The following is a 144,179-nucleotide window of genomic DNA, read 5'->3' as shown; positions in this document are numbered from 1 at the left end:
AATGATGGAAACCCAGAGTCTCACACCCGGTTTAGAAATTAATAAGGGAGATAGTTCAGAGGGAGTATGCCAGTGTGCACAATTGATGGTGCATTAGTGCATCCCCATCTAGCATAGGTGCAAACAGGAAGGCCAGGGAGACTTGTAGTGCAATGTACAGAAAAGGGTGACGTGTCTTGAGGTGATGAAAGAGACCCATCTTGTATGTGCATAGGGAAATGAGAATGTACTTGATGCCAAGTGTCACAATGTCCCTCAATCCGCACCTCTCAATAATGTTTGAGGAAATATCATTCACTCTCAACCCCCCTCTGTCTCACGCTCTTTCGATAGATACACGAGGGGAGTCCATTCCTAACACCCATTGATGTTATCCTCACATTCACTTGTGCAGAGGATATATGTCTTGTACGTAATTGATGATGCAACTATGCATCCTACCATGTGTTGGCATACAGTGCAAGAAGGAAGGCCAGGGTACCTTACAGTGCCGTGCGCAGGAACAAGTTTGTGCTTTGTGCATTGAGAGGCCCAACCCGTGCGTGCAACACTCCATTCACTCATCACACCTCTCTATTGAATGTAAAGGGCAAGGACTGGTCACTCACCCCACCTCTGTCGGACACTCATCTGATAGATGCAGAGGGCAATCTATAATCACATCCCCATCCAGTTAGGATGAAAACTCACAATGCTCTAGGTTTGTCGATGAGGATCAGCATTGTCTGGTTGATGGTGCCAACGTGGATTGGTTGATGAAGAGAAACACCCATGGAGGTAGCCAACAAGTTCGGTGCTGTGATTACACGTTGGAAACTTAGTCTATTGTAGGAATCAAAAGCACTGATGAGATTACAAAATTCAGCGCACCAAGGGAGGCACCTCGAAGACTTCTTCTGCAAGAGTTTAGATAGAGATTTGGCGATCCTGGACTACGGGGTGTTAGCACCATTTTCCTAGCTAGCTTCCCGTCCAATGGTATGTGCCACCTGTTCTTGGAACAAGGCCTGTTATGATAAGGAATTGCTTCCTTTTCTCCCATAATAGTTTTATTTTTATGTTTTTTCTTTCTTTCTTTCTTTCTTCTCTTCTTTTCTTTTCTTTTCTTTTCTTTTCTTTTACCCTACTCCCGAGGGTGTTTTCACCTTTTCTCAAAGAATAGGTCGGCATGATAGGGACCGAAGTCATTTTCTCCCATGAAAGATATATTTTCATTTTGTGTTTTGTTTTTTTTTTTTGTTTTTTTTTTCTTTCTTATTGTAATTGAAGCGTAGAATGGCAGGAGCGCCATGTATCAAAACCATCCTCACCATCTCTGTTGCATCAGACGGAAAGGAATCCAAGGAAGAGGGGAAGGTGGTTGCAAGAGGCTATTAGATTGAAACCACATCATCAAGATCAGCAAGAAGGCTATTAGGAGTATTGGGTAAAACCATCTTGACCATTGTGGCAAGGAATGAGGAAGTTATCAATGGTGATTGTCAAGATTCCCAAGGAGGGTAATACTTCTTGAGGTGATAGCCATTAATAAGGAAGGGATCATCAGAAGCATCAACTGTCTAGACTTGGACAGTCAGAGCTATTTGGATTGATGGCAAGTACCTCATAAGAACCCATCCAACGTCGTTGAAGCTTGCCTAGAATCTTGCCAACTCGGGAATCATAACCTAGGGCTATCGCCTTCCTTAAACTCCTTCTACTTAATGAAGTTGTCATGATAGACCTTTCTACGAGCTTGCGTGGCTTCCATGCAATGTAGGGCCATCCTACAAATCTCATCAAGACACTCCAACTACAAGAGACGATGTTGCAGAGAGTGTTCTTTGATGGCCACACACAAAGAGGGTAGCTCAAGTTTAACAGGAAAGACAGATTTTGTTCCATACACCAACTGGAAAGGGGTTTGTCGTGTAGCTGCCATATGAGAGGTTTTGTACGCCTAGAGGGTCTCTGTAAGTCAATCATCCCAATCATGACGATGTGCGGCCATCATTCTTGTCAGAATCGAGCAGAGGATGTGATTGGTAACTTCGACTTGGCTGTTGGCTCTAGGGTAATAGGGTGTGGACTTACGATGGCAGATCTTGTACAGTTTTGTCAATTCTTCCATGATCTTGTTAAGGAAGTAATTACCTTGGTCACTGACATGCTCTAGGGGGCCACCAAAATGGGTAATGATGTTCTCCTACAGAAACAGAGCCATGTTGTTGCCATAATCCCGCTTGAGGGCTTTAACTTCACACCACTTGGTTACGTAGTTTGTACAAGCCAAGATGTATCTATTTTGCTTCCTTCTGGTTGGCGGGTCAATGGGGCCCATGAAATCAATCCCCCACTTCTCGAACAGCTTTAGGGGAAGAATAGTTTGTAGAGGCATGGCACTAGATTTGGTAGGCTTTCCCATTCGTTGACAGGCATCACACCATTTGCAGTAATCATAGGCATCCTTGTGGAGAGTTGACCACCAATATGCTACAAGTAAGGCCTTTTTGGTTGTCACTTCTCCCGTAAAGTGTCTACCACATGGCTCATCATGGAATGCTTTCAATACTATACCAATCTCTTCTCCTCCAGCACATCGTTGCAAGACTTTGTCCTTGCCTTTCTTGTCTAGAGCACCACCTAACAGGGTGTAGGGGGACTAATTCCAACGGAAGCTTCTTCTTCTCACGGCTCGAGATAACCTAGGGGTACTGTCGAGTTGCCATGAGGTTTGCTATGTCTGCATACCATGGGGTAACTGTTTCGACTAGAAACAAGGAAGCACATTTGTTGGGGTTGAGAGAAATCCCATACTCTCAACATCTATCAAAACACTGCTCTAAGTATTTCCAATACTCACAGATTAGGCTATAGACACAAAAGTTGTCGAGGTACACCTCAATGACATCATGTAGATGGTTCTAGAAAGCAACCATCATCACTCGTCGAAAAGTAACAGAAGCATTACATAGCCCAAATGGCATCACTCTGTAACCATAAGTTCCCCATTCTATTGTGAAGGTTATTTTGGATTGGTCCTCTTCTGCAATTTGGAGTTGGTTGTATCCACTGAATCCATCTAAGAGGAAATAGAGCTCATGGCGTGCCACTGTGTCCAACATTTGATCTGTGAAAGGGATAGAAAAATTATCATTCTTCATCTTGGAATTTAGCTTTCGGAAGTCCACACATATTCGCAGTTTCCCATTCTTCTTGGGTACTACCACAATGGGCGAAACCCATTCATTGTTAGCCACTAGATAGATAAACTCAGCTTCAAGGAGTTTCAGAAATTCAGCCTTCACAAGGGCAGAATAATTTGGATTCATACGCCTTAGGCAAGAGGTATTCTCCCATGGATAAAGACTTTTCTTCCTTCAGTAGTTGGCTTGTAAAATATTACACGGCGCAACGAACAGAATCTGAGAAAGAGATAGAGAGTACACAACAGATAAGAGGAGAATCAGTAAATTCTTTAACTCCAAACAATTGATACAAAGATGGCTCTGTCCACCCGTGCGCTTCCACTGTGCGAAGCTTACATGGCGATCTAGACAGAAGATAGGTGAAGAGCTTAAGGCTAGCTGGAACAACAACTCTGACTGGGTGAAAGATGAGAGTGAGAGATGGTTGCGAAGGGGTTTAGCTTTTATAGCCCGCGAAGGTCGTTAGGTCGGCCTGCTGACCACCTACCATATGAGCTCCGCTAGTCGGCCAGGGAATATTTCAGGGAATATTCCCTTTACCATACACCACAACTCGATGCAATGCGCCTCGAGTTGCTACCAACTTAACCACTCCATCTAACCCAAATATTAGACCCACAACAATCACCTTTTTGCCATCCGGTCACATAGACCTCATCTGATATACAAGTCAGGACTCAGCCAATGTTCGGGCTCACATTTGGCTTCTCCTCATAATGGGGACCTTACAACTTTGAGCACCATGGATCATTGGTAGCACCTAATGAGGGTGGGGCATTGATCATATCTAACACCCCCCCTCAATGTCCACCCATAGGTAAACTATCTCCTCGGCCCAATGCCGACGAGTCTCTGAAGGTGAACTTGAAGCAGATCCTTCGTAAGTGCTTTGGTGAAGATATCTGCTCCATTCTCCTCTGTTGGACAGTAGACCAGTTCCACTATCCCATCCTCCATCAAATCACGCACATAGTGATACTGGATCTCTATATGTTTGGTGCATGCATGAAACACTAAATTTTTGGCAATGGCAATGCAACTCTGATTGTCACATCTCAGCACAGTTGGTTCTTCATCCTGCACTCCCATATGCCATAGAATCCTTCTCAACCATACAACTTCACATGCAGCAAAACAAGCTGCCTTGTACTCTGCTTCGGTAGAAGACAATGCCACTGTTGGTTGCTTCTTACTAATCCAAGAGAAAATTCCTGAACCCAAAGAGAAACAATAACCAAAAACTGACTTCCTGGAATCAATGTCTCCTGCCCAATCCGAGTCACAGTTCCCCACAAGAGAAGTTCCGAAATTGTATGTGATACCATAGTCAAGAGTTTCCTTCAAGTATCTAAGCACCCGCATCCTAGCCTTCCAATGACTCTCATGAGGTTTGTTTGAGAACTTGCTCAAAACACCAACAGCAAAATTGATATCTGGTCTAGTGTTACACAAGTAGATCAGCAACCTCCTATACCTCCCAATGTCTGCTAGTGCTGATGTATCCTCAACGGATAGCTTTGCATTCACCTCCATAGGTGTAGCTATCTCCTTGCACTCGATCATGCCAAATGCCTTCAACATCTCTCATGCATACTTCTTCTGAGAGATGAAGATCTTTTCTGGCTCTTGCCAGACTTCAATCCCCAAACAATAGTGCAGCAAGCCTAAGTCTGTCATTTCAAACTCAGAACTCAAAGCCTTTGGAGTTTGGTTGATCATATCTTCATAGTCACCTGTAATAAGAAGGTCATTCACATATAGGACAATCACTACAGACTTTTTACCATCCCTGTAAATATACAAGTTAGCATCTGAGGCACATCTTTTGAAGTTTAGGTTTAAAAAGAACCTATCTATCCACTGGTACCATGCTCTGGGGGCTTGTTTCAGCCCATACAATGCCTTCTTCAGCTTACACACTTTGTTCTCAGAATGGGGGGGGCTCAAACCCTGGTGGCTAAGCCACGTACACCTCCTCCTTGAGGTCACCATTTAAGAATGCTGACTTAACATCCATTTGGTACACTGGCCACTTCTTGTGGGCAGCCACTGCAAGTACCGTGCGAATAGTGGTCATTCTGGCACTTGGGGCAAATGACTCTTGAAAATCAAACCCTTCAACTTGTGAAAATCCTTGGGCAACCAGTCTAGCTTTGTACTTTTCTAAGGTACCATCAGCCTTGTACTTTACCTTCTAGATCCACTTAGTGCCAATAACCTTCCGCTTTGCTGGTCGATCCACTAGCTCCCAAGTGTCATTCTTCATTATGCTATCATACTCCGCCTGCATAGCAGCCTTCTATGATGGATCTGCAAGTGCTTCTTCTAAGTCAGTTGGCTCCTTTACTTCTCTCATAATCTCAACCATCAAGGCCATATTGACTATGTGAGCAGAAGCCCTCCTTTGCTCCTCTATTCTCTGAGACCTCCTTGGTCCCGTCTACCTTCTCCTCAATAGATGCAGGCATAGGATTATTGTGGTCATAGAGCTGCTTAACCCAGCGCGGCAATGGCCTTTCCGGTGGGGTGATGTCAGGTTGGTGAACTTTTTCCTCATCATCTCAATATGATGCTTCCTCCTCCTTAAGGATAGGGATAGCTCTCAAGACAGGTTCATAGTGGACTACTTCTTTGCTTGATGATAAAGTGGAAGAACTTGCCTTCTCCTCCTCCACTGTAGGTGGCTCCTCCTTGAACACCACATCACGACGAATGATGATCTTCTTTGCCTCTTGGTCATATAACTTGTAAGCCTTCTGCTCATCACTATAACCCAAGAATATACATTTTCTGCTTTTTGGTTGTAACTTGTTTCTCTTCTCATCTGGAACATGTGCATAACATTCACATCCAAAAATTCTGAAATGTGAGACAGATGGTTTCTTACCAGTGTAAGCCTCATGAGGTGTTTTTCCCTTGAGAGCCTTTGTATAGCTCCAATTTAGAATGTACACTGCAGTATTAACAGCTTCAGCCCAAAAATGGTTAGGCAATCCCTTGCCCTTTAGCATGCATCTTGCCATCTCCACAATGGTGCGATTCCTACGTTCCATAACACCATTCTGCTGAGGTGTGTGAGGCACCATCAATTGATGCTTGATCCCTTTGCTCTTGCAAAAGCCTTCAAACTCCTTTGAGTTGAACTCACCACCACCATCTGTTCTAAATTTCTTCACACTTTTCCCTATTTCATTCTCAACAAGTATTAGCCATTCTTTAAACTTACCAAAAGCTTGAGCCTTATCATGAAGGAAGTACACCCACATCTTCCTACTGTAGTCGTCGACAATCAACATAAAATAAGAAGATCCCCCCAAGGCCTGTGTAGGCATCTTACCACACAAGTCAGCATGCACCAACTCTAGAGGAGCCTGTGCTCTATTCTTGCTTTCTTGTGGAAATTCCTTTCTCTATTGCTTGCCCATCATACAAGCTTCACATGGTTCCTTCAATTCAGTTATTATAGGTAGGTGAGCAACCATACCTTGCTTTTGCATCTCCTTCAATACTGCAAATCTGATGTGTCCAAACCTTTCATACCAAAGCTTACTTGTGCCCACTCCAACAGTGGTTGTAAGAGCACTTAGCTCATACAGGTTGTTCCTTCTTTCTCCTTTGCCAACAATTGTGCCAGCACTATCAATAATTTTTGCACTTGTCTTCTTGAACCTCACTTCATGACCAAGATCAGTTATGGCAGCAACTGATAATAGATTTCTCCTGATTTTGGGAACATACAACACATTTGAAAGCTTTTTGACTTCACCATTTGCAGCAACAAAAGAAATAGTACATGTGCCCACAGCAAGGCATTTAGCATCATTTCCAACCGTCACAGTGATGGATTCTTGTAGAGGCTGCATAGAACTGTATAGACCTTTCTTGTTGGTCATGTGACGAGAGGCCCCACTATCCAACACCCATGAGTCAGTGGTAGATTCTTCTTGCGCTGAGGAGCACACTTCCTCAATGGTTGCCATGAATAATTCCAGCTCTGCTTCAGCCGTATTGGTTGTCTCTTTCCCTTTACTTTTAAGGGTACCATTCTTTTCATCTGCCTTCTTGACATGACAATCTGCAATTGCATGTCCTTTCTTCTTGCAGTAGAAGCACTCTCCTTGAAACTTCTTCTTTTCGCCCTTCTTCTTTTTGTCACCATCATTTTTGGTGAAGTAACCACCTTTGCCTTTTGCATTGGCACAGAGAATGCAGCATCTCCTTGTTGCTTCCTTCTCGGGCTTTCAGCCTCAACTCCTCCTCCATTAATAATGCACAAAACTCCTCAAAAGTCAAAGCTTGAGGTCTCACCTGAGTATTAAGGGCAGTTACTAGTCCATCAAACTTTTGTGGACAAATCCAAAGACACCTCCGAGCTATCTCTTCGCTAGTCTTTTGTATCCCAGGGCCAACCATCTGGTCACGCAGATTCTTAATCCGAGTGATGAATGCTTCAACCGTCTCTCCTTCAGCAAACTTCTCCGCTGCTAGTTGATTCTCCAAGTTTTGAATCCTCTTTGGTTTCGTGTTTCATACTAACTCCTTAGTACATTCCAAGCCTCTAACGCTTTGGTTGTATGCTGAATCAAAGTCAAAACACTGTCAGAACAGCTTGTAACTAAGGCACACAATGCATCTACATTCCTTCATTTCCAAGCTCGTAGAAGATCTGCATTCGAAGGAATCATCACACTAGGATTTGATGGGTCGAGGGTAGGCTGTGGTTTTGCGTCAGTCCCCAGCACAGTCTCTAGAAGCTCATAAGAATCAAGGATAGTTGTAATTTTAAACTTCCACAAGGTGTAGTTTGTACCATCTAACTTGCCTTCGCTGAAGGTTGGTGGATGAATCCTCAGTGTTTGAATAGCCGCCGGTACAGCAACACCACCTCCTGCACCACTTCTTGATGCGCCAGAACCGCTTCTGGAAGTCGACATAGTTTATCTTTGCTGTTGAAGCTTTTGCCTCTTGCACACTCTCCGATCTCTAGATTCCCCTAGGCTCTGATACCATGTAAAATATTACACGGCGCAGCAAACAGACTCTGAGAAAGAGATAGAGAGTACACAACAGATAAGAGGAGAATCAATAAATTCTTTAACTCCAAAAAACTGATACAAAGATGGCTCTGTCCACCTGTGCGCTTCCACTGTGTGAAGCTTAGACGGCGATCTAGACAGAAGATAGGTAAAGAGCTTAAGGCTAGCTGGAACAACAACTCTGACTAGGTGAAAGATGAGAGTGAGAGATGGCTGCGAAGGGGTTTAGCTTTTATAGCCCGCGAAGGTCGTTAGGTCGGCCTGCTGAGCGACCTACCATATGAGCCTCCACTAGTCGGCCAGGGAATATTTCCTTTACCATCGGGCCGGGGGCGCTGCCCCACACCCCCGTCAGGGGGACCGCTAGCCCCCCTAGGACCCCCCAACCAGGGGCCGCTTCTGCGACCCCCGAACCCCACAATAGGGGCCCATTTTAACTCCCTTACACCGCAACTCGATGCAATGCGCCTCGAGTTGCTACCAACTTAACCACTCCGTCTAACCCAAAGATTAGACCCACAACAGTCACCTTTTTGCCATCCGGTCACATAGACCTCATCTGATATACAAGTCAGGACTCAACCAATGTCCAGGCTCACATTTGGCTTCTCCTCATAATGGGGGCCTTACAACTTTGAGCACCATGGATCATTGGTAGCACCTAATGAGGGTGGGGCATTGATCATATCTAACATGGCTTACAATGCCCATTATTAGGGACTGTGCCTCTTCTTTCTTGGGAAAGATTTGTTTGACGGCTTCTTTGTCTCCTAATGTACCCTCTGTTACTTCATTGGAGAAGTCAATTACAACTTTGATGGACATGGATCCATTGCCTTTTTGCAATCCATACAACTTCAACACCACTTTGTTGGATCCTCTGCCTAGGGTTCCTTTGAACCAATCCGTCCTTGGTCTTGCTTCAAAAATCCAAGGTCTTTCCAACAACAGAGGGTATGAGGTCCCATAGGAATTTGGTTTGACCACCAGATATGTCAACCAATAGTCTTTACCTGCGAGGGTTGTCTTCACGTATGGGAGAATGCCCAACCATTTGCTTGTGCTTTGGTCTGCCAATCTGATAAGCCACTGTGTAGGTTGCATTCCTTGCAAGCCTAGATCCTTCATTGTCACATCCATGATTATATTTGCTGATGAGCCTATATCAATCAATGTGTTTGTTATAAAGAATCCTTCAATCCATACACCAATCTCTAGGGTCCCCAGATCCAGCAAGGCGTTAGCTACATCTACTTCCTTCATGGGTTCTGAAGTTCTGTTGGACTTGGTCGCCACAGAGGGAATAATTCTTAGGCCTCTTCTTCTTGTCAGTATGCTTTTGAATTTCTTTTGATAGCTAGGAGACAACATCAGCAACTATTGGAATGTTAAATTTGGTTTAAAAGTATCTAGATCTTTCACTAAATCATATTCTTTGATAGGATCCATAGGCTTCTCCAATCAGCTAGGGAATGGGGCCACATCCACTTTTATCTTTCCTTTTTACAATACTCAATAATCACTCACAATAATCCTTATTTGATCGTGGATGCCCCTTCCAAAAGGTATGTTTGATATGAAAGGTCACCAAAGCCACTACAGTGACTCTTCATAGCTCATCACTGTCACTTCACTTCAGTCTTCTCTTGAGTCTTCAGCAGCTGCTTCTTCCACTTCCTTAAGCTCTTTTGAACTTACATTCACCTCTATCCAAGGCTAGAAAACTTTCCTAAAGTCTCACATACATTCCACAAAATACTTACAGAGGCATACAGAACAAAACAAAAATAGAGGCTATGCAAAAGCTTAATAGAGGGTTACAAAAGGTCAACAAAAAACATCGGAACCACATAACTCATACTAAAACCATTCCAAACTATCAAAAAACGTTCAATGAGCTTTCAGAAAATCTCAATATTCATCAATCATTACTCCATCCTTCATATAGAAGAAAATCAGAACAAAACAAAAGCTAAACAAAAGCTATCAGAACATCACAGAGCCTCATATCTCTACTGAAAATCATCATGAGCTTCCAAAACATAACCAAACTTATCAAAAACACTCTCAAAAACTTCCAAAGCAATCAATCATCACTCAATATCCATTAAAAAACAACCGTTCAGGTTTCAGAAACAACAAAAATCAACCAAAAAACCTAGTCATTTCAGCATTCAACAAGGGGGTTACTCAACACACATAAAAGAGAAAGAGGAATTAATTATGGCTTTAAGAGAGAGCCTTAGAGCTCTAGAATCAATCATTGAAGAGACAAGTGTGTTTTGAACCAAGATGACCATGGTGAGGACATGGATGACACCTGGCATGATGACAACCTATAATTGACAGTCGTGGTGGTTGCTTTAGTTAGATCCTCTTACTATTAACCTTAATAAGGTTATTAGACCCCTTTTCACACTTTGCTATTTTGAACTATTTTAGACTCAGATGTGTTTACACTTGGAGATTTCTTGAGTTGGTTATTTTGGACAATTGTCTTCACACTCTCAAGGGATTGAGCTAGTTTTTTATGAGACTAGTTCATTGGTTATCTGTTCACACTGTAAAGAGGAAACTACCTTAGTTTAAAGGCTAATTTTATGCCATTTTTAGGTGTCGATTCAGAGCAAAAAAAGTTTCAAAAAAATTCCAAGAAAATTATTGTGCGTTGATCTTGTCTAGGACTTTGTTGTTAGCATGAAAATTTATAGAAAAATAGTTGGAAAGTTGGTCAATTTTAGACCCGTATTTTGATACTTTTTGGATTGTATGGGCATTGTTTGAGCCTCATTTTCACTATTTCTTGTTGGATTTCCAATGTTTGACATGTGGACATGATGTATGGGTACATGTGATAGTAGTTGGGGGCACATGTATGACACTTGTTGTAATGGAACCTAATGTATATGCATTTACTTAGGGATTTTTGAATGCTTTATGGTCTCAATTTTGATCGGTTGATGCTCAATTTTGTTCACACACTTGGATACTGATTTGGCACATTACATGTAGCTTATTTTCTAAGTTTACAATCATCATAATGTCAAAAAGTGCACAGATTATGAAAGTTTTGGGTGACAAATTGACCAAGGATAACTACAGTGTATGGTCCTATCATGGAGATTTTCATAAATGGAAAGAGGTATTTGGGACCTTATTATAAGTGAAATTGCATGTTCAAAATTACCTAATGAGCCCATTGAAGATTAAAAAATGGCATACAAGGATTAAACTGGAAAAAACATGAAAGTATTGCATTGGATATCTATATGTATATCAGAGACATTGATTCCACACATTAAAAATGCAAATACTTGCAAAGATACTTGGGAAATCATTGAAAAGATATATAGCACATGCATAGAGGCCAAGAAAATATAGCAAAAGTAGAGGTTTCGTGGTGCATGGGGAGGAAATAGAAGCATCAATGATTATGTGGTAGAAATTAAACAAGTTGCAGAAGATCTTGCTTCAATAAATGTGCTAGTTGATGATGATGATTTGGTATCTGTTACTCTAAACAAACTTGGACAAGCATACAAGTCCCTTGATACCTCCAATCCTATGAGGAAGGATCTATGCCTGATTTTGAAGAGTTGATTGCTTTGCTATTCATGAAAGAGATTAATTTGGGCCTCAATACATCAAGTAGTGGAAAGAATGCAAATCATGATAGTGTATTTTATCATTAGCAAGGCCATGCTAGCTCATCTAGAGCTAGAAGATAATCTTACATTAGTGGAGACACCATTGCATGAGGCCATAGTACCTTTGGATGTGGTGATTTTATGCCTAGAGGTAGGGGAAGATCCTATTCTAGAGGTAGAGGACCGTCTAGCCCATATAAAGATGGTGCATATTATTATGGGCAGTTTGATCACTTTGAGAGAGTGTGCTTTCATAAACAAAATGCTATGTCTAGGGGTTGAGGAAGGCCCATTTTGGGCAATATGAAAGTGGATATATCAATGGTGGCTATGTTTCTAGAGGTGGTTCATCACCTAGAGGTCATCTCTTCACCATGGAGCATGTACTTGGTAGTATGACACACCCTCCTAGAGAGGATGACTAGTTTCTTGATTTAGGTGCTACAAACCATGTGACTTGCCATGCATAATGATTTGATAAAAAGCAACAAATGTAAATTGAAGAGTATGTGGCTACAAGAGATGACACATTGCATAAGATAACTCATATTGGGAGTGTGTCTTTGGTGATTAGAGATGGAAATGAAAATAAGCTTGTGGATGTCTCATATGTACCCACTATCACTAAAAATTTGGCTTCAATTGGTTAAATGGATAATCATGGATTGCAAGTGAGGTTTAATAAGTATGGTTACTTCATTGAGGAGTTCAAGAATGGAAGACCTAGTAGAATTATTGTTAAGAATTATCCAATCACACTCCTATGTGTAGAGGCGAGCTCACTCTCAATCACCAAGACCCACGGACCGCTTATTGTTCAAGCATTTCAAGCAAACACCTATGGCTATCTCTCACCTAGCTGACGCACCTTCGATCCTATTGGGGGTGAGCTTATCTTGCTGCCCAAATGAGTTGCCTCCTCCCTCAAGCACACTGGCAGCTCTATGATTCATGATGCAAGCTCAAGCATCCTCAAGCCTCCACCTCCAAGATCCATCTTCCATAACCGCGTGTGAGACAAGAGAAGAGAAGAGAAGAGAAGAAGAGAGGAGATTATGGAGAGCTTCACCTCTAAGATCCCTCACCCTCACACACTCACTCCCTCACACTCACACTCCCTCTCTCAAGCACACACAAGCAAGCAAGAAGAGAAGAGAGAAGAGAAGAAGATGAGTCCACTTTGCAACACACCAAAGAATGAGCTCCTCATTTACTTTTCAACTTTATATACAAAACCCTAAATCCCTTTTGGACGGTCATCCCCTTATCCCCTTTTTTACATGGCCGGCCACTAGGCCCTTTTTTCCATTGTCCTTGTATCTTCCTAGCTTCCTTCCTACCACCCATCTAACTTTATCGTTTGCATAAGAGAGAGCCTATAGCTCTCTTTTACCAAAAGCTTTAGGGATGCCTCGCATTTAAAAGTGTGATTTTTCCTTTGCCTTAGATTTTGAGGCCTCCCTTGTACTTTTGGTTGTTTCCCTTTCTGCTTCTTCCATTGTGTCTGATTTCCTTTCGGGCCTCCTATTTTAACTATATGCTTTTGGTACCGTCAGCTTCTCTCTTCTTCTACCTCTGCTAGCTGCTCTACGACATCTCGAATCTTTTCATTTTCTTTTTGTAGATCTTTGTATAGCGCCACCAACTCATCGAAATTGCGTTGTACGCTCATGAGACTGTGTGTTTCCACTACGAGTTTTGCTTGCCATCTCTCGTCCTCTCCTCCCTTCGCCTCAAGCTTCTCCTTTAGCTCCTTGATCTCTCTTTGATAGATGGCCACTTGATGGGTTCTCTCTAATAGAGAGGTTGCCACTATTTCCCTTTCGACCTTGAGCTCAACTATGGCTATTTTCTTGTCTTCCTTTGCCCATTCCAACTGCGACATGAGTTCCTACATATAGGCATCATAGTTTGTGACAACGAAAATTGAGAGGGACCATTGGTTGTAGATGCCTCTATCTTCGGCCTTTTGAAATCCCATCTAGATTTTGCATCAAAAAACAACTACCTGTTGTCTTTTTGCTCCTGTCACAGGGGTTCTTGCACTTGTACCTTGAGTTGCCTCTTTGTTGACTAGGAACTGCACCCAAGCCACAAGATTGCTAGCATCTACCGTGGTAGAGGAGTCTTGGGTGGGTGCAATGACTAGGGTGGCGGGCGGTAGGACGGGAGGGATAAGGTTGATTAAACCCTTGCCTTTTCCCTTGGTCTCACTAGGGGTGGCAAGCTTTTGGGTGTCTTGGAGCTGATGCTTGGACCTTCATGTCAAGGTGGGCCCATGGCCGCCAACTCTTCTTGTCTTGAAGGTTGCTCCACTGAGAGACATATAGCGAGAGTTATGTCTTCATCCTCTTTCCTTCTGAGCTCCGCATCTTTCTCCTTAGCTTGCCTCTTTCTCTCCTCCTTTGCTTTTCTGGACTCCTCTCTTTGCTTGTCCCTTTCTTCTTTCTTTCTTCGTTCTTTCGTGCTTTTGGACTCACTTTTGGCCCCATGTAGGTCTATTTTCTCTTTCTACCCCCTCTCTTCTTTGGCCTTCTTCTACGGGGTCTCTTTCTTTGATTTCTTGGCCCTTCCTTGGCTAGATTGTGCTTCTCACTCTCCCTTGTCCTCACTCACGGTCCTTTCACTAGACTACTCTTGTCCTTGGTGTGAAGGGGACCTGTTTGGTAGCTCATTGACTGCCTCGTTGTCTTGTGCTCTCTCTAGTGCTCTCTTATGATGGTGATCAAGATTCCTTTGAAGCCAATGGTGGAGGCCTTTGAGGATGATGATTTTCTAGCTTTGGAGGCCGGGGACTCTCCCCCTACTTGCGGGCCTTCCACCGGTGGCCAATGCTTTTGGCGACACCTCTATCGTCTTTCTCACGAAGCCATTGAGATTTACTTCTCAAAGGACCGCATTGTCCATGTCAACAGAATTTAGTCTTCAACTTCCAACCTCCATAGCTCCTGCCATGCTCTAAATCCAACATTTTCACATGGTATCAGAGCTTAGTTGAGCATGGCATAACTCTCCTCTCTACACTCCCAGTCCCTCTTAACCTCAGGACACCTCATGGTTCCATTTCTCACTTCCATCTCCACTTGACCTTGTGGTAGCCATAGCCAAAACAACACCTACCTCTAGATCTCTCAAACCAAAGCATATCTCTTCAAGCTCTCTTCTGAAGATCTCTTCCTTGACTCTCTAGGTAGCTTTCTATCACTTCAAATACTGACATTGCCCTAGCTATAGCTCAGCATTGACGAAATTTGAGCTCATTGCTGCTAAAACTGTGCCTGCTAATGTTTGTATGACTACTCCTCCTGCACATTGTGTGATACTCACTATCACCATAGGGCAACTAAAGTTCTATCTCTAAGCTTTCTCTAGCTCAGAGGGTTCCCTAAATGATCTTCTATATGAGCTGAAATCTGAGAAAAACTAGTCTGGTAGTACAAAAACCCTAATTATGGACTCCATAGCCACTCAAGCTTCAAGCTCATCTTTTCTACATTTTCTCACTCCTCTTGCCACTTGAACCAAGTTCCTACCACTAAGATCTAAAGTTTCCAACAAGTCAAACCTCAAGAAGAAGATTTGGAGCAACCCACTTGAATTCAAGTAGTCCACTTGAAGATCAAGGAGACCACTTGAAATCAAGCAACCCACTTGAACTCAAGTAGTCCACCTGAAGATCAAGGAGACCACTTGATGTTGCTTGAAATCAAGCAACATCAAGCCTAAAATCAAGCTAGTATCTTTTGATATTATTTTGCTTGTGTCTCTTGACACATTAAAGTACAACTCTTTTGCTCAATGATTTGCTGCTAATCAAAAATGGTAGAGCTCAAACAAATAGCAAATTTCAATGGAGAAGGCGTCCATGCTACCTGGAAGGAAAAGACCATGTACCACCTCATGAGAAAAGACCTCTAGGATCTCTTTGAAGATGATGAAGGTGATGCAAATGGTGGGAAAGAATATTCAGAAAGCAGGATCCTTGCAGTAGCTCCACCAAAACTAAAGAATGGAAGAAGATGAATAACAAGGCACTAGGCATCATTGCCTGGGGATTAAGTGATGATGTACTACATCATATCTTTGGCATCAAAGATGCTAGAACTGCTTAGGAGGAACTTGATAGGATCTTTGGTACCCAAGCAAAGAATTCAAAGGTAAAATTACTCATGCAATTTAATAAACTAGATATAAAAGATAGTACTTCCATGACCATAAAAATTAACAAGTTCAAGAGCCTAAAAACCCAGCTTGCAACTCTTAAGAAGAATATTGATGAAGATGAAGCAATAGTCGTACTACTTGCAAGTGTAAATAAGGATCCATATGAGAATCTTGTGTCCACCCTAAGAAATGTTCCAAGTCTCTTACTTAAAGATATTGAGCACTCACTACTTGATGGAGAAATCAAAGTTAAAAGCAAGGATGCAAAGGAACACACCACCAAAGAAAGTCTCTTGTACACAAAGGGCACTTATGGAGCAAAAGGCCGTGATCAAGGACTCAGCACCAACAACAACAAGGATCGGATTATATGGCATTACTGTGGCAAGACTAGCCATACAGCTAGTGAATGTTTCCACAAGAAAAGAGCACAACAAATGCAGAATGATCACCACCAGAACTAGTTCATGAATGAAGAAGAAGAATAAGATGCTTCCGCTACCATCAACAACTCTAACAGATTGTTCTAAAGAAATTTTCATTGTTTCTTTTATATGTTTTTCCCATAGTGGATCTCTATTTTTTCTTTAGTGGATTTGCTTTGTAAAAACTTTGCCAAAGATATAAAGTTTCAAGCTTTAACTTGACTAGGCTGCCTATGAGCTAGTCTTCCAGGCCATGTCACCCTGTAGGGGGGGCAAAAGCCAGCAAGTCTAGGGACTCATCATTTGAGGGGGGGTATTGAAAATTGGATAAATGATGTATGCTCCAAGAAGAGATGTCTTGAATCCCATATGCACAGTGAGGAGAATGAAGCAATCCAACTTCTATAAAGCATTGTACTTGACTATCACTTTCACAATGATGAATACAATATTATGATGCTTTCCTCTTTAAGTTAGTGTCATTGTCATTGTCAGTCTAATATACAAGATTTTCTTTATGAGTCCAAGCTTCTATCTTGGAACCTAATTTACTTGTGTAACATTTGTCTACTCATTGTCCATGTCAACATGAATTTAGTCTTCACCTTCCAACCTCCATAGCTCATGTTGCCATGCTCTAGATCCAACATTTTCACACCAGACGTACTAAATTTTTCAATTTGGATGTGTCCGATTCTACAACAGACATCCGATTCTAGGAATTGGAAGTCTAATTTGACAGGTGTCCGATTTTGAGATGTCCCATTCTGAGTGGTTTGATTATGGGATGTTCGATTCTAGGAATCAAACAGGGTGCATCTAATCGGACATGTCAAGTTGGTCCGATTTGAGTGTGTCCGATTTTCAAAATTGGATGAGGTCGTAGGTTTGAGTGCCTGATTCTCAAGATCAGACATGTAGTAGTGGTCTGATTGTTGGGGCATCTGAGTCTAGTGTGTTCGCCGAGGGTCCAAGTTCAATTTTACTAGGTCCAATCAAACTGGTTAGGTTGGTCGTATGATTCTCAAAATCAAACAGGTGTAGGGTGTCCGAGCATCCCATTCTAAGAATCGGACGCCTGCGAATCGTGTCCAATTCCATCGGCACACAAACAACGACAATGAAAATTGCCTCGTGCCAACGATTTTTTGGCCATACACACTAGCAAGATTCTCCAAGATCCAAGGTTAGATGCACAGAAAGATTTCTACACACTTGATCTAAGCAAAAAACTCTTGTGGACTTCGATTGATTTGCTGATAGCACCAAGTCTTGCACAAGCTCTCTCTCTCTCTCTCTCTCTCTCTCTCTCTCTCTCTCTCTCTCTCTCTCTCTCTCTCTCTCTCTCTCTCTCTCTCTCTCTCTCTCTCTCTCTCTCTCTCTCTCTCTCCCAAGGTCTTAAACCCTTGCTAGACTCAACCTTAGTCCCTCCAATCACTCCCCGTGCGATTCTAACACCTCTAAGGACTCTTTTTTCCCATTTTTCTCCCTATTTGTGCCCTGTTTGGGCCTGTTTAACAACAAAAACCCTAAAGCTTTTTCCTTCAATTTCTTGGTCCTAACCTACTCTAAATGCACAAAAAATCAAAAGAAAAATACTAAAATGCATCCCCTTACTTACCTAATCGTCAAAAAACCAAAATACTTACTTGTTGCTAAGATTAAAATTCCAAAACCTCCTACCTATCTCAAGCTCCGATTGTTTGGGGATGAAACCCTTACTTTGTCACTCAGTTTGAGGTGCACAAGTGCTCAAGCTTGAATCCGTTGGTCCTAGCAATGAAATCAAAAAGTAGAGGTGAGCTCACGCTCAACTGCCAAGACCCGTAGACGGCTTATTATTCAAGTGTTTTAATCGAACACCTATGGCTATCTCTCACCTAGCTAATGCACCTTCGATCCTACCGGGGTGTAGTGAGCTTATCTTGCTGCCCAAATGAGTTGCCTCCTTCCTCAAGCACACTGGTAGCTCCACGATTTGTAATGCAAGCTCAAGCATCCTCAAGCCTCCACCTCTAGCTCCATATTCCATAACCGCATGCGAGACAAGAGAAGACAAGAGAAGAGAAGAAGATATGAGATGATGGAGAGCTTCACCTCTAAGATCACTCACCCTCACACACTCACTCCCTCACACTCCCTCTCTCAAGTGCACACAAGCAAGCAAGAAGAGAAGAAGATGAGTCCACTTTGCCACACATCAAATAATGAACTCCTCATTCACGTTTCAACTTTATATACAAAATCCTAAATCCCTTTTGGGAAATCATCCCCTTATCCCCTTTTTTACATGACCGTCCTCCTATCTTCCTAGATTCCTTCCAACCACCCATCTACCTTTATAATTTACATAAGAGGGAGCCTGGCCCTCTTTTACAAAAAGTTTTAGGGGTGCCTCTCATTTAAAAGTGTGCTTTTTCCTTTGTATTAGCTTTTGAGGCCTCCCTTGCACTTTCGGCCATTTCCCTTCCTACTTCTTCCATTGTGTCTGATTTCCTTATGGGCCGCCTCTTTTGTTGAAAACATGGATCTAGAGCATGGCAGCTATGGAGGTTGAAAGATGAAGACTAGATTCATGGTGACATGGATGATGACTAGACCAAATGTTACACAATTGAATTAGGTTCCAAGATGGAAGCTTGGACTCATAAACACGATCTTGTGTATTACACTGACAATGACAATGACACTAACTTAAAGAGGAAAGCATCATAATATTGTATTCATCATTGTGAAAGTGATAGTCAAGCATAATGCTTTATAGAAGTTGGATTGTTTCATTCTTCTCACTGTGCATATGGGATTCAAGACATCTCTTCCTGGAGCATACATCATTTGTTTATTTTTCAACACCCCCCCTCAAATGATGAGTCCCTACACTTGTTGGCTTTTGCCCCCCCTACAGGGTGACATGGCCTAGAAGACTAGCTCATAGGCAACCTAGTCAAGCTAAAACTTGAAACTTTACATCTTTGGCAAGGGTTTTGTTTTACAAAGAAAATCCACTAAGAGAAACAAAATCCACTATGGAAAAGAATATTTCTTCAAAACAATCTGTCAAAGTTGTAGTTGATTGTGGAAGCATCTTCTTCTTCTTCTCTTTCATTCATGAACTGATTCTGGTGGTTACCATTCTGCACTTGTTGTGCTCTTTTACGGTGGAAACATTCACTGGCTATATGGCCAGTCTTATCACAATAATGGCATGTCATCCGATCTTTGTTGTCGGAGTTGAATCCTCGGCCTTGGCCTTTTGCTACATAATTTCCTTTGGTGTACAACAGACTATCTCTCTGTGTTGAGACAACTCCCTTTGCATCTTTGTTTTTATGTTTGTTTTCTTCATCTAGTAGAGAGTGTTGAATGTCCTTAAGTGAGAGATTTGGAGAATTAATTAAGGTAGATACAAGGTTCTCATATGGCTCTTGATTTACACTTGCTAGTAATATTGTTATGGCTTCATTTTCATCAATGTTATTCAGTAGCAAGTTGAGTTTTTAGGCTCTTAAACCTATTAATGTGTATGGTCATAGAAGAACTATCTTTTACATCCAGTTTGTAGAATTGCATGAGTAGTTTTACCTTGAAGTTTTTAGCTTGAGTTCCAAAGATCCTGTCAAGCTCATCCGGTGCCTTTTTTGCATCTTTGATACTGGAGATATGATGCAATACATCATCAGATAGTCCCCAAGCAATGATGCCTAAAGCTTTGTTGTTCATCTTTTTCCACTCTTTTGTCTTAACCTAGACTTCTTCAACAAATCCATCTTCATCATCTTCCTTCTTGCCATCTGCATCTCATGTATCATCCTCAAATAGATCCCAGAGGTCTTTCCTCATAAGATGGTACATTGTCTTTTCTTTCCAGACGTGAATTTGCTCAAGTTCAAACATTTTGAAGGAGGTCTTACCATGAGTACACCAAGGCCACTCTATCCTTTTACAATGAGATTGAAGCTTACAAGAGTTTGAATCAATTGGTTATTCCACATTAAAAATCTTCATGTTTGTCATTGCAATAACTAAAGTATAACTAGCAAATAAATTGTTATTGTATGTGTCAAGAAACATAAGTGCCAAGCACTAGATAAGTATCAAGAGATACTAGCTTGATTTCAGGCTTGATGTTGCCTAATTTCAGGTGGTCTTCTTGATCTTCAGGTAGATTGCTTGAATTCAAGTGAGCTACTCTAGATCTTCTTCTTGAAGTTTGCACTTGTTGAAACTGATCAGATCTAAATGAAAAAAACTCCAGCTAATTGAGAAGGATGAGAACTTGAAGTGGGAGAAGAGCTTGAGTTTGGTGGCTATGGATGGTTAATCTTCTCTTGAATCTATTTCTTGCTAGCTTTGAGGGAAAATCTTAATGGGAACTTCAGTGAATAGTGAATCAAAGTAGCATGGACTTCTTTGAGCTGAGAGAGGTGAGCAAGTGAAGAGATTTTTAAGCTTGAAATGAGGAAGCTATGGCTTCCTTGTTAGGGTTTGCAAGCAGCTACTAGTTTTCCTTCTAGTGCAACTTGTAGGAGAAGAATTTCTTGGATATATTTTATGGGGAGAGAGCTTAGATATGGAGCTTTAAAAGCCCTATAGCTCTGCATAGTGAATCGCAACGTGCAGGAGTAGAATCGGTAGTACGAATGGCGACATGTGCGGAATTATAATGACCTAGGTTTTTTCCAAATGATGGAGCAAGGAGCATGTAATATCGACCTTCGATGTGATGCAGTGATGTGCCTTGAGAAAGGGAACAAATATCTAGAACAGAGTTAGCTGAGATAGGCTCTAGTTGAGGAGATCCAAGAGCTCCAAGTGTTGTAGGTCCACTTTGGCTATGGTGGCTGCTAAACAATGAGTGGGAGCTCAAGTGAGAAACTGAAGTCATGCATTCAAACTAAGCTGTCCTAAGGTTGAGCAAAGCTAAGGGGAGGGAGTAAGAGGAGTGGTGAGCCATGCTCGACTCTGCTCTGATACCATGTTGAAAACACTGATCTAGAGCATGGCAGCTATGGAGGTTGAAAGCATGAAGACTAGATTCATAGTGACATGGATGATGACTAGACCAAATGTTACACAAGTGAATTAGGTTTCAAGATGGAATGTTGGACTCATAAACACAATCTTGTGTAAGAGACTAATAATGACAATGACACTAACTGAAAGTACAAAGCATCATGATATTACATTACTCATGTTGAATGTGATAGTCAAGTAGAATGCTTTATAGTAGTTGGGTTGTTCCACTCTCCTCATTGTACATATGGGATTCAAGACATCTCTTCCTAGAGCATACATCATTTGTCATTTCTCAACATATTTTAGGTCCCAACTTGTGCTTTTTCATTTTTTCCACTTTTGCTTGTGATGCAGTTAACACTATGATAGCCTCTTTGTATGGAGCAGTAAGGCAAGGGACATATAGCAGCCTAGGAAAGCTGCCTTTATCCCATAGGCACAATGAGGAAAAGTGGTACCATCCTGCAACTATAAAAGAATGTACTTGAAAATCATTTGAAAATAAATGCTATTGTACTTTGTACTTTCACTCTTGTCCATGTCTACTCCAGATTGTGCTTATGAGTCCAAGCTAATCTATCTTGGAACCTAATTCACTTGAGTAATAGTCAGTGTGTCCAATCCATATCAACATGCTTCTTGTCTTTGACTTCCAACCTCCATAGCTAACCTTGCTCTCAAGATTGGTGTTTTTGAACATGAAATCAAAGCCATATGAGCTTGGCTTAGGTCAGTACACTGCTCCTCCAGCTTAAGTTTAGTAGATGGCTTCATCTCCTCACTCCATCTTCGCATTACCCTTCTTGGATGCCATGTCCAAGAGCACCCACCTTCAATGGTGGAGGGCTTGTATCTTTCTTTCTCAAGAAATATTTGATGGTGAAGTGAATTAGATAACTCTCCCTCTACTCCCGACACTTCAAGTTGGCACCTCATAGTCTGACATTGATGCCCATCTGCTCCAGTATTGTGCCTGCTTCAACTCACTATCTAGATTTGGCCGCCTGTTGGTAGTCATACAGCCCGTACTGATCGAATACACCACAATCAATCTTGCAAGTATAGGGGATTTGAAGCCTATCATGTGAGATCTCTCCCCACTAGAGGGTTCATCAAATAATCTACTATAGCTTTTGCTATAGCAAAAAACCAATCGCCTGTGTAAACTGTAAAGTGGGCAGCCATAACCACTTTCACCAAAGCTCATAAATCACTTTATTTTCTCACTCTTCTTAGTTCAACCAACCCATTTCCACTCTAATATATTGAACCACTAAAGTCCTAGCAAGATTTATACTTCAAACTAGCAAGGAAGGGAGAAATCAACAACAATATCAAGCTTCAAGCATAGTATCTCTTGATACTCACCTAATGTTATTTGACACTATTGGTCTTGTGTCTCTTGACACAATCACTCTCAACTCTTCTACTAGTCTGATCTTGTTCATTTGATGTTGATTCTTGGTTATGCCAATGACAAACAAGAAGATCTTAATGTGGAAGCTCTTCAACTTGAAGATAAAGAGTAACATGACTCTTGTTGCTCATTTACACTACATGGAAAGATTGTTTGCTCAACTTGTAGAAATGGATGGAGTTGCCTACATCCAAGTGCAATCAATGATTCTATTTGAAGATTTTGAATATGTCTTAACCACCATGGTCGTCATGCAAAACCCAAAGCTTGTGACCTCTTTGCTTGAGGGGGAGTAGAAGATAAAAGATAAAGAAGAAGCAAGCAAAGTGGAATGCATCAAAGTGAAGAAGGATAAGGAAAGGAAGATTAATTATGCTGAAAGAAAGTCACAAAAAGCTTACAATGTCATATTTGAAAGAAGATCATGTCAAAAGAAAAACACAAGGGCCTATCATCCTTGTCTCCAAATTTTACTAGACCTTTTTTAAGCTTTGTATGTACTTTTCTTAATGCTCCAAATCATAAGCCTTGTACTCCTCATGTAACCCAACACAACAGCCTCTACACACTTAGTGAGGCCTTAAGCCTTGTACTCCTCATGTAACCCAACACAACAGCCTCTACACACTTAGTGAGGCCTTGTAATAGTCCCTAGATGTTTACTATGTCTTTGGTATACTCACACTTAGCAAGATATTTTTTTTCCCTACAACAACCTTTGAATGTTTCACCTTGTTTGTGGTATACCCACACTTAGCAAGGTTCCACTCACAATAGCCTCTGTATACTCAATGCTTTCATGGTTGTGATTGAGGAGGAGTGTTGAGAACTATGTAATCACACTCCTACGATAGCCTGTTTGTATGGAGCAGTAGGGCAAGGGACATGCAACAAGCTAGGAAAGTTGTCTTTATCCCATAGGCACAATGAGGAAAAGTGATACCATCCTACAACGAAAGTACTTGACAATCATTTGAAAATGAATGCTATTGTAATTGGTACTTTCCATCTTGTCCATGTCTACTCAAGATTGTGTTTATGAGTCCAAGATAATCTATCTTGAAACCTAATTCACTTGAATAATAGTCAATGTGTCTAGTCCATATCAACATGCTTCTTATCTTTTGACTTCCAACCTCCATAGCTAAGCTTGCTCAAGATCCATGTTTCTCAACACTTATTGCATGTAGGCAAAAGAAAGGCAAGTTATTTGCTTTGGATGATGTAGGAACTTCCATCATGCAAAGCTCTATGTATGTTGAGATGAGGCATGGACAAGATAAAGATGTAGAACTATGGGATAGAAGGATTGGACATGTGAATTTACAAAGGCTTAAATAGATGCAGTCTAGACGTGGTTCATGGAATTCTACAGTTTGGATATGTAAATTATGATCATATATGTGAGGTTTGTCAGTTTGGCAAGCAATCTAGACTTCCATTTCCAAAGAAGAGGAGAATGAGCAACTATCCTTTGGAAATAATCCATTTTGATATTTGGGGCCCATGCAAGAATGTCTCTTTGAGTGGAAAATGCAAGTTCTATATCACTTTCATTCATGACTTTAGTAAGATGACATGGGTGTATTTTTGCAATACAAAAGCAAAGCATTTGAAAAGTTCCTACAGTTTAAGGCTATGGTAGAAAAGTAATTTGTGGGCTACATAAAATGTTTGAGATCGGACAATGGTAGAGAATATATGTCAAATGAGTTCTCTTACTATTTGAGAGACCATGGGATCAAACTACATGTCACTTGCAAGTATACACCACAGCAAAATGGTGTGGTAGAAAGGAAGGATAGTATTATTGCAAAAGTAGCAAGGGCAATGATGAATCAGATGCACATGCCCCCTTGACCTATTGGGTTGAGATAGTACATACTATAGTCCATATCATGAATAAGACATCTACAACTTTGACACATCATATGTCGCCATATGAGAAGATGTATGGGAGGACACCTATAGTTGCATAGCTTAGGGTGTTTGGTTGTGTATGTTATGTTGTACATGTTCCTCATGATTTGAGGAAGAAGATAGAACTAAAAGCTGTTAAATGCATTTTTCTTGGATATTCATATGAGAAGAAGGGCTACAAATTTTATGATCTTATCATCAAAGAGGTTCACATAAGTGCAAGGAGATGAGATTCAGTTGAATATGAGTCTTAGTATATCGACCAAAAGCTACAGTTCACATGGATGTCTATGAGAGTAGTGATGATGTGGATATGTAAAGAAAATTGCAACAAATAATGGTCAAAAAAATCAGCATGTTGTTGAGGATATGTGTAGACCTCAAGACCATGAAGAAAGTAGTTACCCTCAACCAGAACTATAAGTAGTCTTGAAATGGATGATGAACATGTTATCATGGTTGTATACCTTCATCTTTATCTCACTCTAGCTAGAACACTTACAGATGATGCATTAATAGATGAGGGCTCCAATTACAACATCCTTCCTTACTACTACTAGAGAAATCTAGAGCAACCCCAATTGTAACCCACCCATGGAAAGTTAAATCCATCTAGAGGACACCTTTATTCCTTGATAGGAAAGCGCGAATTAACAGTCACTATTATGGCTAAGAGCATCCCACTCCTCTTTTATGTTTTCCCACACATTGAGGGCATTGGCATTGAAATCCTCCTAGGCTAAACATTCAAGTTTATCACAAAATACAATGTCAACTATGCAAACAAGCATATCCACCTCCAATTTGTAGACAATCATGTGATAATGATGTTTTCCTCCAACAAGGTGCCATCTAACCACAACCCATAACCTATAGCATAGCTCGCCCCTTGCAACAAACATTCTTGCACACCAACTCTTGAATGATCACACCCAAAAAAGGTCCCCATGTCAGTACACCATCACAATGGTAGTGGAAGCCAAAATCCCATCCACACACTCCTAAGCAGCACACCCCTTAAGGCCCAAGCGAAGGCACCCATGCTGATGTTGTCAATCATACTATAGCCCATGCATCATGCAGCATTGGGTCCCTAAAACATTGCTAAAGGAACAAGGCTATTATGAGGGCTATTGTAAGCTTTGGCTACCTAAACTACCCACATGCACTCTGAGAGCAACAACTCCACCACCCTCCATAACCTCCTCTAGATTGGTCCCATCTATTGCATCATCTAGTCTAGTAGAACCCTTGCACCACACTCCTACCTTAGCTTCTTCTTGCCCTCACCTTCCTCCATCTTCACAATTTCCTCAAAAGGTCCCAACCTATCAATATTCGAAACTGTCAAAATCTGCCCCTCCTATGAGCTTGCAAAATAGTTCACTACCTTCAATCAAGGATATCCTTCTCGAAATCTCTACATTTACTCTATATAGGACAGTCGGTTCCAACCTCCTACACCAATCAACACCAAGAGACCACAACAATGTTCATCACTCTACAAAATGGCTACAGTCATTAAAAACCGATCGAAAATTGCTTTATGCAATTGGACTCCACCTTCGACACCTTTGCCAAGCTTTTCACACTCATGGACTTAAGATTGGCTGACTCTAACATGCTTTTTCTTGCATCTCCTTGGCATCTTACACGGGAAGAACATGAGCATCTCTTTTACAAAATTTTGATAGTCTTGGATCAATTAACATAAGATATCTCACAAAAGTAGCTAGGAAAATGGCAAATACTTCCTTCATATGTGAAAAATATGATTCTTAAGGACTCTTGTGCTATTGAAAATTTGCACCAACTATGCAGCTCTACTACTCACTTCCTTAAAAAATGGTACATAGTTCACCATGAAGTTGTGACCCTTGGATGCAAAATCATCACTACCTAAGCACCAAAAGATTGACAACATCCTGAAGTATGACCCAACGTTAGTATTATAAGACAACATCCCTCTGTGAAATCAATTGAGTCTCATGCGGTGCTAAATCCACCAAAAACTACTTCACCATCTACTTTTTGACAAGTCACTGACCAAGGAATAACTCCACATCGCAAGCCATTTCAATGGACTGTTTCTCCTAGATGACCTCACTTCATACCTTTGCAATCTACTTGTCTAAGCTTGCCAATTTGGACTCCCTAGCTGAACTCTAGAGTACAATCCAAACTTATATGATGATTGGACCCTTCTCCTACTGTATATGAATAAAAATCACTCATCTGCGGCATAGAGGCAATTTGGTGACAATTTACTTCCAAAATGTGCCTCCTTGGAAAATTATGACACCTAAGGAGTTGCTCTTTCATTGTTGATCCTACAACTCTTCAATATGTCCTAGCTCATCATGGGCCTACTGATTCTAATCTTGCTCATGATCCTTGCCATATTTCTACTATTCCTACTCTTTTTGGAACTTGGCTTATGCTAATGCCCCTCTAGGACGATGCCTTGGCACAAGAGCCTATAGAAGCCCATGGCTAAAAGCTTGAAGATTATAACAATGCTTCTACAACCCCATATCTTTCCCATGAAAGTCAACAATCCATGTATGGGCACCTATTGTCTTTTGAGCCTGCTTCCAAGGGTCAAGTCTCATTGGCATAAAGGAGTCCCTAATCTTGCTACAATACATAGACTTCTAGACCATGGAATTGGTATAGGCTATCTCCTCTAACTAGTTGTGATTGCTTGAGCATCAAGGTTGATGGGTGGGAGTTTTTATTGACATGATGGTTTAACCTCCACACTTGAACATAATCAAATCTTTTGTGTTTGACACGAGGTTATTCTCCAAGATGCAAAATCTACATCATCAACTTGCATCATTTCCTAATTGAGCTTGTTTGATGTAACAATCAAAAGCTAAACCATAAAACTATAGCCTAGAACATCTCTCTTTATGCACCTCTACACACTTACTACTAGTATAGGAACACATAATACTTAACCCCTACTTGGCATTAAGTTGGGGGAGGGGATGATGCAGTGTGACTCATCTTGATACCTCATTAAAAAACTAAGAAACATGTATATTCTAATATCATGTACATACTTGACCTATAAAGGCACCACATGTATTGCATGATTATCATCCAACCAAATAAGGCGATTTATCTTGGCTACACCTTTTTTATGTTGTCTCTCAAGAGTCAAGCATGTATGTGTGATGGTCATGAAATAAACTATCATAATATGCTTCCTTAACCAAATAAAGTGATTTATCTTGGGGACATATTTTTTGTGTTGCCTCTCAAGAGTCAAGCATGTGTGTGCAATGGTCATGAAATAAACTCTCATAATAGCCTTTCTTCTCTAAGCACTCTCCTAGACAATGGGAGGCCACCTACCCTCTTGTAGACAACCAACCAACATAAAACAAACAACTAGCATAACCAATCAATGAGCAACCAACAATGAATGATTTGCAATGTATGGTTATCAAGTAGGGAAACAAAATTTTTGTCAAAATTTTAATGCTTCCACTACTCCAAGTTCCTTATGTGGGGCTTTGAGAATTAGGGTATGAAGGAGGATATTAATCTCTATTGTAGTTAGACAAATAGACAAAAGGTGTAGTTTGCTGCATTTGTTCATCCCAATTTGTAAGGAATCATAAGCTCAGTTCACTTTGATGAATTTATCTATAGAAATTTCCTACTAATTTATTGTGTGATTACTCTTTTCCATTGGTAAAATCATTTGCTAATATCCAGATAGGAGTATTGCACACTCTTGTAAGTGTGATAAATTTTTGAGAGATTGAAAAAGGGCCAAAGTGTTTTGCTAACAAAGGTTAAGTAGGGCTCTAAATTCAATTGACAAAAATAATAAAAGGGCATACCAATTACTTTATGTATGTAGACAAGGACAAAGTACTATTAAGCTAATACAAAAATTCATTACATGAACTATAAGGAGAAATCCTTTTGCAAGGCACTAGTCATTGGCATGTTTACATTAGTAGGGTCCATCATGTGTACCTTTGAGTTGTGAGGGCAGTTACTAAGAATCATGTGTCCACACAAGGCTTGGTGTTTCATGATATTAAAGACACCCATTTAGTGAAGCATTTAGTTTTTTAGTAGACCTCTAAGTGTAGATTTAAAATCTTAGCTCGTGCCTAAGTATTCTTTAATGACCAATAACACTTGGAAAACCTAAAAGAGAGATAGAGAACAAGCATATCCAAACAAGGAAGTAAGCAAAATCAAGGTACTCCAAACACTCTTTCAATAAAAATTTTAAAAAAGAAGGGTCGTGCTCTTGTGCATGATAGTGTACCCTTGTTTGGATAAAAGAAACAAGTGTATCTCTGGGAGAGGCCGTAGGAAACCCCCCATGAATCTGTGGGAGTTGATTCTTTGTGAAATTAGATAACTCTCAAGTCACTTGGGAATTCCCACTAGATCTTTTAGATTTTTTAAAAAAGCTTAGTTTACTGCTTAAGGCCATGTTGTTAATACTTTTACTTCACTTCCTTTTTGAAATAAACAAATATATGACATTACAAAAGAAAAGTGCCAATGGGGTCATGGCATAGTGGTTTGGGCATGGGTTGCATCCCTAGGGTTTGTAAGTTAGAACCATGTGCCTCATGTCCCCAGCAACACAATATATCTCTAAGCATCCAAAGAAAAAACAAGGTGATGTAATCACAAGGGCTTGCATACAAAAAACGTTTCAAGAAAGTGATTCCTACATGAATGTGCATTTGAAGAGAAAGAAAGTAATAGAGAGGTCTAGATAGGGGTAGAGACCTTTTAGAAAATGTCATGTACTTGCATATGTCTTGTACAACATTATCACAAAGCTTTATTTTTGTGATTTACCAATTATAGTTGTAAAATTAATGAAATAATATATAAAATGATTCGTTGCATAATGACCACACAACAAAGTCTTTATAATATAAGAGATAGAGAAGAAAAAAAGATTCCTAAGTAAAGTAGTTACAAGCATGCTAGCATGATCATTGATTGCTAGAAGGTGCTCTATTTAAATCTATAAGTAGGATTTTGTGTGAGCTATTCTAGGCAAATTTATAAGCATATAACTACATTTATAGTTTTTTTTCTTGGGTTGCCTTATCAATTTAGATGTGTTATTAGATCATATTGGAGGATCTTCACTTCATAATGCTTATGAGTTTCTAATTCAAACATGTCACACATATAATATCATCCATGTTTTCTTTTGTAATTTTGTATATGCTTTTCCATAGAACCATAATTTTTTGATATCATCATAGTAGAAAGCCAAGGGTATGGCTTGCACTTCTTGGCTATCATGTTAGAGGGAGCCAAAAATGTGTAGAGTTGTGTGATGTACATGAGCTCCTTGCAAGCTTTAAGCATGAGCGCCACCCTTAATATTTATGTCACCTAAACTATTCCCCATGTCAAAGGGCAAGGTAACATGTATACTACATTATTTTTTTGCTTGTTGCTTCAGTATCACTAAACTACCAAGAACTTCCCAAACCTACGAGAGGTTTCTAAAGCTAATTTTAAATTTACCAAACCTAGAACTTATGAGGGATATCAACTTTTTTAGACCCTTCATCTATCTTTGTGTCTCTCTGCCCTTCCCTTCTGCCCTCCCATTGCTTGAGTGGCCATGGCAGCCATGAAGTGTTCTCTCTCACTCTCCCCCCATTATTGGTTTGCTTATGACTTTGATATCCACCAAACCATCAAAAACTTCCCAAATATACCAGAGGTTTCCAAGGCTAATTTTAAAATTTACCAAACCTAGGACTCAGGAGGAGGGATATCAACTTTCTTAGACTGTCTCTATCTTCGTGGCTCTCTGCCCCTACCTCCCCCGTCCCTCCGGTTGCTTGAGTGGCCATAGCAACCAGGAACTTCTCTCTCTCTCTCTCTCTCTCTCTCTCTCTCTCTCTCTCTCTCTCTCTCTCTCTCTCTCTCTCTCTCTCTCTCTCTCTCTCTCTCTCTCTCTCTCTCTCTCTCCCTCTCTCCCTCTCTCCCTCTCTCCTCTCTCTCTCTCTCTCTCTCTCTCTCTCTCTCTCTCTCTCTCTGTGGGGCACACACACTCTCTCCCCCTCCCCTTTTCGGCTCTCTCTCTCTCTCTCTCTCTCTCTCTCTCTCTCTCTCTCTCTCTCTCTCTCTCTCTCTCTCTCTCTCTCTCTCTCTCTCTCTCTCTCTCTCTCTCTCTCTCTCTTTGTGGGACACACGCACACTCTCTCCCCCTCCCCTTTTCAGGTAGCTGCAGCCGGGCACGTGATGTCTGGAGCGGCGGGTGAAACGGTGGAAACAACAACAATCTCTCTCTCTTTGTCTTTGCAGGCCCCATGGTGAGTGCAACAGTAAATGGTGGAGGGTGATGGGACCTGAAATGGGCCGGCATTGGCTATGGCACTAGCCGGACCTCATGCTCATGACAGCCAAACACACCCTCACCGCCTCACGGACCAGGAGCGTCTATCTTCTGCTAAAGGACAAACTGCCCTAAAGCCTAATCTATGTGTTTATAGTTTTACAGCTTTTGTAGTCCAACGTTTTCCTTTTTCTATAAACTCCATAAAGGGAGAACCCATACACATTTGCAATAAATACCACGATCACATACATGGAGGCAACCTCTCGATAGAAACACCGCGGCCCCCCTGTAGCTCTCCTACATCGCAGGGATTAGCCCCTTGATGCGCTGCTCAACATATAAAACATACGAACACAAACTCCTCTCTTTTATATTTCTTCTATTTCCAGGAGATATACCATGCTTCCTTGCTTAACAGTCCCTTAGAAAACCGACCCTCTATCCTTGAACTGTGCATAGTGCATAATGTGAACGGTTTAGTGCACAAACAGAAGAAAATTAGCATTGTGTATCGTGCGAAACCAATCTTTTCATGATTTCCATGCTATCATTTATGTACTGCAAAGAGAGAAGGCACCGAGCCTTACGCTCATGCTGCCTTTCCCTTTATTTAAAAACAACATCCTATAGGCATGATGCAACACAAAAACCAGGTTTTAGTTTATATTTTGACGCTCAACTTCCCCTCTCACCCTACCGTTTAATGTTTTGCATTCGTTGATAGGTGAAAGAGTTGTTTTCTGTGTTTTTCCTTACAAAGGAAAGCAATAAACACGAACGAAAACATAGAAACCAGGGTAAACCAAGGCCAACCTCGTGCTTTACTTTCATTATACACTGCACAAACACACATGTAATTTTTTGAAAATTTTCTTTTACCGTTTCCTAATTTTCTCCCATTTAAAACTCATTTTTCACCATTTTTGGTATTTTTCCTCTATTTTCTTCAATAAAAAATGACCAAAAATTAAGATTGATTGTGGGCTGTGGCCCTTAGGTTCCTTGACAGCAAAATTTCAGATTTTGTAGGCATTATGTCTCATATTTCCCATTTATCTTGCAAGAACCCCATTTTTATCCCTTAAACGCGTGTTTTTTGGGTTTTATAACATTAATTTCAGCCATATCACTTATGATTTTCTGATTTTCTGATTATAAACTGTTAAAACTCATAAAAAACAACATCATTATGAATATTCGGCCCATGGGAACAATGTTTCATCAATCAAATAGCATAAAAACTCATTTTTCTTCATAAATTTTGAAATTACCGCTTAGGTTTCGTGGTTCAGGATTTCGGTTTTGCTACGGGACTGCGGGTCAGCCCACATTCAATGTCCAGCATCTTCACAATCAACAATCTTCATGTCTTCATCAACCCGAAGGCAATCCGGTTCCAACTGGACAAGCTTTCCTTCACCATTCTTCATTTTCCTCTTGCACACAAGAACAACCCCTTAGGGGAGAGAGAGGGAGGAGAGAGAAAGACTAGATTTCCATCTCTTCATTCCCACAGCCATTTCACGGGCGAGGACAGGCGATAAGATCCATCAAGGGGGAGAAGATCAGGGGTAACATCAGTTGGATGGGTTGCTTGTAACCTGCAATCACCATCTCCATGCATTGAAGCGCAATTTTCGGGCGCAGACATGGCGCCTTCATCCCACGATTTCTTGCTCCTCTCTCTCTCCATGATTTGATGTGGCATAAAATGTCCCAAGCCCCCAAAGGTTACTACCCAATTTGGCCAAAACAAGTCCACCTTTTCAAATCTTGTATCCATTTCCTCGTTCGGCATCCGATTCGAGTGCTGTAAATTTCTGCGCGTCCAGCTTTACATCCCGCATTGACTAGCAACTCCTGACAACCTACACGGCAATCTGAATAATTATCAAAAATCCACAAGTGTCGCTCGGGTGCCTTTTAAAAGCCATCTTTCACTTGGTGCTTAAAATCGTCCTAGCTGGAGCCGCCGCCTTCAATGTTAAATATTTTTTCCCTAAATTCTAGATTTTTTGGCAAATTTTAGGCACATCTCGGGCTCAAAAATTTGCTCTCATTGGCGACCACGGGATAGGGCAATTCAGCCCGTCGAATCCCACAACAGATCTGCACAAAACAACCAAAGGAAGCACCAAGCTGATACAACTTAGGTACATATTAAAACACGGCACAATGCTCACCCTACCCCCTGACAAAACCAAGGCATGAAATCCACAAGGAGTAGGCCTAACATAATCTGAGAGAAGGTCCGAAGCTAGTCACTAACCGACTGCTCCAACACGGCCAAACTGAAAAGAACTATCAAAGAGGTTGCCCTAAGTGGTGGTTTGAACTACCTATCTAACTAAGGACAACACAACCAAGAGCTCCTACTAGGTGAGGACTCCTATAGCCTAATCAAGAAGTATTTTCTTTTAGCACATTTCTTCTTCTTGTAGGTTTTTTAGTTCATACTCGGGCATGTAAAAAGGAGGGAGCTGAGAGTAGTGACCCAAGGAGAACAGGGCATTGGCCTCAGGTCCTGTCTCGGTACCCAAGAACCTACCAAGCCCTTGCAAGGCAACACTTAATCCTTTTCTGACGCTCACTTTTATTTTCACTCCAACCTTCCTTACTTTCTTCTTTTTTAGCAAGACGCCACCCCCAGGAAGACAAGGCATCGGCCCCGGGTTTGACTCGTCCCAAGGAACCTACCAGGCCTTCGCAAGGCGATGATCAACTACTTATAAATTTTCCTTTCTTTTCTTTTCTATTTTGTTAGGGGTTAGAACCCCTTTTTACACACCTTTGTATATATTTATTGCCTTTAAGATATTCAAGGTTTCTTTTCTCTCTATCATCATCATTTTTCTCATGCAGCAGGCTTCTCTAGCTGCCTCACAACCAACAAGAACTCCTAGAACAGCTGCCTAGCAGGCTAGCAAAACAAGGTCATTAGGACTGCCTTCTAAAACAGGTCTTTTGATGTTTGGCAATGTCTTTACTGGAGGCAACGACTACTCAAACCTTCCTCAGACAAACCTAACCTAAACCTGGGACTTCATGCCTTGAACTCCAGTCCCCAACAAGAAAAGAAAATCCCCTACAAGTACACAGACACATATAACATAAAAGCACGGTACTTATAATGGAGAGATATCACCTGGATAGGGCCATGAGAAGCTTCCACGCAACAAAGGCTCCTTCCAAGCTTTTCTTCGAACCTGTCTAGCATAGAACTAAAACAAGAAACCATTAACCGCACCTGTACTAAACAGACAACTAACCCTCTTGGCCTAATGAAATAAAATACTTCACTACAAAACTGATCGGCCCTCTTGGCCTAATGAAATAAAGCATTTAAAAACCTCGCAAAACTGGCCCTCTTGGCATAACGAGACAAAACAGAATAGCACCTACACATCCCTTCCCAAAATAGTACAAATATACAATAATATGCTCCTGTCCAAGGAGAAAAAATAGGGCTCACAACCCTAAACTAAATGCATAAGATTATGGCCCATCCCTCCTGCATATATATAGCAAAAGGTGTACGCATAACATGTTGTCTAATCAACCGATGGGTCCAGGATAGCAACTGTAGATTGGTCTCGACTACTCTTTACATCACCCATATCAACCATCGCCTGCCATATATTGCATGCTCTGATAACATTCCCCACAAGCGACCGGGTCCTGTCTCATTATTGATAACAATATCTGAACTAGGACCATAATTGAAGAAAATGTCTTCTTCATAAGCAAGATTTGCCAGTGAATCCGCAAACTGATTCCAGTAATGTGGAATTAGCTGAAAAGACACTCTCTCAAACTCAAGTAGGGTCATGGCTGTTCGATGATACATACAAAGGATGGGATTCCGTATTGTGTACGTCCCATCTAGCTGATTCAGGATCAACTGGGAATCCCCTTTTACTAACAACCGCAGAATACCACCTTGTTTGGCAATATGCAGTCCCATAATCAAGGCTTTATACTCCACCATATTGTTAGTGAATCCTACCCCGGGATAAGTAGCTAACTTCATCGTAACTCTACGTCGAGGATCTCGAATTACTACTCCAACACTCCCTTTTTTATTAGGACCCCTGGAAGCTCCGTCAAAATATAATATATATGTCCACAATGGGTTTACATAGTCTGCCATCACGAACCCCTCTATTCATAATCATGATAGTCAAAATTCGGCATGTTTAGAGGATGAACAGACAGCTCCATCCCACCTTCTTCATTGAACTCAACAGAGATACTTGTCAACAGTCGTAAGCAGTGATTGGCAGAAGACTTTGATCTCCTACACAAAGGTTCCGTCTTCTTGCTCAATCACTTTATATCCTTTGCTCCACTAGATGAGTTTCCCCTGATGGTATCTCTGCTCCAGATATGGGTGCTCCAAATAAGGAATTAGCCGCCCCATCAACCAGCTTTAAGCTCTTCTTTTGCAGGTCTCAAATCAACCCCAGCATGGACTTGCAATGCATTTTTCTATGTTAGTATACTCAGAAATAATAAGGTTTAATCTTATTAAGATTAACCTTATTTTTAAACTCTACTCCCTGCAGATCAGCTAGTAGAGCCGTAGACCTATTTTTCCCTATCCTAACAATCTTGTAGGGGCCATCCCATCTACGTTCCAGCTTCCCTGGAAACAGCTCCCTACGTGCATCGTAGTACAGAACTAATTATCCTTTTTTAAAGATATATTTCTTTGCTTTAAGGTCATGCAACTCCTTCATCTGACGTTTAGCTACCTCCTAGTGTAATAAGCTCTGCAATTTAAGTTCATCCAGGTAGGCTATGGTCGTAAACCACTCAAAAAGTGAATCCTCATCTCCCAAAGAGTGGTTAATTGCAAACTGTGTGGTCGGCAACTCAATTTCGAGGGGTAACACACTCTTCCCCATACACTAATTTAAATGGAGTATGGCCGGTAGCTCGCTTGAATGTTGTATTGTACGCCCATACTACCACATATAACTTCCTGTCCCAGTCTCGTTTCTTCTCAGAGACTATTTTAGACAAGATACCTACAAGCTGCTTATTAGTACTTTTGACTTGGCCGTTGGCTTGCCGATTATAAGGGGTCATTTTGTTATGCTTGATTTGCCAAGCTTCAGTCAAGCTTTTGATCACTTTATTCAAAAAGTGAGTTCCATGGTCCGAGACTAGTTCCTTCGGTGGACCGAAACGGCAGATAATCTGCTCTAGAAGAAAACTTGTCGTCTCTTTTGCATTGTCCTACCTCGTCGCTTGCGCTTCTGACCATTTTGTAAAATAATCAGTTGCTATTATAATGTACCTCTTCTGGGTAGTAGATGACGGGGTGATAGGACCCACAAAGTCAATGCCCCACTTCTCAAATGGAAGGATAGCCATAATAGGCGTAAGTGGCCGTTTCCTATTCTCTCTACTGTCATGTCTTTGACAGGTATCACATCTCTTAACATACTCAAAGGAATCTTGGAAGATGGATGGCCACCAATATCCAGCTCTTAAAGCTTTTTGTGCTGTCAACCGTCCCGCGAAGTGCCCTCCACACGCAGAGTCATGGCACTCCTCCAAGATGAAAGGAATCTTGTCATGCATCACACATCAGCGGTAGATATCATCAACACCATGTCAATATAGTGTCCCTGCGATCAAGGAAAACTTCAAAGCTTGTTGTCTGATTTTCCTCTTTTCAAATTTTGATAAACCACCTCCAGTCTCTCCTATTGATAGATAATTGCATGATAGCAGCATACCAAGATGGAATAAAAGCTGTATCAATTTTAAACATTTCTTCAATATCACTTCCTTCAGCCAAAGTCTCTTTCGACTCCCCGAAATCCACAAGGCATTCCACAATACCCTGCAACCTTGGTGGCTTACTCTTAATCTCATAATCGAACTCCTGCAAAGTAATTAACCACTTTGCCAAACGATCAGGCAGTTGTAGCTTGTTCATAAGCAATCTAAGCCCTTCCGCCTTCGTATAGAAAACTACTTTCTCATAGAGAATGTAGTGCCTAAATTTTTTAGTCGCAAAGACCATCGCAAGGCACAACTTCTCCATGTAGGTATAGTTGATCTCTGAAATGCCCAATTTCCGACTAGCTAAAGCTATCGGATGATACCACTTTTCCTCCTAGATTTGGGCTAAACAGAGCTGATACTATGCATGGTGGCTGTTGAAAATATATAAAATACTTCGCCTCTTTTAGGTGCTTTTAAAACTGGTGCTTTTACTAACTCCTATTTCACATCCTCGAAAGCTACCTTACAAGGTTCGCTCCATTCAAATAGACAACTAAAGGATAATAAGTTCGTTAGTGGCAACGTCCTTTTTCCCAAGGCATTTATAAACCTCCAATAGTATCCTATCGATGACAGAAAGCTATGTACCTCTTTCGGAGTGCATGGTCCACTCATAATGACTATAACTTTGATCTTTTCAGGGTCAGTTGCTATTCCTATTGAGCTAACCACATGGCCGAGCAATAACCCATAAGGCACTCCAAAGACACACTTCCATGGGTTAAGAGCGATATAAAATTGTCTGCAGCGCTCAAAGCACTTTCTTAAAATAATCAACATCCTTTCCCTTACAGTGGCTGCCCCCAGGTCATTGATAAACACTTTCAACTCATATGGGGAGATGTCACCAAAGGTCTTGTCTACTGTTCGTTGCCATGATCGAGGTGCATTGCACAAACCAAAGGCCATCACATGGTACACAAAAGTACCAAAGATAGTAATGAAAGTTGTTTTCAACTTGTCCTCTTCTGCAATTGCCATGTGGTTATAACCCGCAAAGTAATCCATAAACGAATATATTTCCCTACCCGCTAATTGATCCAAAATCTGGTCAATAAATGGCAACGGGTAGTAATCCTTAACCGTCTGCTTATTTAGCTCTCTAAAATCTACACATAGTCGGATCTGGTTGTTTTTCTTCTTCCTGATAACAACTGGTGAACACCATTCTGTGTGCTGCACAGGGAAGATTAACCCAGCTTTCCTTAACTTCTATAACTCCTCAAATAGCCCGTCCCTCAATTCAAAAGGCATACGCCTTACCTTCTGACGCACAGGACGAATGCCTTCTTTTACAGGAATAGTATGAACAACCAGGCTGGGAGGAATGCCTCTCAGCTCGTCATAACTCCAAGCAAAGATATCGCGGAATTCTTGAATCAAGGATGCATAGTCCTCCCTTTCTGCTGAACTGAGCATGGAACCTAATTTAATTTGCCGCGAATCATTCGGCGTGCCAAGGTCCAACTCAATCACATCCGCATCTCTTATCCTATCTTGCGGGGCTCTATCGGCTCATTGAGTTATCTGATAAATATACTCTATAGTGGACCCCTCTCTAGATTCATCGCTGGATGATGTCTCACTACCAGATGGATCATCTACTGTTTCTAATTCAGTAGAGGATAAAGGAGCTCTCTCACTCTGAGGAGATTCAGGGTAAGCATTGACTATTACTCGATTAGCACCTCTACCTAGAACCACTTGACTTGCGGGTATATCGACTTGACAGTCTGTTCGTAAGATCCAAGGCTTGCCTAGCAAGACTCGATAGCTAGGACATCCTGCAAATCTTATCACCCTAAAGTCCAAGAAGCATTCTACATTTGCAATGGTAACACGAACTCTAGTAACACAACCTTCAGGTTGTCTTAGACTATCACCAGCCATTCTAAGAAGAGTGGAGCTGTCTTTTTGGATGCCTAGACCCAACCTCTCCATCAACTTTGAACTCATGATATTGACGGAGGACCCAGTGTCCACGATGGCATGCTCTACTAATATTCCATCCACATATGCTGGAACCCTAGGGCAATTCTTTTCAACATGATCAAACCAATCTTCCCCTACTCATGCTATGCCCAAAGGTTCTACAATATATCCAATATGCAGGATCTTCTTGAATTCCTTGCGTACTCCTGGAGATAATTTGATCAATTGTAAGAGGTTTACATCTGGTTTGACTTCGCAAAGAGAACTTGCTAAATCAAAATCATGATAGGTAGCCAAAGCTCTCTTTTCTTGCCAAACCATCCTTTCTTTTGGTCTCGGGACCGGCTTTGGTGCTTCTCTTTTAGCTCTTGCCTTCTTTCTTGGCACTTCCTCATCCTTCTTAGGATCGACTTTTTTGTCAACAGGCCTTAGAGGTTCCCCTTCTATGCCAAGATTCAGGACTTGCGTCCCCTTATCCCCTTGCCTAGGGTTTCCCTCAACCGGTTTTGCCTTATCTTTGTCAACCTCTTTAGCCTTTTGGCCTCTTGTCACGGCTCTTAGGTTAGAGGTTTCACCATCATTGACGCATACAGCCTCAATAAGGCTGACTCCATTGCCTTGTGGCAACTCTTCTATAGCGGTCTTTCCCCTTTGCAATATTTGTCTTGGTCCATCATTTTGCTACAGGTTACTACCTTGCGCTCTATGATTAACTGGACCTAGCTGTTTACTCCCTTATTGGAGAGAACTAATCTTACTCCAACAGGTAGCGGCTAAGTGGTCCGACTTCCCACAAATATCACATTTAACATTTGGACAATTTCTAGGGAAATGTTGTCCACCACACCACTTACAACTGAATCTTGAGGATCCACCCTCTTCAGGGCGTCGACTCCCTATCAGATTCCTCTGCTTCTTCAAGAAATTGATGTTGACAGCTATTTGCCGATATTGTTCAAAAATCATGTCAGTGTAATGCTTCATCATATCCTTAACTTCACCAAGGACATTAGATGCACTCAACTCATAGCCTTGATCGTCTATCCGTCGTTCCATTGGCCTAACAATTTGAGTGGGCATTGGTTGTTGACTCACAGGAATAACATTAGGGTTCGAAACTTGGCCTCCAACATTTGGTGGATCCAACTGACTAGCCATAGGCATAGTCACACTGGGAGGGGCTGGCAATAAAGGTACATTTTGAACCATGCTTCCTCTCCCATTAGGGTTATTCATAGGCATCCCTTGACTTCCATTCGTCAATGGTAAATTTCCTCCAGGTACTAAACCCGCATTAAGATTTATTTTAGAGGAGTAGGCCGTTTGTAATCGTGACTCTATTCCCTCTGCCCGCGTAATGGTGGTATCTATAACATCCAAAGCCACACTACTCAATTGCACCTGAATATTGAAATCCAATCCATGCAAGAAGTATTGCAATTGGGCAGCCGACGGAATAGGAATGTAAGTTTGTAACTTACGAAACACTTCCTTAAGCTTCTTGGCATACGCTTTCACATTCTCATGGGGGTCTTGGCGCGTTACATTCAACACACGCAACCAGTATTGGCCACCTCTTTCAGGGGCATATTCTCCTTGGAAAGCTGCATAAAATTGATCGATTGTAGTTATGGTTCCAGTCTTTATGTTATGATACCATACTGCAGCCCTTCCTTTTAACGTCGTGTTAAAGAACATCATAAGATGTCCCTCATCTTGGATGCGATAATTAAACATCAATCTTTGGAATTCACAAATGTGAAACTCCACATCTTCTTCAGCTAACCCATTAAAAATGGACAAAGGAACTCCTAAAGCTGGCAAATCCAGCGTCTCTACAGGAATTGCAATGGGTTGCGCCATGACGACAATCGGATTGACAATAGCAGTTTGGACTGATGGACTCACACTCCCACTTGAAGTGGGTTGACTTGGTGGAAGAGAGGAAGAACTTGTGCTTCCTCCTGCACCTAAAGGACTATGTGCAGCAGTTGGGTTACTAAGACCACAGTCTCTTATGCGTATCGGGCTACTCCTTTGAGGAGAATAACGACTTACAATCTCCAATCGTTGTCTAGCCCTCTCAGCACGTTCTACTTTTTTAATTTCGGTTTGATGGTCATTGTCAAAGGACATAAACCAACTTTTTGGTCCCTAAAAACCCTAGATTCGAGAACTACCACTTGTTGGTGGCTCCCGACAGACGCGCCACTAATGGGACCTGAAATGGGCCGGCACTGGCTATGGCACTAGTCGGACCTCATGCTCATGATAGCCAAACACACCCTCATGGCCTCACAGACCAGGAGCATCTATCTTCTGCTAAATGACAAACTGCCCTAAAGCCTAATCTATGTGTTTATAGTTTTATAGCTTTTGTAGTCCAACATTTTCCTTTTTTTATAAACTCCACAGAGGGAGAACCCATACACATTGGCAATAAATACCACGATCACATACATGGAGGCAACCTCTCGGTAGAAACACCGCGGCCTCCCTGCAGCTCTCCTACATCACAGGGATTAGCCCCTTGATGCGCTGCTCAACATATAAAACATACGAACACAAACTCCTCTCTTTTATATTTCTCGTATTTCCAGGAGATATACCATGCTTCCTTACTTAACAATCCCTTAGAAAACCAACTCTCTATCCTACAGCAAGGGATAACCTTACACTCTCAATCGTGGGTCAAATTCCTACGCAAATAAGTGCTATGCAATCTATAAGCTTTTCCGTTGATACCATGAACTATGCATAGTGCATAATGTGAACGGTTTAGTGCACAAACAGAAGAAAATTAGCATTGTGTATCGTGCGAAACCAATCTTTTCATGATTTCCGTGCTATCGTTTATGTACTGCAAAGAGAAAAGGCACTAAGCCTTACGCTCATGCTGCCTTTCCCTTTATTTTAAAACAACATCCTATAGGCATGATGCAACACAAAAACCAGGTTTTAGTTTATATTTTGACGCTCAACTTCCCCTCTCACCCTACCGTTTAATGTTTTGCATTCGTTGATAGGGTGAAAGAGTCGTTTTCTGTGTTTTTCCTTACAAAGGAAAGTAATAAACACGAACGGAAACATAGAAACCAGGGTAAACCGAGGCCAACCTCGTGCTTTACCTTCATTATATGCTGCACAAACACACATGTAATTTTTTGGAAATTTTCCGTTATCGTTTCCTAATTTTCTCCCATTTAAAACCCAGTTAAAACCCATTTTTCACCATTTTTTGGTATTTTTCCTCTATTTTCTTCAATAAAAAATGACTAAAAATTAAGATTGATTGTGGGCTATGGCCCTTAGGTTCTTTGACATAAAAAGTTTAGGTTTTGTAGGCATTATGTCTCATATTTCCCATTTATCTTGCAAGAACCCCATTTTTATCCCTTAAACGCGTGTTTTTCGGGTTTTATAACATTAATTTCAACCATATCACTTATGAATTTCAGATTTTCAGATTATAAACTGTTTAAACTCATAAAAAACAACATCATTATGAATATTCAGCCCATGGGAACAATGTTTCATCAATCAAATAACATAAAAACTCATTTTTCTTCATAAAATTTGAAATTACCGCTTAGGTTTAGTGGTTCAGGATTTCGATTTTGCTACGGGACTGCGGGTCAGCCCACATTCAATGTCCAGCATCTTCACAATCAGCAATCTTCATGTCTTCATCAACTCGGAAGCAATCCAGTTCCAACCGGACAAGCTTTCCTTCACCATTCTTCATTTTCCTCTTGCACACAAGAACAACCCCTTAGGGGAGAGAGAGGGAGGAGAGAAAAAGATTAGATTTCCATCTCTTCATTCCCACAGCCATTTCATGGGTGAAGACAGGCGATAAGATCCATCAAGAGGGAGAAGATCAGGGGTAACATCAGTTGGATGGGTTGCTTGTAACCTACAATCACCATCTCCATACATTGAAGCACAATTTTCGGGCACAGACATGGCGCCTTCATCCCACGATTTCTTGCTCCTCTCTCTCTCCATGATTTGATGTGGCATAAAATGTCCCAAGCCCTCAAACGTCACTACCCAATTTGGCCAAAACAAGTCCACATTTTCAAATCTTGTAGCCATTTCCTCGTTCGGCATCCAATTTGAGTGCTGTAAATTTCTGCGCATCCGACTTTACATCTGCATTGATTGGCAACTCCTAACAACCCGCACGACAGTCTGAATAATTATCAAAAATCCACAAGTGTCACTCGGGCGCCTTTTAAAAGCCATCTTTCACTTGGTGCTTAAAATCGTCCTAGCTGGAGCCACCGCCTTCAATGTTAAATATTTTTCCCCTAAATTTCGGATTTTTTGGCAAATTTTAGGCACATTCCGGGCTCAAAACTCTGCTCTCAAAGCGGCAAGCACAGTGGCGTGGGTGGAGCGGCGGGCGTAGTGGCGAATTTAGCGGCAGGTGCAGTGGCAATATCAACTCTCTCTCTCTCTCTCCCCCACCCTTGCGAGCATCAACAGTGGGTGCTGCTGTGGACGATAAAGCGACGGTCGCAGTGGCACAAATATAGCGATGGGTTGAGTGGCAGACGGAGTAGCGGCTTGGCTGGCGGGTGGAGTGGCATGCAGCAACGGCGTCGAGAAAGGCAAAACACACAGAGAGAGAGAGAGAGAGAGAGAGAGAGAGAGAGAGAGAGAGAGAGAGAGAGAGAGAGAGAGAGAGAGAGAGAGAGAGAGAGAGAGAGAGAGAGAGAGAGAGAGAGAGAGAGAGAGAGAGAGAGAGAGAGAGAGGAAAAATGAGGGAGATGAAGGAAAAAGAAAAGGAGGAAAAATAGGTGAGAAATGATTAAAAGACGAAAGAGAGAGAGGAGGAGAAGAAAAGAGGAGAGAGAAAGCAAATAAAATAAGAGAGGGAAAAAGGGGAGAAAGTAGGGGAGAAAAATTTAGAGGGAGAATAAGAGAGCAAATGGAGAGAGAGAGGGAGAGGGAGAAAGAAGAAGATAAATGAGAGAGAGAGAGAGAGAGAGAGAGAGAGAGAGAGAGAGAGAGAGAGAGAGAGAGAGAGAGAGAGAGAGAGAATGTGCGAGTGCATGTGCGATTGTGTAAGCAAAAAGAGGAAAGAGGAAAATGGAAAAAATATACACTTAGAGAAAGTGTGTGTGTGCGAGCAAGGAAAAAGAGGAGAGACATAAAAAAGAAAATAAGAAGGGAAGAGAAAGAATGTGTACTCACGTATAGAAGGGGGAGAAATAAATAACAGAGAGAGAAAAAACAAGAAAGAGTGAAGAGAAAAAGAAAAAGAGAGGAGGGAGAGAAAAAATTGATGTTATCGTGCGATAAGAAAGCGAAGCTCACGTGGCAACTTCGCTTCCCTTGCACCTACTTCTTGGCATGAAGCAGGATAGCATTCCCTGTGCACAATGCTAGTGAGTACAACTAAAAGCATAAAGCTCTTGCAAGTGACAAGGTGCTTCCAAAAGCCATAGTACTAACACTGGAAGCATGAATTTTGTAGTCATCCAACATAAAAAGGTTATGCATTTATACAAATATTATTGACAATGAGAATAATATATGCCAATATATGTTAGTGAAAATAATATGATATAACATAGAAAATACTAATAACAATTATATCAATAATATTAATATGACATTGGTTTGCATTACTATTAATGCTAATATTCATATGCATGTAATTAATAATATAGATAATTTTATACATTATTAGAAATAATAATATATTCTAAAAGACATTAGTAATGTTAATATTATGACAATATTTATATATTCACAATAATAACAACAATGCATATTAAGATTCATATTACGATGTTACTGTGAACCATATTCAAGATAATAATTAATGTATATGCTAATAGGTTATCTTTAACAATATTCAAAGTAATAACTTATTATGTTGTGGCAAGGCTAGCATATCTGTGTGGAAACTCATAGTGGTCCATGGAGTATGTGACCTCTTGCCCCATGTCATTGTGTTCTCATACTTTTTTCTCAACACCTCTGATAGCCCACCCATCCTCATGCCAATTAGCACCATCCATCCTTACTTCGAATAGTAGGACCATTTGTACGTATGTTATTTCCACACCTTATGAGAGCTAAACTATTATAGTCTCACGCACGCTCGAGGCCAACAAGAAAAGGAGGGAGAGAACTAAAATAAGAGAGACAAAGAGGTTCACATGAAATTATAAAAACTACCACTATAAGATTTAGAAAGTCAAATTTGAAAAAAATGAGTTTTTAAAATTTGAAAATCTTATACCGATTTTTAGTGTCAAGTGATCAAATTGATCACTTTGGGGCATAGGGCATGCCCCAATAGTGCATGCAACTCACAATATAAGGCGATAAGGGCCTAGTTGCACCCAAGACTAGCGGGGGCAGTAAACATTGCTGCCCCCACTAGCCTTGGGGTCATCAGGTCAAGAGAAGAGGGTTAATATAACCCCCATTTGCCCCTACTAGCACCCCTCATGTAGATATTGTCCAATGCTTTATGGATCTGCAAAATGCGGTTTGGAACCCAATTGCATCAGACCCTAGCATCGAGGGTATCTCTTGCTCAAAAAAGGGGGTGCTAACCCAGTGCTTACGGGGTTAAGCGAGTCTAAGACTTCCCATTGGCTACGTATGTTACGACTTTGATAAGATGATGAGTTCCAACTAATTAATGAAGACCTCATAAATATTTGCCCTTGCTAGCGCTCTCCTCATGCTGGTAAGACGTGTGCATTGGAGAACGCAACCAAGACACAGTGAGAGATATTCATTATCCAAAGAGGCGAATCGCGATACGTGGGTACATAAAAGGCGTTTGGACTTCTAACTTCCCAAGGCTTTTACAGCACATACAATCCGATGAGCCAAAACGATTAAAGCGATTTCTTAAATCCTCTTTTAATCATCGCCTTTTGCCGCGATTCTCTCCTTTAACGCAAAGTCCTGTCTTGAGCCGCTTTTTGGCTTGGAAATTCGAAGAGGGATTGTTTTCTCTTTCTTGCGCTCGAATTCCAGACAGAGAGAGAGAGAGAGAGAGGAATCAGCCCAGCTATGGCGGACACTCAGCAGCAGCAGGAGGATCTCGTGTCCATCTACTCTTCCCTGGAGCCTGTGTATGGAGGAGGCGAAGGGCCCCAATTAGAAGAGGCTCTCTTCCGTTTCTCCCAATTGTCCTCCAAATTCGTCCAGCTCTACTCTGCGCCCCCTGACGTTTGCGCCCGAGCTCCAGGTAACTCACACGCAGAGAGAAGGGGAAAATAAAACAAATCTCATCGTTAAGAATATCCCCATTACAATCAATATCCTTTTTTCTTTGGTTAACTCGATCAAATATTTCCCACCTTCTCCATTATTATTGTTTTCCTTAGTTCCTCCTCTTCATTAGTTTCTTTGAAATTCTGGACACGAATAATTGCTTCATAATGAATCCCCGAGCTTCGTTGGCCTACGATTTCTCCATTTCATTTTTACGTCCTCTATTCCAGAAAGAATTCCCCATCATTACGTTCTCTTCTCCATAATGAAGAATTCCCAATTATGGTGATTTCCCACTAATCCCCTTTTCCAGTAAAGGATTCCCAACTAACGTCATTAGAACTTAGCATTGCCGGCAGGGGCCGGCTAAAGTAATGATTAGGCAGCGCATCATGTTTTTCCTCAAATTTCAGTCTTTGTATATTCAGAATTGACAATTTCTCGGTTCATGTCAGGAAAAGAAAGATAGCATTTTACATCTTCAAGTTGTATTCATTTCAATGATCCAAGTTCCCAACTGTTTGTGTCTCATGATAACGACTGACCAATCACAACATGCATCCAAAGTTTTTTTTTGGCATGTCCTTTGTGGTTCCAAGGTTCCGGGAAGATTGAGTTCTATTGGCTCTCCATATTACATACCTACTGGAAGATGAATTACATTGTTAAAGCAAAAGAGAGTGATTCCTTTCATCATAACATGACTTGGCAATAAGCTTGCACCTGTCGAAAAGGAGACTTGGGATCGGATATTCATGTATATTGGACTTGGAAATTGGACTTGCCTTTAAATCATACACAATCTGCATAAAAAACTTGTATCATAGGCCAGGATTTTGATGTTGGGAGTTTAAATAAGTGGATTAATCTTCAACAATCCTGTTTTTTCTGTTTCATGGGAATCTTAAGGACACTATGGGAAGCACGTGCAGATTGATTCTGACAAAATATGTGAAATTGTGCAGGTCGTGTGAATCTTATCGGTGAACATATTGACTATGAGGGCTACTCTGTTTTACCCATGGCTATACGGCAAGACACAATTGTGGCAATTCGTAAAAGAACAGATTCAGGAGGGATTCATATTGCCAATGTGCAACCAGAGAAATATGAACCTGTCTTCTTCTCAGCAGATCCTCATCAGGTAAGCATTAAATTGTCCATTATGTATTTTTGAGGTTGTGCTTTTTGGAAGTGCCTATGTTTGGAGGCTGCCTACTTGACTGTATGAAGTTTCTTTTTGCTTGCTTGCAACATACATCCTGTTGCTTCATACTCTTTCTTGTATTCTGTTAAAGAACTTGCACTCAAAACAGTAAAAGTCTTAGGCATGCATATGTTTGCATGAATCTCTGCTCGCAATTGATCAGAGGTAAATTTTGATGAGTCCATGTAGCATGCTCCTGTAGAAGATCTTTGCCTTGCAAATAATGTCATTCAACTAGGTGAAAATGAAACAAGGTTTCCTTTCTTGATAAACTTCAATGTTAAAAATGTGCTGCACAGTCAAAGTATATTCCATGAATGGGCTTTTAATTCTTTTTATGACATGGGTTGCTTAAAAGGAGATATGGAGTGTAGTATAATTGTGTCTTATGCCAGAATTTTTGCTTGCACAGTTTTTCAGACTTGGTCTAACATATTTTAATTGCTGGTAAATTTTATGCAGGAAATTGATCTTCAAAATTTGGTGTGGGCACATTACTTCTTGTGTGGGTATGTGTCCATTATTTTAATTGAATCACTGCATTTGCATGCTCATAACTGTATGGGTATGAGTTCTACAACTGTCATTGCTCTTTCCTTTTGCCTGCTCCTATCTGCTCACAGGCAGTAGATGTTATCACCTTCTTCTTCCTTGTGTGCCTGACCTCCCTCTCCTCTTTCTTCTTTAAATTGGTACAAATTGTCTGTGCACATACACATGCAAGTTGCAAGTGCATTCATGCACATTTTGCAGACTTGTGGATGGAGAGGAAAGGTGGGGGGCAGGGAGGGAGTAAAGGATTCGTTGTTAACAGGAGGAGAACCCAAACTACATACTGCATGACAAGAGAAAGAATAGGAGAGGAAGGTCATGCCATCTGCATAGCCTTGAAAGTACGCTAAGATCTGCAAGAAAAAGAAGAGAGGAAAAACAGACTTCTATAGACGACTCTTTCTGTAGGACTCTGTAGGCAAGAGTACTTTGGTGCAGAGAGGAGGTTGGGCGAGCATGATATCCTTGGTGAGACAGTGGTGATGAGGGAACTTCACACCCTTCGTGGGTAGTGAGACAGTGGTGATGTCCTTGGTAAGACACTGGTGATGAAGGAACTCACACCCTTCATGGGTGGTGAGAACAGTGGTGATGTCATTGGTGAGACACTGGTAATGAGGGAACTCACGCCCTTCATGGAGCAGGATTCCTGGTGTTTCTGGGGCCTTTTCTCCTCTTTTTGGGTCAAGGTCACCTTTGCAGCCTTTTGCTCATGCGATATTTAACACCAGGAGCATGCCGACTGTCTTGGTAGCATAGCTTTTATTGGACGAGGTTAAAGGATATCTGATATTTCCTCTTCCATCCATGTGCCCCTCTCTCCCCCCAACAAAAGAAAAAACATATGTACATACGTTCATTCATTCACACCCACGTGCACGTGCGTGCATGTACACAGAGAGAGAGAGAGAGAGAGAGAGAGAGAGAGAGAGAGAGATTTTAGGGGGGGTGTCGATTGCTCCCTGCTGAGCATGTGATTCAACCTTCCTCAGTGGGTTGCAGTTGCTGCAGTTAGAGCATATTTGCGCAGAGAGGGGTGATGCCTGCAGGAGCTCATGACAGCTAAATACAGGACAGGTCTGCAGGAAATTTCTCTGCGTAAATAGTTGGACAGACATCTGCCTCAACAGCGACCTGAGGACAGAGGCACATCCTGCTTACAGCCATCACCAGGGTACTGACGCAGATAGCTTGGGGAACAGTGCTCAGTCCCTGGCTTGACAGGGTGTCTGTCCAGGGCAGAGAGATGGGGTGAGTGCTGCCAGACTGGTGGGACTGCCACAGTCAGGGCAGGCGCTACCATAGTCAAAGTCAGGGTGGGGCAGGTGCTTCCACAGTCATGGTGGGGCTGGAAGATCTAGGTCGCGCTGACAGATAGGGTACTGTGGGCAGACTGGGGGCGGCGGCGGATCCAGGTTGCACTGACAGATAGGGTACTGCTGTGGTCAGACTGGGGGCGGTGGGCTGCAGGCAGAATACCCTGCAGGTGGGGCTGAGATTGATCGTAATGATTTGTTAAAAGGAAGATGAAAAGGGACAAGTACAAGTGGAAGACATTTCTATGGGTCAAAAGGGTTCTTTGAAGTACTCTTTTGCACCTCACAAGCTTGGGCGGAGATCATGCAAAGTATCCATTTGTTTTTGGATGGCCAATTAGTTCATGTTGTTCCATGGCGGCCCTTGGAGAAATTTCAGGATATACTTCGAGAGGTGTGTCGTGTTTGAGTGGAAGTTGACTTCCCTTTGCATTTTTGGCGGCTTCTTCCGTGGTCTTGTGCTCTCTTAGGTAGGTCTTGGTGGAACCCTGCTTGGCCCCCCACAATAGAAATCATGCTTGTTTGCTCTGGGATACCAGTAAAGTTCGCTCGACTAAAATCCATTTTCAAGCCCTTGGGTTTTCATTCCTTGTTTAATGAGTTGAGACAGGGGACATTTGCAAGTCACTGCTTTAGATGTGGACAACTGGGACACTTTATGGCTGAATGTAATCAGGATCATGTGGGATCACAGCATTGGATGGATGTAGAAGAGGAGACACATATGCATGTGCAAGTGCCTCAACCCTTGTCTTAGGAGCAAAATGTATCTCCTCTTCCACCTGCTGGGCAATCAGGACTTCAGGATTTTGTGAGGTTAGACTAGTGGTGTCGTCTTGATCCTCCTATCGTGATCAAGCTTCCAAGCAAGCCCCTTGTGTAACGGTGGTGAAGTGTAATACTTGCTAGGACTCTTGTCCGACTCCTATGTTTACTTTCCCAGAGAATGTCACTCAAACGTTTCAGAGAAGGGGAAAGGGATTTTATTCAAGGCCACATGCACTAGGTGTGGGAGGGAAAAGGTCTTTGGATTTTGCCTTGCGGTTTGATTCTTGGGGACGATTGCTTCCATTGAGGGAAGTTCTTCATACTCAGCAACAATAGTTTCCTTTTTGGGCATTGATTGCTGGTTTGCAAAGAGCTGATGTCATAGATGCCATTCATGGTGAAATGGAGTGGTTTGAGGTTGGTAAAACTGTAGATGCCAAAGGTAAAGCACTGCAGCAATACTTTTCTCTTGTCCATTTTATCAAGAGGATAGCATTATGGAATGTTAAAGGTGTCTTGTCTGGAAGCAAAATGTATAGACTATGGAGGACTATTTTGCTGGCAATTGGGATATATTATGTGTGATGGAGCACAAGCAACATGCTATGGCTGGTTCCACTTATGTATATAAGGGTTGTATGATGTTATTTAGTGGCCAAGCAGTGAGAGTGGGCAATGGAAGAGAAACACGGATATAAAGAGAAGCACAGAGAGAGAGAGAGAGAGAGGGGGGAGGGGGGGGAAAGAAGATGAAGGAAGAATATTGCACTGATTGAAGAAGAATGCTGATACAATGGGGATGAACTGTTTGTTGAGAAACTCTTCACCCTTCACCCGCAGTTTGCGTTTTTGCGTTCATGCGATTTGTGTTTAGGGTTTGCGTTTAGGGTTTGCAGCCCAAAAGGAGCGCCATCCTAGACTGACTATGCATATTTATAGGCCACTCTCTCATTCATTCCTCACGGCTGATTCATTCAGTCCGTCACCTCTTCTCTCCAGCCTCTTCACTACCCTCACACCCCTTCAAGAGGACATTGTGGTTGGTGGTTTGTGGCTGTCTTCATCTTCTTTGTGCTACGGCACCCTTATTCCCTTGTATCACATTCACTCCATGATTCGGAACTTCATCATTCCATTAATCAAAGTTTCTTCTCTTTTCTCTTCTCTTCTCCATGTTTGCCGAGTTCACTCCGTGTTCCTTCCCTCCAACCCTACTGTCTCGCTGGTACGTCATCTTTTGAGACATGGTATCAGAGCCTGATCTGCTCAAACAACGGCAAAGATTCTCCACTCCAGTAAAGGCAAAGACCGGTGGCGGGTTCGACATCCACTTCTCTTCTTCTTCTTCTACATCAAAATCTTGTTTTTGTAGATTTCAGGTGTTTCAGCTTGCTGCCCATACCCCGTTCGCGGAGGACATCTCTGTCGAAGCTGTCCATTGCTGTCTCCATCAGTTGGCGCTTGATTTCCAGCCCTCTTCATGCAGTTTGGAGCTGATTCCAGCGAGGCGATTGCTGTTCCTGTGCAGACCTGCTGCCGTACATCCTACCACGTCATCACAGTCCTATTGTCTACGTTTTTTATCTCTCTCTCTCCTGCAGGCTGTCCTACCTGCGTTTTTAGTCTTTCTCTCACATGCTGCTTGCGTTTTTAGTATTTCTCTCTCCTCTCTCTCTCCTGCAGGCTATCTTGCATGCGTTTTTAGTCTTTCTCACTTGTTGCTTGTGTTTTTAGTCTTTCTCTCTCCTCACTTGCGTTTTTCTACTGGTTGCAACCTCTTACTGCTGGTCGTATACTCCTTCCACTGGCAGTTCACTTTGAGCCCTTTCATTACCCTCCCACCCCTTGAGGCGGATATTGCGGTTCGTGTTTTACACTGCCCTCACACCCCTTGAGGCGGACATTGCGGTTCGTGGTTCATGGTGGCTGACCTCTTCCTTCTTCAGCAAGGCACACTAGTATCCATGGCTTCTTTACCAACAGATGACCAGTGTACTGGGTGCTCTTATTGTAGCATCACCGGCCACACCACCGATGCTTGCCGACTTCGATTTTTGCTCCCCACCCCCCCGGAGTATATGCATCTTCCACTAGGCACTCCTTGTGCCACCTCTCCTTTTCTGGGCCACAAAGATTATTCTATATCAGCTATCAGAGTACTATGCTCAAGGCAATAAGGCATATCCAATGCACACTAAGTCCTTTTGAGCACATGGAGGATTGATTGGTGCTACGACCTCCTGGAGATTGTCGCAATGCCAACTGCAGTCTTCTCCCACTTATTTTCAAGTATAGTGGCTTCCACGACAAGATACTATTGGTCTTATTTGCAGCCATCGGAGGATCTTCTGAGGCAACAAGAAGTAGGAGAAGACCAATTAACAATAGGTGACAGCATCTACAGGCTATTGAGATAAGGCGGTAGTAAATGATTGATTTTCTTCAGTTCTTTGCATCTACAAGTTGTTGAGACAGGGTAACAGCAGTAAATGATTGATTTTCTTCAATTATTTGCGAAGAAAATCCGAAATTTTTCTCTTCTTAGCATTCTCTCTCATCTCCTAGCCTTTCCATAGCTTCAAAGATCACAACATTGAGATTACCAAAGGCTGAGAAATTTCAGATTTCTTTGTAAACTCTAATATGCAGTAGAAATTAGGGTTTAGTAGCAGCCTTGGGAAGCATGTTAGAAATTGGAAGCGCCAAGACTTGGATTCTGTTAGAGTGAAGCAGTGTGGAAGCATATGATTAAGACAAAGAGTGAACAGAGAGAGGAGAAAGAAAGAAAGTTATATTAACGTCTACGAAAGGCCAAGTTGGCCTATGAGACCAAAACATTACATACAAAATGCTTGGGAAACTTTCAAGGTCCCATTAAAGCTACCATCTAATGCTATGATAAACTAATTGAGTAGGTACAAAATGGTATATAGGCTGGGTACAATTCATATGTGTTCCAAGTATGGTGTGGAATTGCTCATGGAGCTTGGTTATCCTAAAATGTCTCGCATGGGTTTATCTAACATTGAGAGGCTGAATCGGTGGGGCAGGGGCATTCGGTGGCGGCGTAGTATCCCTTGTATCCTCGACATGTGCCTCTTGCGGGGGCGGGGGCCAGTTAGGCTTGGGTGCCGAGCTTTACTTCTTGCCGTGGCTATGGCTAGGGTGGTCCCCCGTAGTCAGGAGGTTAGTGGGGCTGGTGGGGGCTTAGGGGTGGGGATGGTTGTTGGCTCTCGATAGAATTCTGTGAGCAAGCATTGGGCAGCTCCCTGTCTTTGCTTTGAGGAGAGAAAGAGAAAGAGACAGTTGAACGTAGAAAATCTCCAGTGAAGAATGCTGTATAAGGATGTAGATATGTACACGAATATAGAGAGAATGTTTGCGTATGTCTACACCTTGAAGATCTTACACTCGAGGGCAGTCTCCACGGTTTTCAGCCTGGAGAACTAAGAGCACAACTAGAAAATAGTGTGGAGATTGGGTTCAATAAATAGGCAAAGAAAAATACATGGAATAATGCAGGTCGACTACAGTAAAGATAGCCGACTGGACAAAAACTGTCCGACTGGCTGCAAGCTGCCACGTAGACCTGCCTCATGTCCTGTTACCTACTAACGTTAGCTGCTTGTCACGTGGACTGCTTGATGCAATGGCTGGAAATTGCTCAGATCTGCACTTGCTTGTCCAGGGAATGCCAATCTCTAACACCCCCTCTTAGATCTTGGACACGGTAAAACGCTAAGGGATCTAGAGTGCTATCGAAGTAAAGCCTGAGGAAGCGCCTTCGTAAACACGTTTGCAAGATTGTCCTTTGTCTTGCAGTAGACCAAGGCAATAGTCTCATCTAGATTCTTCTCCCAAATGAAATGGTACTGGATCTCAATATGCTTTGTCCGAGCATGAAACACAGGGTTCCTAGCCAAGGCAATGCATCTCTCATTGTTGCATTGAAGAATAGTAGGACCTCTTTGTGGGTAGCCAAGCTCCTCCAAGAGCTTGTGAAGCCATACTGTCTCACATATAGTAGAAGACGTCGCCTGATACTTCGCCTTAGTTGAAGATAGGGCAACCGTGGGTTGCTTCTTGCTACTCCATGAAACAGCACCGACACCCAAGGTAAAGCAATAACCTGTCGTGGACTGCCAATGATCCACATTACCAGCCAAATCTGAATCACTCCAACCTGTAAGTACTAAGTTTGTAGCACCTATATCTCCTGGATAATAGATCCCAAGATCAAGGGTCTCTTGTGGGGATCAAGGGTCTCTTGTGGGAATCGCAAAATCCTCTAAACAACCTACCAATGCACCATCTTGGGTTCACTTATGAACGCAGCTAGTATATCTACAACATAACATAAGTGAACACAAGTATTCAAAAGCTAAATTAAGGAGCCAACCAACTGCCTATAATGGATATCATCCGCCAAAGGAGAATCAGAATGAGTTGTATCCTTCTAATTGGGGCCATAGGAGTTGTAAGAGACTTGCATCCCTCCATCTCACATGCATTGAAAGAGCTTCTGTACTGCTGTTGGGAAATAAAGATCCCCCTCGGAGTTTGATAGATCTCATGATCGAGAAAGACATGAAGAAGTCTCATATTTGTCATCTCAAACTTCTCATGAAGTGTTACCTTCGTCTGCTCAACCATCTGAGTATGTTCATCTGTCACAATCAAGTCGTCCATTTAAAGGATAAACAACACATGGCTTGCACCTGAGGTGTGAACATAAAGTTGGGGGTCAGCTTTGGAACGCCGATACCCCAATTTCTCTTGGAGAAATGAGTCAATCTTCTCATTCCAAGCACGGGAGCCTGCTTAAGGCTATGGAGAGCCTTTCTCAACATATACACCTTACCATTAGAAGAACCGAAGCTTGGAGGTTGCTCAACATAGATATCCTCCTTCAACTCCCCATTTAAGAAGACAAACTTCACATCCAATTGATAGAATGGCCATCTTCTATGGCTAGCCAAGGTAAGAACTGCGCGAATAGTAGCCATTCGAGGTGTAGGGGCAAAAGTATCATGGAAATCAATGCATGGGCGTTGTGAAAAACCTTTAGTAATAAGGTGGGCCTTGTGCTTGTCCAATGTGCCATCATTGTGGTACTTAGTCTTGAAGACCCATTTGACTCCAATGATCTTATGAGGAGGCTTCAGCACAAGGTTCCAAGTGCCATTCCTCTCAATCAACTCCAACCCCTACTCCATCGCTCTCTGCCAATGATCATGCTGTAAAGCCTCCTTCATAGAGGTGGGTTCCCGATCTTGCATGATACGAGTCATCAAACAGTAATTAGTGTATACAAGCTCGGTATGGTGTGCCTGGTTCCGCTGAGAATGCCGTGGGCCATCTTGCGGCTGCCACTCCTTAGGGACCCCCTCAATTCGTGCATCATGAAGAGTGTCACAAGCCCAACGGGAAGGAGGCCGGATCTAGTCTCGTTGCTCTCCATCTGGTGAAGTTTCTGGAAGGTCCACTGACTATTGGGGTGCAATTGGTAAATCCGGTGGCTAAGAACTAATCTCCTCATTTGAAGAAGAGTCCTCAAGAGAGACACAACACCAAGTGAAAGTATACTAACATAAAGAAATATGACTACAATGAGCATTCTCTAAGGGGATGACACTTAATAACTATCCTTTGTGTCAAATGATCATGAGGTGACCCAAAGAATATCTAAGCCAACCCGGACAAACACTTAGGGAACAATCACATACTTAGGCAGACTCCCTACCACTTAGGGTCTTCTAATGCAAAAAATAAAACACTAAGCCCATGATACCCTTTAATTTTTTTTAAAAAAAGTCTATCATTAGATATATTCACTTTTCTTTATTAGTGGGGATGGCTCATCAGCCATTTCTTTTACTATAGTGCCCCAAGGAGATCAAGGCATCATCTTGGAGTCTGACTTCTACCCAAGATGTGAGAGTGCGCAGCGAAAGAAGAACACGAACACAGAGGAGAGGAGAGAGGAAGCAGAGAATGAAGGAAGAAAATCTGCACTGACTGAGATGAATGCTGAATACACTGGAATGGACAGAACAGTCCCTGCACGCAGCCCGGAGCGTCAGTGAGGGAACCAGGACAGACTGGAAACAGAGGCAGCACCAATGCCGGAGATGGAGACGGAGGGAGGAGTGCTGAACCTGCAGAGCATGAATGAGATGAATGCTGGACTGACTGGGGGGGCAGCTATAAATAGCCCCTAGCCAGAAAACTGGGCGACCAGCTAAACTGGCCGACCTGGCCAGATCTGGTCCGACTGGCCAGATCTGGTCCGACTGGCCAGTTCTGGTCCGACTGACCAGAACTGGTCCGACTGCCCAAAATAATGGGCAGTCACCCCAAAAACAGCCCAGATCTGGGCTGTAAAATGCCCAGGGCTACATGCTGACTAAAGCAGCCTGAAAACACACTGACAGAGCTCCTCTGTCTCCTGTCAGACTCTGACAGGAGCTCACAACCAGGAGATGACAGACTGAGACTAAATAAGAGCAGGCTAACACCCCCTCTCAACTCCTGGGAGAGACTGAAGACCCAAGAACCGCATGTGATGAAGCAAAGAAGCCTGAGGCAAAGGCTTCGTAAAGAGATCAGCTGCATTGGCTGCCGTAGGACAATAGACCACCACCAGCTCCGAATCCACGATCCGCTCTTGAACATAGTGATACTGAACCTCAATGTGCTTCGTACGAGCATGAAACACCGGGTTCTTGGCCAGAGCAAGAGCACTCTGGTTATCCACGCGTAGCTCCGTAGGTCCGGTCTGGGTAAAGCCAATCTCCGCGAGTAAGCGACGGAGCCAAACTGCCTCCATAGCGGTCGAACATAGGGCCCGATACTCAGCCTCTGTAGAAGAAAGTGCCACAGTAGGCTGCTTCTTGCTGCTCCAAGAGACAGCACCAGATCCAAGGGTGAAAGCATAACCTGTAGTGGATCGTCGCGAATCCACATCACCTACCCAATCAGAATCACTCCATCCAGAAAGGGTAATCCCATCTCCATACATGATCCCAAAGGATCGAGTCCCCTGCAAATAGCGAAGAACCCGCAAGGCCGCCTGCCAGTGATCCTGGGTAGGAGTCTGCATAAAGGAAGACAATAAAGCCACCACAAAGGAGATATCCGGCCGAGTGTGAAGCAGCCAGATAAGAGAGCCGACAAGGCACCTGTAACGGGTGGGATCGGTAAGAGGAACTCCAGCTGTCAAAAGCTTGGACTTAGGGTCCATAGGGCATGAGATAGGCCGACACTCAGCCATATCAAACTCCGAAAGAAGCTCGGAGATGTACCTGTGCTGCGAGATAAAAATGCCCTGTGCCATCTGATAGATCTCCAGACCTAGAAAGAAGTGAAGGATCCCTAGATCCGTCATGTCAAACTCCTGCTGTAGAATGGACCGAGAATGCTCCACCTGATGAGTGTCGCTCCCTGTAATAATAAGATCATCCACATACAAGATGAGAAACACCGAAAGAGAATCCACAACCCGTAAGTAGAGGTTGGGATCATAAGCGGAGTGCGCAAAGCCACTCTGTAGAAAGAAGCGGTCAATCCGCTGGTACCAAGCACGAGGAGCCTGCTTTAGGCCATAAAGAGCCTTCCGCAGCCTGTAGACATGATCCTCCTTCCCCTACACAAGAAAACCAGGAGGCTGTGAAACATAAATCTCCTTCTCAAGAACGCCATTCAGAAAAGCAGACTTGACGTCCATCTGATAGACAGGCCAACGGTGATGAGCAGCAAGAGCCAAAAGCACTCGGATGGTGGACATCCTAGCTGTAGGAGCAAAAGTCTCAAAGTAATCCAATCCTGCACGCTGGGCAAAACCCTTGGCAACAAGCCTAGCTTTATGCTTGTCCAAGGAGCCATCTGCAAGATATTTGGTCTTAAAGACCCATTTCACACCAATCACCTTCCGTTTCGCGGGACGCGGAACAAGCTCCCACGTATGGTTTCGCTCGATGGAGTCGAGCTCGGCCTGCATAGCCTGTCTCCAAATATCCTGTGCAAGAGCCTCCTCCACAGTGGAAGGCTCGGAATCCTGAAGAATCTGTGACATAAGAGCATAGTTCACACATAGTGAACTGTCCCGCTGGGCCTGTAAACGGGCTGATCGACGAGGACCTGTAGAAGAAGCAGGAAAGTGAGTAACACCTGAATCCTGCATAAGCCGGCGATACCATAAAGGAATCCTGAGAGACTCCTTTTGTGAGGGAGACCGAGGGGTCTCCGGAACCTGTAAAGCACCCAAATCGGAGAGGGACTCCCCCTCACCAAGTGAAGGTAAATCCTCCGCATCTGAAGAAGGCTGTATATCCCGTGAAGATCCCGAAGAGGCGGTAGAAGAGCTCGTAGAAGACGAAGGCACATCCACCAAAGGGGAAAGGGAAGCCGAAGGAGGAGGAGGAATAGGGGGGGTGCTAAGGGTGATCCTGAAAGGAAGTGAAGGGAGAGAAGGTGGGGGGGGGGGGGTCCGTCGATGATGAAGAAACATCGGAAATAGAACCATCAATCGGATCCTCAGAGGCCGAAGCCTCATCAAAGATCACATCCCTGCTCACCTCAACCTGCCGCGTCGTCGGGTCGTACAGCCGATATCCCTTCGTGGTCGTACTATAACCAACGAAGATAAGCTTTCTCGACTTAGAGTCGAACTTCGTCTTCCTCTTCTTCTTGTCCACATGGACAAAAGCATCGCACCCAAAGATGCGAAAATGGGACACGGAAGGCTTCTTTCCAAAGAAAGCCTCATATGGAGTCATGTCCTGTAATGCCGAAGTCGGAGAGCGGTTGCGTATATGCACCGCTGTAGCCACCGCCTCACCCCAAAGGAAATGAGGAAGACTCCTATGCTCCAGCATAGATCGGGCCATCTCAATCATGGTCCGATTTGCACGCTCCACCACACCATTCTCTGATGGTGTGTTCGGATGAGAATACTCCACCCGAATACCATGATCCCTGCAAAACTGAGAGAAAAGGTGAGAAGTGAACTCTCCACCGTGATCAGCTCGAACACCACGGACTTTGGAAGTTGTTTGGGTCTCCACAAACACCTGCCACTCACAGAAACGGGAGTACGCCTCGCTCTTGTACTCCAAGAAATAAGGCCAAACATAACGACTAAAGTCGTCCACAATCAGCATCAAATACTTGGCCTTCCCAAGGGAGGCCGTGCCCATAGGTCCGCAAAGGTCGGTATGAACCAACTCAAGCGGTGAAGTAGCCCTTCGAGAAGCAACCTGCGGGTGAGGCTGCCTGTGCTGCTTGCCCCTCAAGCAGCTAGGGCACAAAGTGTGAAGAGGAGGGAAATCAGGAAGTCCCTCCACCATCTTCCTCCTAGAAGCCTGGCGAAGAGAATCAAGGTTCAGATGACCATACCGAGCATGACAGAGAAGCCCAAGCTCATGGGAGGTCCGCGTAGCCAAGGCTGTGAGCGTATAAAGCCCACCCTCCTGTGTACCTGTCCAAAGGGCATCACCTGTAGAAGCATCCTCCACTGTGACTGCATCCTGAGTAAAAATGACTCGGGTACCTAACTGAGTAAGACCATGTACAGATAATAGGTTAAAACCCAAATCAGGCACATAGAGCACTTTGGCGGAGGAAGACCGCCTGTCAGAAAACATAGGTAAAGTCCCCACTCCATGAACAGAAACTGTAGAATTGTCACCAATGGTGACTGTACCCCCTCTGGAACGAAGATCCTGAAGCCAATCCTGACGGAAGGTCATATGTGAAGATGTTCCACTGTCGACGAGCCAAGGCTTCTCCTGTGTGGTAGAAGCTAAGGCAGTGTCTTCCTCAACAAAGAGATGCACAAATGCAGATTCTGTTGTGGCTGGGGCCACCTTCGAGTCCTTCTCCTTAGGCTTCAAATGGGGATACTTCTGCCAACACTTCTCCTCGGGATGAGTGCCCTTCCCACAATGGGGACACTTGGGCTTCTTCTCCTTCGCATCCTTCTTATCTTCCTCCTTCTTGTCCTTGGACTTCTCCTTCTTTTGTTTCTTCTTCTTGCCACCACCTGTGGCAGCCGTAAATGCCTTGGTGGAGCCACTGGCTCCCACCTCTTTGAGTGGCTCGTCATGCTCCAAGACAAGCGGGGAAAGCTCCTCCCATAGGAGAGTCTCACGGGTTCTCGTAGTGATGAGGCTGGTGTAGAAGACATCATATCGGGGTGATGGCAGCTGAGTCAACAGAATCATCGCCATATCCTCAGACGATATCAAACGACCAAGAGAGGCTAGCTCGCCTCGCATATCCTCCATCTTCGTGATGTGCTCCTTCATGGAAGAAGAACCATCAAGACTGAGCATCCGCAACTTCTTCTCCAGGGAAATCTTGTGGGCAAATGTCTTGTGCTGATACAAAGACGCAAGCTTTGTCCATACTTCCGCCGCGGTCGTTAACCTGTGAACATGTACAAGAACTGAATCATGGAGACTTATAAAAAGAAAGGAACGGGCTCGTGAGTTGAGCCTATCCCATAAGGCTGCACGGTCCATTGAGGTGCCATCGGACGAATCCACGGGAGGTCGGTCGATGGGCGAAGAAACAAGATCCCATAGATCAAAGGTATCAAGAATGCAAGCCACCTTGCATGACCATAGGGAATAGTTGGAACCATCCAACTTGTCTTCCTTCGGAAAGGAAGGGAGAATCGGCACCTGTATAGAGGGGATCAAGGAAGGCATCCGCACAGTGGATGCAGTCTTCACTGAAGAAACCTTCGCAGTAGATGGAACCTTCTGAGATGCATGGAGTGAAGAAGGACGAGTGCGAGGAGGGTCTTCCCGATGACGAACTTCACGATAGTCCCGCCTCCGCTCAGAGGAATGATGAGAAAGAAGCTCATCCTCTGAGTCTTCAAAGCCTGAGAATTGGTAAGACATCTTCCAATCTGCAAAATACCAAGAAAGTTGTGCCGCTGACGAAATAGGACCAACAGTGTGGTCACCAACCACCAAGATGTAGGCAGAGAGTGCCTACAACCACCTAGATCTGCAAAACGCAAATAGATCTGATGCAGAACACCAGAATCGAGACCACCAGCACCGGAAACTTGCCCAGACAGAGGTCGCCTGCAGGATAGGAGCAGCCGGGGTAGAAGCGACCTGCAAAACAGCAAAACGCAAGCTGGAGGAGGGTCGCCCTGCAGCAGAAGAGGTTGCCTGGCAGCAAACGCAGGGTTGCTGCGTCACTGGATGATGTGGCAGCCCCTGTGTACAGCAAACGCAGGCTGTACAGCCTTCTGATGCAGTCGCCTGGCTGGAATAGACCTGTTGGCAGCTGTCTGAGGGAATCGCCTGGCTGTTGTGGAACTGTGGGCAGCAGCAGTAAGGTATTTCTCGCGTCCTCCGTGCTCTCAATCAGGCGATGATACCATGTGAGAGTGCGCAGCGAAAGAAGAACACGAACACAGAGGAGAGGAGAGAGGAAGCAGAGAATGAAGGAAGAAAATCTGCACTGACTGAGATGAATGCTGAATACACTGGAATGGACAGAACAGTCCCTGCACGCAGCCCGGAGCGTCAGTGAGGGAACCGGGACAGACTGGAAACAGAGGCAGCACCAATGCCGGAGACGGAGACGGAGGGAGGAGTGCTGAACCTGCAGAGCATGAATGAGATGAATGCTGGACTGACTGGGGGGGCAGCTATAAATAGCCCCCAGCCAGAAAACTGGGCGACCAGCTAAACTGGCCGACCTGGCCAGATCTGGTCCGACTGGCCAGTTCTGGTCCGACTGACCAGAACTGGTCCGACTGCCCAAAATAATGGGCAGTCACCCCAAAAACAGCCCAGATCTGGGCTGTAAAATGCCCAGGGCTACATGCTGACTAAAGCAGCCTGAAAACACACTGACAGAGCTCCTCTGTCTCCTGTCAGACTCTGACAGGAGCTCACAACCAGGAGATGACAGACTGAGACTAAATAAGAGCAGGCTAACACAAGAACCTACGAGCAATGTTTGGACAAGTAGCAACCAAGAGAGCCACAAGCTAATGTATAAGGGACTCCCTTCATAGCATTGGCTTCCATATCATCTTTTGGGCTGTTGGCTTTACTAAGATTAAGATATGGAGATAAGGGCACCCCAAAAGGCTTAGCTTCAGCCATATTAAATTTGTCCAATACCTTGTCAATGTACTTTTCTTAAGATAAGAACAACAATTTCTGTGTTCTATCCTTACAAATCCTCATGCCCAATATATGCTTTGCATTCCCCAAATCTTTCATGGAGAAAGGTGATTTAAGCTAATCTTTGAGAGCACACCGACTGCTCTTTTCCAAGAACTACAAAGCCCTTGGGCTGTTTCATGTAGATTTCCTCATCAAATGGTCATCTTCACAATAGGCGAGAAGACCTCTTGGAAGTCAATCCCTTTCTTCTGTGCATACCCTTTGGCAACCGGTCTTGCCTTGTACTTGGGTTTCCCATCAACTGTCTTTACTTTGTAAACCCATTTGTTTGGAAGAGGCTTTCTTTCTTTGGGCAACGACACAGGATCCCAAGGTATCATTAGCATACAGAGTTTTAATCTCTTCCTGTATAGCTAGCTCCCACTTACTACTGAATTTGCATAACTTGGCCTCTTTATATATAAGAGGCGCACCCTCATCTGTAAGCATCACATAGTGCAAAGAGGAGTCATACCTATGTGGCTGCCTTCTTAAGCGTGTAGACTTGCATACCCAATGATCTACATTCTCAGGAATTGGGTCTACATTAAGAGGTATGTTATTTTCAGCATTTATTGGCTGTTGTAAGCCATTTTCAGAATTCTGTTGATGCTGTACAGCACCTTCATTTTCATTACCAGCACTTGCATTTGTTGGGAATAAAGGCCTCGTGCCTTTAAATGTCCTCGAGTGTAAACACACCCTTAGCACTTGTACTTACACATATATATCTATCTAAAAACCTAGAGGTACACACTCGTCATTATACCTACAAATGTGCTCACTCTCTACTCTGCTCTATCTCACTCTCTCTGTCTCTCACTGCGTGTAACGACTGACTGTCTCGATCTCCGTGCCTAACCCGTCACTACTACAAACTGGTATCAAAGCGCTGGTTACGAGGTTTGCGTTTCCAAGGAGTGTCATGTCGTAGGACTAACAAAAGTCCACTCGACAAGTGAGGCAGAGTGGGTCACGTGTAAACGACATATGTAGCATAGATCGTGCAGAAGACTAGCAGGTAGTCGTGTAGAGGACCAACAACGCCAAGCGAGCAGGTCGAGTAGAAGACTAACGGTGCCAGCAGTAGTCGACGACCAGCATGCAGATCCAGCGCGTGACGGGGGTAGCAGCCGGTGCCTGACGGCGGGCAGCAACTGACGACCAGCGGGGCGGGACTAGTGGGTGCTGACGACATGTGATGGCAGGCACGCGACGGACTGGAACCGCAGCGGGGCTTACGGCGCACGATTGACGGGTCAACGGACCCGTCATCAAATTATTTTTTCTCTTCAAAATCTTTGGCAAAATTGACATGTTCTAGGTATGATAGAGAAAATGAGATGTGTGGTTGATGCTTTGAACACAAAAATTTTGGGGCTTTTGACCGTGTGTGTCAAATTTTATGCCCGTGGGTACATGTATAACGGAAATTGCAGCTAAAATTTGGGATTTCTCATGTAATGTGATGTATATGCCCTTGGAACAGCTATAATCAGTTGTGGAATGCTGTAGCACATGGTTTGATGCTTCTCTAAATTTATTTATGGATCTGAAATCTGCCCTTCTACGTGGTCATTTATTACTGGTTGGTACTTGTTTGTACCTTGGTCACTTGGGTGACAGTTTGGGTCTGCATTTGCTGGTTTTTTGGTCACATTTGGGCTGAAAATCATGGTGGCAACAATGATAGCAATAATCTAATGCACATAAAGAAGCTTGAAGGCTCACATAACTTTGCAATTTGGCAAAAGCAGTGCTACAATATCCTGTTGCAAAAGAAGCAGGCAAAGCCGATCAAAACCAAAGGGGCAAAGCCGCGGACATGGAGTAGGACGATTGGGATGAGTTAAATGAGCTTGCACACTCAACCATAGAGCTATCAATTTCTGATGCCTTGCTGTTCAACATTGAAGGTTTGGATTCTGCATATGCTATATGAACTAGACTGGAAGAACTGTATGTACAGAAGAGTGCTGCAAGTAAAGTGTATTGGCTGAAAAAGCTTATGGATTTGCGTATAAAAGAGGGTACAACAATGTCTACTCACTTGAGTGAGTTTAACTCCATTTTCAACTAGCTGGTTGCCTTGAAGTTCATGATTGATGAGGAATTTAAAGCTACTTTCTTGCTTTGCACTCTACTAGACAGTTGGGATACATTCAGGACTGCTATGAGCAATTCTAATGTGATCCTTTTGTATGCTGATGTAGAGAGTGCTCTACTTATGGAAGAAATGAATCGGCAGAACAATGCATCCAGTAAGTCTTCTAGAGCTTTGCATACTAGGGGCAGATCACAGCAGAAAGGCAAATATGATAGCAAGGGACATAGTAAATCACGTGGCAAAGATATTGAATGCCATCATTGTGGTAAGAAGGATCACTTTAAACATGGCTGCTACAAATGGAAGAAAGAGAAAGGAAAAGGCAAGAAGACAGATGATAGCAAGGAAGAGAAGAAGGACAGTCAGCCTAAGAAGAGCAGTGTAAAAATTGAAGAGGTGAATGTAGTCACTCATGACAGTGATAGTGCGAGTGACGTACTCTTTGTCTCTTCACACTTTGGTGCACATGCTTTACTTGCAGATACAGATGATGACATGCATACCTAGATTCTTGATTCAGGTGCTTCCTTTCATGTCACCCCTCATCGTGAGTGATTCTCTGACTATATATGGGGTCGACATGGTGTTGTCCACCTTGGGGACAACTATGCATGTGACATTGCAGGTATTGGCAGTGTGCAGTTGCAGTTTCAGTATGGCTCTGTCTTTACACTTTAGCATGTATGGCATGTACCTCAGCTCAAGAAGAGCTTAATTAGCACAGGGCAGCTAGATGATCATTGGTTTTTATACCACCTTTGGTGATGGAAAATGGAAGATCTGTAAGGGATCTAGAGTGATTGCCAGAGATTGCAAGAGTGATACTTTGTATCCACTTCATGTATCTAGTGTACGTGACCATGTTGTTGCCGTGACCGAGCAACCAAGCGTTTCTTTGTGGCATGGCCGGTTGGGACACATGAGTCAAATAGGAATGAAAGTGCTTTCTGGCTTGGGTTACTTGCCTTGTCTTCGTTATACTGATTTTGAGCATTGTGATCATTGTATTTATGGCAAACATGCACAGACGTCTCATAAAAAGTCTATTTCTTTGAAATCTTCTCCTCTAAAGTTAGTACATTCAGATGTATGTCAAATGCCAGGATTATCTTTAGGGGGAAAGAAATATTTTGTCACCTTTGTCGATGATGCTATATGGAAAGTATGGGTTTACCCTATTCGTAGCAAGGATGAAGTGCTTGACAAGTTAAATTTTTTTTTGGCATTGGCTGAAAATCAAACAGATAAGACACTTAAGTGCCTTCTCTTCGATAATGGTGGGGAATATGTGTCCAAGGCCTTTCGGGCATTTTGTGATAGCAAAGGGATAAAGAGGGAGCTCACTGCCCCTCATAATCTGCCCCAAAATGGAGTTGCAGAGCGTATGAATCGGACCTTATAGGATAAGGTCCGTACAATGCTATCTCATGCTGCATTACCCAATGGTTTTTGGGTAGAGACTGTTATGACAGCCGTTCACCTAATTAATCGGTTACCAAACAGGTCTTTGGGGGGGGGGAGGGGGAGTTTCCCAAGAAGCGTGGTCGGGCAAGCCACCTTCGTATGCTCATCTGAAAGTGTTTGGTTACGAGGCTTTTGTGCACATTCGTAAAGAAAAACACAGCAAACTTGAGTCAGAGTCCTGCAAATGCATTTTCCTAGGATATGGTGACGAGGGTGAAATGGGGTATAAATTGTGGGATCTCGAGAAAAGGAAAGTAGTACACAACAATGATGTTATCTTCCGGGAAGATCGCATGCATAAACAGCTCGAAATGACTGAGGAGGTCCATAGGGTTGTATTCCGGGAAGAAATACATTTTGGACAGCAAAATGTGCCCGCTGTACAGCAACAAATACCTGCTGTAAATGAATCTGCAAATGCACAAAATGATGCTGGAAATGATCAGCCAGCTATTGCCCATGATAATGAGCCACCACATGTGTAGGAACAGCCAGGACAACAAGCTGTTAATGCTGATTTGCAGGCTGAAATTCCAGGACAGCATGCTGAAAATGGAAATTTGCAGGAACAGCCAGCAAACAATGATCATTGGGTTAGGAGATTATCTAGGGCTACTAGACAACTTGACGGATTTGTTCTTGGTGCAAACAATGTGGCTGATTATGTCATGTTGACAGACTGTGGTGAACCGTCTTGCTTCAAGGAAGCAATGGACAAACAGGACAACAAGAAATGGTATAAAGCCATGTTGTCAGAGATGGAATCTCTTGAGAAAAATGGCACTTGGGACTTGGTGTAGTTGCCTAAAGGGCAGAAAACCCATCCATGCAAATGGGTTTACAAGATGGTCACTTCTGGTTCCTCACCAAAGTACAAAGCAAGATTGGTTGCAAAGGGGTACAAGCAGGAGTATGGAATTGACTTTGATGAGATTTTCTTTCTGTAGTCAAGATGACTACATTGAGAACCATTTTGGGCTTGGTTGCAGTTGAGGATATGGAACTCATACAGATGGATGTAAAGACTGCATTTTTACATGGTAATCTGCATGAGGACATATATATGCAGCAACTTGAAGGGTTTGTTGAAAAAGGGAAAGAAAAGATGGTATGTAAACTCAAAAGGAGTTTGTATGGGCTGAAACAAGCACCAAGAGAATGGTATCATCAGTTTGATACATTCATGCAGTCTCAAGGCTTTCATAGAAGTCAAGTGGATCACTGCTTGTACACCAAGAAGGCAGTAGATGGCAGTATGATTATCTTGGTTTTGTATGCTGATGACATACTGATTGCTAGCAGGGGTACTCATGCCTTGGATTCACTGAAGGAAAGTCTTCATGGCAGCTTTGACATGAAGGATCTTGGTGATGCAAATCACATTCTTGGCATGTGAATACTCAGAGATAGATCAAAAGGCTTACTCTATCTATCTCAGCAGGAGTATATCTCCAAGGTTTTGCAGCATTTCAATATGGAGGGGGGGGAAACAATTGGGGTTCCATTGCCTCCATATGTGAAACTCAGTGCAGAGGATAGCCCTACATCTGATGATGAGAAGGCTGAAATGGCCAAGATACCATATGCTTCAGCTATTGGCAGTTTGATGTATACTATGGTTGCTACACATCCTGACATTGCCTTTGCAGTGGGAGTGGTTAGCAGATACATGGCAACCCTTGGCAAGAAGCATTGGGATGTAGTGAAAGGTATTATGAGATACCTCAAAGGCATAAAGGAGTTGTGCATTTGCTTTGGGAAGCAGAAGGCATCTGTTGTTGGCTTTATGGATGCAAACTATGCTGGTCATGCGGATTGCAGGAAGTCCACTTATGGGTATGTGTTTACTTTCATAGGAGGAGCAATCTCTTGGATCTCTAGGCTACAAAAGTGTGTTGCATTGTCTACTATAGAGGCAGAGTATGTGGCTGCCACACTGAGGCATGCAAGGAGGCTTTATGGCTTTCACGTCTGGTGGGAGAGCTTGGCATCACAGAGTTACCTGTTCTCCATTGTGATAGTCGGAGTGCTATCATGCTAGCACGGAATCCTGTCTTTTATGTAAAGGCAAAGCACATACAGGTGAAGTACCACTTCATTAGAGATGTACTTGACAGCAAGAGCATTGAGCTTGTCAAAGTGCATACAGATGATAACCTGTAGACCTTCTCACGAAGGGTCTTCCAGCAGAGCGGTTTGCTCATTGCTGATAGATGATGGGAGTTGGATAGATATATGTATTTTAGCTTTGTACATACGTAGACTTAGTTGCTTCTTTTCTCCTCTTAAGGCACATTGCCTTTAGGTGGGAGGTTGTTGGGAATAAAGGCCTTGTGCCTTTAAATGTGCTTAGGTGTGAATACACACTTAGCACTTGTACTTACACATATATATCTATCTAAAAACCTAGAGGTACACACTCGTCATTATACCTACAAACATGCTCACTCTCTACTTTGCTCTATCTCACTCTCTCTGTCTCTCGTTGCGTGTAGCGACTGATTGTCTCGACATTTTCATAATCAGCAAGTCTATCTTGCTGTCCTTGACCTCCTTGTGCTTCCATTTGCTGTCCATCATCATCTGGCTCAAAAATAATTGGCTGATCATCAGTTTTAGCTTGTGGTATAGCATCATGAGGCGCATTATTTGAAGTAATAGGTGGCTGCAAATTTTGAAATTTGACATTTTTCATGTCTTCATTAGAGGCTAAAGTACCTTTCAGCAAATTTACCTCATTAAACACAACATTATGGCTGCGAATAATTTTCTTGGACTGAGGTAGCCACACTCTATAGCCAAATTTACCTTCATCACCATAGCCCATGAAAATGCCTTTGGTGGATTTCGGGTCAAGTTTGTTCCTAAACTCATCTCTAACATGCACAAAAGTATCACAACCAAATATTCGTAAATGGTCATATGAGGTTGATTTGCCAGACTAAACCTCCTTAGGAATGCCATTACTTAAGGACCTGTTTGGAGAGCGGTTGCAAATGTGAACCGCAGTTTTAATTGCCTCTCCCCAAAATTCATGAGGGAGATTAGCAGTGGACAACATGCACCGCACTCTTTCACATAAAGTCCTATTGTATCTTTTAGCCATCCCATTTGAAGAGGAGATATAAGGAGCTGTAAGCTCCCTCTTGATTTCATGCAAGTCACAAAAAGACTTAAACTCAGTAGATGTGAACTCACCTCCATTATCAGATCTCAAGCATTTCAGTTTTCTACCTGTCTAAGTGGTCACAAATGCATGAAAAGTTTTAAAAATAGCAAACACTTCACTTTTCTTTTTCAACAAATAAACCCAAATCTTCTTGGAATAATCATCAATAAAAGAGACAAAATATGCAGCACCACCCAACAATTTCACGGGCATACTACATACATCAGAATGCACTTGACATTGGACTCATGGGAGACACCAGAGTAGAATGAATTTTTCATTTGCTTTCCAAATTGACAGTCATTACAAAAATCAAGTTTAGAGCCTTTTCCATCAACCCTCTTCAAAGAGATAAGGACATCAAGTCCTTTCTGGTTCATATGGCCTAATCTCTTATGTCACAACTCCAAATGACAGCTAATTTCAGCAATTGCAAGAAACTTGCCAATCAAAGCTTTACAGTGCAGACAATACAAAGTGCCCCTCTTGGTTTCTTTTGCAATCATGATGAAACCCTTTTTCAATTTCCACAAACCACTACCAAGTAGTGTGGTGTAACCATGCAAGTCAAGCTGACTAACAGATAGTAAACTCTTCTTGATGCTAGGCACATATTTGACATCTTTCAACACAAGCTCTTGCCCATTATCCAAAGACAAGTGTACCGTGCCAACCCCATCAATGCTGTAAGCATGGTTATTTCCAAGTTATACTTTTCCATAACTGCTTGCATTGAACATAGCAAAACACACCAAGCAAGGAGTTACATGGAATGAGGCACCAAAGTCTACAATCCAAGTTTGAGTAACACCATTATGAACTGACAAAAGTGCATCAATCACATCAGCCTTGCTAATCTGCATATCCTGCATGTGACATACAAGGGCATCATAATCAACTGCACATAATACATCAGCCTTTGTGTCCAAGAGCTCCTCTATGACTACACTGGAAGCCACATTTGCCTTTTCCTTTCCTTTGATTGCCTCAGATACATTTGTCTTATCCTCTTTCTTCTTCTTGTGTCTTGCATTCTTCTTTCTCTCTTGTTCTTTCTTGTAGTACTTGTAATCAGGTTTCTTGTGGCCCTTCTGACCACACTGATAGCAAGTGATATCACTCTTTTCCTTTCCTTTGCTCTTGCTTCTGTTTCTCTATCTAGCATTTGTATTTTTCTTTTCAGCCTTGCCTCTAACATTATAAGTTGAGTTGTTGCCTTCTTCACTAGACTTACGTCTAATTTCTTCATTCAAGATTAAACCCCTCACATCATCATATGAGAGATTGGGGTTATTACTGAGAGAAACCACCAAGGTCTCCTAGGAATTATGCAGTGTCATGATGAGAAAGATCGCCCTCAACTTATCATCAAAATCCAAATTGGCATCCTTGAGCTGCTTTAAATGCCAGTAAATGCACTCAAGTGCTCAACTGCAGGCTTGGACTCATCCAATCGCATATTCACCAACTTGCGCATTAAATGCACCTTATTAACAGGTGTGGTGATCTCATAGGTAGTCTTCAACTTCTCCCATATTGCATAACCAGTATCTAAACCCTCAATGTCTGTCAAAATGTCATCAGCCCATCTTTATATAAGCCACAACCTTTTTGTTGACTCTGGCCCAATTTGCATCAAACATTTGTGTGGGTTTATCTTGTTACAAAGCATCCTCACAATCCTTTAAGAACAATCTGACCTAGTTGAGCAAAATTTCATTGATACATGAAAAGCCCCAATTTTCCCGGGTCCAATGTTAGGAAATTTTACTCGAATTAGTGAAATTCCGACAAATTTGAAAAAATCCCCAATTAAATTGAGGTCAACACGCACAATGTCTGTAATTTTTGACATAAATGTCACTGTCAAGCATGAATAGCTTCAAATCTGGGAAAAGCCCCAAATTTTCGGGACAGATTTGCACAGATCTAGAACTTGTGCTTCCTTGCGTGAACCTTGTTAGAGGAAGGGGGTAAAAGAGATTTGAAAATATTTTTTTTTTGATTTTTAAAAATGACTTGGGGGGATCCGTTGACCCACCGTCGCGTCATGTCGCATACTTGTTGGTGTTGCTTGCCCATCGGGGTTTTAGTCGAAAGGTTGTATCCATCGGGGATCATAGATAGAAGGAAGTAGAGATAGGAGATGGAAGAGAAGAAAAAGAATAGACAAGAGGTAAATATGACAAAGACAAAGCACAATGAATCAAATCAATATGTATTGATAGAACCTGGAATCCCTTGTCTGACTCTACTCAGAGGCAATCTCTAAGCATTAGATCTTCTGGAGCTCCTTCATAGACCAAAAACATGCATCAAAACAACAGATTTCTCTCTGCTGCTCGGAACCCAAATCTGATGGCTTCGATAGCTTCGAAAGGGGGATAAAACTGCAGGACACTTGCTCTAGGATCTCCCAGTTCACTCCTTCTTCAAATTTTGCCCATCTTTCTTTTTCATGAAAAATCCAAAACTACCTGAAAAAAGAACTTGCTTTTTGCATGCCATCTTAATCTAGAAGCTTTTCTAACTTTTTAGGATTTTTTTTGAATAAATAATATAAAAAATAGGCTAAAATTGTCTAAAAATCTAATATTTTTGGACTATCCATGCCACGGATACTAGCACTAATGACTCAGATCACATTGACTCTCTACATCAATAAGAAAGTCGGATGATGATGCAATCCAGAGTTTTTCATAGTTTGCTTGTGTAGTGGCACGACATCCACCTCCTTTGAACCTGCACATCCTTCAGTATGTGCCAAAATCCTAGTTGTCACCAGATTTTGAGTCCTTCTCATCCTCTACAACCATATCCTTTGCTTCTTCATCTTCCATATCTTCCTGGCTAGCTCTTATATCATGACCACTATTTTTTTTCAATTTTGGCAACTCATAGGCAGTAGATTCCCGCCTCTTGAATAATTTGCTTCTTTTCCATGCTACCGGAAGTTTTATGGCTGTCCCATCTAGCTCATTTAATGCATAAGTAGCATTATCAAACACCTGTCTTACCACATAGGGTCCCATCTTGTATGGTTCTTGGTCTCAATCTATGTCTTTTGTCAAACCGTTTCTTGTTCTGTATCCTTGGTGTCCTTAATTTTGCAACTACTGCCTCTATGTCTTTTGACTTTTTTTCCAATTGTCTAATGCGCAAGGCCAACAACTCCTCTTCCCAAGGTAGCACACTCCATGTGAGTGTCATCTCTTCTATCGGCATGATAGGTTTTTGACCATACATCAATTCAACAGGCATATATCCTGTAACGGTACTATGAGTTGTTCTGTCAGCCCACAGAGCATAAGGGAGCAATCGTGGCCACTCTTTTATCTTCTCTCCACATGCTTTTTGCCAATGCCTTCACAATAGGTGAATGACCTCTTTCACTTTTTCCATTTCCTTCAGGGTTATAAGTTGAAGTTAAAGCAAGCTTTATCCCCAACCGTGCAAAGAAATCATGAGCTTCATCTGCATCCATCTCATCCCTATCTGCTGTAATTTTTCCCACATAGCCATACCGACAAAAGATCTCTTCTAATAGAAAAGTATACACTACATTTGTTGTCTTAGTATGTAGAGCTCTCCCTTCCACTTGATTAGTCAAGTCTTCACGGACAAGTACAAGATACATCATTTGCCAAAGACATGTAGGCATCGTGACTAAATCCACCACCCATTTAAAATGAAGAGACAATGGATATGTGGGCTGCAATCCATCTCGATGTCTCACAGATGAATACATTTGACATGTTGTACATGTTTCCACAAAGTGAGCAACATCCTTATACATACCCTGCCACCAATATCTTTCTTTGATCTTTGCAAAAGTACCCCAAACACCTCTATGGCCAGCCCATAAGCTTTCATGAAATTTTTGCATAACATTTACTTGTAAAGCTCTATCATCCAAAACTCGCAATGGCATACCTTGTTTTTTTTAGCATGTTTCCATAAGTATCCAACTTTTAAGAAAAACCCATAGGCTTTCCTCTTGATCTTCTTAAATTCCTTATCTGACCATTCATCTCTCTTTGTTAATGTATTGAGGTATTGACCAATTCTCAGCCACTCTCCTGCACATTTGTCTTCTAGAAACACTTCTACACAAGATACAAAACATCTAAAGTGTCTTCTCTTTGTTGTCCAAGCTTCGGTTAATTCTGTAGCAACTCCTTGCGTTGCTAAATTCACTCTTAGAACATCATTTTCAGCTGCAAGAAAGTCATCTTCTTCCTCCTCATCCGTCATCCCATCTTCATTCTCATAGCGTGCCCGAGATAACATGTCTGCCACTGGGTTTCTCTTCTTGCAATATGCTGAAATTCAAGGTTCAAAGATTTGATGAATGCAATCCACCAGAGCATAGCAATGTTCAGGGTAGCACAACTAGTAATCATATCCAATACTGGCAAACAATCAGTCTCAATGACTACATGAGCTCCCATAAAATACTCCTTATCACATTTAAGGGCTGTCACAATTCCCCATAATTCTCTTTTTACTTGTGGATACCTTCTCTGTTGTTCAGTCAATACTTTAGTGCCAAAGCGAATTGCATATCTTTGCCCTTCCTCATCATCTTACCCAATTGCCTATCCAATCCCGATTGGGCTTGTATCAACAGTAATAATGATAGGCTTTCCATGTGAATAATTAGCCTTTCTCAATGTAGGAGCAGATTTTAAGAGTTGCTTCAATTTCTTCATTGCCTTCTGATGCTTTCTTTCTCAATGAAATCTTTGACCTTTCCTTAGAAGCTGATATAGAGCATCAACTACATGTGTAAAGTGAGGAATCCATATCAAATAGAATACACATGCACCCAGGAATCTACGCACCTTTGATACATTTGTGCATACATCTTGCATTCTATCAATCCCTTCTATTTTTGTTGGTGATGGTCTTTGCCCATAGGGTCCATACATATGCCCAACAATCAAAACCTCTTCAACTCCAAATACAGACTTTTGTTCAGAAAGAGTTAAATGCACATTTTCTAGACGCGTCAAAATCCTCTCACAATCCACAATATGGTCTGCAACAAACTATTTGCACCCATAAGCATCTATCTCTTCATTCTTTTTATCCACTGCACACCCTTTGATTGGAACATAATCCAAGAAGGGCATTGCCAATTGTGGTATAAAATCCCTGAGTACTCTATTCATAGCATTTGTCATGTGTGCCATTGAGTTTGTTGCACCTTGTGGGAGAGTACACATTCGTACTAACCTCAATTGAGTCTTCATGGTTGTGATATCCCTGCTCTCAATTGCAAGCTGAAACTGATCATACCCCGAGTAAAGATGACCCAAAGAATAGATTGCTCTGCCTACAAAAGCCTCTGCAAATTCATCAACCATAGGACCTGCACCGACATTTCTTATGGTCACTTTATTGACCGGTTGCATGTTTTGAATAAATCTCAAAGCTCCATTCTTTTTGGGTATAATAAACCAACGATTTGAGTGCGAGGTTGAAGAGGGCTCTAAGATCTTCATGCGAATCTTTTCATTTAGCAAATCCATTAGCTTTGGTAAGTAAGCTTTAGGCACTGGAATAGGCCTCAAGTTTCATGGTACATGTGGCACAATAAATATTACCATAGGAGAGACAACGTTTGGATCCACACAACCTATTTTAGTTGGCTGAAATGCAAATGCTTTTCCATGCCTAGCCAACATCTGCATAAAACAGTCGCTTTCAGCAAGCAAAAGAAACCCTTGTTAAGAAGAGTGCTAGGGTTTGCATTGAGGACACACAGAGTGTACAACCGCGACAGAAACACAAAGACACAGACATAGACACATAGGGCAAAACTCAAACCCTAAACGCAAAACTCAAAACTCAAATCCTAAACGCAAAACTCAAAATTCAAACACAAAAACCCAAACACGAACAGAAGAAGGGGACAGAGAGAACACAACTCTGAAGTGAATGAATGCTGTAAATGAATGTAATAGTGTACAGTGTGCTCAAGGGCAGAGCAATGTCGGAGTGTGATGTCCACCGAAGACAGATCCCAAGTCTGTGACCACTAGTCGGAGTGTAGGAGTGCTGAATAGTAAATGGCAGCAGGCTGGTCACCAAAACGCAGCAGTGTACCACCGATCGGGGGACTGGAAATTGTGCATAGTCTGTTGTAAACAACATGCTGAAACAGTGTGTGAGAGTGTCAGGGCCTGCAATGCTGAAAACGTAGACTGGCTGACCCTGGAGATGATGGACAGCAGGCCGGATGAACAGCAGTCTGGGACAGTTTGGAGCAGTCGCCAGCAGGTGAGAGCTGTCGCATACAGCAATGAACAGGCTGAAGATGAGGTGGCTGCAGTCGATGATGGATGGATAGCAGATGGAGGTGGGTTGCAGGTTGGAAACTGGGCACCAACAGCAGTAGAGGGTGTGTGGGCTGGTGTAACGTGTAAAACAAGGATGATGGCTTAATGGGGGCAGCTTGTCTATTTATAGATGTGGAAGGGCGCTCCAAAAATTAGGGTTTTCACTAAACTTTCTCGAACCGCTCCCCGTTTTAGGGTTTCCACTGAACTCTCTCGAACCGCTCCCCGTTTTAGGGTTTTACTCTAAAAGAGCATTTTTAGTGTGTTTTGGGACTGTTTAAGAGGCTAGTCAACAAGTAATGCATATTTTAGCTCAACATCCCCTCTCAGGCCCAAAATTGGGCCGAAAGGTTAGGCTAGCCATTGTGATGTTTATGTATCCCAAGGCGTTCCACCCCAAAGCAACCAAGGCATCGGACAAAGGGTGCATGTCGGCTGCCCAGTGGCCTACCAAGACTATAGAGGCGATGGTTATCTTACCAAGGGAATCCAAGTAGTCACCCTAGAGAGGACAGGGCATTGGACAAAGGGTGCACGTCGGCTGCCCAGTGGCCTACCAAGCCCTACAAAGACAGATGGAACTACATGTAACTTTTTTGTGTTTTTTTTTTGTTTTGAATAAGTGTGGTAAATTTTATGGGTTGCGGCTGATTGAGGAATAGTGACCCAGAAGATGGGAGTAGGAAGGGTACACCCAATACATCACAAAACAATACAAGCTAACCCATCCACTCACGGTGTCGATGACGAGGAAAAGTAGGTGATGAGGTATCCATGTGTGAAGAAGGATGGTGGTGTAGTAACAACAGCCGCCGTCAGTGGAAACAACTTAGGATCCGCTCAAGTGGTGCTCTCCACAATGAGATGCAAAGTATGCTACATGTTGAAGAATGCTCATGTAGCAGGTGCCACTTGGATAGTGTCCCTCATGGGAAAATTGTTCACTTGCCCAAGCGCCCTAGTACAAAGATGATGAAATTATGCAATGCAAAGGGTAAGGTACAACAGGGGGGAGAAGCCGATGTTGAAGACAAAGTGTTGAAGCTTGTAGAATACCAAGAAGGGTAGGAACCCCCTCTCAACCTGGATGTAGATGCCGAAGAAGGAAGAGGAGCTTGATGTCGGTCTTCGTGTGGTGCCAAGAACCATAAGGAATGAAGAGGAGGAGGAAGCATCCCAGTTGGAAGAGCTGGGTAGAAGTCACCGCCATGATAGCATCAAGAGAGATGCTGCATGATCTGCCTCGGGAGGGGAAGCCTCCATGCTGGTAGAAGAGTAAAACTCCAAGGATGATGAAACCATGAAGGAACGGCGCACATCCCAAGTCTCTAGCCCAGGTAGGACTGGGCAAACCTGCATGTTAGCCCTACACTGAAAACAAAACCTGCAAAGGAGATCAAAGTCTGTAATCACAAAGGTCAGTAGTGAGATGCTCCAAAAACAAAACAAAACAAAAATGAAAAGCTAACTGAAGGAACAAGTGCAAAGATGCAAATGTGTATGTGTGTGTGAGTAAATGTAGCGGAAGACTTAAAATGTAGAGACAAAAATCCTATGGGTCCGACTCTAAGAGTGCGAAAAATGAATGCTAGACTAACCTAGGGTGTCCAAAAGGACCTAGAGACATGCTAGTCTAAGAAGGTGGCCACCATCGCGTACGCCCAGTAGCAGAGCTCTGCCAAGGAAACGCCTGACGAGGTGGAAAGGAAGGGGACATAGATGCATGAAGTGCAACGGGATCGGAACCTGCAGACCAATCAACCAATCCTTCAGGAGTAGAGAAGGATGGCCGCCGAGGCTATGTGGGTGCCACATGTCCAGCAGTTGCTGTGGGGGTTGGAGGAGCAGATGGGGCAGCAGCAGAAGGCGTAGCTCCACAGGATTGTGAAGTCGCAGCGGTTTGCTGAGGCTTTTTAGGTGGAAGACCTTGGGCCTTGGAGCGACACTCCTCGTCCACATGGCCTGCTCTCTGGCAATGTGTGCAAAACCGGTTTTTCTTAGGGAGTTGCTGCCAGATAGGTCTTGATTCTTTGGTTCCATCGGAGGAAGAGGAGTCACTCTTTGATTGGCTTACCTTCGCATCTAGTGAGTTCTTGCCACTGGTGGTTTTCCCTCCCGAAGAAGAAGCAACCAATCCCCTCTGCTTTGAATAAGGCTGTGATGAGGTTATCTTGTGGACTTGATCATGCAGCCTTGCGTAGCGCAAGAACTGGCACTCAAACTCGTAGAAGGTTGGCAATCGAGGTTGGGAGATGATGTGTTGAATGAAATTGAAGTATTTTGCGGGCAACTTATTTAAGAAGAATGTAACTTGATCGTCATCTGACTTTGGAGAGCCAGTAGTGGTGAACTCGGCAAGTAATGGCCTATAGTCAGCTAGCTTGACTTTTAGATCATCCCCTTCCTTAAGAGAGAACTCTTGAAGCTCAAAGTCGAGATTGATGCGCCGAGTGCGATCACGAGCCGCATAGCGGTTGAGAAGGTGACTCCAACGCTTTGACGCGAGCGGGAAGTGTTGCAACTGAGAGTGAAACTCAGGAAGCAATCCCTGCATCAGCTCAACATTGGATGTAGCATTGCGGACTCTCCATTGATGGATGTAATCAGGGTCAACTAGTCGAGGGTCCGGCATAGGCTCTAGACCAATTACGAGGTCCCAAAGACCCTGAGACTCAAGCGCTTGTTGCATGATCGACCAAGTAGTGAAATTTGACTCGTTAAAACGCGTCCGTGAAGACATTCTTGGCCGTTGCAACAGGAGAGGTAGTGCTCGGAGATGGATAGTGTGAAAAAGTGTAGTGGGGGTAGGATGGGGGACTGGAGTACACTTGGAAATGGGCCCCAGAGTGCCCACCAGGCATGTGGGTAGTGTGCAAGGTGGATCCATAGGTAGGGATGGGCTGACTAGGCATGGGCATGGGCATGGTAGCCACATGAGGAACCCAAGGAGGTGGGATGGAAACACAGGGAGCAGAAGATGGGAATCCCTGCGTAGGTGTAACCCAAGGAGAGTGTGAAGACGTACCATAAGCTAAGGATGGAAACCCTTGCGTACGAGTGGTCATGGGAGATGTGAAGTTGGAGATAGTGAGGGGGATGCCCATCATAGTCGACCCAGGAGTGATGGGTGTGCTCATTTGCTGAAAGGTGAGAGGCACTGTGTTAAAGGGTGGCATTGCCCCTACCAAAGTACCATGGTGCAAAGAGGTAGAGAATGGGGTGGAGAAGGAAAAGATGCTAGGAGCGGAGATGGTAGATCCAACCCCTAGGGTGTGTGATGCAGATGTGGAGTATAATCCAAGATTTTGGAAAGATGATGAGAGATGATCAAGGTGTGATATAGAAGAGGGTGGGATGGGAGGGAAGTGAGAAGTGTGTGTGATATGCTCAAATGAAATAGAAGCTGTAGATGTACTTGAATTCCGTTTGCTTCGTGAGCCCCCTCTATTGAAGTCCACATATGCAAAGCCATCCGGATCCTGTACCTCAAAAGAAGAAACATACGAGGGTTTTGATTCATGCAACACAAAAGAATTGTACAAACCTGACATTGGACCTGGCTGAGATGATGAAGATGGATCGCCATACGTTCCGAATGCCGTATGTGCTCCATGATCAGAGAGGTGGCCAGTCTCACCAACCGGTCCGGATGTGGTAGCAAAACTGGTAGGAGGGATGTAAACATCACCGTACTTGTTGTGATAGTACTCCTCAAAGTCCTCCTCTGTCATGTTAGTGAAATCTAGTGAAGGTGGAATGTCGTCCTTCTCACCGAGTCCATAATGCCGTCTCAGGGCCTCCAATGATGGAGAAGCCTGATAAGTCAAAAGAATGGAAAAGCTAAGGACAATGAATCCTATGGGCTTGACTCTAAGAGTGCAAAAAATGAATGCTAGACTTATCTAGGGTATTCGAAAGGACCTAGACATGCTAGTTTAAGAAGGTGACTATCATTGCGTACGTCCAGTGGTAGGGCTCTGCCAAGGGAACGCCTGACAAGGTGGGGAGGAAGGTGAGATAGATGCATGAAGTGCAATAGGATCGAAACCTGCAGACCAATCAACTAATCCCTCTCAGGGGTAGTGAAAGAGATGGGCTGCTGAGGCTATACTCCAGCCACATGTCTAGCAGCAATGGCGTGTGGTGGAGCAAATGAAGCAGGAGCGGAAGGCGTAACTCCACTGGAGTGTGCAGTTGCAGCGGTTTGCAAAGGCTTTTTAGGTGGAAGATCTTGGACCTTGGAGCGACACTCCTCGTCCACATGGCTTGCTCTATGGGAATGTGTGCAATACCAGTTTTTCTTAGGGAGTTGCTGCCAGATAGGTCTAGATTCTTTGGTTCCATCTGAGGAAGAGGAGTCATCCTTTGATTGGCTTGCCTTCGCATCTTGCGAGTTCTTGCCGTTGCTGGTTTTCCCTCCCAAAGAAGAGGCAACCAACCCCTTCTGCTTTGAATAAGGCTGTGATGAGGATTTCTTGTGGACTTGATCATGCAGTCTTGCGTAACACAAGAATTGGCACTCAAACTCGTAGGAGGTTAGCAATCAAGGTTGGGAGATGATGTGTTGAATGAAATTGAAGTATTTTTCGAGCAACTTATTCAAGAAGAATGTGACCTGATCGTCATCTGACTTTGGAGAGCCAGTAGTGGTGAACTCGGTAAGTAACGCTTATATTCAACTAGCTTGACTTTCAGATCATCCCCTTCCTTAATAGAAAACTCTTGAAGCTCAAAGTCGAGATTGATGCACTGAGTACAATCACGAGCCGCATAGCGGTCGAGAAGGTGACTCCAATGCTCTAACGCGAGCAGGAAGTGCTCCAACTGAGAGTGAAACTCAGGAAGCAATCCTTGCATCAGCTCAACATTGGCTGTGGCATTGTGGGCTCTTCATTGACGGATGTAATCAAGGTGAGCTAGTCGAGGGTCCGGCATAGGCTCTAGACCAATGACGAGGTCCCAAAGACCCTGATACTCAAGCACTTGTTGCATGAAATTAGACCAAGTGGTGAAATTTGACCCATTAAAATGTCTTATCCGTGAAGGCATTCTTGGCCATTGCAACAAGAGAGGTAGTACTTGGAGATGGATAGTGAGAAAAAGTGTAGTGGGTGTAGGATGGGGGAGTGGAGTATACTTGGGAATGGGTCTCAAAGTGCCCACCATAAATGCGGGTAGTGTGCAAGGTGGATCCATAGGTAGGGATAGGCTGACTAGGCATAGGCATGGTAGCCACATGAGGAACCCAAGGAGGTGGGATGGGAACACGGGGAGCAGAAGATGGGAATCCCTGCATAGGTATAACCCAAGGGGAGTGTGAAGACACACCATAAGCTGAGGATGGAAATCCTTGCATTTGAGTGGTCATGTGAGATGTGAAACTGGGGATAGTGAGGGGGATGCCCATCACAGTCCACCCAGGAGTTATGGATGCGCTCCTTTGCTGAAAGGTGAGAGACACTGTGTTAAAGGGTGACATTCCCGCTAACAAAGTACCATGGTGCAAAGAGGTAGAGAAAGGGGTGGAGAAGGAAAATGTGCTAGAAGAGGAGATGGAAGATCCAACCCCTAGGGTGTGTGATGCAGATGTGGAGTGTGATCCAAGGTTTTGGAAAGATGATGAGAGGTGTTCAAGGTGTGATATATGCCCAAATGAAACAGAAGCTATAGATGTACCTGAATTCTGTTTTCTTCGTGAGCCTCCTCTATTGAAGTTCACATATGCAAAGCCATCCAGATCCTATACCTCAAAAGAAGAAACAAGCGAGGATTTTGATTCATGCAACACAAAAGAATTGTACAAACTTGACATTGGACCTGGCTGAGATGACGAAGATGGATCGCGAGACGTTCCGAATGCCGTATGTCCTCCACGATCGGAGAGGTGGCCAGCCTCACCAACCGGTCCGAATGTGATAGCAAAATTGGTAGGAGGGTTTAAACATCACTGTACTTGTTACAATAGTACTCCTCAAAGTCCTTTGTCATGTTAGTGAAATCTGGTGAAGGTGGAGTGTCGTCCTCCTCACCGAGTTCATAATGTCGTCTCAGGGCCTCCAATGATGGAGAAGCTTGATAAGACATCATAGGAACTGGAGAAGAAGGTGTCTAGGACATTGTGATTCGGTTACGAGTCGTATTGTGTGCCTCACACAAAGACTAGCTCTCAACAATATCTGCAGGATACTCTTTACAAGAGCATCGACTCTGATTCCATGTTAAGAAGAGTGTTGGGGTTTGCATTGAGGACACACAGAGTGTACGACCACGACAAAAACACAAAGACATAGACACAGACACAGAGGGCACAACTCAAACCCTAAACACAAAACTCAAAACTCAAACCCTAAACGCAAAACCCAAAACTCAAACACAAACTCAAACACGAACAGAAGAAGGGAGAGAGAGAACACAACTCTGAAGTGAATGAATGCTGTAAATGAACGTAAGAGTGTACAGTGTGCTCAAGGGCAGAGCAATGTCGGAGTGTGATGTTCGCTGAAGACGGATCCCAAGTCTGTGACCACCAAAAGTCAGAGTGTAGGAGTGCTGAATAGTGAATGGCAGCAGGCTGGTCACCAAATCGCAGCAGTGTACCTCCGATCGGGGGCTGGAAACTGTGCACAGGCTGGCTGAAATAGTGTCTGAGAGTGTCAGGGCCTGCAATGCTGAAAACGCAGACTGGCTGACCTTGGAGATGATGGACAGCAGGCTGAACAGTAGTCTGGGATAGTTTGGAGCAGTCAATAGCAGCTGAGAGCTATCGCCTCAGCAATGGACAGGCTGAAGATGATGTGGCTACAGTCGATGATGGTTGGACAGCAGATGAAGATGGGTTGCAGGTTGGAAACTAGGCGCCAACAGCAGCAGAGGGTGTGTGGGCTGGTGTAACCTGCAAAACAAGGATGATGGCTAAATGGGGGCAGCCTGTCTATTTATAGATGTGGAAGGGCACCCCAAAAATTAGGGTTTCCTCTAAATTTTCTTGAACCGCTCCCCGTTTTAGGATTTCCACTGAACTCTCTCGAAACGCTCCCCATTTTAGGGTTTTACTCTAAAAGAGCATTTTTAGTGTGTTTTGGGGCTGTTTAAGAGGTTAATCAGCAAGTAATGCATATTTTAGCTCAACAACCCTTCTGCACCAACTTTCAATTCCTGTAATGTTACAAATGTAAACTGATAATCTATATCTTTAGGATCCCGTAAGCTTGGCTACCTTGACACTTTTTCATACAGACCCTCACTTTCTGGTGGAAGTGGCAAAGCAATTGGTTTCACCTTTTTGTCAATTGTCTTATACTTTGTCCCCACAAGTGCTTCAGCCCATTGTAATCCTTCTTGCTGAGCAAACAATGCTATAACATCATACATGTCCAAAGAACATACTGACAACACTCTCTTTTAAGCCTCATTTCCTGCATGTATAGTTGCTGAAATTTCAGCCATAGTGTCATTAATATTCAGCCCATAAAAGATGCCTGAAATGCCTTCACTTTCAGCTAATAGTTCCAATGCTCTTAGTTCCTTAGTAGCCCTTTTCATAGATATGCGTTCAGCCTTGCACATAGCTTCCGTAGGCTTAAACCAACATGAATTGTTTCCTGTAAACTGAGAATAACTAATAGTAAATACATGCTTCATTCCATCAAGAGGCGAGTACATCCTCTGAACAACACTACTGTAGCCCCGCATTATAGCAATGCTTAATGAAAATCTAGGTCTTTGAATTCCCTTGCATTTGGAGGCAAATGAGACTCTCGAAGTGTATCTCGATTTCTAGGATGATTAACACAAACAATAAGAAATTGGACTGCTTTCCTTCCATCCTTGCTTCTAGCTCTTGCATAAGCAGAACCATCATCAAGCACCTTTGTTTTCATACACACTCCTGTAATATAGGGCTGTCCCAAAATCATTGCATATGACAAATTATCTTGCACAAAGAAGTGTTGCTTTTCTTGTACATCACTAATTGTCACTTTTACATTAGGATATGCAGCATAAAGCTCTCCCGAAGAATTATTTGTAGCCCTCATACGCCAGTCATGATTAGTGTTCACAGGCCATGCACCATTCTCATACAATCCATACTTAATGACATTAATCTCAGACCCATGGTTAAGTAAAGCAACACAAGGAGTTTCACGTTTCCCTATTTCCACTACCGTTTCAATGGTAGCCATGGCCCAATGATTTCTTGTGTAATGACTTTGAGGAATAAATCCTAGAGTCTCTTCCCTACATTGTTGCATCTGCTTTACTCCACCATGCATATTGCTACAAGACAATGCATTTTCAGTCACTTCTCTTTTTCACATACTATCCACTGATTAGTAGCATCCTGTATAGATAATCCAGTACGCATAGATAATCCAATACTTACTTCATGCTCATATTTAGCCCGAATACCCAACCAACCAATGTTCTCTTCAAATTGCAGCAATGCACTAGGGGTATCACCAAGAAACTGACGCTTTCTCTTAATTATGTCAATATCTCATCATGAAATTCTCGCTTGGCAATACCAAGTACCTCTCCCAAGGTAAATTCCACCTGACTGTTTAAGATCCGTTCTTTAAGAACCTTCTTAAGATTTGTGGTTATCTCAATGTCAGACTGCAACTTATATCCAGACTGCTTGCCCTTCTTTTTTGCCCTCTTGTTTGCTATCCTGTTTTTGCTCCTGTTTGACCTCTTCCATAACATGCTCGGGAGGTGTCTAATTTGTAGCTTTAGGCTGATCCACACTTCTTCTTGTCACTCTTTTAGATGTCCTTGCATTATCTTCATCTCTCTTTCGTTTATCTTTCACAAGTACATCCTTGTTTTGTACCTTTGCTAAATATGCATACATTGAATATGCATCTACTAGTGATTCCCAACTAGTTATGTTACGAATGTCTTGCCCTACATGAGACATTTCACTATCAGTAACCTTTCTCTTTTCAGTTGCATGTAAAGCATGTGCCCATATTGTAGCCTTTGAACCAACCATCACTTGGCCATAAGACCAAAAGTAGAAGCATGTACAGTTGTATAAGCATTTTAGACAGCTAAGTCTTCCAGCAACTTCTGCATACCTCCCTTTCTAAAATTCAAAGCAAGAGGCAATCGTGTTTATTGTGTATGGATCTTGTCATCTTTCCAAAAGATGAGCTGTAGTGCCAAGGCCTCCTGATAGGTAGCACAATCCTTTCTCTCATGCTGCAGACTACTGCACCACATACATATTTTTCTTGGCTTAGGGGCTATTGCCGTCCCCTTTCCTCTTGTTATTTTTCATCCAATTTTGCGACCTTCAATTGAAGATCCCGTATGCCGTTGACCAATTCATCTAATACATCTTCCCTAACAATGGAAACAATAGTAGGTACAGCCATAGGTTTAGCCATAAAAGTGGATGGCTTACTAGATACATCAACTGTTTTGCTCGTAACAGTGGGCAAGCTAGAGACATGCAATCTTTCTCTTCTTCTATGCTTTTTCACAAGTGCAGTAATAACTTCCTTGACATGCCTCCAATTTGTTTCAAGAGCTATCTCTATAGTTTGATGCTCCAGCAAATCATCAAGCTTCTCTCGAAGCTCAGATCAGTTGCCTGTAGAAACAATTCAATTTTCTGACTTGCAAGAGCTTGTTGTTTTGCAAGATCTAATTGCTCAAATCGACTTTTAAATTCTCTTAACAATTTTGTAGCCACAAGATCCTTATTGGGTTGTAAAACCCACTCTTGAAAAGTCTTGTGCTTAATCAAACTGGTATCTTCAATATAAAATTATTCCCTAAGTGTCTTCTTGAAAGCTACCTAGTCAACATCCTGCATGTATAATTCAGTAATTCGCACTTTCAATTCATGTACAATGATTCGAACAAAATACCGGTTCCATGCAAGGTGAGCTACTCCAAAGAATTCCATCTTTTGAGCATAGGTATGTACATATGCAGATACATTCCTGCCCCATTGAACAACTTCATCTCACGCTCAACTGCTTGCAGATCATTCATTACAACACTTTTTATTTGAGCAGAAGCTTGCATTACCTGTTGTTGTTGTTGTACCTGTATAAGTATATTCATATTCTGTACCAACTGTTGCAAAACATCATTGGAAATTGTGCTCGAAGGTTCTCCCATCTTGTCTTTCCTTATAACGACCTTTCATGTCGTGTTCACCAAATATTGGAGGGGTTTTAGTCGAAAGGTTGTATCCACCGGGGATCAGAGATAGAAGGAAGTAGAGATAGGAGATGGAAGAGAAGAAAAAGAATAGACAAGAGGTAAATACGATAAAGACAAAGCACAATGAATCAAATCAATATATATTGATAGAACTTGAAATCCCTTGTCTAGCTCTACTCAGAAGCAATCTCCAAGCATTAGATCTCCTGGATTTTCCTCGTGGACAAAAAACGTGCATAAAAACAATAGCTTTCTCTCTGTTGTTCGGAACCCAAATCTGATGGCTTCGTTGGCTTTGAAAGGGGGGAAAAACTCTAGGATACCTAATCCAAGATCTCCTAGTTCACTTCTTTTTCTTCTTCTAGTTCAAAGTGCTGTTTTCAACCTGTTAACTACGATCGCGACGCACGCGATTTTGCCCATCTTTCTTTTTTATGAAAAATCTAAAACTAACTGAAAAAGCAACTTCCTTTTTGTATGCTATCCTAATCTAGAAGCTTTTTTAACTTTTTAGGATTTTTTTACAATAAGTAATATAAAAAATAGACTTAAATTGTCGAAAAATCTAGTATTTTTGGAACATCCATGCCACGGACACTAGCACTAATGACTCGGATCACATTAATTCTCTACATCAATAAGAAAGAGTTTTCCACACTGTGTTCGAGTAGTGGCACGACAACGCATCACCTGCCGCCCTGGTCTACACCCGCTGGTCACTTGTCCCGTTGCAACTATTGCCTGCATATTGGTGACTGGTCAACTGTTGGTTGCGACTTGTCTGCGTATCGCCTGGACTGAGAGCCCGACTGTCCTCCTGTCGACTTGGTCCCCCGCTGCCCACGTGCACCTGCTAGGACCTGACGTTGGCCGTCAGCTACGTGCTAGTCATTTGCCACGTGCGGTTCCCGTCTGGTCATGAGCTGCCTGCACGACTTGTTAGTTGTGCCTATCGCTTGTCAGTCTTGCAAGAGGCGACTTATGCCTGTGGTCTCAGGAAGCGCGCGCAACCTATGCTTTGATATCAGTTGTTGAGAGCATGCAACTAGAGGGGTGAGTAGGTGAGAGAGTGATAGAGAGTGAGAGAGTACGATACGATTTGGGTGTACCAACAATGTGTTGGTACGTAAAGAATAAAATGTATTTATACTTAGGGCACATAAGGGTGCATTCACATGTACAATTAAATAATACATGAGGGAGGTGAATAAAAGGGCCTTTACACCCCAACACCATCATGGTATGGGCCATCTTGATCACAATGATTTTTCCGTTCCAATATACTATTCTTATGAGGGGTGTTTGTATTGGCAAACTCTTGGTGGATACCGTGATTTGCACAAAAACGAGCAAGCTCATTAAAAACAAATTCTCGGCTCTTATCTGATCGTAAGGTCTTCAGTTTCCGGCCCAATTGGTTCTTCTCAAAGAGCATCCAATCCATAAAATTGGAGAAAGCTTCTGACTTCAGCTTCAAGAAATAAGCCCATGTCTTTCTACTGTATTCATCCATAATTAGCATGAAATACAAGCTCCCTTGAAGGGACTCCAACCTCATCAGTCCACAAAGATCAGTAGAAACAAGCTCCAAGGGTACTGAAGACTGCCTCAAAGCCTTGCTGGAAATAGCATCGTGAGTTTTCTTCCCACGAATGCAAGATATGCAAGTTTGTTGGCTCACCACAATAAGTGATTCCTTAGATGCCTTCTGAAGGTAATCATAGTTGAGGTGGCGAAAATGAGTATGCCAAAGCCGGGATCGAGTTTGAGAGGTAAGAAGAAGAGAAGTCAAGACAGAAGAAGACCACAGCTTACAGACTCTATTCTCCTCATAACCTGAAGAAAGTACCTGTCTTGATCCACGATCAAGAATTCGAAAAGAATCCACATCAAATTCTACCAAGAAACCGAGGGCACAAATCTTGTGTACCAAAAGTAGATGGTATCCCAAGGCTGGCACATTAAGCACCTTGGATGTATGGGCACCACCTCGCCCATTTGGAATAAGATGCATGCCACCCAGACCCTTAATAGAGATAGAAGAACTATCATCAATGAGAATCCGACCATGTGAAGGTCGCAAATGAGTAACACATGCCGAAGAAGGAGTCATGTGCCATGAGGCACCATTGTCAACAATCCACTCTTGAGTGTATGTGGATGTCAACGCAACATCAGAGGCTGTCAGGGTTAATTCCTCAACCATCTCCAAGTGGAGGAAAGCAGTTGATGAGGGAGCAGCCATCGCTCCGGAATCCTTTGAAGGTTTTCTCCTTCTTCTCCTTTTTCTTGAAGGTTTTCTCCTTCTCCTTTTCCTTCTTCTCCTCGTGGGGGCAATTCTTCTTTCAATGGTCTATCTTGCCACAGATGTGACAAGTGGACTCATTTTCCTTGTTCTCCTTTGATCTATCCTCCTCCTTCTTTTGGTCCTTCCCCTTCTTTTGAGAAGATTGAGCAACGAAGGCCTTAGATTGAGAAGCATTGGTACCTTTCAAGTGCTTCTCTTGGTCCAAGACCATAGGAACCAACTCCTCCCACCGAAGAGATTCAGATTGTTTTGAAGAAATCAAGGCGGAATAAAAGCCATTGAAATGGGGCGGCATGTGTGAAAGAAGAGTTATTGCCATGTCCTCAGAAGTGATCACCTTTCTTGCATTTTGTACCTGCATCTAAAGTTGCCTCAGATTATCAATATGCTCTTGTATAGAAGATGACTTGTTGACACTCATGGTCTCGCAAAAGACGGATGATGAATAGCCTTTGTAACAAGCTTTGCCAAATCATAGGGCTCCAAAATGGCAAGCATCGTAATCTGTCAGATGCGATAGTTCTCGTCATTTGATCTGATGGAAGAGTCGAAAACATGGGCACCTTCTGGTCCACGATGGCTTGAAACTCTATCTTGGCCTCAAAAGACATCTTCATCTACAATGCCTGCACAAAACACAAAAAGCAACCCCCTCTAGCTGTGTGAAAGGAGCTTGCTAGGGCTCTTTGTGCTCTTTGCCGCTCATTCCGCTCCTTCACCCGCCGGAGGGGATGAAAATGTAAAATTTGCACTTGAAGTCCCAAAACACACCCTTCTTCCTTCTCTATGATAAAAATCAGCAGCAACTTCAGGAAATCTGCTCCTTTCTTGCATGCCCATGCTCACCTTAGTCTTATTTTGATGTGCAGCCCTCTTGCTCGCTCCTAAATGCTGAAAACCCAGCCTTGTGTTGCGTTGAAATCTCCTCTTTAGGTAGGTCCACCCTTGGTCAATCCTTTAATGCTTTGATACCATGTCAGAGCGAAGTAGTGCGGAAGCGTATGATCAAGACAAAGAGTGAACATAGAGAGAGAGAAAGAGACAGTGGAACGTAGAAAATTTGCAGTGAAGAATGTTGTATATAGATGCTAATATGTACACGGGTGCATAGAGAATGTTTGTGTATGTCTCCACCTCAAAGATCTCACACTCCATGAACCCTGAGAGCAATCTCCAAGGTTTGAAGCCTGGAAAACTGAGAGCACAACTGAACAAGAGTATGGAGATTGAAGCTAATAAATAAGCCACAAAAAATACATGGAATAATGCAGGTTGACTGCATTAAATGCAGCCGGCTGGACAAAAACTCTCCGACTTGCTACAAGCTGCCACGTGTCCTGCCGCTTGCTAATGTCAGCTGCTTGCCATGTGGATTGCCTGCTGCAACTGCTAGAAATTTCTTAGATCTACATTTTCCTGTCCAGGGAATGCCAATCTCTAACAGATTCAACAAAGCTGAAGCTGCATTTTCCATCTCCATCAAAGCGGATAAAGGCCAATTGTCTGCTTGAATCAAGGGGCAAATCAGATTGAAGACTTGCTGGTCATTTTAGATAGCAAGGGGAGTTGGAATACCGAAAGGGATTGGGAGAATCCTATTGTACATCTTCTTCTTCTTCAATTAAGTTCAAGAAATACTGAAAGGGGTGCTGGTTTTGGGGCCAACAAGCTGTCCATTGTCCAAGATTGTAAGTTAATTTGCATTTCTTAGTTTTGTAATAAATGTTACTACCCTAACTAAGTTGTAATTAGGGAATCATTATTGGGTGTAAAGGCTTGCTGCTACACTTCTCGTGTATATATTTACTTGCACATGTGACCGCACCCTTGCAAGTGTGAGTGTATTGTACCCTAAGTATAAATACACTCTTTTTTTCGTTGTGTGTACCACACTGGTAGACAACCAACTCAAGTCTCCACTCTCTTTGCACTCACTACTGCTGAATACACTCCATTCTTGCTGTGCACACCACTTGGATACTCTCATTCCCCTTCAAACTGGTAGTAGAGCTTTGGCAGCGGTGTGTGCACTGTCCGAAGTCAAGGCAAGTCAATTTCAGCAAGCATGCGCGAAGAAAATAGATCAGGTCATCAGTTGTCTGGTTTGCATTCACAGTTTGCAGCAAGCGACAGCCAAGCGGCAGTAGGCGCAGGTCATGAGCAAGCAGTGGCATCACGTCAGATTAGCACGACAGTTTTCGTCACGTTTTTGAGCAGGCGACATCAGGTGCAAGTCACGCAACAGTGAACAGCTGGTGACGGGCTGATTCGTCACGTTGCTTGGCAGAAATTGTCAAAATTTTTAAATTTTTCTGCAAGCAAGCCCACTGCTCACTGATGGGAGTTTGCGTGTATAAGCACAATTCTCAGATGTGTCCAGATTTGAGCTTGAAATTTGGGGTTTTTCCTAGATTTGATGCTGTTCATGCAAAACAGTGACATCTGACCCAAAAATTGCAGACAATGTGTGTATTTGCTTCGGAAATTTTGGGGTTTTTCATGTATAGGTGAAATTTTGCTCAGCTGAGCCAATTTCACTGAAATTTGTGCACATTTGACCCTGAAATTTGGGGGTTTTGTAGAATTTGTGAAATTTTTGCAACATTTTCCCAAATTTGACACTGGGATGATGTATTAATGCAATTGGGGCAGATTTATTGCAAAAATTTTAAGGCTTCTCATATCGGTGATGCATTTTGAGCCGATTTGTGCTTTGATGGTGAGATTACAGCAGATTCACCGCTGAGTGGGAGAAATTTGAACTTGGGATGCATCAAATGTTGTGAAAAGACAGCTTCTCTTGATACATGTATTGCTGAATGCTCATTGTGCAGTAAAACAGGGGTACATACAGCACTTGGATTATTGCATTTGGGCATTATGGTGATGTATTATTGAAGTGGGAGCTGTCTTTTATGCATATGTATCAGATTTGGTTCATGTATATGCTGTAATCAACAGCAAAATATCTGCTTCTTGGGCACTTTTGTAAGTGCAAATTTGCGTACTTGCTGTTATATTCAACAACCTTGCTATTGGCTGAAAGTATTCAGCATTTTATTGCAGTTTTTTTAAATTGCTGAAAATGGCTAGCAATGCATCTACATCTGACACAAAGAATCTTATCAAGGGACTCACCAATGCACATGCAGTTTGGGAGAAATTCAAGGCTACGTATGAGAATACAACTCTTGTCAATTAGGTCCATCTCATGCGAAAGTCGGTCAACTTGAAGCTTGATGAGTTTAAGCCCGCCTCAAAGCATGTAAATGCATTTATTGGTATTTTGAGTCAGTTACAAGATGTAAGCTTGCCGGTTTTTGATCCTAAGGTGAAGGCTGTCTTCTTGTTCATGACTTTACCAGATTCGTGGGAAGCATTGGTTGTGTCATTGAGCAACAACCCCAACCTGACATTTGATGGTGTGCGTGGTTCTATTCTCAATGAGGAGATTAGACACAAGGCAGGTGGGGAAACCAATGGATCAGCCTATAATATAAGAGGACAGATTGAAAAGAGGTCAATTGCTACAAATAAGCACAAAAATCATAGCAAAAGCAAGGAAAAACTGTTGAGAAATGTGCAATCACATCCACCATAGTCTCTTTGTATGGGACAAACAAGGCAAAGAAACAAATTGCAAATAAAGCCTTAGACTAGGTCATGTATGCACGGTTTATTAAAACCATGGTTGTTGAATACCATGGTTCCTTTTCACCTACACCTACCAATACCACCTACTGTAAGCCTATAAAAGGCACTCATCCCCACACTCATTCTATCAGTCATTATCAATCAGTTGTACTTGCATTATGCTTGGATAATATTAGTTGTTTTTCCTTGTCAATGCTTCTGTCTCATTATGATTGTCTATTTGCTCATCAGTGATTCTCCATAGCATGCATTCTCAGTATTTTATCATGGTATCAGAGCGGGTTTTAAGTCAATGAGTCATCAAGCCACAAATTGAGTCATGTCAGTTTGAATTTTTTCCTCCCTCCACTTTTCCTTGGATCTCTCACCTACCTCCATAGCTACCCACCTTCAGTGGAGGGCTTGATTTCTCCCTATCCAGGCCATTTCAGCTCGTGGTGTCTTCTAGGCAAATTCTCCCTGACTTAGGGTGCTCTTGCCCATCACATCAAAGCCCAACATTGTTCACTGTAAGCTCCAGCATTGCGCATTTTCTCAGTCGTTACCGTTTTCTGCGCCCTCTACCATTTGTATGATTGATTCCACCCGCACACATCGCAATGCTGACGAGCATCATAGGGCTTTGATAGCCTGCTTCCTAAGCTTCATTTCTATCAAGAAAGTTTTAAAAATGATCAGGTATTCAGTTCACAGGAAGAAAAAACCAGGGTGCCCCCAGAAACCCTAATGCAGACTCCATAGCCATCAACCTCAGAGCTCAATTTTCTCTTCATTTTTCCATTTTCTTTGGCTCAGTATTGTCACTGACCCTCTGATCTACTACAACACTGATTTTTCCCAGCCAAGTTATCACTTCGAATTAGCAAGAAGAAGAATCAACATCAAGTGTCAACTACATTTGTATCTCTTAATACTAGTGTTGATTAACACTAATCCTCATGTGTCCTTTGACACACTCAAATTCAACACTTCTGCTGGACTATTCTCAGTTCCTCTTTGTAACTCCAGCATCAAATCAAGGAGGGGAAGACTCGGACTTACAAGATCTTGAAGATTCCAATCTCAAGGGCATCATAGCCACTAAATCATCTAGTATCTCTTGATACTAATCATCTAGTGCTTCTTAGCACTTGCTCAATTGAAATCTGAAGTGTTTTGGAGCTAATTTGCTGCTGATCTTGCAATCTCAAAATGGGCAAGGATTCACCGACATCCCGATTCAATGGTGTTGGATTTCATACATGGCAAACTAGGATCAAATTGATCCTAATGAAAAAAGGCTTGTGGTCAATCACAAGTGGTCAAGAGAAGAAACCAAGGGAAGCTGCACTTTCAGTTGTATGGGATAAAAATGATGATAAGGCTCAAGCTATTTTCAAGCTCGAACTTGATGACAGCTACATTTATCATGTTGATGATTGTGAAACCTCTTATACAACATGGGATCGATTAGAAACCTTATTTGGAGCTCATTCCAAATCCTCAAAATATGGTTTACTAATTGAATTTTTTAGGCTCGACATGCAAAGTAATACCTCACTTGCAACCCATTTGAATTATATGGAAAGCTTGCTGACACAACTTGCAGGGATCAACTTGAAGATGGATGAAGACATTTGCATTGGAGTGCTTCTCAAAAGTCTTCCACCTGAATTTGATAATGTGTCTACAACATTAATCAATATGCCAAAGCCAAAACTTGTGGACATCAAAGCCTCTCTCCTAGAAGAAGAAAAGAAGATCAAGAACAAAGGAGAAACAAGCATCCCAAGAGGAGATCAGCAACTTCTCTATGTGAAAGGGAAGAAGAGTGTAGTCTGTGACTTTTGTAAGAAACCTGGGCATATTGAGAAATTCTGGTATGCTAAGAAAAAGTCTCAAAGGGCGTATCTTGCTACAGTCAAAGAAGATGAAGACAACATTGAAGAAGAAGGAGAATAAGAAACCCAAGATCAAAAGGATAAGACTCACCAGTCCCTATTTTGTAGTTCATTTTCTGATGATAGACTTTTTTAAAGTTTAACATGTGGACTTGCCTTATGTTCCCACCATAAGCTCCTAAACTCCTCATGTAGCCTTTGCACACTACAGCCTCTACACACTTAGTGAGGCCTTGTAACAGCCTCTAGCTTTGTATGGTTGTTTTTGTTTCTCCATGTCTATAGTTAGCAAGGTTCTACTTACGACAGCCTCTGTATACTCAGTGTCTTTTACGGTTGTGATTGAGGAGGGGTGTTGAGAAATGTGCAATCACATCCACCATAGTCTCTTTGTGTGGGACAAACAAGGCAAAGAAACAAACTGCAAATAAAGCCTTAAACTAGGTCATTTATGCACGGTTTATTAAAACCATGGTTGTTGAATACCATGGTCCCTTTTCACCTACATTCACCTACCAATACCACCTACTGTAAGCCTATAAAAGGCACTCATCTCTACACTCATTTTATCAGTCATTATCAATCAGTTGTACTTGCATTATGCTTGGATAATATTAGTCGTTCTTCCTTGTCAATGCTTCTGCCTCATTATAATTGTCTATTTGCTCATCAGTGATTCTCCATAGTATGCATTCTCAATGTTTTATAAAAAACAAGATATTACTTGATATTAGTGTGGATGTAAGGGGCATAAAAAGCCCTATTGCAAGTACTATAAAAGGGAGCAAGAACGCAAGAAGTAGGTTGATGTAAAAGGTAGAATTAATGAGAAGGATGACAACTCTAACCCTAAAGAAACAGAGAAGGAAAATGTGGTATCTAATGTTGTTATTGAGGAAATAGAATAAAATAAAGATGCTGATTTATTAGTTGCATCTTCAAATCCACACGCTATGATAGTGGAAGACATGCATATTACTAAAAGGGATGCGATAGATGCCTTGTTGTCTACTCATGATGGTTTGTCACAATCGTGGATTGTTGACAGTGGTGCTTCATTTCATGTAACTCCATCTTTGTTTTTCTTCTTATATAGCCAGGTAACCTTGGGAAAGTCTACCTAGGGAATAACCATACATGTGATATTGAAGGAGTGGGCACCATACCCTTGGCTCTTGAAAATGGCTAAGGAATTGATTCTTCATGATGTTAGGTATGTATCTGGCACTAAGAAGAGCTTGCTTTCTGTTGGGCAGTTAGACAACAGGGGTTACTTCACTACCTTTGGTGGTGGAATGTGGAAGATGTAGAAAGGATCCATGCTTATCACTAGAGGTGGTAAAAAGGCAACTCTATATTATCTTTACTATAAGGCACTTCTTGGAAAGTTTGTTGTAATTGTAGAAGTGCAGTCACACATGGAGCTATGGCACAAGCGTCTTGGGTACATGAGCCAAAAAGGTTTACAGGCACTTTCTTCACTTGAAAGAGTTGATGTGAAAAACTCAAAGCTTGACTTTTGTGATGACTGTGTTTTGGGAAAACATGTAAAGAGTTCATACACTCATGGATCCTCTAGGAAGGCATGTATTTTGGATTTAGTCCATTCTGATGTATGTACCATGCCAATAAAAACTCATAGTGGTTTCCATTATTTTGTGTCTTTTATTAATGACCACTCTAGAAAAAAGCTATGGGTTTGCTTGCTTAAGAAAAAAAGTTAGGCATTGGACGTCTTTAAAAGGTTTTATGCATTTGTTAGTACCCAAAAGGGTTTGAAACTAAAATGCATAAGAACAGACAATGGGGGAGAATATGTATCTAAAGAATTCAATAAATTTTGTGATGTGAATGGGATTAAATGGGAGCTTACAACCCCTTTTAATCCGTCATTTAATGATGCGGTTGACCGAATGAATCACACTTTATGTGAGAAGATTCGGTGCATGTTGTCCATAGCTAATCTCCCGTAATCGTTTTGGGGAGAGGTACTTAAACCGGGGTGCATATTTGCAACCGATCTCCACTTCGTGCACTTGAAAGTGGCATCTTTGAAGAGGTTTGGTCTGGCAAACTTGCTTCATATGATCACTTAAGGGTCTTTGGCTGCGAATGCTATGTACATGTACCTATTGATAGCAGAACCAAACTTGACATGAAATCCTTCAGAGGCAACTTCATGGGTTATGGAGATGAAGGTGAAATGGGTTATAGAGTTTGAGTTCCAAGCATGAAAAAGGTACTACGCAACCAAGATGTGGTATTTAATGAATCAAAGTTGCTGAAAAATGCCACATCTAGTGATTTAGATAAAAAAATAGTGAAATTTCAGCATGATTCACCACTTGAACAGCCATCAGCACTGAAAATTTAGTTGCCGGTTTTGATAATCAGCGTGTCATTATTGAGCCAAATGAAAATGGGTAGCAAAGGAATGCTGAAAATCAACTTGGGCAACAAAATCAGCATGCTGAAAATGAATTACAACAGCTTGAAAATGTAATACAGCAACTTGAAAATGCAGTTCAGTAGCCAAATAATGACATCATTGACGTTCCTTTAGATGTAGATCCATTGCCTTATAATACAGATCATTGGGTGAGAAGGTCTACACATGTTAGGAGACCCATAGAGAGGTTTGATCCCTCTTTGGACTACATTTTACTCATAGATAATGGTGAGCCTCTCACATATAAAGAGGCATTATCATGTGAGTTAAAAAAAAGTGAGAGCTTGCTATGCAGGAAGAAATGAAGTCATTGTATTAGAATGATACTTGGGATTTGATTCCATTGCCCAAAGTTAGGAAAGCTATTCCTAACAAATGGGTCTATAAAATCAAGTGTGTGGATCGCAAACCCAAATACAAAGCTAGGCTTGTGGCCAAGGGTTATACACAGAAAGAGGGAATTGACCTTTAGGAAGTCTCTTCACGTGTTGTCAAAATGGCCACTCTTCGGGTATTGTTTGCTATTGTAGCATCTATGGATCTTGAGCTTGATCAGATGGATGTTAGAATTGTGTTCCTTCATGGTGATTTAGAAGAAGAGTTGTACATGAAACAACCAAAGGGCTTTGCTATGCCAAGAAAGGAGCATTTGGTGTGCAGGCTTAAGAGAAGCTTGTATGGTTTAAAAGAGGCTCCTAGACAATGGTATAAGAAATTTGATGCCTTCGTGCTCTCACATGGGTTTAAAAGAAGCAATGCAGATCATTGCTTATATACAAAGAAGACTGATGATGGAAGCCTTATTATCCTTGTGCTTTATGTGGATGATATGCTTATTGCTAGTAAGCATAAGAGCCAGGTTAATGCACTAAAAGACAGCTGAATTTAGCCTTTTCCATGAAGGACTTGAATGTAGTTGAACACATTTTGGGCATATGTGTGACGAGAGATAGAGAGTAGCAACTCTTATTTCTCTCACAAGAAAAGTACATCAGCAAAGTACTTGATCATCTTCTATGGCAAATACTAAGCCACTTGGTGTTCCATTACCACTATACCTTAAGCTTAGCAAAGTAGATTGCCCAAAAGATGAAAAGGCAGCTAGCTCTATGAAGGGTCTTCCTTATGCTTCAACTTGTGGATTACTCATATACATAGTTGTCAGGTACGAAAAGTACGATATGGTATGATACGATAAAATATGGTACTAAATGGTACCTTAAGATTTTATAAGGTACGGTACGATATTAGTACGGAAAAAAATTAACTTCATTTTTTTAAAAACTATAAATTATAGAACACATGTTTAAAGTGAAACTAGTAGTGCCATTACAAAATATGCTGAATACATGAGTTAAAAAGCCCTCGCAATCACATGTGAGCAGCAAACATGTGGGCAACGCCAAATGGTACAGTGTACTGGATACATCATACAATCATCAATGAGTGAAACTAGATACAATCATCAGTGATAGTACTAAATAAGTAGATACAAAAAGGTGAGACTTGAGAGAGTTGAGACCTAGAGTCTAGGATGACTCATGAGGCATCACTATCATCATCATCATCATCATCGTGCTCATCGAGAGAGTTTGAAGATGACTCCTGGTCATCGAATGATGAGGCACTCTCATACTCATCCTCACTGATAAGGTTACCATCATCATCAAATGATGGCTCCCTAGGCAATGACAGTCTAAGTGTAGGCAAGGGGGAAATGTCATCATCAGGAACTGGACGAGAGCTACTAGAGCCCCGCCTCATATATGTCTGCAAACCACCTGAACCACCCCTCATCGATCTCAGAGGGTGTCGAATGACCATGCCCCTGCTGGCAACTCGAACTCCTCGCCCATGAGCACGCCGACTACGAGTGTCACGGGTGTCTGTTGCTATGAGTTCTCTATAGAGCTCTGCAAAGATTTGCTCCTCCTCATCGACCTCCTGATGTACACTCACAAGAGTGTCGCTCGTCAACTTGAATGTATCAACATTCACCTACACAATGCACATAAGATAATAGATTATAAATACTAAATTGTTGAGTATAATACTATAAAGTAAGTTGTAACAAGTTGAAACCAACAAATTGAAAAATTAAACTTGACTTATCATTTTATGGTTAGGTGTTTACCTACTTTGGACTATCCATACTCATCATGGCCTTCATCATGCGCAAGTTAGTGCGGCAATAGACTAGCCGCTCTAATTGTCGTGTGCTAAGACGATTGCGAATCTTCGTGTGAATGAGAGAATAGGCACTCTAGTTTCTCTCACATACACCTGAAGAGCAATCCTGCATAAGGACTCTCATGGCCAAGGGCTGAAGAGTCTCCAGCGCATATCCAAAATTTTGCCACCAAAATAGAGGCTTTACAAGTGACTCCCTTCTCCAACAAGTGGGAGAAGAAAATGCCACATGTCCTCTCTGATCTGCATAGCATCCAAGCTCCTCTAGGATTGTGTTGTGGTCATCTATGGAGACCACACGAGTCAAATATGCAAGTTGATCTGATCGGAGCTCTCTGTCATTCATGATCGCCGGTGACTTGTAGGCCGGATGCACCAATGCTGCAAAACCATATATGGGCCTATGCATCTATGCCCATCTTCTCTCTGCTATCTCTATGATGTATGCACGCTGAGAATTTGTGATCATCGTGCAAGCCCGTACCTCCACCAATGCCGCTCTGAAGAAGTGAATGAGAAGGCCCATGGTAGACCCCTCGCAATCAGTCATGCGTAACACCCTATAAAAGGGAGTCACGACAATCACAATGGTACGGGCTTTTTGCCAAAACTGCTCATCAAGGCATAGCCGCTGCATGGCTTTCGCCTTCTCTGTCTCATGCTCATCCCACTCATTCCATAGGGTGGACACCACTGTTTGGCGTAGGGCGACCGCACCTCATAAAGCCGCTCCAACAATAACCACATATAAGCAAACCGAGTTGAAGAAGGCTTCTTCAACTTAAGTTTGCTATGCTCGCGATACATCACAAGCACCTTCATCTTCACCGTGAAGAAGGTGACAACAGATGTAGCCTTGTATACCACCTCTTCACCCATTTTAGCTTCCCGATGTCCTCCATGAGCAAGTCCAAACAATGACTTGCACATGGAGTCTACACGATCGAAGGAAAGTCGGTCTCAAGCAAACAACCCATGCGCCGACAATTGGATGCATTGTCGCTCGCAACGTGCACCACATTCAACGGGCCCACCTGCAAGCATATCATACATGGCACAAATTATAAAAGCTTTGGGGAGAGATGAATCATGAATCACGACTTGAAAATTCTAATTATGATTCATGAATAATGAAAGCAACTTTAAAAAGACAATGTGTACCTCAATGATAGCTTGCCGAATGTGGCGGTAGATGAATGGGCCGGTCATTTTTCTTCCCCTCTTGCTGGTGTCTATGGCCCACAAAAAATGTGCCAAATGGACATGAAACGAGTATGTTGATGATTCCCCGTTTCTTACAATCACTCCATCCATCGGTGAGAATGGAGCAACCGTATTTTGTCCATGCGACCTGAATAGGATCAAGGGCTTTATCAATCCTCTCCTTCTCTTCATCAATCTTCTTCGTCCTCATATCATTGTATGAGATGCCACTCCATCCTTCACATGGGCCCACATTGGCGATGGTTCTCACCATCTTCTTCCATTGCTCATGCTTTAGGATGTTGAATGCAAGATTGCACTCGATCACCGTGCATGCAATCTCAACATCGGCTTGTCGTTGATCCACGTGTATGACCGGGAGCTTGAGAGAGAGAGGATTGCCTCTCTGGTACCGCATGAGCCTCTAACCTTTGCCTTTTGCCAATGTTGGAGCCTAAAGCGGATGTGGAGTCGGCACTACCAATGGTGGAGGCCTTACCCGCATCGGTCGAAGATAGGCCTGCATTTGAGGCTTCCTCATGAGTAGGCATAGGTGTAGATGCCACCGCCGTAGATCCGCCACCTCTTTCTCTAGTGGATCCCTCTCATCTTGGCGAGAATCTCGTCCGCAATGTGTTGAGGGATCGACTTGCACGGAGCGACTTGCCCCTCCGTCTTGGAAAGATGTTGGAGAAGCCGGGTTGCACCACTTGTGTAGCTCTTCCTACAATACTTGCATATCCAATTGTGGGAGTTGGACTTCTTTGTGTCCCTCTCCACATGGATGGCGTGCAAGTTGAAGGTGTCATGCTTCTCGCGTGTCATGGTGCCGAGGCGAGGCCGGAGGCCTGATGAAGAGGAAAGAGTCGAGACTTGTCACTCCGATCGGCGGTGATGCTTGAAGAGGGAGGGGATGGGGGGAAGAGGAGAGAGTGAGATGATGCTTGAGCCTTGAAGAGGGAGAGAATCGGGAAAACTTGGAAATTTGGAAGAAGAACGAACTTTGAAAAGGGAGAGGATGGGAGGAAGACTCAAGAGAAGAGGGGAAGAGGAGAGAGGAAGAGGATGCTTGGAGGGGATGGGAGCTTGATGCAGCCTTGGAGACTTGGAGACAAGAGCGAAGGTTGAGGAGAGAGTCAAGACTTGCAAGAGTGTGTGACGTGTCACGTGTGTGTGTCGCAAATGATCAATTGTGCTCAGTTTGTGCCTTTTTCCCCAACCCGTTTCGCGCGGAAACTCCCTGGATAGCTCGCCTTGTCCCACAGGATACGTGGCCAAAACATGCTTAAAATATCGTACGAAACAGTACGGATACGTACCGTACGGTTCGTATGGTACGAACCTGTCCGTTCGACGTACGAGTGCAACCCTGCTCATGTATGCTATGGTTGCCACTAGACCTGACATTGCTCATACAGTGGGAGTTGTGAGTAGGTTTATGTCAAATCTTGGCAAAGTACATTGGGAGGCAGTGAAATACATCTTCCGGTACCTTAAGGGCACACAAAGAAAATGTATTTGCTATGGAAGGGGTACGTTAGATCTGCAAGAATATTGTGATCATAGTTGCATTCATACTATGTACAGACTAGTTCATTCCGTACTGTTTGTATTGTACTGTACGGTACGTATCTGTACCAATTCATACCCAAAAACAGGCTATTTTTGGCCTATGAAGACTAGACCACACAATATCTTCCAACTCCTAAGCCGTATGTTTATTATCATAGTTTCAAGTCTCTCACTCTCACTCTCCCAACTTCCAAGATGAATATGCAATTCCAAGAGCATTCCCCCCCTCCCCAACCCCCCCCCCCCCCTCTCTCTCACACGCGCGCACGCGCAAAAGAATGAAGAGCCTCTTTGTTCATCCACCCTACACTTTGTTGTATGATGTATTACATATATACTCCCATCTATATTCTTGTAGCGCGTTACGTGTGTTGTGCATTAGGTTTTACCCTGCTACCCTCATGCATTTATCCTATTAACTCAAGTGACATTGCTATTTTAGCTCTAAACATGTGTTCTATTATCTATAATCCAAAATAACCAAGTTTTTTTTTTTTTGGTACTAATATCGTACCGTATCTTATAAAATCACAAGGTAGCAATTAGTACCGTATTTTATCGTATCATACCGTATCGTACCTTTTGTACCTAACAACCCTGATTGTGATGCAGACATGGCAGGTGACTTGCATACTCGCAATTCTACTAGTGGGTACATATTTACCTTGACTAGTGGGGCAATTTCTTGGTGCTCTAGATTGCAAATGATATTAGCACTTTCTACCACTGAGGCTGAATATATTTCAGCCATTGAAGCTTCGAAAGAAGGCTTGGTTGTTTGGTCAAGGATTTTGAGTTGCCCACCAAAACACCTGTACTTGGATGTGATAGCCAATGTGCTATATGCCTGGCCAAGAATGCCATGTTTCATGTACGTACCAAACATATTGATGTGCAGTATCACTTTCTTAGATAGGTTCTGGATGATGGTCTAGTCTCACCGACTAAGATCAAAACACAAGATAACCCTGTAGATGTTCTCACTAAGAGTCTTGCAAAGGTTCAACATGAGCATTGCATTCGACTAGTGGGAGTGTTTGCTCAGGACCTTTAAGTGGGAGGTTGTTGGATGTAAAGGCCTTCTGCTACACTTCCCGTGTATATATTTACTTGTACATGTGACTGCACCCTTGTGTTAACAGAGTATGTCAGCTCATGTGTGAGTATGAGCGTGTATTATGGCTGGGCACTTTATGCAGTTATTTTAGGCATTTTTATTGTGTAGCATTTTATGCTATTATGGCATTTATTACTGCCAGTTGGCCAACATTAAATGCTGGGTGACTTGACATATTTTATGGCATTATTCATGCCTATATATATTTTGGGCTCCTCCTCCTTAGTTAGTTCAGTTCACCACCTGGAGGTCCCATGGAGAGAGGAGCCGGTACCAGTGCCCATGTAGTTAGTGACTCACTGTTGTATGCGACAGTCTCGTGTCTGATATATGGATTCCATTTCTCGAGTATACATCTGAGTTCTCATCTGTATTGTGTTCTTTCTTTCCCTTTCTCTCTTGTCTTGTGTTTCAACAGTTTATTATAGCTTATGTTTACGCTTCCATTGCTGCACCACTTCTAACATGGTATCAAATTTCAGGATTTATACTCTTGTTGTGTTTTCTTGCTAATTTTAAGACTGTTTTCACTTGCTGATTAGGTGACTGTTGCTCCATACAGGCGACTTGTTTTATCTGTGTTTTCTATAGATTTGCCATCGCCTGCTGTCTACAGCTCCTCTGCTGCCTGCGTTATCGGTTTTGAGGCTGTTGTGACAGTTTTTCAGCCTATTTGTGGCAGTACTCAGCCTGCGTTTTGGCGTTCTTTACTCCTTCCTGGCTGGGCGATTGTACTTTCAGACCGTTTTTGCTGTTTTTGGTAGTTTTTGACTGATTTGTTGATTTTTTGCAGCAACTTTTGTCTTCTTTTGGTCAAATTTTGGATTATATTGTATGTGAAACTCTTGTTTTTTGCAGTCTGTGCTCGTGTTTTGGCTGTGTTCCCTCTCCAAATACCTTCTTTTCTGTACTCCTCTTCTAAATCCTCTACAAATGGCTCCTCCATGCACATCCACTAATGACAAGCTCCATGGACCTAATTATTACATGTGGAGTGCGGTGATGAAGGCTTGGGTTATCCAGAAGCGGTTATGGTAGGTGGTTGACGGAGCTATTGCACATCCTCAATGGCCTTGTGTTCTAGCTAATTTTGATGAAGACAACCATGAGGAAGCAATGCTTACATGGGATTCGGATGATGCCTGTGTTTACTCGGCCTTACTTCGGTGTATTTCCAAAGAAGTCCTACTGGCAATCACCTTCTCCAAGACAGCTTCAAACGTATGGTTGAAGTTGCAGTTGATGTACGAGGCTCCTTCCATCATGAGGGCTATTACTCTCTATTGCCAACTCCAGCAACTGAAGTTTGAAACCAAAGATACGATCCAATTACCCCAATCCAGGACCAGCTTCGCACTATGCAGTTTGCCCTATCAGAGGCACATCTTGTTGGTACCGTACTCTACAAGCTTCCTCAGGAGTTTGATGGAGTGGCGAATGCTTTACGGGCACAAACATCTACGAATCCTGTCAGCTTTCTTCATATGTCCTCGATGCTACTTGAGCATGAGGCAACTTTACGATTACAGGGGCGGCTTCCGTCACATTATGGAGGTTCAGATGAGGCTCTTGCAGCTTTAGAGAGGTGTTCGAAGATGAAAAAGTCGAAGGCCCAGTGTTATCACTGTGGCAAGAAGGGCCACTTGGGGAAGGACTGCAAAGAGTTAGCGGCTTCCAAGAAGAAAAAGGAGCAGAAGACGAAGCAAGATGCGGACTCCTTCGACGAGTCATCATCTACCTCAGATTCCGATTTAGATTCTTCGGCCAAGGCGAAGTCCACGGCATGGAAGGGATTCTCTTCTTCAGATTATGGGAAGGGCTTGGTGGCCCCTTCTTCAACTGCTTTCTAGTGGTGGTGATGAGGTCATCCCTCACGACTCTCCAGTGCGAGAGAGGGAGTGTAAGAGGGTGGTGAGATGGAGCAGCCGTGCCTCATCTATATTTCTATATAGCTGCACAGGATCCAGAGAGGGACATCCCCAACGCATCGACCGAAGTCTGGCAGGTTCCAATCCTAGAGCTGGGATTGACATCGAGGTTCATGATGGGTTGGTTCTTTGACAGAGAGCATGTGGCTTTCATTTGGAGCTCATATGAGGGGACACTTTGGTGGCCTAGCCAAAGGAGGGGAATTCATGGTCATTTATGCGTTGTGGCATTGGTGACAGGATGGTCATGTGTGCTACATCAGTGGCATTGTTGATAGACATTGAGAGTTGCTATGATCTTCTCTATCTTCAGGAGTTGGTACGATCGACATCGACATCAGGTTATCTCCGAGGCACCTTGGTGGTGGCTTGATCACCCACTGCTTGGGTATCCATGGTTCTACTTGGTGGTTCTATGTTGTACGGTTTTTGATTCATTCTCATTGTACCATTGTATTGTATCAGATCACCCATGATCTGAGAGAGGGTGTTAGCAGAGTATGTTAGCTCATGTGTGAGACTGAGCATGCATTATGGCTGGGCACTTTATGTAGTTATTTTAGGCATTAATATTATGTAGCATTTATTGCTGCCAGTCGACCAACATTAAATGCTGGCTGACTTGACATATTTTATGGCATTATTCATGCCTATATATATTCTGGGCTCCTCCTCCTCAGTTAGTTCAGTTCACCACCTGAAGGTCCCGTGGAGAGAGGAGCCGGTGCCAGTGCCCACGTAGCTAGTGACTCACTGTTGTATGCGACAGTCTCGTGTCTGATATATGGATTCCATTTCCCAAGCATACATTTGAGTTCTCATCTGTATTGTGTTCTTTCTTTCCCTTTCTCTGGTCTTGTGTTTCAGCAATTTATTATAGCCTACCACCCTCCTGCTCGATGACGGTGTTTTTGGTGGGGGGGGTGGGAAACATTGATGACCACTCCTGCTATGTGCATTGGGGTGCAAATTGGGCTGCCTATGACTGAGACCCATCTTGAGAAACTCTATGTGAGGGGGAGCAAGCCACTCCTGTGCGGTCATTGCATCAATTTCTAGCCATGTAGCCCCTACTCCTCTCTTGCTTCTCACTGCCTACTGATCTTGTCATCTACGTTATCCCTGTAGTATCTGATATAACAAGCAGGCTAGCCTCCCTAGTAGGTCACTAAATGTGTGTGGTTATATAGTCTACAAATGTAGAGGAAAGATGAGCAAATACAATGCTGGATACTTGTTGTGATATCCCTATTGTGGGACACCCAAACACTTACGGAGTTCAAGGGACATGACTATTATGGACACATAAGTTATTCATGTGAGACAGGCGAAGGCTAGATGTGTGTGATAAGGTGGATAAGGCCAAGTAAGTTGGTGATGCGGCAGGCAAGCATTAACTTACCAAGGATGAAAGCACAATCATTAAAATAATATTTAGGCTGGGAGGTGATTTGAGACAGCTTTTGCCCACTTTTCTACTGTCGGAATTTCTTAAAACCCTAATTTGTGTGCATAACAGCAGTTACTATTAGTCTTCTATCAAGGTGGCACTTCAGAAACAACACAAAACTACCACCACAACAAACACACACACACACACACAAACACACACAAACAACACACCCAGGGCTCTGTGGTGCAACCAAACAAAAAGAGAAAAAATCACAGGTTCAATTTGAAATTCACCGATGTTATGCACATGGGGTTTACTTGCTGGCCATAAGGCCTATTGTACATGTGATTGTGGTTTAAGTATCGATTTTGATGGCAAAAGAAAAGTGTTTTAATGTGGAGGCAAATTGCTGTGTGTTGATATCCGAGAAAAGCAGAGAGTTTCTTGCTCTAAATTATTACTAAAAGGTATCCACTCAATGCACAACATTCTAGATGTGAGACAGACAGGTTATCAATGTAAAGAAATGGAAAATTTAAGATCATATAACCACTGTCTAATTTTGAGAATTAGATAATGGTGCATAAATAAACTCTCAAGGATGAAGGGGTGAGATTTTCTTTAATTTGCTGGGTTTGTTCCACAGATATAAAGGGCTTTATGAGTATATTGCACAAAAGGGATTACAAGCTGAGTCACTTGCAGGACTTGATGTGTTGGTCGATGGCACCGTGCCAACAGGTTTTTATTTCAACGCCTTGTATGCCTGTATATATATAAGTGTCTATTTTGAATGCTTCCCACTTGCCATTAATAAAATAACCTGCACAGTAACCCCCCATTCCATTTCTTTTTTCACTTTCTTCTTCTGTAATTCCAGCACCATCTCTATGTGTGTTCTTCACACATTCAGTTTACTAGTAGAGAATCTTAAAGTAAGAAATGGATTATGGAATTGTTAAGAGTCATAATTACTGGTCTTCATCTGTTATATTGTAAGGATACTTCTAGGATCTGTTAAGCACGTATCATGTAGTGGTCTTTTTTTTTTTGCATGTGTGGTGTGTTCATCTAATATTAATGGAACCGGAAGAAATCAGTCTGCACTGTACATTTACTGACAGTGAGTTGTACAAAGCAAAATTGGTGGGAGAATTAGAAGGTCCTGGTTGGGATGGATTTATGATTGAATTCTTCCATGCTTTTTTGTGATAACCTTAATGAGCATGCCAATGGGTTGGTTGAATTGTTTCCCTCTCAGCAAGACAATTGTGAGACTTAATCCTACTACTCTCATGCCAATTTTCACATCAATTGGTTTTTAAAATGTGGTTAACATATTTAAGGGAATTTTAGATGGTTTTGTATGAATGTAGTATTCCCTTGCAGACAATATACATGAAGTAGGATATGCTCTGAATACAAGTGGATGTATGTGCATTGGGATGTGATTGCACAAGGCATGTTCAAAATTAGACTCTCTGAATGAGCTTTTAGAAGTCTAAATACTTGGCATATGTGGTGTGCTATACTCTTGTGGCTCTATTTGAGATGCTTCTGTTCCCACTTAAAATACAGACGTCGCTGTATCATTCATGAATCTTTTTTTCCCCTTTTGACAAAGTGAATTTCTATAGATTCATCCTCAGCAATGAGCTCATGCACATATCATTCATGAATCTTTTTCTCCCTTTGACAAAATGAAATTCTATTGAATCATCCTCGCAATGAGCCCATGGACAATAGAACAGAACAAAAGTAGAAATATATAACTAGAAAGTAGGATGAGGACTGGCTGCTCTCAAGTAAGGAATTCAACACAAGAAGCTCAAAAAGAAATTATTCAAGGCTTTACAGTACCAAGATATGGAAGGATATTCTGGAAGAAACTGCTTTATCCCAACTGGTTAAGAAGGCATCTCCTCTGTGGTCAACATAGAGTCTAGACCAAACATCTACCTTTAAGGGTCTAATGAGTTCCCAAGCTCATATATCATCTCCTCCCAAGTGCCTCTGAACATTATCCATCAGAGCGCACCTCTGAACCTCTTAGGCTGAGGGATAATCCCAAAGATAGTGGTTTTCCTCCTCTGCTGCCTGGCAGCCAGATCAAGGTACTGGAATCCTGCCAAAGCCATGCAAGTGAACCTCTTGGGCTGAGGGACAATCTCAAAGGCAGTGGTTGTCTTCCTCTGCTGTCTGTCATCTAGATCAAGGACTGGAATCCTGTCAAAGCCAAGCCAAGTCCACCACAAGCAGCCACAGAAATAAGGATATCTTTGAGGGTTGGAAGGTATCCCCTAATATTCCTAGAAATCAGTGAAGTATGGCTGTGTTTTAATGAGCAGAACCATTTTCTTGGTTTTGTTAAATATTGTGGAAAAAGCCAAGTAGCATCTACGATGGTGATGATTTGTTTACACATTGTAATGGCACCTCTCTCCAGATAATTAGTAAATGTGATGTACAGAAACTCCATGTAATGGCATCTCTCTCCAGGTAATCAGGAAATGTGATGTATCAAAACACCACGATATGGTGCAGCAGATTAGAAGACTAGATTGGATTTCTGGAACAGCATTTGTCAGTGATGAAATTTGAATGATCCTTGTTCTAGGTTAAGCTGGCTCGTATATGTAGGCTTCTGCAGGATGTTTTAGGGCCTGACCTGTCAAAACATCTCTCTCCTGATAATCAGTAAATGTAATGTACAAAAACTCCATGGTATGGTGCAGCAGATTAGAAGACTAGATTGTCTTTTTGGAACAGCATTACTAGTAATGAAATTTGAATGGCTCTTGCTTTAGGTTAAGCTCAGATATGTAAGCTGCTTCAGTTTCCATCTTCGGGATGTTTCAAGTTTTGGATTGTTGAAACATCTGTGCATATTACCTGCTCATAAATCCGTGACATGAGTCGAACTAATTGAGAATGACTTGTGCAGGCTCTGGATTATCTAGTTCAGCAGCTTTTGTCTGCTCATCTGCAATTGCAATCATGGCTATTTTAGGCCTGAATTTTCCTAAGGTATGAAAGCTGAGAAGATCGGCATCTATCTGAACTTAACTTGTAAAACCTGTCACGAGTTCCTTGTATATGTTGACAGAAAGAAGTCGCTGAGTTTACTTGCAAATGTGAGCGCCACATTGGCACACAATCAGGTGGAATGGACCAGGTAATTGTCTAATAGAATGAAAATCGTGTATTTCTGGCAGTGTAAACATGTGTATAATGTCCATACTTGCATCTAGGTGCAAGGAAATGGAAATCTTGTTCCTTTATTTCATAACAATTTTGAAATGAAGCAAGACACAAGCATATCTCAATGAATCTAGTTAATAAGAAGTTTCCACTTGGAAACATACTTTTGTTTTCAATCCATATTTATGGCTGTAAGTAAAAGCTAAAGTAGAATATAAATGTGCAGGCAATATCTGTCATGGCCAAGCCTGGATTTGCAAACCTGATTGATTTTCATCCAATCCATGCAACTGATGTTCTTCTACCAAGTCTTGGTGCATTCGTTATTGCACACTCTTTAGCAGAATCAAAAAAAGCTGTCACAGCTGCCACCAACTACAATAATCGTGTGGTTGAATGCCGACTAGCAGCGGTAAGTTTTTTCTTCTATGTTGTATTTTTGCCTTGAAAACGCTGTGCTGCTGTGAAATTAAAGTATGCATGTGATGCTGTGGGTTTACTTCATTACAATTGTCCTGGCTTGCTTGATGCAACTAGTTTTTGACAGACTTGGATCCACAATTTGTGAAGAGTGAGTGCTGTTCATCTTTTAAGCCATTGAACTACTTCTTTGATATGTGATGAAAATGGTAAAGTTTTATTTTTAAAAATAAGTGTTCCAGAATACGGCCATGCAAGGTAGAAACGGTTACATACAACAGATGGCTGCTTCAAACCTATCATTCTTGAAAAAGAATTGGCAATCCCAGAAAGGGCATCATAAGGGATAGGTGGTTGCATTCTCCACGAGTAGAATTTATGTCACCATATCAGCTGTTCTGGGAACGCATCTGATAATTGGTCTGGGAAAACTTGATGACTATTTAAAACTCACAAGATGCCACCATCTCCTTTTCAATGGACAGCTCCACTTTACAAATGATGTTTGCAAGTTTGAAGCTCTAAAGATTTCAATGTTTCAGATTATGGCAATTGATGCCAGAGTAGCAACCACATTTTTGCAAGAGAATGGTTTATGCGCCATTGTAGACTGCTTCGTGAATGTGATTGTTCGAACGATGATTACAGAAGATTGGAAGAGGAACTGAAATTCTCTAGGGATTGATTGAAGACTAGTCTGCTAGCCAATATAGTTTATAAGTTTGGCCTTAATTTTGGCTTTAAATTTAGTGGTACTTTACTAACTTTTTGACCAATATTTTTTTGCTTGATAATATGTATTTTAAGCCGTAGGGAGGGAACAAACATGCCTAGGATAATAGGAATTCAACCAGCTTCATCTAGTTTATGGGACCCAAAATTCATAATATGGGGAAAAGTCCTAGCTTTTGTTTTCCTTTGATGCCATACACCAAACCCAAAGAGAAAAGCATTTCAATTTTATATGGGGTCTAGCTACTACAATTTATACAAAGGCTTCTTGTGCTTTTACGCTTGAGCTTGGCTTTGAGACTCACTTTTGAATCGATTGAACTGCAGGGATTTAGAGCTAGAATCTCATGTACCCTTAGATTGAGATGAAATGGCTGCCATGGACGAATCTCACTGGTAGCAACTGAACATAGACATGTCAAATATGGGCTATGCTTGCTTGGGTTTTTATCCTTTGCTTGCTTTATGTCTTAAAGCTCAGAGACACTCAGAAGTCTTGTGACACATATTTGGTCTAAGACTCTGTTCATACATCTCAACTAACTAAAGTGTGTGTTACTGAAATGTACAACTGAGTTATTTAGTAGGCAATGATAAGGATGCCACTTGAGGTGCACGAATGTGTAATGAGAAGGGAGCTGGGCAATCTCTCAAAAACCACATGCAATATTATGAACCACCATAGTTCTTATTACAGACTAAATTGAAGCTGTTCAAGAAATTTGTCTTTATTTCATAATCAAATATCAAACATATGTAGTGTCAGTATGTTCCCTTGCAGGAAATTTGGAAGTATTTGTTTCCTTGAGGAGAGGGTTTTCATGGTCACACTTTCAACTTCAGATGTGTGAGTAATGATATTGTAGTTGCTTTATACTATGCAACTATTTTTAAGAAAAGAAAACTCTAGTAATAACACCTCGGAGTAGATCTCCCTGAGGTAAAATACAAAGTATAAAGAATACTGTTGAGTGCTGGGGTTGGCCTGGGCTGTTGGCCTAGGCTGGTCTTCCCTGAAATTCCGGTTTTCCTGTTTTACAAAACAGGAAAAAAAGCTTAACAGGCCTTTATATACTTGTCATGAGCAACTTAATTGTTACTGTCTTTGTCATATGTGTTTATTAATGGAATTTCTCTTGTTCAGGGCAGGGGCCTTCCTTTTTCTTTTTTGTTTTTTTTCCTTTTTTTTTGGGGGGGAGGGGAGTGTACAGCATGATTGATTGTGCGTGGAAGCACAATCTGTTGCACTTAAGCACACTACATTTTGCAGATTGTACTGGCCGTGAAACTTGGGATGCCTGCAGATGAGGCTACAGCAAGCGTGAACACACTATCTGACATTGAAGGCCTTTGCATATCATTTGCGGAAACTCAGGGTTCATCTGATCCTGTGGTTGCTGTAGAGGTAGCTAATGGACTTTCCACATTAGTGCTCTGCAGCCTTAACAGTTCCAATTGAGTTGATTCAAGCATCTAATTGGAATTGTCCATTTCAGAAATATCTACACGAGGAGCCTTATACAGCAGCAGAGATTGAGGCAATTGTGTCAAAATCTCTTCATTCAATAATGGAAAAATCTGCATCATCCTTAGCTGTCCTTGCTGCTGCATCACATTTCAAGCTCTACCAGGTTTGGCTTTCAGCAGAGAAGCAGCCATACTCTCCTAACCCCTTTTATGCATGATGTTGATATCTGATGAGATACCTTACACATATATAGAGGGCCAAACATGTGTACTCGGAGGCAAGACGAGTGCATTTATTTAAGGAAGCTGTCCAAACTGATCGAAGGTAAGAACAATCTCCTTTTCCTCTTTTTGCAGTATATTCTTTTCAGTGGTATAAGAGGGTAATCACGTTTGGTGTGACACATTAGTGAAGATGAAGTTCTTCAGCAACTTGGTGACCTTATGAATGCCAGCCATACCAGTTGCAGTGATCTCTATGAGTGCAGGTAAGATATTTTTCTTTAACATATTTTAAGGTTGGTCCACTGTGGTTACTTTAATTGATCTAAAAGTTTCATTATTGCTTTTAGTTGCCCTGAATTGGAGGAGCTAGTCAGTGTGTGCCGAGCTAATGGAGCGTTTGGAGCACGCTTGACTGGAGCAGGATGGGGAGGATGTGTTGTCTCTCTGGTCAGAGAGAATATGGTGCCATCTTTCATTTTGTCATTGAAGGTCTGCGAAATACGATTAATAGTTTAGCCACATATTTCCTCTTCATTTCTTCTTATTATGATATTGCAGTAGTTACTAATGAGTAAATTACAGCCTGATAACTCATGACGTTTGCATGGCAGGAATCCTTTTATCAATCCCGCATTGAAATAGGACTTATAAACCGCAATGATTTGGGTTTATATGTATTTGCTTCAAAACCTTCTAGTGGTGCTGCCATTCTTAAGCTTGATAAATTGTTCAAGGAAAATGGCATTAATGCTTGAGATATGATTGGGTCCAAAGTTGTAAACCCATTGTAAAATATCAGTGAGAAGCTTTGTGTAATAAATGCAGCACAATAAATTGCTTGACACACTGCTTCCCTTTGTGTAATGTCAGAGTAGATAGAGCAACTTCTGTTAAGTTCGCACCATAAGTTGTCCAAAACTTTTTTTGGGGGTTTGAGAGACGTGTTACCTAAACTTCCTTGTTTGTGTATAGGCAATGATTTGATAATGTAGTTAAGGAGAGAATACAGTGGCCAGAAACCTGCAAAAATCGAGTGAGAATTAGTTGATGCCTCAACCTCTCATCCATTGTCAAAAGGTGCATTATATGCTTTGGCACTTGGTAGTCATAAGAAACCAAGTATTCCTCCTTGACGGGACACATACTTGTGGACTAAAGATGTAGGTGCCAAATGCTCTTCAATATGCAATCACGGACCATTGTCACTCTCTACATCTTTCAAGCAAGTTGATACATAGGAAAGGCCAAATTTTGCTTGGCATTTGTTCCAATAAATATCTTATGTAACCATCCCCAGTATGGGCAAAACGAGAAAAGTGTCCAAAAACCGCAATAATCAAGTGAGAATTAGTTAATGCTTCATGCACGTCCTTTTTTAATAGTTGGTTCTCAGGACCTAAGCATGGATCACAATAAGTTCAATGCTATTACAGCTCGGGGGGGTCACCTTATAGAAGCACATTATATAACATGCATTCAAAGGATACTTTAAAAACCCCTTTTTAAAAAAATTTCACCATTTTATCTACCCCTTTTGTGAATTTTGAAGGCAATAGCTATATCCCCTCCATAAATCTAAAATTTGAATCGAATGTGCATTTTCATGGCCCCTTCTGTACAATTCAAATTAAAACATGATACTACCATAGTGACTACTTCTCCAACTCGGCTCTTCCAAATGGATAACCATGCATTGAGCATCATGTATCCTTTTACCTCATCAAGTGGACCATTATGAGCATTCATTGCTCATACAAGATCCCAAGCAACTACCACACTAGTCGGGCAGTTACCCTCATCTACTCTTTACATCCACACCCTTGATTGTGGTTTTGTACTTTGAGTCTCACTTTTGTATGAACTATTGGGCCAAGTCAAACAAACAAATATCCACCAAACAAAAATCATTGCCTTCATGATCATTGCAAGCTTGTGAGCAATCCGTTGCAACACCCTTGGTCTGATGTCTTGATTTCATTGGGGTGACCTCTTGGGCAACTCAAACAAAATATCTATCACCTCTGTGATCCTCTTAGGTCCTTGAGTAGTCTAGAGTGACACCCTTGGCACAATGCCTTAATCTTGTTGGGATGGGACTCTTTGGGTCAAGACTAGAGCTTTCCTTTCACTCTCTTTGATCACCCTTTTTGAGCATGAGGAGTGTTAGGCTACCTTAAATTGCCTTTCAAAGTACCATGGTTTTTATATCAGCCCCAAAAAGTAATTTTGTGTTGTAGACATCACAAGACATTTCAACAGGACAACTAGCTCAAAATGTTGTATTAAAGAGGACCCAATGTGCACTCCCATTTTCATAAGTTGATCTTTGTGATTCATTTATACAGAAGGTTTTTTTCAATTGTTACATTTTAAGAAAACCTAACTACATGGTTGGTAGATGTTTTTTTGGATGATATAGCCATGATGTGAGACTTTGACTTGATATGCTCTGAGAAAATTGTGTGTAAGTCTGATCTTAAAGGGCACAAATGCAATTATTTCTGATCATATTTTTGCATACAACTCTTACTTTCCCTTTATCTTTGTAGTCATTCAATGTTTCCTCAATAAGGTCAAAATCAGATCTTGTATGGTTTCAAGTTAAGACTCTCACAATTTAATCTCCAAAATGATTAGAAATTAGCCCTAAGATACATATTATACAAAAGTGATTTTAAAACAAACCCAAACCTTACTAAAGCTCAACCCTTTCATAAACCAATAATTATCGTATATGAAAATAACATTTTACTAGAGGTTTCAATGGTTAAAAAGATGTCACTTACCATTGTGAGTGTTTTTAAAAATGGGCCACTTTACCCAAGATAGTGAGCCACTTAACTTGAGTAAAGTGTGGCTAATTTTTTGGAGCCATGCACCACCTTGCCATGCACCATTTTACTAACATATGCCCTAAAGGGAAAGGCTAATAATATTGCAAGGAGAGGAAACAACTATGGATGCTTTGCCTCACCCGAAAAAAGCACCTGGTGTGTTGCCTATAATCCTCAAACTTGGAAGTTGTCTGGATTTTAATGTGAACACAAGGTAAATTCATATTGATGAAAAGCTATGATAGAATCCACTCCCCCTCCCCCATGCTAGTTGTAAATATTTGTCTCATGAGAACATATATGCCTTTTAAGTATTGATCCCCTCCCCCCATCTTCCTCCCACCCATCCCCTTTCCACCCCACACCACCCCCATCCCACCCCACCCCTTAAAAAGTGCGATTTTGAAAATTTTTGAATAAAAACATCCCTAATGTAAATTTTACATGAGGTGCATTTATAAACCCCTTCTGTTTTTGGAAAACTGAAAGTCAACATAATAAAAATACCCTTTCTTTTGAACTCACGTGGTACCGAGTATTACAGCTACACTTTATCCTTCCAAAAACACTACTGTGCCAAGGATCTGGGACTGAATGGGCTCCTTTTTTATTGACAATTGTAAAATTGACAAACCTTTCTGAAGACCTAATTGCTGAGACATGGAAATCTCATACTCTGGGTCAAGTTGCTGACAGCGGAAAAGTTAATGGTGAAGAAATCTAATTCTCTTCCATGCTTTGGTGGCCAGTCATGAGACTTCTACCTTGGGGTTCTATTGTTGTTTGCCTTTTGGTCTGTGGCTGGTACTTCCTCACTCTTTGGTTCTCCATTTTGTAGTGTTGGAACCGTCAAAAGAGGCGTTCTATGTCTGTACTTGGGTACCCAGATGGTGCAGTTACCACCTTAGTAATCTTGGGTGTGTGGAAGGTTCTTTGCACCCATTTGGGCTTTGTGCTTTGCTAGGTCCAAAGCTTTCTTGTGATGCTTGCTGGTAGTCAACAAATGGGATAAGTAACTGAAAAAACCAAAAAGTCTCTCTGTTGCAAGAGCTGCAGATATTGTTGACCTCGGACTTAAAAAGGAGTGGAGCCATATCATTTCTACCGCGAAAATGCCAGCCAAAATTACAGCATCAGTACTATTGGATTGGAAGGAGCGACTACATATACTAGACTGCTGAGATACATTACCACAGAGTCAAGATGGTATGCTATGGTGTCAAGGTTTTACAACCAACCTCAAATTCCAGCATTGATGTCTTGGTGAAGTATAGCACGATGTTTTTAGTATGCAAATTGTTATGTAAGAATTTCTTGTATGCAATGCAACGAAATGTAGACAAAAAGAAAGTGTTTGCCCTTGTTTTCTTGTCTGAGATAGCGGTTCTAGCCTTGAATGGACCATGCATGGTGGAACAGCTACCTACTGTTCATACTGGAAACGATTTAGTCCCCAAACCCCAAGTTGAGCTGATACGATGTCATCAACACTCCTGCACTTGGCCTTGAAATTAATCCACTTAAGAATGTCCCGGCTTAATATGAGGGAATGGGTCATGGAGGAGGCATACTCATTCTTGCCCTGTCCTAGGTATGGCACAATGTAAGTATATGCATCGCATTTGAAGAAATGAAATTGAGCAATTGAGACAAGAGTTGAACACGTGCATGCATCCAAAATGGCACAAATCAAATGGCCTCTCTAGAAGTCATGATTGATTACATTCATCTAGGTCATTGTGACTTTAGCTATATCTTGATTTATGCATGCGGAGAGCTATACTTCATGTCACAACCGGACAATTGGATGGATGAACACCCACATGATTCTTGTGTGGAACACGAAATACATATACCAAAGGTACAGTGATAATGCTATAATATTATTTAGGTAATACTTGCAATGTCAAAAAATGTCTTTAGCCAGGTTGATAGAACTATCATAAGATTTAGCACATTATCATCTCCTTGTCTTATATATAGACTTTGTCTACAAATAAAGCATTTGATATAGAAAACCTCTAATAAGAAAGACGGGGAATGCATTTTGCATTTTTTTGTGTTCTAGGGTGCTAAATAAATCTATGGATTTAGAATTGTCTCTTGAGATGTGGTAGTTTGCTCTTTGGGGTGATTCCTCAACTTTCTCCAAGTCATTATTAATTGATCTTCATATGAAGTTAGTGCCATAAATGCACTTCAAAATTATACAATGAAAACATTGGACTCACAACATGCTAGTGTTCAATCAAAGTTATTGAGAAGTTGCACAAAATAAACACCTTTCCTTCCCCATCCCACCCCTTATAACGAATCTTTGCAGGACTTCGAATCATAACTTGTCATGCGGCACAAAAATAGCACTACGGAAAGGCACACAAGATATATCAATAATGAATCCTTTGTATTCATGATATAGAAAGATACAACATTGAGACACATCTTAGGACTACACCCTCATGACATTGCACATGTGAGGGTTCATCACTGAGCATAGGGAATCACATGTAGAGGCACATCCCAACAAATAGAGCTTGAGTGACTACTACTCATATAGGTATTTTTGGCTTCAATGCCATGATATAGCTACAAAACCCATATCCTTACACTCATCCCCGCTTAATGGATTGTCGCTCTTAGTAATCTGAGGGTGGTTTTCTTAACTCATTTCAGGGTCTTAATGTAGCTCATTCTATCAAGCTGGTTAGTGTTTTCTAGGACTCATTAACATGGTCTTAATGCAACCTTTTCTATCAAGTTGGCAAGGGTCTACCCATCTAGACAATTTTTATTCTTTTTCATTCCAGTTCACCTAAATTACCTTTGAGGAGTGGAGGCTTCGTAGTCTTAATTGGATTTAGCCTAGCGCTTATGGCTTTGCATGCCAAGCTTTGTAGGTGCAATCCCAAGGTGTTGTGCTATTAGGGTCAAGGCATGGTGGCTTGGGTGGTATCATGTTGTGCCATGCCTTGAGGGAGACAGTCCATTGGGTTGCTTCTTGTGCAGTTACTTCTTTCCTTCTTGTCGTTGCCTTGGGCCTTAGGGCCTTGGGTCTCTTGGTTTGTTTGCGAAGACACTTTGCCATCATCTCCAAGTTAAGCACTTGGGTTGTTTTCCTTGGTCTCTTTGTCACACCTTTCTTGCTTGTCTAAACTGGCTAGTTTAGCTTGCCTTTTCACACAGAAGGTATAGCCTTGCTGCGTGGCACCTCTTTGGCTCTTCTTAGTCTCATTTAGAGTTGAAGTTCTTGGGGGGGGACATGGACTAAGTTATCAAACTTAGACCGGATTTTGGGTTGCAAAAGTAGAGGTATCATTGAAGTTCTTGAGGTAACAGCCATATTTGGAGTGCTCAATGTGTCTCAGATCCATAGGATCGGGACAACTCCTTGCGTTTGTAGCTTGAATGTTGAGATCTCAATCTTTACCAGCATTGAGTATGGTCCCAATGGGTTCCATAGCCCAAAGACATTCACCTTAAGAGTGAGTTGGAGAGTTCACCAAGACTCAACTAGCAAGGCTCCCTTCCATGTCACTAAGTTGCCTTGGTCGGGACCATATTGCGAGCAGTCCCTCATCCTTTCCCTTCTTTGAAGCTTTATCCTTTGACTCTTTCTATCCAAGCTCATAAGGATTTGCCTCTTCGGGCTCAAAGGAGTAGGAAATGACTCCATTGTTGAAGTGCACTTGGTTTCTACTTTGATCCGAGTTGGCTGGGATGGGATGTGACCTTGGATTGAAAGCTTGGTTTACTTTCTCCTTAGCCATGAGTTTAGCTTGGGCGATTCTCTTTCTCTATCTTTCCTTTTTCTTTTTGGCCTTCTCCGTCTAGGTCCATCTTTTTCTCCTCTTTTTCTTTCATGTTCTTACCTAAGTTTAAACCATTTGCTATCTCTTCTTCCTTGGCCTTCATGCCTTGGTCTATCTTTTCTTGCTCTTCTTGTTCTAGCCTATCTTCTTTCTTCGGTTTCCTAGCTTTCCACACTCCTAGCTTGGCTTCTCCGTCTCTTTCTATTGTTCAATCTTTTTCCTAACTTTCTTCTTCTTGTTTTCTTCTACTTGCTTCCTCATATCTTGCTCTAGCTTTTTTTTCTCTTCTAGCTTTTTCCTAGCTAACTCTACTTATTATTCTATCTCTTTTCTTGTCCCCTTTGATCATCTCTATGGCTCCATCTAACAAGTCTTTTTCTTCTTTCGTATCATCTTCTTCTATCTCATCCCATATTTTCATGATTCTCTCCTTCAACTTTCTTTCTAGCATATCATCATTGAACTTTGAGGGATTGGTTGACCGTCGAGGTTGAGGTGTTCTAAGATCTAGGATGAGCTCCTCCTCGCCCTTCTCTTCTTCTTCACTTTGTTGGGATAGAGGTGTTTTAAGATTAGGACTAAGCTCATCCTCTCCCTTTTCTCCTTCTTCATCTTTTAACTCTTTAATTTTCTCTTCTTCTTCACACCTACCTTATAATCTAAAGTAGAAGTGTTGGCTCCATGTAGCAAATGCCCTGCCCAAGGTGCTTTTACCCTTCCATTCTTATCCATTGACTCTATCTCCTCATCTATTGCTCCATCGTCATCTTCCTTAACCATGCCTCAAATGAGAGTGCCAACTTGGCCTTATCTTCAATCTCAATGAGTAGAGGTGTTCCAAGATGAGGATCAAGCTCGCCTTCCCCTTCTCAAACTCCAGTTCTTCAAATACTAGTTCTTCTATCAACAACAGGCTGCGATCTGTGGGTGCAAGGGATCATCCTTTTGACATCACCTATCTTCACGAGTTTTCTTGTATCCTAACTCCATCATAATATTTTCTACGTTTGAACTCACATCCATTCTCCATCCTTCTCCCTTCACACAATACTCCATCATTTCTTCATTTTCTTGAACTCCTTCGGGTTTGGCATTCTTGGGATAAAGTTAATTGGTGTAGAGGTAATCTCCTTCTGAGTGGTAGTTGATGGGGATATCTTTGGGGTAGTAGTATCCATCTTCTTCAAAAGGGTATTGGTTGTAGAGGTATTGGTCTTCAAGGTAGCCTTTTTGGTAGTAGTCTTCAAGATAATAGTCGGGGTAGTAGTAGTCAGTTGCTTGTTGGGGACGAGGTGTTCCAAGATTCGGGTTGAGCTCATTCTCTCCCTTGTCTTCTTCTTCATCTTTATCTGACCATAACTCTTCTTCTTCTTCCACCTGTTCCTTCTTTTCTTGCTCCTTAGTTCTTCTTTGGCTTGCTTCACTCCATTCTTCAACTCTTGGACTCTTTTGGCTTCAACTCTTGGACTCTTTTGACTCTCATCTACTTCAAGTACGCTTCGGCCTATTGTTTGGATTCTTTAGAATCAGAGGCAGTCTCCCAGTTCCACCTCAACATGATTTCTCCTTGTAGCTCATGTCGAGGTCTCAAGCCATCTTCACTTGCCACATCTTGGCTCTTTCTCGCACCATGATCAATTGGTAGTCAACCTCCTCTAGGTCTTCATCCAACTCTTCAGCCTTCACTTCTAGATTTCTCCTTTTGGGGGGGGAGGTGGCGGAGGAGGGGGAGGGGCATTGCAATGTGGGGGATCGTGTCGTGTCATGTCATGTAGTGTTGTGTTGTATCGTGTTGGGATTGTCACATCATGTTGCACGATGTGTTATGGTAGGATCTTCTTCACGTCTATGAGCTTACTCCCCTCTTGAGCTAGTAAGCTCCGTGCTAGAGTTGCTTTGATACCAAGTGTAATGAACCTTCAGAAGACTTCGAATCATAACCTCTCATGAGGCACATAAATGGCACAACGGAAAGGCACACAAGATGTATCGATAAGGAATCCTTTTCATTCATGATATAGAAAGATACAACATTGAGGCACATCTCAAGACTACACCCTTGTGATGTTGCAATGTGAAGGTTCACCACTGAGCATAGGTTATCACATCTAGAGGCACATCCCAAGAAGATCTTAAGTAACTTCTACTCCCTATATAGTTTTTGGCTCTAATGCCATGGTATAGCTACAAAGTCCCTACCCTTATACATCCCACCCTCTACCCCCCAATACAACAACAAAAAACCCCTTGGCCAAAACACACACACACATACACACACACAAACAGAGGGATGGAACTCCTCTTGGCATCTCCCCCCAAGAATTTTGGTGGGAAAGTTGCTCTGTAAGAGGCCTACCAAATAAGAGCCTAGTGTAATGATTCTATAATGGCTTTCTTTTGGCTCATTAGAGAACTTGCTTAAAATACAGATAGCTTCACTTATATTTGGGTATGTATTATACAAGTAAAGAAGGCATCCCACAAGTTTTTTGAACAAATTATCATTCAAATGTAAATGCATCTTCTTTTGAAAGATTCAAGTTAACCTCAGATTGTGTTATGACAAATAATGACTTAAAGCTAACCATACCAAATGCTTGAATTAGTTCACTAGTATCCTTTATTTGGGAGATGGATATCATATCTAGTTATTGCCAAACTTCAATCCCTAAAAATAATTGTGTAAGTCCAAGATTTTTCATCTCAAACTCAATACTTTGTTTGAGAGGTTTTTTCTTCATGATCCCCAAGGGGGAGAGTGAGATCATCCACATATAGTGCAATGAGTAGGTAGCTATGAATATTCTCAAACACATCCAAATTAGTATCCAAAATACTTCTTTAAGACCAATACTTGAAGTATATGTTAAAGCGTTCATTCCATGTGTGTGGGGCTTTTTTCAATCCATATAATACCTTTCCAAGTCCGAAAACTTTGTTTTGAGCACCTGGAGTTTCAAAACCAAGTGGTTGTTCCACATGTACTTTCTCACAATATCCATTCAAGAAGGATGATTTGATGTCCATTTGCATATCCATCCATCCACACTTTGTGGAAGGGCTAGAATAGTATGGATAGTAGCCAATCAAGATGTAGTAGCAAATACATCATTGTAGTCAAACCTTCTATCTATGTGAATCCCTTTGCTACAAGTTGTGCCTTATAGTAGCCAATCTAGTTGTAGTAGCAAATATATTGTTGTAGTCAAACCTTCTATTTGTGTAAATCCCTTTGCCACAAGTTGTGCCTTATAGTATCCTATGATCCATTAGCTTTGTAGACCCACTTGGTATCCATCACATTGTGGTTCTTTAGATGCTCTACAAGATCCCATGTATGATCTTGAGTTTGATTATGCAAGAATTAAAACTAACCCTCACTATCACACATGCATGTGCTTTGAACCGCTCATCATATAATTGTAACAATAAACTATATTGTAGAGACTTGTCAAGTCAATTATGTCCGGGTGGGGTTGGGTTACACAATTTTCAACTCACCTTGCATTAACATATTAACTTAATAATGAATTGACTGTTGAGTTCTCATTTAATAAAAGGAAACCATTTAGCTATCTTCATTAGGGATGATCAATTTTTTATATGGGAATGGGGTTAAGGTACCAAGTTTGGTCTTTTACTAATAGCATTATATGAAGCTTCTAGTTGCATGTGTGCATGGTCATGTCTAGTTTTTTCTATGGAACTATAAATTGCTTGCAAATATTTTGCTAGAGTCTTGTATTTTCTCTTATTACTTCTCAATCACGCTTTTTTGTTTTATAGGAACTTTCCCTCATTTTTCTTGATGTGTGTATGGGTTTGTTTCTATTTAGTTTGAATGGTACCCCCAATAGTGATTTAGCATATCCACTACCTATACATGATTATTCTCTACTATTGGAGGTAGATTGTATTCATCGTGTGGGTCTATGTGACTTTGTAGCCCTCTAGCTCCCTCATGTATCAATGCTACCCTTTATTGTTTTCTCTTATTCTCTTATAATAAATGGTAGGCTCGCTTGATCTATCGGTGGGATTTCAACTTTCCCCTACAAATATCATCAATGTCCTTTCCTTGCCTCTTTGCTCCATTAGTTCCTAGTGCTAATTAGTTATTGTCAGTTGACTGGATTGTCATTGTACCGTAGAAAGGGAAATATCTACACCCTCGATGCCTAGTAGAGTTCTTAGCAATTTTGGCATCTTATTGGCTACTGTCTCTAACTTGATCTGGAAGTAGTTATGCATATTCCTTTAGGCTAGGTTTTGGGATTGACACTTCCACAACGTCTAAAAAGGGGTAGGTTAGTAGCATCTCTTATGTCACCTTTCTTTAGCGGATCATTACCTTTGCACCTCCTCCAAGTGGCGTGCTTGTCCCATCTTTTGGTCCTCTTCTGTCACACTCTCAACCTCCTATTCCTTCTCCTCTAGTGACACATGATAGTTTCGATGATGATGCTCCCCCCCCCACTAGTTATTCACTAAAAGCATTCTTGTATGCAATGATATTCTTGTCTTGTCTTTGTTCTTGCTTTTTTTCTTTCTTCTACATAGGCTCCTACTTTTTCTATCTCTGTTAGCTCCCTTCCTACATTCTCTCTTGCATGAATCTATTTGCAACACAATATGATGAGTAGCTTGACCCTCAAACTCCTACTTCTTTGTAGAAGATGATGATAGTTGGATCAATGCTTCCCCAACTAGTTTCTTGTGTCCAAGCTACCTTAGAGACATCAGTTACTTTTTGTCTTCAATCCATGTATATAGGAATTTATATCTCATTACAAGACAAGAGTAATTCCTTGACAAGATAACATAGTAAAGCTTTGGAGGACTTGGCCTCTGAGAAGGCTACCCTCAATAACATTCATAAATTGATAGTCAAGGCTATGGGCCTTAGTGACATTCTTCATAAACAGATAGCCAAGGCTATTGACAGGTCCTTGTTGGAGAGAGAAGCCGATGCCACTGCCTTCATAGCTAGTGACTCACATTGGTGTTGTACTTGTTGAGAATCTGCCAATCACACCCTATGTATGCCCCTTTGTATGGAACAACTAGGCTAGGAAGATGCAGTTCATTCTAGGAAGAGAGACAAATCCCATAGGCACAGTGATGAAATGTGCTACCAAGCATTCCTATATAATGATGTACTTGACTATCACTTTCATATTATGATAATGCAATAGTACTTGTCTCTTTGTGTCAAGTTTCTGTGTCATTGTCAGTCCTACACAAGATTGTGTTTATGAGTTCAAGTCTCAATCTTGAAACCTAATTCACTTGTGTAACAGTTGTCTTCTTTGTCAATGTCAACATGAGTAGTATCTTCATCTTCCATCCTTCATAGCTTCCGTCTTTGCCATGCTCTAGATACCGCATTTCTCACGTGGTATTAGAGCCCAGTCGGGCATGGCATAAATCCCTTATCTGCTCTCTCAGTCCCTCTTAACCTCAAGTCAGCTCAAGTCTAGCTCATGGTTCCATTTCTTACCTCTATCCTCACTGAAGCTTCCATGGCAGCCATAGCTAGCAGCACCCTGTCAACTTGAAGCTCCTGGATCTCTCTCCATAGGTCATATCTAAACCTGCTCTCTTCTAGACATTTGTTCCTTGACTCCCAAGGCTTCTTTCTATCACTTAAGAGCTTGACATTGGCCACTCCATAGCTCAGCATTGCTTAAACTGTCAATCTCTGCTCTGTGTCTGCCATAGCCAGACAGGACATACAACACTTGGAGCTTCTATATCTTACTCTACAGGCCATCTTAGCCCATGATTCCTTATGGAGAAACATTCCTCTACTCGTGGTGAAGCTCCCTGATACATCACAGTCCAACATTGCTCATCATCGAGCCCAGCATTGCGGAAATCGCGGAAATCTATATAAACTGCGCCTATTCACGGAATTCGTCTCTGCACGTGCAGTACGGGCCGCGATCTGGACGAGGAGATTAGGGCTTTGGTAGAGCATCACATAAGCTACATTTCCATAAAAAAGGTTTTGAAAATGGTCCACCATAGCTCCTGCAATGTTAGAAAAACCAGGCCCCTGTCTCAGAAACCCTAAAATCCACCATAGCCAAAATCCTTCAAACTCAAAAGTTCTTCATTTTCTCTCTCCTGACACTCAACCCAAGCCTCTGCCACTTTGATTCACTGATTTGATTAGTCTCCAACAACATTTGTCCATCAAATCAAGGAGGGGAGATCTCTGAAGCACTTAAAGACCCATTGAAGATTTGAAGACCTTTCATAGACTTGAGCTCCAAAGCTTCAACTTCACTTCAAGTTCCAAGTTTCTCAAGTTAACCAAAGTCAGTGCCACACATCAAGGAGGGGAATCAAACAACGGGTTCATCAAGCAAAGGATCGGCATCAAGAATCACCATCTTCAACTCTAGTATCCCTTGATACTTAAGAGTGTTGATTTAACACTATCTTCACTTGTGTTTTTTGACACATTGAAGATCAATTTGGTTGCCACTTACTCACAGATTTGAAGCAGATTCTTGGACATATCTATGATAACCAAGAAGATTTATATGTGGATACACTTTATGAAAAGTAACATGACTTATCTACACTACATAGAAGATTTTTGTGATCTACTTAGACACGGAGTTGCTCATACTAAAGTACAATCAATGATTCCATCTAAAGTTTTTGAAGACACTCCAGTTACCTTGGCCATCATGAAGAATGAGATGTCTTTGCTTGAGGGGGACAAAGACATGGACATGAAGACTAAAGTTGCAAGCAAAGTCAAAGAAGAACCAGACCAAGAAGACCATAAGATCAAAGAGAAAAGGAAGAAGGACAATAAGAAGATCGGCCATGAAGACCAAAAGACCACATCATTCAAAGCTGAAGAACCAAAGATGAAAGACAAGAAGATTTTCCATGCTGACAAAGCGAAATCATATGCTGAAAAATACCACAAGGGCCTATCGGTCCTTGTCTCTCATTTTCTGTTTTAAAAGCATTGTACCTGCCTTAATGTTCCTTTCATAATCTTGAAAAAAAACTCCTCATGTAGCCTTGTACTACAGCCTCTGTACACTTTGTGAGGCCCCTGTTACAGCCTCTGGATGTCCACCATGTTTATGGTACCCACACTTAGCCTTTTCTGCGACAGCCTCTGGTGTTTTGCCATGTTTGTGGTATGCCCACACTTTGCAAGTGCAGCTCTCACTAAAGCCTCTACACACTTTGTACTTTTAGGTTGTGATTGAGGAGGGGTGTTGAGAATCTGCCAATCACACCCTATGTATGCCCCTTTGTATGGAACAACTAGGCTAGGAAGATGCAGTTCATTCTAGGAAGAGAGACAGATCCCATAGGCACAGTGATGAAATGTGCTACCAAGCATTCCTATATAATGATGTACTTGACTATCACTTTCATATTATGATAATGCAATAGTACTTGTCTCTTTGTGTCAAGTCTCTGTGTCATTGTCAGTCCTACACAAGATTGTGTTTATGAGTTCAAGTCTCAATCTTGAAACCTAATTCACTTGTGTAACAGTTGTCTTCTTTGTCAATGTCAACATGAGTAGTATCTTCATCTTCCATCCTCCATAGCTTCCGTCTTTGCCATGCTCTAGATTCCGCATTTCTCATAGTACTATCTCATATCTTGGTATATGGATTCCATTTCTAGAGTATCTCTTTGCTTCTAAGTTATTTGTGCAATGTTTTTTTCTTTTGCAGTGTTTCTCTTTTCCTTTGCCATAGATCACATGACAAAATGGATAGAGCTAGGACCACTCACAAGAATGATGCCCAAATGATGACAAAGTTTTTACGAGAGTAAGACATTTCTAGGTTTGGTTGCTCTATTGAGATTGTAAATGACCAAGAGACTTATTTTATGAATGCAATATCCAAACATTTTCTATTCATATTCTTGGTTGTGCATTGAAAATATAGCCCTTACTATTCTCAAGACAACAAATAAGTAGAATTGATGAACAAGATCCTTATCAATGTGTTGTCCAAAACTGTTTTTACCTTGAGATTGGACTAGAATAATGCATGTTGAGTTCTTGATTTCTAATTCATATAGCAGTTCATGAACGATGGGTAGATACCAAAGCTTGGATTAATCACTTGATGGAATTAAAATGTGTAATCAACCTTTGAGAAATTGGACTTGATAATTTTGTTCCGATCAAAGGCCATAAGCAAAGTCTCAAACTCTAAGGCCTTGGATCTTACCACAGTTATGTTATCAAAATGGTAGGCAACATGGAATTGGAGACCTTGAATGGAGAAAGCATTGGACACATTGATGGAAATCACACCAAAATGTACTACTCACAAAGGAATTATCTACTTGAAACTCTCATATAGGAACTTGATGTCTCGTCAAGTCTGTCATGATGGTTGAGAACAAATATGCTATGAAGAATGACTAGAGTAATAAATGTAGCTTAGTTGACTATCTCAGCCATATATTTCTTCCACCATACTACATACGGTAATGCTAGAGCAATTAGTCTTAGTAACTTAGGCTTTGAGGATGAACCCATCGTAGCACAAAGCTATCTTCGAGTTTGGTTGATTGCAACAAAGGTCTTTGTTGACAATTCTTTGATTGATAAGGGATTTTACTACAAAATGTCTCTTGGAAGGACTTAGATCTGACTCCCATTGATGTAAAGCTAAACCCTTATGGAGGCAAAGCCTAGCCCCATCAGGAACGTGCAAATTGATGCTTTCAATGGAAATGAAAAGCCTTCCTCTCCTCTTCTATGCTTTGCCAAACAAGGAAGAGGTAGGGATCAAGATACTCTTAGGGGAACCCTACAAAAACAAAATAAATTATAATGTCAACTGTGTTGACAAAAATGAATCCATTTATAACTCTTAGATGCATGAGTCATCTTTGCTTTTAGTGAAGACATATTAGCCATATGACACATGTCAACTACCAGTGCTACCCCACCACCTCATCACGGTTAGCTAAGTAGCAAACTTTAGTGAAACAAGTACACACTCAATTTAAAGGCCCCATCCAACTTCAATGGAGGCCCAATATCGAATCCCAACCAAGTCCACAATCTCCTTAGGCCACCAAGTCTTTGCTTAGATATTGAACTAATAAAAGTAGAACCAAGGATACCTCACATGTCACTTTGATGAGTATCCAAAGCCCTTCTCAAGGCGCAATGATACTATCACAATTTTTGCTACCTTTGGCCCCAAAGTCATCCATGTCTAACCATTCAATAACCCACAAGCCATGTCACCATCCATTGAGAAAACATTTAATGATTGACTACAAAAAAGGATGGGAACCATGACATAAGTAGCCTTGTGTTGCTACTCAAACCATGAACCTCAATGTTATAAGGGAAGGCATAGTTGAAAGATCAACAACTACCAAATCCTATTGACACGATCAAATCTAAGCCCCCTAGCCCTCACAAATCATCACGATATCAAAGTCCCCAAATCAACGATGATCTATAAGTTGAAGAACCTTGATTCTTCCTCCTTAATCTTTGCTTGACTTGACATTTGGAACTGTTCTTAGGTCTTTGCAATTATTGGCATTGATCTCCTTGATGACGATGTGATAATGCTTATCTCCCAATGCAATTCCATTTGAGAGGAAAATGAGCACTTATACTGGAAAATCATTCCTATGTAGGAGCAAATCTCATGAGAATTTTTCAAAAAAATAGTTGCAAAGAAGTCAATTAAGCCCCACCTATATGTCAACTATTAAACCCGAAGAATGTTGTTCTATCTACAAGATAGTAGAGGATATGGCTAAGCAAACCAAATGCACTACCACACAATGTCTTCTTTAGCTCGACTCGATGTCTAGAACCTTTCCTGAGGTCTTCACAATGATGGACGTGGGTCTCCTTGATGATGACATGGTCATGCTTATCTCCTAATGGAATATGTCCAGTTGGTGAGCAAAAAGTGGTGAGCACGTCAAGCACAAGCAAGTATTTTTGAAGACTTGAAAAATATAGTTTCTCAAAGAAAAAAACCATGTGCTATTATCCATGAGGTAGAAGGCTATATGAGGTAGCATAGTTTTTGGAAACCATAACATTTCAGTTGCAAGTATAGGAGATGGACTCTGAAGCACATGAAGCACTTTCACCGTTCTAAACATATCATACACTTCCACTACCAACAATAAAATGTTAAATAGAGTGGTGCAAAAATAGCACAACACTGGTACTACCCCACTATTAACAACTATGCAACGCATCCACCTTTGCAAACATATCATAGAACTACCACTATTAATAATAAACCATCAAATAGAGTGGAGCAAAAGTAGCATAACATTGGTGCTATTCTACTACCAACTATAAAACATTGAATACTAGAGTGGAGTGCAAATAGTATAACACTAGCACTATTGTTACAAATGTTAGAAATGGAAGTATCATCAAAACGTATAATTTTGCATAGTTGTTGGTAACCACAAAGACAACAAAACTCAATCCTCCACTGCATTGTCATCAATGAAAGCACATTTCAGCCTTCTACTTCTTTTGACACTACTTGTGTCATATGCTAAAGTACTTTCCATATGCTTGGCCATGTCCTCTACATAACATGGCACATAGCTATGGTGGGTCAATTTATTTGCAGAAAATAATGTTACTAGGATACACTTAAAACATGGACTCATTCACTTACTAGCCGGATGGGACATTGCACATGAACGCTTTAGCATCTTCCTTGTCCTCAGTGTCAGCATCCATAGCTCCAATTGCATCTATGCCATAGTAACCATTGACAAAAGGAAGCAAATACTTATCACATATCGTAGCATCACTCTCTATCACTGTGCAAGGTATCCAGTATGTATGGTTATCTTCATGCAAGGAAAAGTTCCACCTTCAAGCTCAAGTACACAACCATTGGGAGGGAAGAATGCCTCCATGAATAGCAACATATGTGAGGCACTTTTCTCTAGTAGTCCATGCCAACCATCACTTTTGCCAGTGCATCGTGCTTTCAAGGGCAAGTAATGGTGGATGACATCTTTTGTCAAATCTTCCTACAAGGCATCCCCAATCTGTGCCATCATAACACAAAACTACCTTTTTAGTACTCAAAGCTAGCATTGAAACTTATACATAAATAGTATTATTGAACAAGGGTATACTCATTATTTTTCCTACCTTTGAGGCAGCCTCTATGTTATGTTTTGCACTTTTTCCAACTTATGGAAAGCTATCACATAAAAAAATCGACTCTATGTAAACACAAAGACACTTAAGTACAATGCAACAAAAAAGGAATTGCTGATAAGGAAATGAGAAACATGTAAAACACTTCATACCTTGAAGGAAACTCCACATTTTGTTGTGCTTGAGTAAGGCTCTATGTACTCCATTGCCCATTGGAGACCTATCTCCAATCTTGCATGTGATGCCATTTTCTCCACAACTCTAGGGTATGAAGGGATACAAATAACAAGCATCCATCCCAAGTAATCCGTAACTGCACTTGCCACTATCAATGCTAACTTGATGTGATGACTTGACAAACTATTCCATGGAGGAATGCCATCAAAACCCACTACATGGGAGCCAGTGGAAGATCCAATGAAACAATACTTCACACTCCAAGATCTTGGCTTTGAATTTCTTAGTTTCTTCCCACCATCCACCTCCAGATAGAACTTCCTCATCACCTCAAAACCCTCCTTGAAATCTCTAGCAAGCAATTCTCTAGCTAACTGAATATAATCATATCACCACATATATGCGTGACTTTGAGGGTTTTTATTTGTAAGCTCATGAAAATGTTCAAGGGACACATGGTACAACTCCATGTGACTTGTCTTCTTGCAAGAAAGGATGGCAATAGTTAAATGCATAGACTCTACATAAACAACATCCTAATGGGTCTTACATACAAACCAACAAAAACAAAGAAAATATACAAAATCCCTAAAAATAACGAATTGGCTTGATTTGAAAGCATACCATTTCCTAGATCCGATCAATTAATAGGATGTCTGCCCTTGGTGTGCTTCATTAGTCTCTCAACCTCTTCTTTCTCTTAGATTTGTTTTAATTCCACCTTGAGCTTCTTTCATTGTTGTTCATCCAAAATGACTGAAGAGCTTGAATTTGATTTGCATTCTCCCTTCAAGTGCCTAAGATAGGTGTCCTTCTCTTCCTCCAAGCATATTTTTTCATGTCTAACCATCAAGGGCAATGCTTGCGCTCCCAGTTAGAAAGTATGAAAGAACCTTTTAGCTTGTTATCCTCATTGAAAATTAGAGAGGTATACATGCAATATGTGGGAGGAGAGAGAATCGTCCAAGCCTTTACAAATGTCAAGCAACGATGGAATTTTCATCATCCCAAGCAATGTAAGAAGAAACCTAATCCCAAGAATAAAAAATATGTTAACTATCAAATATATTCATTCAAAGAATCTAACAAATAGGATATAAGCCTGTATACTAGTTGTTTGGAGGCATTTTGCATGTCTACATGCTTGGCTATAGGAGTAGCCATAGAAATCTCTTTCTAGAGAGGAAGAAAGAGTACTCCTCTATATCTTGCCATGATGTCTAGAAAGTATTGATCCAACATTGGCCCAACTGGCAGTTTAAATCCTCTCTTTAGTAACATTGGACTCAATTACTTGCTTCAACTATCGAGAAGCCTCTTGTAAGACCTGATCCATCCCTACCTCCTTTGCCAACCATGGTATAAAGAAATGATCACCTATGGGCATCTCATAGCTCTGCCTCAAATTCTCATTTGCACCAAGCAATGACCGGAGTGATAATTTCTTTTGTATAGAACATGCAGTTGAAGAATGGAGTACAACTTCTCTATTGTTATCTTAAACTTCATGTCTTCAAAGGGAAGTTTCCATAGTATTTGAAACTAGTCATTGTGGAATGAAGGGTTCACCATAGCCAAAATCTAGAAATGCATAATGTTGATTCAATAGGACATTTTCTATGCATGAGTCGCATATCTAGAAGTAAGACTCCAAACTTAAAAACTTGTTACATGTGTCATTTTCTTATTATATGTTTTGGTGATGACCTTTCTTGTTGAGTGCACCTTTACTTTAATCTCGTTCTTTGGAAGATTGAAGGGGATCTTTTTGCCTGCCATTTCAAAATCAGCCTTTCACTTACCCTAGAAATAAGAAAGGAGGACCAATGTTAAACCAAAATTTACTAGAGATATAAATCACAAAATAAAAATCTACAACTCATTTCATAAACCATGTAACCAAGGATGGACTGGGTAAGAGGATACCACACTCTTCTTCTTGTGCTTACTTCCAAGGCATGTGCTTTTTGAATAGATTTTTTCTCCTCATTAATGAATCAATGAATAAATTCTTGTTCATCACATGAACACAAGGTACTTGTATGGAACAAGTAGTCCTTGACTCTTCTTCATGTGCTTACTTCCAAGGCATGTGCTTTTTTAATAGACCTTTTCTCCTCATTAGTGAATCTATCAATAAATGCTTGTTCATCATATGAACACAAGGTACTTGTGTGGAATAAGTAGTTCTTGAGGTTTCAAACTGCAATCACATCCTCATTGAGCCTAGGAATTTACAATCACATGTACATAGTCCAATGAGAACATAATTTGATAAGATCTACAACAAAAATGTCACATCTTTGAAACCCATAAATGTGAAAGTAGTTACAAAATGTACCATACATATCGAACCAGAGAGAAAAAAACAATACCACAAATAGCTTACAAGTTGAAATGTTGCAAAGCTACAATCAAGAGTAGCCCATCTTTGGGCTTCGGTGAAATGAACTATGAATGCATTCTCACATGTCTTGCCTTATTATTTGTATATAGCTTATCAATACTCTACATCCATGGCTTAGTCTTGTGGTTGCCCTCCCAAACATTTTACATTTTGTTGCTTAGGATGCACCGATCCTCATTTCCTTCCAACTCCTTTTGAACTCCTCATTTACTAATTGCCAATTTTGTCTCACTTAGAGACAATGTTGTCACCCACCTCTTGCTATGTTCCATTTGGCAAGGCGAATGAGAGGATGAAAGAGCCTTTGGTGGGTATGCAACCCTCATTCTCAAATGCAACCTTCAACATAGATGAATCCTATATAAGCTCCCTCACCCTTTGATTGCAAATGCATTGACATAAAGGAACCAAGGGGGGAACCCTATTTGGATTGGTTGTCAATGCCTCAAGGATTTTAGAACTGAAGGTTTTGCCATAGCTTGAGGAATAATGTAATCATTATCTAACTCTTCTTGCTTTTTGTTTCCCCCCAACATTGGAAGTGCTAGTACCTTGATCATCACCTATTTCATTTTAGTTTTTTGGATTGGGAGTATCATCACCTACCTCAATTGGTGTAATACTAGTCCTCTCATCTTGCTCCACATTTTTCTCCATAAGATTCTTTTTTTTCCTCCCTCGACTTGAGGTTGCGGAACCTCTTTGTTTCACCATGCATGCAGCAAATCTTGTTGATCCATACAAGCACATTTAAGACACAGATTCTTAAATGCACATAATATAAAACTCTCCTCACTAAGGTAAATAAGACTTTGAGTCTAGACATTGTCACTCTCTTAGTGTTGTCTCATGATATTTGAGGTAAGTAGGACTTTGTATTTTAGACATGTGGCTATAAAAGATGGGCTTCATGGCCTTGCACAGAAGATATATTTCTTGATGATTTTTTAACATTTGAGGGTTTAATGCATCATTGAAATGACCTCAACAAATATGAGGCTCTTTTCTTTTGGTACTAGATATGTTTGACATTGCCTACATATTTCTAATAATTGGTCCAATCATTATAATTGGGGCATCAATACTTCTTGGGCTTATCACATTTATGTTTGTGTATGCCATATATGATTAAGGTTTACTAATTGTAAACCCTTAGATTCTTAAATACATTTTTCCATCAACTTGGGGCCATCCTCAAAAGGCAATTGGTTCTCTAATTGAAGAACCATGCATCTAACCTTGCCCATTAACCTCTTCTCCGAAAATAGCTATATATTACTAGAAATAGTCTCATTAGATAAATACTATGTAATGCTATTGAAGATAGTACTAGAAAAATAAAAAAGGGTTGGAATCTTCATGGTTCCATCTATGTTTAGTAGTAGCACCAAGAGGAGCATCTCAGAATCAAGATTAATATCATACAAGCCAATAGAAATGAGGCCCAATCCAATATTCTTACTTTGCAAGGCATGATCATTTTCCTTCAGCAAAAACGAGAGATGAGGATTTTGCTATTGTGATTGACTCGATTTATTGCGAGTGCTATTATTTAGCAAGCTCTTCATTTGGAGCTTTTTAAGTGCTTCTTGAAGCTTTTTGGTCATCACTTGGATTTTTTTGGTTATTTTATGGAGCTTTTTGTTTGATTATGTTATCGCTTTGAATTTAATTATTTTGCAATCGCAAACTAATTAGATCAATTATATTAGGATGTTGAATTTCAAACTAATCGCAAACTATTGAATGATTTGATCTCTAACAAAAAATAGGTATGCAACTACTTCTAAAGCATGAAGTTTTAGAATAATTTTATAAGTTTATGAAGTAATCCCAATTTAAGTGAGATCCAAAATCCATAGAGTCATACATAATTCCTGAGCATCGTCAAGCCCCATGGCATGCACTACCAATACAAGGCATCATATTAAAAATAATGCAACTACAAATCATGTGAAATCATCATTGTCACTAGGATGTCCGCATGCCACATCAACCAAGCACTGGTTTTAGAGGCTAAAATCACCCTCAAGGCACATGCAAAAACGATGCATCTCTGTGCATGCTCTACTAAGGCCGCCACAACCTAAAAAAATATCCAGCACATAGTCGAGATCCTTTGTGAACGTAGCAAGGAGCCACCTACAAAAGAAACCATTTAGTAACATCCATAACAAAAGCGTGACATATCTCAATGCAAAGTATAAACCAGTCTAAGAGTGTATAATGCACCTGTAAAAAACTAGAGATCTTTTTGCACCCCCTCGAACCTCTACACCATCCACATAAGTGTGCTCAAATGATGTGCCCTGGAGGTCTGTCTCGAAGAGGAAGCTACGAGAGGCAGGAAACCTGTATGGGCTAACCCGCCAGCCTCTCTATCATATGAAGGGACATGCATCCCTCGATAAAACAAGCCAATAGTAAGGTCCATGACCTAGCAATGCAGAATCATCTTGTTAGCTACTTAAACTTTTATTTTAAAAAGTTATAAGTTTGTCTTCAACACACTTACCTCCTCTCGAGTATCAGGGTGTCTATATCCACCCTCACACACGAGAGTCCATGTGCGATGGAGCTTCAATCCAATGGCATGAGCTCCTCTAAGCACTTTTACAAAGTGTTGTGCAAGTCCCAAAGTCACCAAGAACCCCTCATCTGCCAAGAATCTATGGGCTAGGTCCATGACACCTTTGACAAGTGCACTAGAAAATGTATTCCATTCGGGAATCCCTTTCAAATGTAAAGATGTATAAGACCATGCAATATCACATGAGTTTATAAACTAAACTAATGCAAGCACATATACCTTCTGCCTCAAGGCCAACAACAAGCAAAGATGTAGGAAAATCTGCAAACAACAACTTAGCAACCTCATATGATGGGACACCATTACACTGGTAAGAGTTGATGGTATTTCCCTCCATGAAGCGCTTAATGCTAAAATTGAAAACACAATAACAAAGCATAAGTAACCATTACAATAGATGTGTATATGGAGAATGGTGATAAAATATACCCATCCAATGTAAAATCGTCAATCGATGTCACGTCTACCAACAGAGCATCTACGATAGTTTGGTATTGAAATCCTATCATCAAAATAAAGTTTACTTACAAATGTTGATGTTGGCTAAATGTTAAGACTCAAAATGTAAAGCTAGAAATCTACATACCTGTCTTGCGTATAGCAGGACGTCTACAAGACTCTTATATAGGCTCTGATGAGACTGAGTCATGAACGACATAGCCTGAGAAGGTGTAGTATATTGCAAAGATCCCTCAAAGTGACCCTTACTTTTTTCCTTTTCTTTCCAAATACTATGCATGTCAAAATCATCTTTTTTGCCTAAATTTGTAAAGAAAAATAGGAAGGAAAGCAAATTATTTAGTGTTTAATGTTTAGATTTTATACTATCTTCAAAAAAATATAAAAATGTACTTTTAACATGACTCCAATAATCCAAAAAATGATACTTGATTCACCTTCTAGTTCTTCATCCAATGAAACAACTTTCTCTTTGTGTTTAGACCTTTGCTTTGTTGTACCAACCTCATTTGATTCACTTATATTACCTACGCAATATAAAGACAACAAAATAATACTTTAATAAATTGACTCGTCAAATGAAAATCCTAAACTCTATCATTCATGCAAATTGGCTTACCCTTGCTATGCTTCAACGCATCATCTATCGTGGGATATTCTTTTGTTTTCCCATGGACTTTTTCTTCATTGTAGTATCAACAGTTGCATCACTAATGGCATCTAAGTAGTGTAAAGTCAACACAATATAATATCATATTCATGCAAATTAGAAACAAGGCTACTTGGATCAAACTAAAAATTTGCATTCCATCCAATATACCCTTTGCCATGCTACCACCACAAGTCGCCTTTATCCCCACAACATGAGGGACCATGTCTATTGTATTGGACATTTCTAATTTGCAAAAACAACAAAGTTAAGAAAACACAAAAGTCTAAAAAGTTATGATAAGTTTCATGTTAAACAAATACATTTTTAGAAAGTACCATTTCCTTCATCCTCTTCTTTGTGCATAGAAATTACTCTATTTTGTTCCAGAAATCCTACATATAAGGCAAGTATTACTAAAACAAATAGCTAAGAGCAAGAGTTACCACATATTTACTATGTTTGGCTCTCAAAGTACTTACTCTCTCTTAATTCAATCTCTTGCCGTGGAATGTCATCCAATGGATAGTCTATTCACCATGGACAAATATTCCCATTCTGGCAGACCCCTCTCAAGCAGTGCTTTTGAGAACATACAATTTTCACATCCCAAGTCTATCCACTCCTCCACTAGAGGAGGGAGGCTTTCTAGCACTCCACTTTCCTGTAGACTACGCAACCATCTTTTCCAAAAACATAAGAACAAACAACAAAAGCACTCTTAAGTTAGAATACATTTGTACATATGGTATTTAGAAAATATGGTTTATTTATACTAGAAATACCTGTATACCACCCTCTTGCTTGATTGTGTGAGCTCTGGAACCTTCTCAGAGTCTCCAACATTCTTCATTTCACCAAAAATATTTGCAAATGCCTTTAAAATATGTAAACGTCTTTGGCCTTTCAAAAAAACATCAAAGCCTCCTGGAATCTCAGTACCATCAACTTGTAAGCTCCTGATCAATAAGGAATATTCTCCAATCATATGAAACCAATACACCTCTTGCTTCATGTAGCTACGAAATCTCCTTACATCCGCAAAGTGTGACATAGTGGAGTCCTGTGCCTTTGTGACAGTCATGAGAAGTAAAATCTCCCTTTTTCTAATATATTGGTTATTGAACAAAACATAACTTCAATATTGTTGAACCAAATTATGTTCAATTCCAAAAAATAAGAGAACATTAGTCCATGAGGAAAACATACCTCTCCGTAGCAATATTAGCACTACAAATGGCATACAGTTTGTTCTTGGTAATAGCCATCATGTTCTTTCCATCCCAATTCAATGCAAACAAAACAGAAAAGAAATCCTCTCCATGCGCAGGATTAGCTATTCCAAGGTACTTGTATCCTTTGTCCCTCAATTTATCTTGCTCTTTGTTTATGAATTGTTTTCTTTTTGCCTCATAATTTGCCTCTGGCAATGCAAGCTCCTTGAGGCGGGCCTACTCTTTGAGTATGGCAGAGTTATAGTCATCCTAAATAGAAAAACCAATACACTATTCTTAGTTATGGTTAAATTCAAGATACCACAATTTGTTATGCTGAAAACTAAAATACTATACCAAACTTTTTACCTTCCACACCAAAAGCGATATTAGCAAACATGGGTTCTTGTACCATGGATCATTGCCATGGTTACTTTTTCCCTCAATTTCATACTCTATTTCAGCCCACCGTCTTTGAGAAGGGCTCATCCTTTCCAAAATGCTTTATTTATCAGCGATGCCAAACTTTTGGGACATGAAAATTTCATGGCCTAGGTTGGGCTTGACATGTGCTCTTGTTACACTACAACAGTGAAAATTATCTTTAAATTTTAAGATTCACACATAAATAAAACCTATTCACATTCACATAACTAATAAATGAAACCTATTGGTATTCACACGTAAATGAAACCTATTGGTATAAATAAAATATCTTGACATTCACACATAAATTATCTTTATATTTTGAGATTCACACATAAATAAAAACTATTGGCAATATTCACACACAATTGATGATCTATTAACCCATTTGAAAAAGTTAATAGTGATAAGTGTACTTACGCATTTGATGTATCCAATGCTAACAATAGTTCTCCTTCTTTCTTCTTCTCCACTTGAATGAATTGACACAGAGCTCTAACATGTCGCAAAATATCTTCATTATAAACTACATAGATCAAATAATAAAATAAATAATTAGTCAAAGAAGGAAGTATTATCACAATAAACAAGAGAAAGCAAGACAATGCATAGTTACCTTCCTTTATCCTCTTCATCCATGTCTTCAACCTATGATTACCGTCCCATACCAAAAACTTGCGCCCTCTTAAATCAGCCCACTCATCAGTCAATTCATCTTCAAACCTTTGGTTAACTTCTCTCCAAAGAGGGCCCCACTCTTCCAAATTTTGGGGAGATACATCCATTAGCTCACCAGTGGGCCTTCTCAAAGAAACCAAAATTTTTCCCATTGTTTCCATATACGAAGCATTATCGAAAGATGAAATCAACCATGTAGCAGAACTAGATGCAAGCCTTATAGCCTCATAGGGCACAAGTCTACACAAAGGGATAGGAGGAGGAGAAGTAGACCTCGTTACAAAAAATGAGGCCAACACATCTGACATAAGCCCAAACTTGACATTCTCTCCAATGTGTCTATCATGCTCACTGATCTCTTTCTTTTCTTCATTAGCAACATCCTCATTCACCTCTTCATTTTCCTCATGTACAGTTTGCAAATCTAAAGATCTCTCCTATGTTGTTTCACCACACTCCGTGGTGGTAGTGTGGGTGCTCATAGGATCAGCATGAATGTCATTGCTTGCTTCATCCATGCTATCCTCAAGCGCTTCATCATCAATGAAAGGACATTTTTTCCTTGGTTTTCCACCCTTGTTATTTGGAGATTCAGAGAATGCACAGGAGGATGCTTCTTGATCGATATTTACTAGTCTATTGCATAGACCGGATCTTAACCTTGTAATTGGAGTATCTACAAAAATAATTTGAAAATATAATATAACATTTATATGGAACTTTAAAAGAGTTGCTTAACCATTAATAATAGAATATATAAATTTAAAAGAGTGATTGAATGACTTACTTGGACGGCCCCTTTTGCTTTGACCTCTTCTACCACCACCACGCCAACCTCTAGGCATGCTCAGAAGCACTAAAACAAACCACAAATCATTTTAAAAATGAAGCAAACTCAACTAAATTACATGTTCTATTAATTAATCTCCACCAAAATATGACCATTTGACGCAGACAACACACTTTAATATCATTTGTTATTTGATTTTAATAAATGTATTAAATTTTCTTAATCATTTGAACCTCTTGACCACATTTTCACCCCCGCACCCCCAAAGGGGGGATACTCCCAACCCCTTGTTCATGTTTGTGTTGACACAGATAATGCTGAGTATTTGACAATTCCCAATCCAAAAAAATCAAATCATGTCACACTTATTTCTTTAGGATGATTTGCGTACGATTTAAAAATGGTTTAATTTTTCATGCCTTGAACTCATGCGGTTTATAGCCACTCTATATGGAGGGGGGTGTAGGGGGGGCATTAGCCCCCCCTACTCTTGTCGCCGAGGGGTTCCAAGGGAGGCGCCCCCGAAGCCAAAAATTGTAGGTAACTTGGCTATAGAAGAGGTTTAAGGGGCGATTTAGGGAGGAGCAGTGGTTTAAGGATGAGGGGCTGAGAGGGGAGTGGTTTAGGGAGTAGGGACTGAGAGGGGAGTGGTTTAAGGAGGAGGGGCTGAGAGGGGGGCGGTTGTGCACTACCTGCTCCATTTCATAAGGTACCCTGCCCCCCCACCAGGTCGTCTGTGTTGACGCAGACAGTGGGCGGGTAGTACTGAGGGTTTCCCCTCCTCGCCTTCTCCCTCTCCTCCTCCTCCCTCCAAAGGGGGCTGCGCCCAACCCCCGAGAGTTGTCTGCGTTGACACAGATAGCCCCGGGTGTCCCAAAGGTCTCCTCCTCTCCCATTTTTTTAGTTTACCGTCTCCTTCTCTACTTTCCCTTTCCTTCTCTCCCCTCCCATTGTTGTCCTCTCATTGTCTACCTACTCTTCCATTTCTTTCAGCCATGGAGGAAAAATGAAACTTGAAATATAGATTTTCAGCCATAAGGATGGAGTGTGGAGCTTACCCAGTGAGTTTGATGGAGAATGTTAATCTTGTTTGAGCTTGTTGCAGGGGCTGTTCTCCTTCTTGCTTCTTCTTTATGCCTTCCAACTTGCAATGGGAGAGAAGAAGAGGGAAACAAAAGAGAAAAGGAAGAAGAAGAAGAAGAAAAAGAAGAAGAAGAAGAAGAAGAAGAAGAAGAAGAAGAAGAAGGACAAATAAGAAGATATGTTTAAACCGTTACATACAACTTTCAATGGCAAGCGGTACGTGCATATTGAACATCCAACATGAGAGAATGTTTCTCTCGAACACCGAAAAAATATTTACTAAAAAATGTAAATGCTGACCACGCCTGACATCTGATAAAATAAAACGTGCTTATAAAAATATGTGCTACAACACGACATGATTTTTCGAAAAGACATGATTTATTTTCAAAAAGACATGTTAAAAAAAATTATTTAACTAAATCTTGTGATTTTTCAATATGTAGACTTTTTTTAATGATTTGGTTCATTAATGGACTGATTCGCAACTTCAACCGTCACTAAGAACTTGCCCATGGAGTAAGAGCTCATTTAATCCATATTTGGTGGGGGTAACAGACTATTATTTCTACGTTCAAAGAAATTGATAAACAATAGGCATGCTATTAGATATAATATTTTGCCTTCATAGCTCCATTGTTTGCTGAGTTTCAAACCGGCTTTTGTGAGAGACGATGGCAGAAGTTACTCTTCAATGGTCAATCGGCTCCGAATCACTGGAACGTGTTGTGTCCCTGAGGGATGGAAAGATTCTTGTGAGCTCTTATTTTCTTCAATCACTTCTACCCCCTGACCAGAAGCTGGTAGGTTTGTATGCTATTTTCCAACTTGATGCTTACAGTGAAGAGATCGCGGTTCATGGCCAACCAGATATCAATGGTGCGAAGCAATTTTTGCTCGATTCTTCTCTTTCATGTCAATATAGAATAATACATTGTGATACCACTTTCGCCATGGACCAAGATGAAGGACTACACACTGTAGAAAATAGCAAACAAGCTCATTCACTTTCAGGACCTATTGTAGACATTACATCCGATTCCTTCACAGAGACGTTATCTCAAACTTCTTCGCCACTTATAACAAATGCTTTTTGTGCACCCGTCTCCGACTATTGACTTAGAGTCGGATGATGGACTTGATAGTCCTCATTCATTTCCACAAATAAAGAAAGAGATTTTACCTTGGATTGCTAATAGCCCCCAGAGGAAAGAAGTTGAAGGCTTTATTGCAGAGGAGTGAAGGCCCTTTTTTTGTTAGTGAGATTCCAAGAGAGTACAATGGTTCTGTTGCTTTTGTTCTTTTGCCGACATATGGCACATCTTCAAACATGGATGGGATGCAGCAACAATATGATGGTCATGTCTGGACAAGACCCCATCCAACTAATATCTTCCCTGATGCTACTTCGAGAATTAGCCATTGCCTTGGAGACTTACAATGTCATCGAGTCAATTGTCCTTACTATGAGAGCAACAATCAACATAATAAAATGTATTTTCACGGTTACCTCAATAGCACAGTGAGTAAGGGGCCACTTGCAAGTGAAGAAAAACATTAAATCATGTGTCACTATTGTAGTAAAGTTGTCACTTGTTATACAACTTGTGATTGCAAAGTTTATTACATTTTGCCAAAGGACACAAGCATGGAGAGATTGATACTTCATGTAGGCACTCACACACACAATGTGCAACCAGGGACTTCAATGGCTGCAATTAAAAAAATTAGATCTCTAGTTCACTCAGTTTTGCAAGTGAATCGACACTGTGGTGCTAGGAAGATTCAAATGATTGTAGCAAAACAAATTATCACTGAATCTTTGACAACTAATGGTTCAATGGTGGAGGGAGAACAAGAGTTTACAAACTTTTTGGATGAGTTGATGCCATTGGTTCAAAATCAGAGGTTAGTTTTAGTTATTCAAGTCTGCAAACTATGGTTTGTAGCATTGTTATTAGTTTAACAAACTTTCGTTTGTTGAGGTTGCAGGTTCAATAGTATCGTGACACGCCAGAAAAAAAAAGAAACATGTGTTGTTGGAGATGGCTTTGATAACATTTTGGAGTTGAAAAAAAGATGCATGTTTCCTTTTTTTCATGGCAGTAGATTTCCAGGGCAAGGAGGGGTGGGTGAAAAAAGTTACATTTTCAAGATGTCTACTAAAGGACCCGGCTCTGGAGTGGAATTGGTAAATCGAATGTGACGCTTAGGAAATGGAGACCTTTGCAAGTCTTGGGTTCACTTTGACTTTACACACAGAATAGATGACTGGGCAACAATGTCTTGTTCTGTGTACGATCCACAGTTTGTTCGGGAACCTTACTTGTGATAAATTTCGTTGACATATTCTAGTTGCTAATCACTGTATTTCTTATTGCAGCTTGAAGGGGATCATGGTTATTGCTCTTTGTGATACAAAGGAAGAGGATACAGAAACACAAATTCTTTTTTGGAGATGCCTTAATAATGTGATGCTCGAGTGTGGACACCCTCCTGTAGACTTTGCAGGTTTTATGGCGGATGAAGCCGGTGTAAATTGGATGGCGATCCGCACTGTTTTCAATGCGGGACTTGACAATGTTTTGGAAGGAAGAGAGCGATGGTGTTTGTTTCACTAGGAACAAAGCTTACAAAAGCACACAACAAAATACGTGCCTTCAAACCTTCGAAAGCATCACTTGAATTTATGTGAGAGGTGGCGCCTTTCAAAATCCATTGAAGAGGGCAAGAGGAATGCCACAACTATACATAATTGGTGGCAGCAAGTAGGACTACCTCGAGATAGTACTGTACCATTGAAGAGATGGATCAAATGGTGGGAGAATAGGATAGACCATTGGGGTAGTACTACACATGTAAATGTTTTTTTTTGTTTCTATTTGTTACATACACATGTACTAATATCATTGGGGTGGGAATACCCAAGTATGAGAACAAAATAGACATGTAAGAGGAATTGCTGAGTTTTTAATTGGGTTGCAGGCTTCCTTGAGTCCTTAGGAGAGGGTTTGTATTCCCAACACAAATCTTTCTGAGAGCGTGCATGCAAGTTGGTTGGCAGGGGAGGATGGAAAGAAGAAAATTGGTTTGTATGATGCATGCATCACTGACTTGATCAACTCATATATTCAATGTTCAAGGCAACTGGCCTTCACAACTGGAAGATACTCTGGAAGTGGTACCGACATGCATGCTCTTATTAATAGGGTGGTTGCAAGAAATACCCCTTCACCTGCATTCATAGCTCGAACAGTTCAAGGAGCAGTTCTTGGCACCCCCATGTATGGAGAGCCTTTCATTTCTAGAAACAAAGAAACAGTTCAAAGGAAAAGAAGAACTCTAGATGGTTGTAGCTCTCATAAACCTAGCTATGTAATGAGGCAAGGGATAGAAAACAAAAAGGACGACCACACAAGATAAATTTTCAAAATAGAAATGACCAACCTACAGAAGTGGGCTTGGACCATGAGGTGCATGCAGTGCCGATTGAAATGGATCTCCCAACTAATATTGTCTCAAAGGAGGAAATGCATAGAAGTTTGTGGGCCATCCGGAGAATGCCTGTTCATTGCAAACGAAAATGTTTTGGTATTATAAATAGAAAGAAGTGCTGCAACGTGATAGAAAGTAGATCACCTGGGTTACTATGCCCTTCATTTTGGTTAGAGAGGGAATTTCAAGGTAAGCCTATTGCACAATGGTTTTGGTTTTGCAGCCATGATGTGGAGCATACATGGGATGTTGATAAACAAGTTAAGCATGTGCCCTTGCGACCAAGGATTTGGTCTATTGACAAGGGCACCAATGCTTCTGCAGAGGAGATTTCAATTCTTATAAAAGGAGGTTTTGTATTCAAGCATGATGGCATTCCACCTACCCCCAAAAATACTACGACCCATGGGACAGAACCACTTACCTCTTCAAGTGGCAAGCGAAGAAAAAAATGGAGACATGGTATTTCTAAGGATGCAGAAAGAAAAATTGCGTTGGCTGAGGCATTGGATGTAGTTTTCATGGAAGAGAAAGTAGTGGTGGCAAATGAGAAAGTCATATTTTATGTTATGTCAAAGCATTTATATGAGGTGCATGTCAATCCCGAGCCCTTCTGCACGTGTCCTGACTTTCAAAAGAGAGAGTTGGAAAGTAAACCCTTCTTGGCCTGCAAGCACATGTATTATGTCTACATTCGTGTGCTTGGGATGGACAAAAATCAGCATATGATGATGCATCAACCTTCCCTTAAGCAAACTGATTTAAATTTTATGCTTGCCCTTCCGCGACGCATAAAATGCAAATCAAAGACTTGAGAGTTTTATGTTGGCTATTATTCAATGAGATGGGGACCATGCAGTACTGAATGAAAGATTTAAAGGGCATATGAAGAAGTGGAGGTGGACGTTCATTTTGGATACATGATGTGAAGGGACCACATATTTGGTATTTTTCTTTTTGAGCATAATGAAAACTCTAGTAAAAGTAGACATTATTAATCATGGACCAGTTATCCATTTGTGGACATGATTGGACGAGGATCTAAAAGTGGAATTATTGATCATGCTTTTTTGATTCATTGAGGGGGCCATCTATTTATAGGTTAGGAATCTCTTTATAAACTATGCTTATTTAGTATGCAAAGTAATTTCATTTTTCCTGATTTGATGCTCCAACTTCATTTTTGTTGAGGCA

At 41.6% G+C, this 144,179-nt stretch overlaps 1 protein-coding gene and 1 pseudogene across 1 annotated transcript; one reads left to right on the top strand and one right to left on the bottom strand.

Annotated features, from left to right (window-relative positions):
• The first annotated feature begins 45,739 nt into the window (after nt 1–45,739).
• On the top strand, nt 45,740–112,037 carry GALK (Mevalonate/galactokinase family protein). Its single transcript, XM_087694137.1, has 13 exons — nt 45,740–46,124; nt 47,116–47,294; nt 47,820–47,866; nt 105,797–105,891; nt 108,095–108,177; nt 108,257–108,325; nt 108,578–108,763; nt 110,774–110,908; nt 111,000–111,134; nt 111,225–111,295; nt 111,381–111,458; nt 111,543–111,684; nt 111,807–112,037. Exons 1-13 carry the CDS (start codon nt 45,947–45,949, stop codon nt 111,948–111,950), a joined length of 1,542 nt encoding a protein of 513 aa, XP_087550263.1. The 5' UTR covers nt 45,740–45,946; the 3' UTR covers nt 111,951–112,037.
• On the bottom strand, nt 97,287–98,950 carry LOC148024488 (uncharacterized; annotated as a pseudogene).
• Nucleotides 112,038–144,179: the final 32,142 nt, after the last annotated feature.

Source organism: Lygodium microphyllum, chromosome 15 (genome assembly GCF_053477565.2).
Source record: "Lygodium microphyllum isolate KBCC chromosome 15, Lygodium_microphyllum_v1.1.10, whole genome shotgun sequence".
Lineage (NCBI taxonomy): Eukaryota > Viridiplantae > Streptophyta > Polypodiopsida > Schizaeales > Lygodiaceae > Lygodium > Lygodium microphyllum.
Note: the sequence above shows the minus strand (reverse complement) of the source record. Positions and strands in the feature narration are given on the sequence as shown.

Bases quoted from the DNA above. Each gene is read 5' to 3' on its own strand.
- GALK (XM_087694137.1), top strand. From the start codon at position 45,947: ATGGCGGACACTCAGCAGCAGCAGGAGGATCTCGTGTCCATCTACTCT. The intron at 47,867-105,796 runs GTATGTGTCCAT...TTTGTTCCACAG, and splicing joins GCACATTACTTCTTGTGTGG to ATATAAAGGGCTTTATGAGT. The intron at 108,764-110,773 runs GTAAGTTTTTTC...TACATTTTGCAG, and splicing joins TTGAATGCCGACTAGCAGCG to ATTGTACTGGCCGTGAAACT.